This window comes from Pelecanus crispus, chromosome 10 (assembly GCF_030463565.1).
Source record: "Pelecanus crispus isolate bPelCri1 chromosome 10, bPelCri1.pri, whole genome shotgun sequence".
Lineage (NCBI taxonomy): Eukaryota > Metazoa > Chordata > Aves > Pelecaniformes > Pelecanidae > Pelecanus > Pelecanus crispus.
In genome coordinates, this window is record NC_134652.1 from 19,084,785 (window position 1) to 19,208,276 (window position 123,492).

General features: G+C 37.7%; 4 protein-coding genes across 5 annotated transcripts; 2 read left to right on the forward strand and 2 right to left on the reverse strand.

Annotated features, from left to right (window-relative positions):
* Window positions 1–3,750: 3,750 nt before the first annotated feature.
* On the reverse strand, window positions 3,751–74,454 carry MYOF (myoferlin). Of its 2 annotated transcripts, XM_075717698.1 has the most exons (54): window positions 74,367–74,454; window positions 68,306–68,361; window positions 67,324–67,415; window positions 57,005–57,113; window positions 55,571–55,655; window positions 53,283–53,443; window positions 52,612–52,740; window positions 51,487–51,549; window positions 51,324–51,374; window positions 49,689–49,719; window positions 49,099–49,214; window positions 47,750–47,876; window positions 46,383–46,486; window positions 45,396–45,464; window positions 45,232–45,275; window positions 44,707–44,789; window positions 42,847–42,885; window positions 40,185–40,309; window positions 39,584–39,700; window positions 39,041–39,218; window positions 38,068–38,192; window positions 37,459–37,565; window positions 34,979–35,171; window positions 33,915–34,070; window positions 32,751–32,882; window positions 31,203–31,366; window positions 29,287–29,401; window positions 29,064–29,169; window positions 26,939–27,081; window positions 26,468–26,641; window positions 25,233–25,344; window positions 23,730–23,807; window positions 21,169–21,350; window positions 20,917–21,075; window positions 20,660–20,758; window positions 20,211–20,372; window positions 19,515–19,680; window positions 18,818–18,894; window positions 15,373–15,384; window positions 13,964–14,062; window positions 13,190–13,315; window positions 12,255–12,410; window positions 12,050–12,141; window positions 10,511–10,681; window positions 9,830–9,978; window positions 9,470–9,609; window positions 8,394–8,482; window positions 8,213–8,308; window positions 7,451–7,592; window positions 7,039–7,138; window positions 5,937–6,130; window positions 4,798–4,907; window positions 4,305–4,452; window positions 3,751–3,831 (listed from the first exon to the last, which is right to left on the reverse strand). In XM_075717698.1, the coding sequence occupies exons 1-54, from the start codon at window positions 74,452–74,454 to the stop codon at window positions 3,796–3,798; spliced, it is 6,177 nt and encodes a 2,058-aa protein (XP_075573813.1). In that variant the 3' UTR covers window positions 3,751–3,795. The 2 variants fall into 2 exon arrangements, with proteins under 2 accessions (XP_075573813.1, XP_075573814.1); XM_075717699.1 differs by lacking the exon at window positions 42,847–42,885.
* A 2,229-nt stretch (window positions 74,455–76,683) lies between these two features.
* CEP55 (centrosomal protein 55) lies at window positions 76,684–90,426 on the forward strand. Its single transcript, XM_075717827.1, has 8 exons — window positions 76,684–76,869; window positions 78,575–78,844; window positions 82,452–82,517; window positions 83,301–83,442; window positions 85,610–85,926; window positions 87,651–87,722; window positions 88,574–88,699; window positions 90,220–90,426. The coding sequence occupies exons 1-8, from the start codon at window positions 76,684–76,686 to the stop codon at window positions 90,424–90,426; spliced, it is 1,386 nt and encodes a 461-aa protein (XP_075573942.1).
* Window positions 90,427–101,676: 11,250 nt separating this feature from the next.
* On the forward strand, window positions 101,677–107,518 carry FFAR4 (free fatty acid receptor 4). The gene is made up of 3 exons (XM_075717965.1): window positions 101,677–102,289; window positions 103,168–103,296; window positions 107,111–107,518. Exons 1-3 carry the CDS (start codon window positions 101,747–101,749, stop codon window positions 107,516–107,518), a joined length of 1,080 nt encoding a protein of 359 aa, XP_075574080.1. The 5' UTR covers window positions 101,677–101,746.
* A 1,236-nt stretch (window positions 107,519–108,754) lies between these two features.
* RBP4 (retinol binding protein 4) lies at window positions 108,755–116,442 on the reverse strand. Its single transcript, XM_075717824.1, has 6 exons — window positions 116,282–116,442; window positions 115,566–115,701; window positions 114,799–114,935; window positions 114,533–114,639; window positions 112,663–112,875; window positions 108,755–108,784 (listed from the first exon to the last, which is right to left on the reverse strand). The coding sequence occupies exons 1-6, from the start codon at window positions 116,440–116,442 to the stop codon at window positions 108,771–108,773; spliced, it is 768 nt and encodes a 255-aa protein (XP_075573939.1). The 3' UTR covers window positions 108,755–108,770.
* Between the last annotated feature and the right edge of the window lie 7,050 nt (window positions 116,443–123,492).

Consider the following 123,492-nt stretch of genomic DNA (forward strand, 5'->3'; position numbering starts at 1 on the left):
CTGCCATGCCCTGAATGCCCCAGTGCTTTTTGCTGCTAGTCCTGACATCTTGTGTGTCTGAGAAAGGAACAGAACTGCCCTGGAGTCTTTCATAAGCAATTATAATGCATTCAGAGATTTTTTGGTGGCTTCAGGGAAGTATGGGGTGTTTTTTCCCCCTACTGTGTTCCTCATCTTGCACTTGTCAATGGATTTAATCTCTTAGCCACAGCAAAGGTTACAAAGGAGATAAACATTTTTGAAGGGTAGCTTTGTGGTCAGAGTGTGGTTAGACTTGACAGACATACTGTGTATTCTGATTTCTTTTCTGCATGTGAATTTTTTTAAAAAACTTTCTCGTTTTCCTTTGTTAGCAAATTGTCTTTCTAATTCAGGTCCCTGTCTGCACATGTGACAGCCTGTCTGCATACATGGCACACACAACCGAGCAATGGAAAAAAGCTGAGTGCTGTTTACTAGCTGAGCTAGCACTGACATGAGACTCAGCACTGAATGCTGCCATCTCGCTCTTTGGTACTGCTTTTAAGTTGCTAAACAGATACTTCAGCATCTAGCGGCATGGAGTGGAAATCCTACTTACAACAGCATTGGAGTCAGTGGGGTCCACACATGGAGTCACTTTCTGTTTGTATATAATAGGCAGGTCCCAAAGGCGCTAACAGCTGTGCTTTCCAAATACTCTTAGAAGCAATGGACTTGGATGGGACTGCGTTTTTCCTTAAATTTCAGATCTATCTTGTTCATCTCCGTATGTGAGATGCATTTAGGATAGGAACAAAACAGAAGTACTGGAAGGCCTTTGTGAACACATGAGACTTGGGATGTCATCTTGTGGTTGTTCAAAGAAATGCAAGAACAGCGTGTAGGTGTTGGTGAGTTTACTGCCTCTTTATCTTACACTTTTTTTTTTTTCCACACTTTACACTGGTTTAGGTGCAAATTTTTCTTCTTGAGCTACATGATGATTCTTTCTTGTACAATCTCTCTACTTCTAAAGCACATGACAGTAGCTGTTAACCGCCCTACAGCCCATTCCAGTAGTCAGGGTTTGGGGTGACTAAAGCAAGCGAGCGCCAGGCAGTCACATGCTGCTTGGATACCTGAATGTGTCAGAGTGCAGCTGCTGTTGTTTGAACCTACATGACGTCAGCGACAGGAGGACTCTGACATACTGCTTTTATTTAGCCATTTTTTGTTAAAAGCACTTTCCGGTTAGCTTTAGCCTTTCGCTGGCTGTTTCAGCCAGCTAGCATCTTGTGTTTGAATGACGTGCATGTGCAGCGATCGTAAGGTCATCAAACATTTTCTTCTCCCAGAACAGAGAAGTCATTTTAGACTCAGATAATCTTTTCTGTGAAGCACAGAGTCTGTGTACTTGGGACTCAATGACAGGAGTGAGTGCAGCTGAACTGGCCCCATCAGCTCACAGGCCAAAATATTTGTCAGCTTATCAGTTTAGGCAAAGCAAATTCATGGGGTTAAGTAATTTCCTGTTATACGGAGGAGTGATATCAGACACATCTACATTCTCTCCTTTTTTTCTGTGGCCTCAGAGGTGTTTGCCTCAGTTTCTGGCAACTGGAGCAGTACAGAGCTGTCCTGGCCACAGTGATCATCCCAGCAGTCAGTGCAGAACAAGAGCAGCGTAAAGCTGTTCCCTGCACAAGGCTAAATCTTTGCTAACTGTTTGAACTAGGCAAAAAGCTATTGTACGTTGGAGTCACGCACAGCAGCTACACCAGGGAATTACAGCTTTGACTAGCACTGTATGTAAATATTAATGATCACGTTTTCTTTCTTGTGAACATGTGTTTTCTTTTGTTTGTTACTGGAGCAGCCTGGGAGATAGAATGGCTTCTCAGACTCTTCAGTTATGTTTTTAATGGCATTGCCTAACTGTAGTGACTATCAAGCCTATGCATGCTTGGACAAAAAGGCATCTGGAAGAGGGTGAACTCAACTCAGAAGGGCAGTACCTGCCACTCTTCAAATGCTAGGTGAACAGGCTTGCTCAGATCTCTGCTCCATTTCACAATTGTTTTCTGGGGAATGCTCTTTCAAGTTAAATGCTTTCTAATTACAATCCCTACAAGCAACGCACTTTCTTGTCCTACAATGAAAATAAGGCTGCTGTGATTTTTACTGTCTGTCAGATTTATGGCATTAATTGAGACAGATTTTAATAGTGGATAATCAAACATTAGCAAATTGCCAGTTATTTCTGGAGTGCTGTTTCATCATTAGTGAAGGGACAATCCATCTGGATGGTGATTAGTTCCAGCTCTGAGCTCTTGTTGATAGGTCAAGATGCTTGAGAGTTTCTTAACAACTAAAAAATAAAGGCGTTGTTATCTTTTTGACAGGATGACCCCTGCTTGCTCCACTCTAGCCAACAGGACTTCACATTCTGGAAATTATTTCATGTAATACCTTTACCCTAGCTTGTTCAACAGAATTAAGTCAGTATAATTTACTTATTTTGCCTGAGAAGTGCAAGCTTATTTTACAGTGCTGTGTTATAAGGAAGCATTAAGTGTGCCACTAAATACAAGGACAGAGATTTTTTCAAGACTGATTCATTCTTGCAGTTAATTTTGCCATCTTTTTAAAGACAGCTGAAGTCTTTATCCAGTCAAGAGTGTGACAATCATACAAAATGTCGATTTCAGGTTCTGCTGCATATTTCCTACATTTCAAGCACCAGAGAATGTTCAGAGAGATGCTTCTGCTTTGGCCCTCCATAAAAGTGAAGTGGAATCCCAGACTATAACCTGATTTTTAGTGCAGATTATATTTTACTGTGCCTAGGGAGAGGAGAATGAGGCTAAATAAAATACTTCCCCTGTGCCGATCATATTTCAAAAACAAGGGTTGAATCTGGGTTGTGTATCCTCTTATGTTTTGATTCAAGATCATCTCTAAATACAAGGAGTATAATGAAACTATTCAACAAATTTAATTTCTTTATTAATTTTCTAATTAATGAAGAAATTCATTAGAACTTTGCGCAGAACTATTTCCTTATTCTTCATTGTAAAGATAACAGTAAAATACCTTAACCTCCAGATTTGTGGCACTACATCCTCTGATAGACACTATACAATACCTAATGCATTGTAGTTTTGCAATAGATAAAGAAAACTGGAAACTTGCATTTTACTTGTGGATAGGTTTATTTAAACATTTGTAAATTATACTAAGTAAACTGTATATTATTTGTTTCTATGCGCATGCAGCTGTTGTCAAGACACATATATAGCGTTGTCAAGTCTACAGTGCAGTAATTAAAAATTTTAAGCAGCACGATGCTGAAAACTTTTCTAGAAACAATGTCTAACCCTTCTTTGATTGCACTGTGAGGTTTCTTTGGTATACATAAGTAGTGCTTGTTTTTCATTAAATTAAAATTCAAAGTTTCGAAGTGTGCCCAATAGAAAGGAATTCTCAGAAGGAAGTATCCATTAAAAAAAATGGAGATAGTGATAGCAGGTAGCCTCCTCAGTGGTTTTTATGAAAAATCTAGTTTAAAAGCAAGGAAGTCAGAACTTTACCATGTGTAGATACTACTGGAATAAAAAAAAAGTACATGGAACATGAGGGGGTTTATCTTTTGTTTTTTAAAAACACCTGTCATGACCCCTTGAACCTTGGCTAACCTTGGTTAAATTCTTACTTATCTATTTTACAGTTCCAAATACTAGCAGATAAAAAGGATGGAGAGCCTTGCTGAATTTGGTCCACAGCCTGAGGCGAAACCTCATTACTATGTAAAAAGACGAGGTAAAAAACTCTTCTTTAAATTGGTTTCACGATCTTCATTGACAAATAGTTCTGTTGGGGGAGGAGGGAAGAAACAACAGGTGTAAAAAGATGCACACAAAATACTTCAGTATCGTTTTGTAAAAGACATTTAAGATATTAAAATGGATCACAATGTATTCAGGGCATGGTAATTTCAGTTAAAATACAGTAAAAATTAGTAAGATATTTCAGATTAAAGTAGATGGAAAACCAGATTCTAGACCATCTATTAACTATTTTTAATTGTGTAGGTTATTAACACTTCTAAAGCACTCATTTGCTCCATCTTTAGTTAATAGGTAAGTTATAACATAAATCTTAATTGTTTCTCAACAAAAATCAGTTGAATTTTTTTATAGCTATAAGGATATAATCCCTATCTCCCTGCTAAAACTGAATTGACAGAACCTCTTGTCTGAGTAAGGACTGTATCCTGCTGATGACTCATATATAAGCTAGCTTCGTACCACAGCTGAAGAACAGCAACATTTAAAAATTCTTACCGGCAATGAGTAGAGGAGTACTGCAACAAACAAGAGTAAAATCAGCAAGATGACAAGGCCTATAAAGAGCCATTTAAACCTGCGCCACACAATAAATTTCATTGTCTTGCAGGGATTTGTAAACCAAAGGAAGGAAGTATCTGGTCGGCTGCATTTTGAAAGAAACAAATATTACTCATACTATAAAAACAGGGAATACTTAAGCATGAGAATATAACACATTAAAACACTGTGGTTTGGAGGCTGGGAAAACACAGATAGTTTTGTAATGTAAGATAGCAGTTTCAGTAAACGTGTGCCATTAATACTGAATACCACCTTGCATTTTACCCTAATGCTTGCAGAAGGAAACAAGACTGGCTTTTACAAATGAAGTTTTGCAAAGGGTAATTGGATGTCTAGTAGATCCTTTACTGCATGCAGATTTTGTCAAGAACATCATAGTAGCTAGATATTATATATTTCTCAAGCTAGCAAGGGAAAAAGATCTTACTTTGGTAGATCTAGTTTGGGGTTCATGTTGGGTTCATCTCTTCCTTTACCAGCTGGCCTTTCCTCAGCTTCTTTTTCATTGACAACTTCCAATGTCATTTCAACTTTACCCTTCAGAAAACATGTAGCATGAGACAAGCATCTTATTGAAACAGCACTAATAGTACTTGCTTGGTACTTATACAGCAGAGTTTGGGATCAGTATATTGTGTGCATCTGTGTGTTTCCCATTTCCTTCCCAAAATATAATTATTTCTGCACTATGACAGTGTCACATCACAGTATCAGAGAATGACAAATAGAAAATAAAAAAATCACAGTACATAAAATGGTTCTGCTAATTCATTTGTAGTTCTGTTTTAAGCTATACATTGTTTTTTTCCAATTTAGCAACACAAAACCAGTTCTTCTCTTCTTTCAAGAGCAAAACAAAAACCAATCCTTCTCTTCTTTCAAGAACAACCCAAGGACTGCATCTTTTCCAAATGACCAAGCATCTCATTTTTTATATTGCTATGGCTGATAGATGTTTCTGAATATTTTTCTTCATTTACTAAATTCCAGTAATAAAGTTTAAAGGCAAAAACATCAGAAGGAAGCAGCAGATATACTTGAAAGGCTTAATACTCTAGCAAGTGATAAATATGCATTTATATTCTTCATAGAACAGGTTAAAATGCTTTTGTCTTCTGATTGCCCTTCATAATCATGAAGCTAGTCTGGGTTCTCAGTATATAAATTATACTTGATGTGCACAAAAATGCTTTGGATTTTTAAACTATTTTCTTTAGTCTTTAATGCATTTAGGATGTCTTGTGTTTTTCCTAAGCAGTGATGTGATAAATTCATTCACCCAATAACTCTATTGGCTGCTTTGGCGAGATAACATGACTCAACCTGGTGCCAGAGTCCTTCAAGTTAAACAGAATAAACAAATTTACGTGTTAAACTCATACTTTGAAACAAAAAATTGTTGATGGAGCAAAATTCCTGAACTTGTGCGTGGAATGTTCTATTTACTCCTCCGTCTATCCACTGAAATCTAACAGCTAAGCAGGGGACTCTTTACAGTCTGTCTTTATAATTTGAAAAGCAAGGTGAGCATCTTTTAAGTACTTTTTAAAGGAGTAATAATCATACCGCTAAAATACGGGAGCCATCCTTTTCAACATAACATGGCCACCATCCTTTCATGGATTTCTGTTCAAAGAGAGAGGCGGTCCTGGGAGCCTTCTGAGAACCGTCTGCCTTGTATTCTGGAATCATGTCTATATTGCATTTCTCTGGAGCTTTTGCTGGAATGATTGTTTTGTGTAAATCAAGTTCCACAAAGCCTAGGAGATGGATAAAAAAACCCAAACACTGCATACACAACCAACCATAGAGCACAGTGGTTCAACATCAATGTTTCCTATCTCTAAACATGTTATACAGGAAAAACAATCAACCTACACATTACATTCTTGTTTGTCTAAGGATGTGGTGAGGCAGGGAAGTGGGACACATCAGCCTGTGTTTAAGCCCATCTTGCTGGTGTTGAAAGTGCTGGTGTTAAACTGGACTTAGCAAGCTCTCCTCCCCCTTTTTTTAATGCAAGATCACTTGATTTTTAATAGAGGGTGTTTTTCCCCACACCCCTAAGCAGAAGACAACCAAATACAGCAATGTAATACTAATGTAATTTCTGATAGTTAAATACATAATTTAGCTAACTTTAATGATGGTTATAAATCAATTATTTGTTTTCAGATTTTGAGGCCTCTATGGTTAGCTTGTAAGCTAAAGACTTTGGAGCTGTCTTAATACAGGGCAGAGAATCTTCTGCAGAGCAGTATCTCTACAAAAAGTAGGGATTAATAAAGGTCTGAGGTAGATTGCTTAAGCTAAATTACAGCCTTATGTCAGTACTCTTACTTAGATTGAAGTACTCTTGTTTTAAATAATTTTACTTAAAGAAAGAAGCAAAGTAAGTTTTCATGACCATTATCATTTCATGGACTTTGTGATTGGGCTTACCTGAATGAAAAGTATCTTGGTTTACCTGCAAGTAGGCCCTTACTGAGTGAATATTCACTCATTCATTCATGAAGACAAGTAACCCTGTACTGTGCAGGAAAGCAGGAGTGTATTTGCATGCTCAGTGGCTCACTTTGTAAACACAATCCTTATGCGATAATTTAAAATTGTTTGGTTTTAATCTCTTACTTTGAGACAAGAATAATTCTTTTCTTAGAAGTCTTACCCAGATAGTCATCCAAGGAGAACTTGTCATTATCCCATATTTGAATGATCAGTTTGGGTGGGATTCTGAATTCTGTCTGGTCAAGACTCCAAAAATGTTCCTAAAATTTTAAAAAACGAAACCCAAGCCCCTTTTTAAAATTACTTACGAAAATTCAAAGCTGCAGTCTGTTAGTACTTGTGAATTCTGTGGTTGGTGGAAGTATTAAGGATCTAATCTTGCCCTTGCTAAGAGGAGACTGCTGTTGTTGCCAGTGTGTTGTTCCTAGCTCAAAGGCAAAATTGAATCTGAATAGCAGTTTGAGAAAAGTATGCAGAACTGAGCCAAACTGTCTGTTTCAATATGTAGGTACAAAACTATCAGACTAATTACAATCTGTATTCTAAGTATTGATATCTTTAGAAATACTTACCTTTTTGGAAACTACACAGAGTTGCTCCGCTGGGAGATAGTCAAAAGGAAAAACAAATCTCCAGTTAAAGTTCCCTTCACCATCCAATGATCGGTAATGAACATCAGTTTTCTGCTTATTTTCTTCATTACCAGGCATCCATCTGAAAATACAGAGAGATGTGCCTGGTGTTTGCAGTGGGACTACACTGGTGCTTATTTGTACTGTAACCATGTCATTAAGTAGTTGCAAACAAGCTGTAAGAGTTGCTCATAGAAGGTTGGAGAGTCTTTCACACCCTTTCTCAGTTTGGTTCCAATTTGGCACTGTAAATAGAAACATCTGAACTGAATTTCTGATCTGCTAAGACCAGTACTGTACCAGTGGTGAGTTGTTGGTGGGGCTTTTTTACTTCTTTTTTAAGGATAAATTAGATCAATAGCCTAGTAGTATATTTCTCTGATATCTATTGAATTATTTACAGTAAGACTAGGAAACGTAAAAAGAAAGATTTCAGGTTATGCAGCACCAAAGCTAACTCACTATCTTTTCAGTTGCTTCCCATCTCAAGAGCTGAACTTCTGCGATCCTCCACTGCACATTAACTGGTCATATTTTATCTCATAGTATTTCTATACTTCTCTGAGGTTAGCAGTATTTCAGAGGCTGTAGTGCGCATTAACTTGGCTGAACCAAATAATCTTTGGAATCCACAGTGTAGGCATTCCCAGGACATTCTGAACATCATTCATTTGTAAGTGTTACATAACAGGGTGCTCCTACCCCTTCACGTAAATGTCACTCATTTCTTCCCCTGTGATGCTCTTTTCATCCAGAAGGACATCTTTGGTGTTCCAGACAATCACCCGCAAGATATACCTAAGAGAGAAGATGTTTGGGGAAAAAGAATTGAATTGCCTTTGTCAGGCCTGCCAGATGGTATGTAGTATATACAGATACTCACTTCTTGGCTTTTCGGGGAGTGATGTTGAAGGGAGGGCCTGGAGGTCCTAAGCTTTTGGGGAAAACATCAACCCACATCTGGAGCCTTCCCTGTAGCAGTGGAGAAGATGGATGAGGGATTGTTTGTTGCACACAGGCTTTGTCATGGTTAATTCCACGGAACTGCTTATTGACACGCTTAGTACTAATTTTAGCCACAGAGCAGAGCTCACTCATGTTACCAATGTCAGAACTTCTACAGACTTCAGATAGGAGCAAGCCCAATCCATCATGTTATATAAGGTTCTTCAAATGAACGATGCCAAGAATTTGGAAGACGGTAGGGACGTTAATTCCTAGCAAATTCAGTGCAAGTTAGGTGCCTAAACAGTTCTCATTCTGTAGGTCCAAGTTTCTGTTCTGTCAGAGGTGGTATTAAGTACAGTGTTAGACATGTGGCTGCTAGTTTGCAGCTGGTGACCTGCCCAGTGTAGATGATCAGCCCCCTTAACTGGACTCTGAAGTAAGGCAACCACTGCAGATTCTATACTCTATTTCAAATGCAAGCCGCTTTATTTTTGCAGGTAAGTTTTCTGGTTGCTGCAGAAACTTAAAAAAACAACCACTGGTGAGTTACTAAATGGTAGAAAACAAATGTTAGCCTTTGTTCCTCTCTAACAGAGAGGTCCAATATAAGAATTCATGTTTAAACTAGCACCTCTGGACCTTGTAGAGAAATGATAAGTTTGGTCTCACTTGTTGAACGTAGCTACGAATCTCTTGAGCCGGACTGTCTCCTTTATTGTTGGTGAGGTATTAAACACATATTCCAGTTTATTTCAGTAACAAAGTAATAAATAAATCTTTCCCAATTTCCACTCTGTCAGCATTTAAGGTGTCATTTGGGGGTCGTCATGGCAAAACATAACTGCATTTTGTTATGCTTCTAGACTAACCTGCTTTAGTTTCTCAGCCAAGTAATATTAATTCGTAGCCCTCTTCCCCCTGAGTGATACCACTCTATTGACAACATGATATAAATGCAGGAATGCTCCATTTCTGCATTCAAGAAACCAGAAGAAAACCGGTTCGTAGTACCTGGGAGATGTTGGGCTGGAAGGTGCTATATAAGGTCCTCGTCTCCACATGTTCGGGTACCAAACCCTGGGTTCTGAGGATATGAAGGGCTAGCCGCTCTTCAGCAGGACCAAGATGCTGGTGCAAAATTTTGTTAGCTTCTGAAATAAAAGAAATGGAAAAAGAACAGGGGCTCATGAACCAGAATTTACATTTGAAATTTTAAAAAATTTAAACCCAGCTATTTAAAATTGAGTAGAAAACTGTGCTCAGCATTAAAATTCAAAGATTTTTTCTAATTTTCCATAAATAACTGAAATTTTTTATATTTGTATCAATATGAATTTAAGACATAAATATAAAATAAGTGAACAAGCTCACCAGCTTCCTCCAAAGTATAGTCTCGTCCCCCGTAGTTAATCTTTCTACCGTTCTCAGAGAGGACAGGAGGAGCATAGCCTTTAAACCTGGCTACATTTTGCAATAACTGGGTTGGTTTTAGTTGATCACGCCAGGTATTCACACCTGAACTTTTAGGAAAGCAACAGAAACACATCCTAAAATTATTCATCATTCAGGGCATTTACACATCATGTAAAATGTATTAAACTAATTCAGAAAGGGCAGCACTGTAACTGCCTAGATTGAGGCCTCGAGTTTGATACAGTGACATAATTTTGTACCAGCTCAATTACCTTCAAGAGAGAGTGCTTTTTTCTTTACATATCAAAATAATTTACACTAATAGATGCTTTCACATTTATTTCCATGAGTAGGTCAGAAAATTCTGTTACGTGTGTGTTTTCTGGACAGAAATAACACACATTACCATATAAAGAGAATATTAAAATGTTTGACATCATGGTTTTCAGCCAAGGCTCTTCTGAAGACTTTGCAGCTTAACTTGGAATTCAGATGATAGAGTGAGCACAACAAACACCCATGAGAAGCCATAGCATTGTTTTTTAACCATATAATTAAGATGAAGGAAGCCCAGACTTTTTACAGAGACTGGGTAGTAGATCTAACAAATACAAATTTTCAATAGACAAAATTACTTACATGCAATACTGCTGTGGGATGCCGCAGTGAGATCCATAACGAGAAAGGAATCTGTTCTCAAGATCAATTATGGTTTCACCCACTTTTTCATCACGAGTCAATGTGTCATAGTCATAGACTGAAATTTTCAGATCCTTTTCTTGAGGCAAGAAGCAGCTGAGTTCATACATTCTAAACACAAAAATGTCCGGTTAACACTATTGCTCTTTGAGCAATACTTTTTATTTTTAAACTTAAAAAAAACCCCCACCCTTAAAAATCCACTTTTTAGTTTATTTTTGAGCAATAGCCTTTAAAGATATTAAAGGGATGCTTCCAATGCTGATAAATGTAGCAGTAGTTACCACTCATGCTCCTATTTCTATTTGCGCTTATTAATAATTCTGTTTGTACTCCTATGGATATTACATCCTTCCTTTCTGCACAATGTATTACTTAGATGTTTTCTCTGCAGCAGCTTGAATTGGGACCAAGAAAGAAACAGTGGTTCTGCCAGCCACTCTGTAAAATGGATAGTTGTTCAATCCATAGTTTCTGTATGATTAGAAATTTTAAATTTTTTTACCAGAATACACAGTTGGAACCTTAAAAAATATGGTCCAAATGTTTAGCTTCTATGACTAGAAGGGATTATTCTGTCATCTAGCCATCCTACACAAAACAAAATATAGAGTTTTCTCCAATTAATTCTCTGAATTTACTTTCAAGATGTGCAGCCTCATAGTTCCTACTGCTGCTGAATCCATTACCCTTGAGGTAAAGTATTCCATGGTTAATTATTCTCTGCATCTTTTGTTTGTTTGTTTATTTTATTTCTAGTCTAACTTTAAACTTTGACTTCCAGAATCATTCTGGAAAAACTTGGAATTTTGAAGGTACTTTGCACCTGTAATCAAGTCTCTTTGCTCTCTCTTTCTTTGCATAATCTGAACAACTGAAATCCTGTAGCATGTCATTGCAAAGTATGCTTTCCAAACTCTTTATGATCCTTCTAGTCCTCCTCTCCTAACTTTCTAATGTAAATCCTCTTCTAACTCCGGACACCGAATCAGACCCAGAATTCATTAGTAGTTATAAAGATGATGTAACCTCTCTGTTCCTAATTAGTATTTTTCTATTCATATATTTCAAAGATACCATTAGCCTTGGAAGGAAAGACCAGTGTACTGGGAATACATGTTAAGCTGATTACTCATTGTGACATCCAAGTAGTTTTCAGAGTTAAAACTTTTCCCATATTCTAGAAGCATATTTTGTTATTCTTGTATGCATAACACAGGGCGGTTTTAACATATACACATTGTTTGACTTTGTGCAATCTACCCATGTGATACAGAAAATCTATAGACTAGCCAAACACCTGTGTGGTCCAATGATTTCAAAGGGAAATGCCTTATGCAACTTTACTCACAATTAACCATCAGTATATAACTAGGAATAGAGCATTGGATATTTCAAATAATGGTTTATCTTAAAAAATAGGAAAACAAAAAAATACAATAAAATACAATACACTGAAAATGCAAAAAAGTTTGTTACCTGCCAAAAATCGGGTTGAGAGTATTAGGCACATAATTATCTCTGTCTTCAATTACTTTTTTACTTAGGGATATTTTTATATAAGGATCACACTATTTAAAATAAGAAAAAAATATTGTTAAGAAATAGTTATCAAGACTAACTTTTTAAAAAATATACTACAGCAGAGTTAGCTCACAGTCATTCTAAAAGCAAAAAGTCTCACCAGCCCATTATTATCCTGGGGTTGAAGCTGCAAAGCTCGAACAATATAAATTCGCACAATACACTCCTGAGGACCACTGTCTGGTAGCTCACGGAACTGGCGAGGAGGAGCTGGAATAGTGGGATCATCAGGTAATGCATAGATTTTAAAGGATCCCTAAAAAATAATAAAGACTCAGTCAGGATAAATGTAGAAAAGTCACTCTGCTAGGTTTGTTTTTTCTTATTTATCCTACACATACACACTCTGTTTTATATAGGAGTAGCAAAATTATAGCCTGATCCACAGTCACTTAGAAGTCTTTTGTTTTACTTTAGTGTGTTTTGGATAAGACTCACTACAAAGGCAAAGGTTATATCCTTAGCCGATTTAAATCAATACAGCTCTTTTGATTTCAATGCAATTACTCAGTTTGGTCCAGCTGAGAATACCTAACACATATGTCATATTTGTTTCCCTCTCCAAAAGCATCATTTAACTTTTGGGTTTTTTGTTTTTGTTTGTTTGTTTGGGTTTTTTTTACACATGTTAACATTATTTTAATCTTTAAAAGTCATAGGCAGAGTCACAGAAATAGTACAAAATACCGTTTCCAAATTAATTCTAAAAATGTACTTCACTCAGAACATCTGCAGGTGTTCTAGAGGTTATCTGGGAAGGTTCTGTTCCACAGGTACCAGGGAAGATCACATTAGCAGAAATGATATTTCTTTTAAATTAACATGTATCACATTTAGTGTGAGCAATGTGTAGCTGTGCTTTCCTTGAAAAAGAAGGGCCTGTACCTAAGTACTTACGAGCACCTGTTGCCCCTATTAATGCATGCATCCATACTTCAGCTGAAATGCTTGCATGTAGACTTCCTTAAGTGATAACCACTTACATACAAAAGACTGCATCTACCATTTGGTTGTTCCCCATTATTTGAAATTTACCTTGAATTCCCCAACCACTGACGGATCATCACTGTCCTCAGATTTGCCTCTGTATAGTTTAAATGTATCACAGAAGTCTGTTAAGCTATTAAATTCAGGTACTTTTTCCAATTCACAGTCATACACCTTAAAAAAAGAAAAGGAAAAGGAAGAAAAGTGCAGTTTAGAAATTACCATACATATCAGATCCACCCTTGTGGCATTGCAAACTGTATTGTATGTTTGATGGAATATCTTAAGGAACCAAAGCATTTGGATCTATTTTTACTTCTACATCAAAGTGGAAGCAAATGCAATGTTTGGAGAACATGCTACCAAACTTAATTCAGGCCTTGTTAAAACCAGAGTAAATAGCATTTCACAAGCTTATCTTTATTTTCTCTGTTAGGCGTATTAGATGGGAAATGAAAGGCGTCTGGCTTCAACTTTTAACCAACAAACAGTAAAAGTACTGATCTTCTGCGTTCATACTTTCTCAATGTGTACGTTTATTTAGGATCTGCTTGGCACCCAGAGAAGTCAAGAGTTAAAGTCCATTTGACTGAAGGTTAGATTAAACTCTTAATACAACTCTTAGTAAGTGTAGTTAAGCAGAAAAGAAGCAAAGATATCTTCTTAAAACCCTCATTTCATCACATGCATTAGTAATGGACCTTTACAGGAAATCATGTACAGTTAAATTTTGAAGATCATTTAAAAAACCAAAAGGCACAGCTCTGACCAGGTTTTAGGCCTATAAACATTGAGGTATGTTTATTTTATCCTGAGCAATACCTTTAAAGTGTCATATCCTTTTTTAATATACTGTCCACATTTTTCATGTTCTCCTACTGAAGCATAAAATTTGCTCCACCAATCAACAATTTCTTCCTCCTGAAAGAAAAGCAAACAAAAAAGTCTTTTATTGGGAGATAAAGCCTCTTTTATATCATGCTGTACAGCAGAAACAATGAACAATTAAGCACACTAAAAGAAGCTTACTCTAAAACTTATTATCAGTTAACTAATATTAAAGGTTCATCTGAAGGAGAATTAGAATGTAAACATTAAGGCTAAAAAGGTGGAATTTCTCTTACCCAAGTTTATGTATCTAGTCCAGCTGCGTTGATAGTCAACAGCCAGCCATCTCCAAGCAAACAATTAATTACTGGTACCTAGATATCTATCTCAAAGGACTGATTTCTGGAGCTGTGTATATTTCTCTCCTCCATCTTCTGGCAGTGCAGCACAGCCTAGCCACCTAAGTTCTAGATTACTGAACTCAGAGGAAGTGAATGCACACTGAGCTGGTGCAGTCATTGTTTCAACTGTTAAGGAAAAACACCATCATAGCTGGTATTCATTACAGGAATTGCGTGACTGTAAAAACTACAGTGAACATGTTTAAAACTTTTTCCTGAGGGATGCATGTGTTAGTTTGCTTTCAGCATTGCCATTTATTTCAGAACTGTTGCCATATAACAACACTGGGACAGACCTGTAACTGTTCTAACCATACCTCATTCCATTAAAACCAGTGCAGATTATCTGTATCATGACAGAATCTTGCAGCTGGACATCTATCTAATGTTAACCAAATGCAGCTGAAAAGAAGGAGCAGCGAGTCTTTCCCTCTTAAAAATAATACTTCAATGAGTTTCATGAAACCCTAGACGCTAGCAATCTATACATTCCACTAAGACAGTATTTCTGTGGGATTTTTTTATATTTTTATTTATTTAAGTCTGATAATCACTTTGTTCAACAGAGTGCTATTTTCTGTATTTATCCATAGGGACTGCATAATATCATTATTTGCACCTGAAAACATACTTCAAATAGTAATGAATAGTATTCATTCCCTGTGAATGAATAGAATGAATACTATTCATTCACTGTGCAAATTTGAAAAAATCTTAAGAGTGTTTGGATTTAAAGAGTCTTAAAGTGTTATACAGATCATTAAGTGTGAGGTGTTTTTTTTTAATATCTACGGGTTATTATTTCAGTCTTGCATATTTTTCCTAAATTTACCATTTTACAAGTTGATTGTAGGTTTTATGTCAAACATTTTCAGAGATCACTGTTCTCACCCACATGCTTAAAATTCTAATTTAGGAGGCAGTATTGATATATGGCTTTTCAATTGGAGATCTCATTTACAAGAAAGCAATGTGTAGATTTTTAAAAGTAGTATACATTACCTTTTCTGTAAGCTGACCATGAGGATCAATTCATAAAAAAAAGCAAAATAAAAACAATGGTAAGGATACGACTTGTAGAATTTTATACAGTTAAATAGGCTTTAAAAGTTTAGGGGTTTGTGTATTTTTATATATATAAAAAGTAAGTTACTAACATCAATATTTATAAATACTTTTGAAGAATATTCAGACACCATGTGTTTAGCTTTTTTTTTTTTTTTCTGCTGTCAGTATGTCCTAGATATTAAACTGGAGCATATATATAGAAATTTTAAAAAGCAAGTTTTCAGGACTCTAAGACATTATCACCTTGTGCTTTGTTCTTCACATAACAAAGCAAAACTGAGAGAAACTTGGTTTTTTTATTGTATGATTGCAGTGTTGCACTCTGGATTCTATTTATTGATGTCCACAATAGCATCATTCCCTGCTTTCATCTGTGGTTGCAGAGAGCACTGGATCTGATTTATTTCACATGAAAAATGTTTTTAAGAGCACTTACAAAACTGAATCTATTCCAGAGATTCTTTTCCAAAAAAACTTCACATACATAAAATTCAAGTGATTTTTTTTTTGCCCTTTTGGAATATTTACTTCTTTATAAAACAATTTGCTAATGCTCAACAGCCTATTCCCTTTTCGTTCTACTATCATTTTTTAATTTGTTTACAGGCTGTGGATTTTCAGGAGTCTGAAAAAAAAGGTGAAGAATTACAAAGTACAGTAACAACCAGTAGATGTGTCTATAGGTTCATCTGTATAAGTGTAATAACAATCTGCACAATCCAAAATGCTTCACCTGTTAAATCACAGATACCGTAATTATGACCCAATAGTCCATTAAGAGCAAGCATCATGCAGCCCACGTGGAAGCCATGATTAGCAAGTATGATTTGTGCTAGTGTTTATATATTATACCTTGTGTTTTAATTTAAAGTCATAATCCATAATTTTTTGTGCAAAGCAGAAGAAATATGCAAAACATTCTATGAATACAAGCCAAATGCGCCAATAGGTCAGGACATCACTCTGGTATATCATACTTATTTACATTTCTATTCTGTAAGTAATTATCCTGCTGGGATGTTAGGTCTACTGTATTTTAGAGTTTTTTTCTAACTTCAAATCAGAAATACAGCATAATTTTTTTCAGATTTGCATGGGACTGTCAGATTTTCTAAAGGCAATTGGAGTGATTTATTCTCAGAAACCATATAATTAATGATTTGCAAAACTAGCAGGAAGAATTCATGAGGTAATTTTGAATACTTTGGCATATTTAAATTTGACTTTGTTTAAACACTGTTTTGTAATGTTGACAACATGATGGGTAGCTTGCATAATTATGCAATAATAATTTAAATTCCCAATTTAAAGCCTTTTCACAAAATATATTGTGTAGAACTCTGAATCTTTCATCAAATAATAATGTTGGAAGAGTTTAAATCAGGGTTTGTGGGTTTGGGTTTTTTTTTTTTCCCCTTGATATACCATCAAATGTCTCTTCAAATAATGCACCTGGTAGCTTTGGGAAGAAGAGGTTAAGAAAAAAAAACAATCAAAAACCCTAAGACCTTCTTTAAAAATTCCCAAAGCAAATAATGAGTCTTCAATATTTAAATATTACTGTTACTAAAACTGGTAAGCAGGATGTGCTCACAGAATGCCAAAACACAGAATAAAATGCCATATGATAAATTTGAGATTTTGGAGTGAAATATTCACATAGTAAAGATCATGTAACGGTTACTGCCCTTTTTTTTTAATGTACCCAGTGACTTCACTGTAGATTGTTATATATGAAGTTTTCAAGTCACTAACAATAAACTATTAGCTTTTTGAACATCTAGAAATTATGGGAAAAAAAATTAGGAGATACAGTGCATCCCTAGAAAAGTTAGTTAGAATTTTATTTACTGTAGATTTATTTTAGTCTCCAAAGAGTAGACTTTTAAACAAAGTTTAAATATTCATAGTATGGTTAAATAATTCCTGTTGATTTTGGTGCTTTTAGTACACAGATTCCAAATAAGCTGACACACAGAAAAAGTTTTTAATAGTTCATACAAATCGTGCACACATAGTAAGACTTCCAGAAGAAGGATACCTTAATATTTGCAACTAATCATACTAGACTTATGAGCATTATCTCCTCCAAAATCTCTCTATGGAATAATTGCCAGGAGAAGTACAGCCTCATGACCACATCACATAAACATTCTTCCCGCATCCAACCCTGTTCTGGTCATCTCCATGCATTAGCTCTGTACATACATACATGCACTGTTGTTGGAGAAGCCATTTTGCTGAGTGCTGTTGACATACTGCTTAAACACTGGAAATTGGAATGTAATTGATGACATTTTGGCATTTTGTGTCCTCAGGGTGTTGTCTGCATATCACCTACACTTTCCACAGTTGTACTTATTTCAACTTGAATTGTTTCGAATATTCTTTCCTCTCTCATATGGATGCTATCACTGTATCTAGTGTTACAATATATTTGGCTCAGGTGATGTCAAACTCTAAAATAAATTGTTTTGTCTTATGTAGCATTTAAAATTTTCCCTCGTATAGTTGAAATCAACTACACGAATTCAATCAATTTTGCCAGTGAGTTCAAAGTGCTAAGTTTTCTTTATTTTTTTTAATCTCTTTTCTTAAAATTTTTAAAGGAAATAAAAATTCACTGTACCACCTACAAAGCATTTATATTAGAACAGAAGGCCTAATTCAGATAAAAGTTAGAGACTGTTCTAAATTAAATATTAAGGACAATTTACAGGTATGATAAAAGTAAATACAAGAACATGGCCTATGAGATACTTTAATTAGAGTCTGAATATCATGACATTAAGATACAGAAGAAGAAATTAAGGAAGAACAATCAGAGCAGTAGAGATCCACAAGGCACAACAGAAAAGGAAAAAAAAAAAGTGTTAGTGCAGAAAAAAATGTTTCAGTGGTACCAGTTTTGGACGACTTCATGGTAAGAGAGGCAAAACCACAACTGTGATAAAATGAATGGCTGAAGGTCTGTGTAACCATGGCTTTGATTCTGTACCCACCAAAGCATACACCTACTTCCAGCTCCTTTATTTAGAACTGTGCAGTCTGTGCAAGATTAGGCTGCTCTAACCATCACCTGTGGACAACTGGGTAATGTTCTATCATATGCTTTCAGTAGCTATTGAACAAGTGAATTCATTCTTAAGCTAGTGGGTGAACTTTACCATGCACAAAAAGCAATAGTTTGATGTTTACTATATGAAAACAGAGGTTAAAATGATTAACATATTTCCTTTGCTTTCCTGTCACAAAGTAGCTTTGTTCCATATGACTTTCCAGAAGGTTGCATATGTTTCTGACAATTTTGCTGTCTAGATAGTTTCTCAGAAATCACAGATCTGAAGAAGAAAGTCAAGCATCAAATTTCAAAGATTACCTGAGCTGCTAGCAGTGGCTGTGTGTCTTCCATTTCAATTACCGTATCCTGGCGAGGTGCAGCAGAGAGTAGACTAACTGTAAGCCAAAGATTTTATTAAGGCAATATGGTGTAGGAAAAATATCTTACTAAGCTTTTTCATCAGATTTGAAATCCAGACAGTTACAGAAGATGTAAAATAATTCATTGGCTGTATGGTTGATCTTCTAAAGAAAGCAATTAGTTGCCATTTTTTGCAAAAACACACAATATATTTTTGTGCAGGATATGCAAACATTTCTCAAATATGAGGAATTAAAAAAAGAGTGAAACTTGGAAAAAAATATAGAAGAAAATGTCAGCATTGTATTCAGAGCATTCTTGCTGGAATACTGGATCATTACTTTGGTACTTAGTGTAGGGGTGATCTGCAAGTAGTTAAATTCCAAGTTGATACTAAAGAGGAACTTCAGGGAACCAGTACACTAAGTCTGAGAGTGGACTTGCCTTTGCACTCTGTCCTCTTATGCTCCACAGAATATTGCACGAATTAATACTCCGAGTTAAGATTTTTTTTCTCTTTCAGATCACACTATCTCTAAATAAGTACACAACATGAGATGGCTATTCATTAGTACAGTATGCAGAGTAAACCCAGAAGATAGGTTATTCGAGCATTTCATAAGAAAGTAGAACTTTTCATTTTTCAGCTGTCTACCTTTCAGTTGTGGTGCAATGTCTTCTTTAGTAGTGTAGGGGTCACAGCGAAAGCTTTCCAGTAAATCAATAGTACACTGTCCCACGATGGGCTTCCGTCCAAATGGTCTGTGGTCTATTACTTTAATAACAAGAGATGGACTGTATAACTCCTCTTTTGGCAAAAGCTACAAATGAAAGGTTAGAGTTTGTTTATAATGCAAACAGAAGGAAAATGAAGAATAAAAGATTTCCCCCTTAATTAGAGCTGTTACTTCATTTACTTAATATTGAACTACTATGTTCTATGGCTGTATGGTGAATGAAAATTTCTAACCTTATATTATGATTCAATAAAAGTCAGTAAGAATAATTTTAATTGCCTGAAATCTTGAATTTTCTTGACTCTTGCACAGCTCCCATCCTAGGAGTAGTAAAGTAGCCACACATCTACAGGTAAATTGATGCCTTTTCAAACAAATATATATATACTGCACTGGATTGTGCATATAAAATTGTATAATTTATCAATGACTGTACAGATATGTTTACATGATATCTATTAGAATTTTCAGGCTCAGTAAATTCCTTATGTTAAGCCAAAAAAGGATTTGCAAATTTTTCTGTTCATTCTTGCATAACAAATCCTTGACCTTTAAAAGTGTGGGATAACTGATTTTGCTATAGATAGCTGGTATATAGTTTTTTTGCAACGTACAACTTTCATGAAGAGAACAGAAGATGGAAAATTTGGTGTCTTTTTGAGGTTTTTGATCACGACAGATTCCACCATTTCACCCCCACATTCCACAATGAGACTTGGAGACATAACAGGTGCCAGTTGGTAGTTTTTCATGTTCCGCAACCCCCAAGCCAGAATCTGCGAAGTAAAATCCAACATAAGGAAAAGTGGGAGAGATATCAATATGCTTAATACGATACTTAAAAAGTACAAAAGAAGAAATTAAGTCTTTTCAATAATAAAATGTGACTGGTAAAATACTTCAAGGTTGTTGTTCTAGGAAAGTTAATGGAAAAAAAGAAACTAAAAAACACTTTAAAAAATCCCCCATATTTCTTAATATATATTTTTTCTTGAAGCAAATACACAAACTAGAGGATGAAATGACTGTACTTGTATTCAGTTAGTTTAAGAATAAACCATACCTCAACAGCAGTGAGTTGAACTACTGGTCTGATTCCTTGAGGTACCATGTAAAGCTTTGGTGCTCTTTGTGATGGAAGAATTGGAAGGTTCGCACCACCCTATTAAGACACAAACGTGAGTGTTAGTTTCTCTCATCTTCCTTAAATTAAATGACTTGCAAGTATTAAGACAATTCTTCACATTATGACTTACTCTGAAAGGACATGTAGTATATCATATTATATTATATATGAACACACAAAAAATATATATATACCTTGTCCTTCAAAATAAGTTCTGCAGCAAAAAGAATGTCTCCACTAGCTTTGCCATTATTTGTTACAGGATACCACAGCAGTTTTGGTGTGATGTCCTCTTCTGGGATTAACTTGACCATGGGGGAACAAACACTTCTTCCAAGGAATTCGTCTTTACCCTGCAACCGAAAATAGCAATCATAGCCATTAATGTTATTCTGAATTAATATAAATAAATAAAAAAGCAATCAGGGTAAAAAGCCTTCACCTACCACTTGGTCACTGTCAAAAAGTTCAATAACAACATTAGGTGGGTTTTGGGCTACTGTCTGTGGGTCCCCATAGATCTCAATTTCATGAAATATGAGAGTTTGGTCCCATGTAGGATTTAGAGTAGAATGAATGATCTCAGTTGTTTTGCTTTGATGGAGGAAGGAAACATGAGCATACGGATCTGAAATATCATACAAAGATTAAAAGCATAGAGTTACAGACAAACAAAACCCCATCAAGCCACAAGGCACACAAGCACAATTTTTATCACATACAGTATGTTATTTTTCTTCTGTCATTACCAGTTCTGTAAGCCACTCTATATAAAACAAAAGCCCACACATAAACATAATTTACATTTAATAGAGCAAATTCCATTTGATTACTAAATAGCTTCTTTTATATAAGTGTTGATTAGCAAAGTAATAAATGAAAATGATAAAAATCTTGCAGATCAGAAAGAGAACCTGAAAACTAAAATGAAACACTGGCTATACTAATCTCCTCTTAAATATTGTCTGTAGAAGCTTTTTTTTGTTGTCTCCATTGATATACAACTGTACAGCCTCATAAATAATACAAAGAAATAATTCTAGTTCTGACTAGTTGCCAGACAACAAATTCTCCCAGGCAATATTGCTCAGATCAAGCGTTGGTTTCAAACATACTTATTTATAGCAACCTCTTGTGAAACAGCTGAATGATTAAAGTGGTCTAGACCCAGTGTTTGGCAGGTCTTTAAATCATCAAGAGCTCTGTAGAAGGTATCTGATGATGGTCATTAACATTTCCTGTACAAATTGCAATTACTAAGGACTAGAGGCTGTTTTAAAGGTTATCTTTAGGTCAGTTTCAACAGCTTCTGGTTGTTCAGAGTTTTATAAAACCTGATCAGAGTTTTACAAAATTTGGCTAACTCTTCAAACTAGTTTTAGAGGAAAATAAAATGTAGATGTGCTAGTTTATGTGTGACTGCATCCGAGGTACCTATCTTGAATTCTACATATGCAAATTAGAGGCATTTATTGTTTCTTTGTATTGCTTTTAAGTGCTGCATATTTAAGTAAGACCAGTAAGTACACAGAGGCAGCTGTACATTACAGAAAACAGCACTAAAATATCTATAGCTCTACATCTTCTGTAACAAATTAACAAATGCATTACACTTACTCAATTATTAATTAAAACAGGGAGAAAAAGAAAGACGCTGTCCTGGTTTCAGCTGGGATAGAGTTAATTTTCTTCCTAGTAGCAGGCATAGTGCTGTGTTTTGGATTTAGTAGGAGAAGAATGCTGATAACACACTGATGTTTTAGTTGTTGCTAAGTACTGCTTATGCTAGTCAAGGACTTTTCAGCTTCCCATGCTCTGCCAGGTGCACAAGAAACTGGGAGGGGGCACAGCCAGGAGCTGACCCAAACTGCCCAAAGGGCTATTCCATACCATATGACCTCATGCTCAGTATATAAACTGGGGGGGGTTGGCCGGGGAGCAGCAATCGCTGCTCGGGAACTGGCTGGGTATCGGTCGGCAGGTGGTGAGCAATTGCATTGTGCATCACTTGCTTTGTATATTATTATTATTATCATTATTATATTGTTATTATCATCATTACCATTTTACTTTATTTCAATTATTAAACTGTTCTTATCTCAACCCAGGAGTGTTTCTCACTCTTACTCCTCTGATTCTCTCCCCCATCCCATTGGGGTAGGGGGAGTGAGCAAGCGGCTGCGTGGTGCTTAGTTGCTGGCTGGGGCTAAACCATGACAGATGGAAATGGAGGTTGATGGGGAAAAAAAATTCTAAGCTGCCCATTTCATGTTTATCTTTGGCTGAACTTATTTAAAGGAAGTGTAAAATCATATTCTTACAGAATCTTATTTCAATTTGCTCTCTGACTTCCCAGTGGAATTTTAATTCTATTTAGCAAAAATGAAATACTTGATAACCTGAGTATTGAATTAGCCTGACTACAAAGATGCCAAATGGATACAACACTGTTGGAATACCTAAGAGCTGGAAATAAAAGGGCAACAGGTACACTTGTACAAACAAACAAAAGCCATGCTTATTAGTAATGCACAGTGTAGTTTTCTACAAGTTCATCTCACTAATGAATTTATATAAAATACTGAACACTGAGAGGCAGTTGGTACCATAAAGCCATCCAGCTTTCTTCATCGTTGCTTTTGTGCAAGCTTCCTGCATGACACCTTAGGAACTATATGTAGGCTTTGGTTAGACGGAGAAGCTAACGCATAGGGAAGAGATTGGTCATGGGAAATTCAGACCTTATTTGAATTCCCATTCCCTCACTGAGAATTTGTTAGTAGCAACAGGTGCTGCACATTCAGAGCACTTTTTATTGGCAGCTTCTGGGGCAGTACTAACCAAATCTGGATCACACGTAATGAAGCTGAGACTTCCTTTATGGCGTAGTTTCAGTAGCTGGGACCTATGCACAGACCTTAAGGATTTAAGATATTCTGCAGGTAAATCAAGTTACTAGTTCATTGCAGAATTGGTTTTCTGCACCATTAGCAGGACTTTTCCATACCTGAAAAACTGTCTTTGTCTAAAGCCATGAGATTTCTTGCCTGGTAGATGTAACAGCGAAGATGGTAAGTATATATTCCTGTATCAAATAAATAAAAAGAGTTCAGCTGCGTTATACAGGCTTCTTTTCTGTAACAAAGATATTCTGAGTTTATAAAAATGCCTTACACATTCTAACTCAAGCACAAGCACTGTAGTAACATTTCTGCTTTTCTTTGCTAGTGACAAGTGTACTAATACCAACAAGCTTGCACCTGAGAACATTTGTTCCAACACAACTTAAAGCAGAAATGAAAAGAAACTATTAATGCTATCTGGGCTTTTCTCACCGTATGATAATAAAAATTCCTGTTTGAAATGGTGTGATAATCTAGCTCCTCCCAAGAGAATCAAGAACTGGGCATTCCTGTGCTTAGTTTAAGTATTCACTGCAGCACTTGCAGGGACCTGCAAGTTTCATGTTTGTAGCTATTAGGTCTAGAAAATTATTCCAATTGCAACTCTGCCTCTTTGGCTAAAAGATTAAAAAAAAAAAAAAAAAAAATCACTGCAGGCAAGATGGAACAGCTTAAAAGGAAGATATGGGAGTGGCCCAAACCCAGGATAGCATGTGGCTATGTTACTACAGCTTCTTTTTAAAAGATGTCAGCTCTAACCCTTTCAGCCCTTGGAAAAATCTGAGCCACTTATAGCCTCAATGAACAGAAACCTCTGAAGTCTGGCATGAAAAGGTGCCATTTGCCTCCTATTCTGGTCATTAGTTAAAAGAAAATGCAATAACCTTCCTCAGCTTCTGAAAGAGAAGATTTAAGATTTAGGCACCCATTCCCAGCAGAGACATCAAGTTCTGTAGAGTCCAAATAAAGACAAGTGTTCCAGTCAGAGTTCCACAAAAAGGATTTTCAGTCTTGCGAGTGGATGGGATTGGCCTCTATTCCTATTAACTAACACTGGTGGCTCCCATCTCAGCATCTCTGCTTTTGTGAATCCCATTACAGTGATTCCACGGCATTTAAAGCCAATCCAGGTTGGCAAAGTTACAGTTTTGTTCACTTTGCCAACTCAACTCCATGGTCTTACTGCTTTCTCTGGGTCAGGTATTTGTCTGACCCTGCGCTGAGCTGGTTAAGTGAACTAAACCAGCAAAAAATTAACTGTACATACATCTTCTCTGCTGGCTTAGCTCCCTGCATTGCTATGGAGGGACCCTAACGATAAAAATGCATCATTTAAGACAGCCTAAAATCCAGGTGCTGCAATAATTAGCTTTAGAATTCCTCTGTCATACAGGTTTTAAAAATGTCTGTGTGACAGTGGGCTGAAACGTCAAAATGACTAACTAATTTTTCTTTTAGTAGCCTAAGTAGGGCCCAATCAAGGATCAGATAGTAATTATAACAGAACTTGCATAAACCTAGATGTAAAACACAAAGAATTACAATTCTGTTTAAGACCAGAGAGAAACAGACATGATTTATAAGAAAGGAACTTTTAAAGAACCTACTGTCAAAGTAGCAGGAAACAAGTGGTGTATTGGCACCAAACACCTTTGTAGCTGACTCCTTGGTTTTATCTGCACTCTTCCCTTCTCCGTCATCAACACTAGTGTCTGCTCCCTGAAGTTATATATAGAAAAAAAGTTACTGCGTATTTACAAACATAGAAGGAACCTGATAAAAGTGGACTGTGTGTGGGAATATACAGGTTTCAGTCTCTCCTCCAGGACAAGAAGGAATTTACTTTCCTGAGTAAATGTACTTTAAAAGATGTTTACTCATTTCCGAAGGTCATCTCTTGTTGCCATTGAAGCTGTGCAGAAATCAGATCCAGTCATTTCATCTTACTTTCCAGAATGTCTTATTTCTGGAGATACACTAGCTACCTGTCAGCTCTTACTGAAGGAGAGGTTGCAGGTCTTCTGCACTGTGCTATTGCAGAGAACTGCTCCAAGGCTTTATCCTAGCAATACCCCAGGAAGTATATAGTCAGAAGAGAAACTGACACAGGAATTTTTAAACTGTGGAACTAAATTAAGTGGAGAAAGAAAATGCTATCAATGAATCATGGGTCAACTTTTGGTGCAAAAAAGAAACAAAGCAAGAAAAAAGCGCGCTTTTGTTAATGCTATACAATCAGACTCAGAATCACTACTTTAGAAAAACAAAGCAGCCTTCTCACATTATTTGCTCCAATTTGTATTTTGTTAAATAGAGCTTATCTATGAAGCTGTGTTAACCTGAAAACTCGAGGAATAATTGCATTCTGATGATCTGTTTGTGATGTATGACATTCTGGCTTCTCCAACACTTTGCTATCCTTTCTCATGTTTGGTTGTTTATATATGCAAATATTAATCAGGGGCAACTATTTCAGTGCCTGTTGTTTCTTGTACTGATGTTAACACATCTAAATTATGCACATGAAAAGCTTGAGCTATCTTTTCACTTCACTTACACAAGGTTCATCTAGTAATTTGGCCTTTTGCTCTAAATCTCACATAATGTAATGATAAAAGTAATTTGAAAAAATAAAGTAATAAGCATGTTATGCAAGAGTCTCTACTGTGACTTTAATGGTCCCTTTCAGAATTTAAACAATTTAAACAATATAAACTGTATTAGTTCCTCAGTTATATATCAATCTAACAATTCAGGGACTAAAATAGCTGATATACTTGTTTGTTTACTGTAAATTAACAGATTGATATTTTAAAGACTGTTTTGGTACTCTGTCCCTTACCAAAGCACCTTCAAGTTTAAAGATAGCTGCTGCACCATGTGTCTCTGAGGGAGCCATTTTTCGTCTCCATCGTCTTCGACGGAAAGTGTCAGAACTGCGTTGTTTCCAGTGAAATTTCCAGCCAATCAAAGAAGCGTATTCCCATCCTTCTTGATCTTCATATGGTGACATTCCCTGGAAGACATAAATCCTTGTTATCCACAGTGTTGTATAAATGTAATGAAAAAACTCGGCACTTGCTCTGGCAGGCATAATAATCCCCTCATAAACCAAAGCTGGAAACATCAATTCACAAAAAGACCAAAAAAAAGGAATATAATGAAAACATACAAGGTTGTTCTAGATTTTTTTGTTTGGTATATATTTTTTCTTTATTCAGGAAATGAGTAATCTCACGCAGATTTTTTTTAAAAAAAGAAACTCAAACTGTTACAATGTGCAAGTCTCTGACTGCATTTCTCTTCTGCTTACCCTTCCTGCTGTTACTGCTTGAGCTGGATCCCTCTTACGTTTCCGCACCAGTCTTCGTCGTCGATGTATATGGTACATTTTCTCTGCAGCAACCCATGACTTTGGTTTAGTGTCTGGAGGAATAGTAATTCCATATTCCCATCCTAAAACAGATATTTCCAGAAACATAAGCAAGATACAAAGAAGAAAAGCATGGGAAGTAGAGTTATTGCACCTACAGAGGATGAAGCTTTAGTCACATAAGACTATTTGATATTGCAAACCCTAAATGCCCAATAGCTAGGGGTTAACTGATGACATTTTATGATGATGCTATGTTATAAGATATATGACAATAAAAATCTCAACATTAAAACATATACAATACATTTTAAGTTCTTTTCTTTGCATTCTTGTTTTTTCAAATGTTAGGTGTATTGATATCACATTTTCACACTTCCCCACTCTTTTAAGTAAGAGTGGAATGTCCTGTGTACTCTTGCAACTCCAGCAGCTTGGCTTTTAAAGGAACACCAACTATCTGAACTCTGATCATAAAACTTTAAGAATTGGTAAATCTGTTACTGTATTTTGGCTCTACATATTATAATTCAGTTGTCAGGTATCTAGGACACAGACTTTTATTTAGATTGATCTCTTATTAAAAAGTTACTGCAGACTCCTACCAGGTTCCAGTTAAGACAGATATCAGTACTCTTTAAGATAGATAAAATACTTTTTCTACTCAAATAACTATTTCACTTATATTTAAAAGCAATAACTATTTTGAGAGTTTTTAGCTGTTTTAGAACAAATTAACGTTCATGATAGTTTTGCAAAATTCTGGGCTTCCCAGAATCTTCTACAACTTTTCCTTTTGCTTTTATTGTTCATTTTGTTTTCGAACCATCAAATCAATGTCCTGAAAATACTTTGCTATGAGAGATCATCTGCTTTTTCCTGTTGCTGTAGAATCCAAATTATGGTCTTATGAAGTTGTTTATATCACAGCTTTCTAAGCTGGAACAGTTTTAATTTAGTATAAGTAACAAGCATAAAAAAATCAAAGCAACTCCAGGAAAAATGGTGGCTCTGTGCACGTAGGATTTTCTAACCTGATCAGGTTAGTAGTACATTGAATTTGAAAAACTCTGTCTAGCAGCATCAGATTCTTCACAGAAAGACTTTGAAGTCTTTTTCATTTCAGAATTGCCTAATAATCAGTTACATACTGTTAAGATTTCATCCTGATCAGTCTTGCACAGCTCCCTTCCCACACAAATTCAGTGCAGTTATTCTGCTCTCAACAATATAGGAATCCTTCACACCCTTGTGTGGCGTGTGACCAACACAAACAGGTTCCTGACCTCCTTTGGTCCCCAGACGTCCCGATTCACCTCTTAGCATCGCTTGGTGACTCATCCCCTGGCTGAAGGCTCCCAGTTAAATTACCAGATAGGTCCAAACCTGGCTTTGCCACATATTCTTGGTGCAATTACTGAGGCTTTATGTCTCAAGCTTCTGACTTCTCTGAAAATTACTGCTACTGATCTACGTCTTACAGGCCTGATCCTAACCACCGGACTGCATTAACACTGGACTTGGGAAAAATGTTTTGGAAACTTATTTCAAACAAGAATGGGTTATTTTTCCAAGCATACTGTTTATACACACAGTTTTCCCAACTGGAATCTCTCATGTTAGTAGATCGTTGTTTGCATTAGCCCTCTTTTTTTTTTAATTTGTCAAAGCTTTTGGCTCAAAATTGTCATCTGCTGCTGCAGTTAAGACCAATATACAGCTTCTTAGATTATGTGATTCTCTCTCCAGTAGGGACTTACAAATGCATTTATTACATCTACTGTTCGAAATACTGGTACCTTTTTGATCCAAGAAAGGCTCAATGAGAACAGGTAGTTTGATGGAACAGTGATTAAAATGGAAACAGAAACAGATGCAGACAGTGAACACTTTCTCAATGTCATTTTATCTGATTCCTTAAGCACCTGTTATCCAAATATTTCCTTGACATTTTTCCATAGGGCAACCACTATCATGCTCAGGCCATTGGTACAGTCTTGACATGCATCCTCCTTCAGTATAGACAGATTGTCCTAATAATCAGCAGATAAACAGTAAATCTTACCGTGCTCATCCACTGCCCGATTTAAATCAGATTTCCAAGCATCATCTTCCCACATCCATCCAGGAGGACACGTGAACTCACGTGGTGGTGGAGCTTTTTCTCCATTCTTTTATATAGGGAAAACAACAGTTCTGTGCATTAGTAGACAAAATATGCTGTGTAGCAAATCCTAGAACTCCTTCTCTTAAACCTTTACTTATCCAGTGAAAAATATAAGTCTCACCACATCTGTGTAACTCTCTTCAGATGCTTTCCATTCCCCTCCAGGATAGCGACTCTCATTTTCATATACTTCGTCAGTAAACTCAGTATGACCAGCATCAGCTTCAGTCAACAAACTGCAAGTCCAAAGCAAATATAATACTAAACCAAATGTATTTTAGTTAGCTACAGAGAATACATAGAAACAATGTACAAAATGTGCACACGTGCTGGAATTCTGGATTGTCCATCTCTGTGAAGTTTTATTTATTAATAGAGTACAGTGTAGCCCTCATCTGTATGAGGGCTACTTATTTCCTTAGAATGTCTTCCTAAAATTGAAGCAACTCCAGTAGTAGTAAGCAATAAGAGGAACATTACTCATGAGTGACTAGCGGGAGGGTTTTAACTGCTGTGTTATTCAGGATCCGCTTTCAACACTTCCTCTTGGAAAAAGAAAAAACATCATATATTTAAGCATAGGAAAACCCAGACTACACATGACAGTTATATGCACCTCTAATTTATATATATGTAACTATGCACTAAAATTTGGCAATGTACTTAATTTTGTTCCCCTTTATGCTGTTGACAAGGCAAGTAATCAATTGGCTAATATTTTTCTAACTTGCAAGTAAAAGAAATAAGAGAACATTAAATTAGACAAAATAGCCTTGATTTACAATTGTGATTAACCGTGATTGACAAAGCACTAAAGTATGTTCTAATATGCCATCTGCTGGTCAAATAAAGCCATGCAGATTATTTTCCAGTAAAAGCAGATGCAAGGCATAAACATGCTTATGCATTTTAACAGCAGGGTTTTTTTCCATTATCTGAGAAAATAGCTCCATGTCTGTTATTGCTTTTCTTCATGTCAGATTATTCATTGAAATAAAAGCTACTAATTGAATATGAAAATAAATCCATCCATTCATGCCTATAAACTGATATTTTAAAATGAATTAAATAATAGCACTTATTTTTCCTGCACAGTTCTTTTATAGCAACAGTCCAATATTTTTTTTACCATCAGAAGACAAGAATTTAAAATGGGCTGAACCTTTTCTTTTAAGAAAAAAGAAAATAATCTCTTTCTCATGCTGGCTTTTGTTTATGAAACAAATAATTTACCTAGTCTGGTTTAAAGTGTGGCAACACAAATAGCTGAACTGGCACAACTCAGGAGTTGCAAACCGCTGACAGAGCAAGACTGAACCAGATAGAGCTGGGGGAGGATTGACAGCTCATGAATTCGGTCCTCCAGGGGAGGAACTGTCATATGGCACCACAACCTTAGGCTCTGAAAACAACTCCTGCCTTGAGTCAGTTTGAGACATAACCTGTGACAGCTGTTTACAGAGGGCAATGGAACTTCTCAACATTTAGTGAAACAAAGACAAAAAACCGTCCACTGTATGTGAATGACTGTGCAAATGCTGTAATGGTGTTGATACAACATGAACTGCAGATTTATACTGGATGTCAGGGTTAAGTTTTTATCTATGGAAGATCTAGCTATCTAAGGGTCTTCTCTGAAACCATCACAGCATGATCTGAGAACCTCACATAGACACAAGTGATCCTCACAGTAGCTTTCTAGGAAAGGAAAGCTATTATTATCCATTTTTAAAAATGACGCAGTGAGACACAGAGAATATAAGCAATATGCTCATCACCACATGGGGACTTCTAAACTGTAAGGTGGTTCCTAGGAAATGGATGCATTCTTTCCGTTGTATGTTTTATTTTACTTTTTAAAAAAGGTAATGTTAATTTTAGTGTTATTAACTAACTTTGACTATTGGCTGGCTTTTGCTGTCCTAGAAAGTTCATCTTAAAATCTTTCCCAGCCAAGAAAACAGAGAGGAGCTTTTACTCCGTGGTCTGAGACTAAACTTCTTTATTTCTGCCTGCACAAAATTAAAAAAATCTGACCTTCTTTCAGGATCAACCATCCATTCTCCTTCCCACTCCCAGCCTTTTGGGGGTAGAAAGTACTCTCTTTTCAGTTTGATTTTTCCTGTGACGTCAGAAAACTTGTGCCGACCAACAAGTCCTGAAGTACCCCACTTTCCAAAAAGAAGAGCCTGATTTTCATACTGTTTGAGAAGAAAGAAAAGATCAGTACTTTAGGAATAATAAAAAGCTTTTAGGAGAAAAAAAAAAAAAAAAAAAAAAAAGATTTATGTAACTGTTACAACTGAAACATTCTACTATATGTTTCCTTTCTCTGAAATTAAGTACTCCCTTCTCAGATTACTCTGCAATGTCATGATTAACTTCTTTCTTTCATTTTCTTCTATGCTGCCTGGTAAACAATGATTCCACTGCTAAACTAAACTATCTTCTCAATTTAATGCCTCTCTGCAACTACAGTCAAACTTCCTCCAAATTAAAGCTTTGTTAAATAAAATTCCATTACATTATTCAAACAATTTTCTTCCATTCCCTAAACGTGTGATCCTCTCATTCTTTTCCATGTCAAATCTCCTCCTCTCTTCTTTCATAACATATAAAACTGAATTATAGTCTTATCATGGAAGCTACCAGGGGCATGATTCTGATGTCACCCCAGTTTATATAGTATATTTCCCTTTATGCTAATGGAATTATTTGTACTTTATGATGGCCTTGAGTTTTCGGCTCTTATTCCTGTAAAATTGTTGGATCGCTATAAGAAGAGCAAAAAATGAGATATTCAGTACTCTCTTAAACTTGATACTGAAATAATAGCTCTGAACATCCATTGATTATTTTAAGTGACTTAGTGCAGCACTACTAAATATTTAGGCATAGGCGTGATGGTGACACAAGCTTCTATAAAAATGTCTTGTTCATTAGCTATTATACTGATATTGGATTATATGCACCATTAGGTGATGCGGCATATAAAAGACACCTGCCACTTACCACTATCATTCAAAATCTCCTTTATATGCTGTGGGACTATTTCAAGCATTTTTCTTCCAAATTTGTTAACACTCAACATTGAAATGTTATCATACTATATCCTTTTGTCAGCAAAATCTACTGGTTTTGACCAGTTTTTCCTGTAACAGTAAATTTTCTACTGCTACAAAAGAACCGTTATTAAGCTAAACCACTTGTATCCAAGTATCATTTGTAGAAGTGAAGAAGCAATTAAAATAAAAAGGTTATTCACATGCCAAAACATAATGGTCTAGATCCCAATCTTAATTACACTGATAAAAATCTAAAATAAATGTCTTTGAAATCACTGGAGTTAACCAGATTTTCACCTGATTAACCAGTTCAGAATCTGGTCTGCTGAAGTTCATCTGGTAGGCACAATGGACTTGATCATTAACTGCCTTGAATGGGGTCTATTTGTTTCAGTATAATAAATACTCCTCTCCCTTTCTGCCTGGCATGCAAAAAAAAAAATTTCAACAGAGCTCCAATTTCATTGAATTCCTAACACTCATGCCCAAGTTTAAGGTAAGAAAGCAATGATGGACATACCATTTCTGCAAAAACACTGAACGTTCCCTCTGCAAAGCTATTAAACTTCTTTTCAACTGCACTGAGCCCAAGCCAAATGTTAACTCGCAACTCCACAGGCATTTTGACATCTTTCGTCTTGTCCTGTGGGTACTGGCACATGAACAAAAAAAGTTATTCTTCATTACGTTATGCAGGTGTTGTAGCTTTCACTAAAATATACACAATAACATAGAGATATGAGTAATAATACATGATTTATTTATCTCTTCCTGTACTGCATTTCCTCAAAAACCAGTAATAAATAGTTCAGGAAGGAAGCATTCTTTAAATGGTACCTGCCTAAGGCATGTAAAAAACAAACACAGTAACAGTAATATCATCTCTGTTCCTGTATACTCTCTCCCAAGTTTCATCCAGCAATGAGTTTTTAATTATGACAGTAACTTAAAACTTCGATATTGATGTTAGCATTTCTCGTCAGGAGACTCTGGAAATGCAGAGGTTAGTCAGAATGGTTCACTAAATGTAGAAGCAATGCATCATAACATGCGTGATAAGGGGGCTTGCATAAGAACATGAAGATATAGGCTTGTCTGCATTGAAGCATTAATCAATATAACTACTAGTACATGGACAAACTGTAAATGCTATTGTACAGTCAGATTGCCTTTTTCCTGGTTCAGTTTATTCCAATTAAAGATAGTATAAACTTAAATGGAGAAAGGCATTCCTATTCAAGAGTAAGACTAAACGAGGAGAGACATACTAGGGAACTTCTGGGTGTAGACGTGCTCTGTATTACTTGCAGAAAACCATCCAAAACTTTGAACAGGTTTTCTTTGTTCTCTGACTTACACGAATTATTCCCTCTGAAAGTCTCCATTAACATCCAACCCCAAAACACCAACCCCAGTAACACTTTAAAAGTCCTATCACAATTTTGAGCTCTTTCAGAAAAGCCTCTGAGTTAGGGGTTGATGCTGGTTCTAACTGGCTTATGATGACCTTTAGAATTTCTGTGATATTTTGAAGAAGCTATATGCAGTTGGCTTTTAATCCATCCTGAGTTTTGACACCTCATTGTTCATAGTTTGTTTGCACATTTCATGCTCATGTTAGGAGGCATCACAGTTTAGGGAGTTAGAGCTAATTATTTTTTAAGGGGGGAAAAAACAAAAGTACCTTTAGGAAGATTGTTTGGGTCTTTCCACAATATTTACCAGATGATTCAGGGCTCGTTGTGGAGTACAGCACTTGGTGTGCAGGAACACGAGCATAAGCCAGTCTTTTCTCCCCTCGGATCATCCATATGATTACATCAGGCATACTGTTTTGTGGCTGTGGATTATTTGTGGGGAAAAGAAAGTTAAGAATGGTAATTAATAGAATGTTAAACTAATCTAATGCTTAGACAACAGAAACATAAATTAGGATTTATGTCAAAGGATTTATCACTTAAAATCAATAATTAACATGAATTTATGATAAATAGAGGAAATTGTTTTACTTCGCAAGTAACGCAAGTAACGCAAAAGTTCTGAAACAATCATTAAAAATATCATTAAGATTGTTAGAAAGCAAGTAAGTTTTATTAAAAAAACCAGTTCCTATATCTTCTGCAAATTCTTCTAGAGACGTTTTGTATCTCAATTCCTTTATGGCAACTACAGTGACTGATCCCAAATGCTAATGCTTTGGATTGACCTGTTACATATTTAAGCGCTTGGGTAGATCATCATAAGACTTTTAGCAGAAGACAGAAACAGCCTACTATCTTTTTGCAGCTTTGTGCACACCTTTGTATGCTAGCTGCAAGTCTGCCAAATTAACTGCTTTTTTTTTTTTAATCAGTAACTTTTCAAAGCAGAAGTGACAAAGAAAAAATAAAAAATTTCTACAATGTTGTGAAAACCAATTATGAGATAACTGAGATGAAACCAGCAATGTGACCTGCAATTCTGGAAGAAAGGAAAGGACAAAATACTGTCCTTTTAAACAGAACAGAATCTATTCAAATCACGGAGTGATTATTTCCCAACACACATTCTCAGTGAAGACAGCTAACAAACTGGAACATTATATTTAAGTAAATCCTAGTTACAGAGGGGAACGTTTACTTTCTCAACAACTAAAATTACTATTCTAGGGAGAGTGGATATTGCTTGATCAGCAGTGAGCATTACACCAGTTTGTGTTAGACAGCTATTTCTAAACTAACTGAATCACTGGTATTGTGTAGTACTAACCTCTTCACTCAGTTGCAGTAATTTATCCAACCAATCCTCAATCTCTGTCAGAGTGGCTTCCACATCAGTAGCTTCATTTCTCATCCTTGCTGCTGCTTCTCCAATCTGTTTGAGAGACTTGAGGCGCAGTTTTTCTATCTGAGTGTCAAGGACTGTAATGTTAGATTTGCCTTCTATGAGGGGAAATGGTTTACTGAAAAGAGAATATTTATTATGGTTAATAATCTAAGTGGATTTTATTTAGCCACACACTAAATGTGGACATGTATACAGTGGCAACAGATTGAGTGTTATTTCCTATGCTTGAAAACCACCAGAATAGTGCTATAGCATCTATTTCTGCAGAGATTTCCACCGGACAAAGTATTTACAGTAAGCAAGGGAAATGCTGTGCTTACATAACAAGCACCAACATAGAATAGCTCGAGGTGTATGCTTTAATGTAATTGCTGCTAACTAAACCAAGCAAAATCCATTTCCCTATATGTTCAAATTAGAAAATTATTGTGTCGGAATGTACATCTCAAAGATGAAATCAGTGCCTTCAGACCAAGATTAGGTTCCTTTTCCTCCACCAGAAACTGTAAATTCTCAGAAACTCAATATACATATACAGCTTGTGTCTATGACTAGAGTTATCTAACCCTCTGGCATGAAAACATCAAACTCTGAAGGAAATCCATGACACACAACTTCTGAGTCACCAGAGGGCAGAGTAACTATTCAATGGAACAAAGAAGTCCTATAGCATCACAGCAGAGCCCAGGCAAAATGAGGGTTTTGGAGCTGTTGGAGGTTTGAGGAAAAGGCAGCTTTTCAAAGACCAGTGACTATATCCCTTTAACAGAGTTCATTAAGAGGTCTTTAATACGACACTTTAAAAAAAAAAATTCCAAAGATACTGCCAAGTTTGAAAAGACTGACTCTTCTCTGACCTATTTTTACTGACAAGCCCACACACTTCTAAAGGCTTTGATTCTGCAAAACCTTGATACTGACTACTGTGCCTTCCACATAGTTACAGTTAGTTCTACTAATCTGAATGCAAGTGCTGCCTGCCCTGGGTGCAAGTACTTACACATGAATCAAATGTACCAGATCAGAACTTCCAGAAAGTCACCTCATTTTAGGTTTAAATAGTGCACTGAAAACTCTCTCAAACACTTAACTCATTTAAACTTTAGCTTGGCAAGGAAAAATTGTTCTATGAATTCAGCACAAGGAATTATGTTTTGACACAGGTTTCATGAGTTTGCTGAAAAAAACATAAAGAGCATTGTATCCTATGAACAACAGGAAGCTCATTTGGTTGATATATCCAGGTGCTATTGCTCCATAATTGTTGAGTGATAAATTTATAAAATATAATTTTTTATTTTAAATATATGTATATATTAATTAGAAATATTTTATAAAACAATGGACTGAATTAATAACAGTGCAGATGTGTGTCAGGAGGATGGGTTGACATAACTGATATAAAACCTGGAGTTTCTACACTCACTAGATGGCTCCATGTGACAATAGTTTGCCTTTCACATTTTGCTTTCCTGAAGTCTGTCAGTTCTTTTTCTTCCAGATTATAGCAGGTATTCAATGAAGTCAATAGTTTATATTTTGACATAAGCTTTCTATCATATAATTCTTTGCTAGTATATACTGATCTCCACTGTTTGCTTTTTCTTCTGTTCACTTTTATATTGATTCTACAGCTTGATGAATTTGTTCTCTCATTTCACGTTCTCCGTTATTTCCTCTAATGGATGGTAAGTGTTCTCTCATTTTCCCTTTCCTTTTCCTGTGCTGTTTCATCTCCCACTTGTTTAATGTTTTCCAAGTGTCTCTCCCCACCCCAGTGTCTCCTTCTATTAATGTCTCTTTCTCATACAATTCCTTCCTCTCTATTTAGAATTTATTCTCTTTCAAAACCCTAAGTGCTGACTCCTATTGCCTTCCCTGAACACTCCCATACATGCAGACATGTTGACTAAAGGCTTATTCAAAAATATCATCTTTATGGCTCTTAAGCTCTAAATAGCTTTTAATTTTTTTATTCTGGGCTTACCAGTAAATCACAGAATTTTTTCCCTCTTCAGTGTCAGAAATAAGATTGAAACATGGCTAAACAAAAGGCACATGAGGAATTCTAAAGAAGGCAAGATGTTAGAAAAGCAGCAGAGATCCACAATTTCACATTTTCAGAATGGTCATGCCTTAGATTTTTTCAAGAGATGCTGTTTTATGACTGTCAGTGACTAAGATAAAGAAGAATTACAAAACTAGACAGATGACTCCATTGGCAATATCCATGCCATTTTACTACTTTCAGAGACTTTTGAAATTCCAGTTCTCAGGCCAGTTCATAGGGGTAATCAGTTTTATAGTCCTTTTGAATTTGTTTTCTGACTTAGTAAAGGCAACAGCAAAGATTCTGAGCAGGCCTAGAACGATAACGTAAGAGATAAAAAAGGTACTTTTACCTTATATCTTCTGTAAGATCATCAATCAGCTTCAACCACCTCTCGGCTAATCGGTTTTCAGAAATTTTAGCCTGCATTCCTGATTTTAAGGTGGCTAAGTTGGATTGCTGAGGAATTTAAAAAGAAAGGATTTTCATTTACAAACTTCTATTGTGGTTTATGGTCAATATGAGTTTCAAGACTTTAATCTTATTTATTTGTATGTATAAAGCCCAAATCAAAAAAGACTCAAATGTTCAAACTTGACTCATATTTAACACTATTCCTATGTTCTTTCTCACTGTATTTAACAATACATGATATCGCACCTAACTTCCAAAGCAAAAGCAGTTCTACAGCCCTAACATGCTCCTAACCAATGCTGAGGACTCTTCCTTCCTGTAGATTCAAGCAGGCGTGTGTTGGGCCTTGCCAGAATACAGACTGATGATTAGCGGTGCCATTTGTTACACTGAGCTACCTTTAATTTTGAATAGGAAAAAAGGGGGGAAAAGCATCAGGAAACTGTTCCATAATTTGCTCAAAATGTTATTTTTTGATTACACCTCTAAATGAAAAAAAGTAAAAATGAAAAGCATATCAGCAAGAGAAAGATCTATAGTGTCTTACCAGTCTTTCAGCCATGTTTAGGATTACATTCACAGGGTCTAATCTATGACTTATGTCCTCCCAAAAGGAAGTCAGCGTTACAACTGGCTTTGTGTTTGCCCATGGCAAGTAGTAATAATAATTACCTGGTGTGAAACATTTGTATGTTAGAGTTAGAATTCATGGCAGGAATACATACTGTACGCTGCACAAGTTGCTATATTTATTTCATTTATGTTCTACAATTCAAAAAGAACATACAAGCTAGTCCAAACTTAACAAAGGATTTGTATTTTTCAGCCACTGTAGCATCTGTTTGGTGGTAAACTTTTACTTCAAACTGTTCCAAAATCCAATGGATTTTTTTCAATAAATTAATTATCTGTTAACATGTTCATTATCCTTTCCCATAACTTACCAATGTAGATAGCACATTAATATAAGTGTATCCTGAAATAAAATATTTGAATAATTATTTTCCAGAGTAAACCTGATTACTTCATTTAATACACAGAAAAAAAGAACTCCTACTGTTTGCAGTTAATAAAAAAAGTTATAGCCAAAATATATTTTCCTGTGATCTAGCTAAGTTGATTTTTTCTAGGCTGCCAGACACCTGGTTTAAAAACAAGTTTTTATTTTATTCTAAATCGGAATGTTCAAAGGGTATTTTCCCTATTTAATTCCTAGTTTTTAGATACCTGTAAAATAATGTGATTTTTTTCTTGCCAATTTTCCTGTGCACATCTAGTACATGGTCAAAAGATTTCACTGAATTATGTGAAAATCTCTTTTATAACCTCAGTATAAACTTTGCAGCATGTATTCTGTAAATGTAATTTTATCTTAAAAGCTGTGAAGAGCCACACGTGCTTTTCTGTCATGTTTTCAATAAGTTTTTAGTGCAGTTAGGGCTGTTGTTCCAAAGCTATGAAATAGCACCTTGAAAAGAGAATTTTACATGATTTTATGCCCATACCAGCAGCATTCTTACCGTCAAAAACAGCACGACTGTACTGAGTTGTTGATGCCAAAGGTTTACAGGTAGTATCAAACTTGTTGCCGTAGTTACCAATGCTAACTTCAAACTGGATAGGCTCACCAGTGTCTTGCAGCATGGTAGCAGAATGAAACACAGCAGCCAAGCAGAACTTCCGTCTGCGCTGGTATTTCTACAAGAAGAAACTTTTTAGTTGTATTTCAATGTTTGTAAAACAGGATCCACAATTATAGAAAGGAATAGCAATTTTTTAATGGAAATAATAATTTTAATATTTTTACTAGTTTCAGAGAAGAAACCAAAAAGATACAATGTCTGTATAATAAATTACTGTATTTGAGATTATAAAAATGTTTCAAATTAACATTTCATGCTACCAGGGTATGACATTTTTGTAGCCACACCATCAATAACCACCTCTCTTAATTCTGAGATTCAACTCAGTTGTTTCAATTTTAGTAAGTTAGATCATTGTCCAAAAATAACCAGCTAAGGCACATCTCCATTACCAACACTGACAATAAAACAAGGATTTACCTCAACAACCAGTAAGTCATCATTAGGAATCATCTCTAACTTTTTATTAACAGGTTTGCTTTCGAGTACTGTAGATAGTTCAACCAGAATTCTCCCTCTATAAGCAACTCCTTCTCCCTGTAACATAATCACACATTGAATCCAATTTTATATGTTTCTCCTAAAGTAGCATACTCGTTCTTTAGCTGTATGTGATTCTGGCTTCACTGAAGTGTTCTCAAAACTTGTGCAAAGGCATGGATGTACATATTTGAACAAATGAACTAAAGTATTTGGCTTTAATTAATGCTAGAAGTGAAAAATAAATATTTACAAAACCAAGGAAATAAGAAATACAAATGCATGCAAAGATGCAGATAGTGAAAATCATCAAAACCCCTGCTGCTCCTTCAAAAACACCTTTAAAACGAAACCAGATAAGAATGGAAAATACTATCATACTTCCTTATTAATCATAAATATAAAAGATTATTAAAAAAAGAAACAACGAAGGGAGTGTATTGTGAAACAAAAAACCCAAACCATTAAAATTAATTCATTCATTGATTAAAAACAATTGGGGTTAATCCTTTTATTAGAAACAATGAATAAAGAAACTGACCTTTCCAAAGTTCAATTCATCATATGGGTCTGGGAATCCAGTGTATTCTCTTGGACTTCCATATAAGTTTAGGTAACAAGGCCCAAATGTTGGTAAAAAGCCAACTTCACTTTCTCCAGTGTTTGCTAACAGACAACATAACCATTATATCTTTGTTTATCATTCAGAGCCAGAAAAACAATTAACATTACTATCAAACCCAGCAGAACAAACGTTAGATATTAGTTAGGTATTAGTTATTAGTAAAGTAGGAACACTTTATTCTCTGGGTATACTATATGAATTTAAAGTAATTATACCAGTGACTGTACTTGTTCCTAACCTCCTTCATTGTACAATACTTACTAGATACTACTTCATGCAGTAAAAAAAACACAGAATAAACAGAACTTCTGCCCCACACCAAATATCAGGTTTTTGTTTATGTGAAAGAGTAATACACTCTTATGTTAACAGAAAACATATTTTCTAGAAATAAATTAAACTGAGTAAAACAATATTTGCAGTCATTTAAATGCATAGGCCATTGTTCCAGCTAAACAGCTACAAAAAAGATACACTCTGTAGCGAAAAAATCCCTACTGTTTAGCATAGTTAATCCTACTGTTCTAATTTTTAGTATCATTTTTCTGTTGTTACATTTCAGGGTAAAACAGAGACTACTGCAAGCTCTAATCAAAACCGCTACAATGCATTGTTTCTCACAAACTCCCTTTTCAGTAAGCTAAAATTCATACAAGATTCAAAGTCTGCAAATTCAGTTAATTCTCAGTTAATTCCAACAACAATAAACTCTAATTTGTATACGATTCTTATTCCATGACTAACAAATTAAGAATTTCCTAATGTCTTAATCTAGCTAAAAAAAAAAAATTAATAAAGATTTACATATTTTTGTCAGTTTTAATAGCTAAGCTAGGAAACTGCACACCAAAGCTATTGTTTATTTTCAGATATTTAAGATATCTAAGAATTTGAAAAGATATTTCCGTTGCTAACACTTACTGTCATAACTTTGTATTTTGACCAGTGTTCTGGTTTTTAGCAGAAAAATATATATAGGGAAGCCTTCATTGTATTACTACTGTTATCTTTTGGGTTTGCATTCATGCCTTGCAAATTTATTAGGTGAATGAGATTCTAAAAAGCTCTTTTTAGAGCCAATTAAAATCTATACTTAAGGGAGTTAATTGTTCTTTCAGTAACAATCAAACACATGCCAAGGTTATTGATTAATAAATTTGATGAGTAGTGCAAAGAGAAGTAGAGCAAGGTAAGCAACATGTGCAGAAAAACACTGCATAGTTTTGAGTGAACAGGAAATATTCTATATTCTTTTCCTTCTTGTATCCTAGCTTTTGTCTTTGAACAAATGATCCTGGTATAAAAAAAGATGAGAATTGGGTTCTAAACCTTGCAGCAGATATCACTCAGAGTGATCTGCAGCACAAAGAAGGATGCATTTATCACAGGAAAGGACGGCTGAGGTAAGAAAGTGAAAACAAAGGGTTACGCCTTGTATAACTTTGCCACTGTGACTACTGAGTGGCACAAATGGATAATAAAAATGAATGTGATGTCTTGATGTAATTTCCTGTCCACACAAAGTCACATAAAATCTGCAAAATATAAAAAAAAAAGATTTGCAGTTCTCTTTTTGCACTTGGATACTTTTATGTCCTTACATCTGAATCAGAAACAGATCAAAATTTGAATGAAAAAGAATTCAGACTCTTATTGGAATACTGTCCAATTTTTAAAAAATTCTAACACTGGACTGCCTATATCAGATCTCAATATGACTAGATTTAAGGTACAGATCTGTGTGGAACGAATATAATCACTACTTACTGATGCTAATAAGTTAAACAGAATATAAATTTAAAAACAAAACAAACACCCACCCCACCCCCCCAAACTACCTCCAAAACCTGGAATTAGAATAATATTTTTTGTATTTGTTTACATTTAAAACTCAATTGTTTACATTTAGAAGGCTGATGATCGTGTATTACTGAAAGCGATTCCGAAAAATTATTTCAGCCTTTAACTTAATATTACTTTATTAAGAAAGAAAGATAGTAAATGAAGCATTTGTGCAAATGAATGTTTGTTTCCTTTCAACTGCACTCCAATTGTATTTATTTCTCACTATATAACTGTTTATCACAAAGTCTTTCAAAACTGGATGTCAACCTAGACAGTTATGTAAAAAGCCATCTCTCCAGGTTTTAACAGAATCAGATTTCATTTTTCAGATTTTATTTTTACAGCTACCTAAGCATGCAAAACAGCCACTAATTATTTTAGGCAGTAATTTACTTCTGCAGGGCTCTGCAGCTGCATATATAGTTGTGATCTCATAGCTAAGTTAGAAATTGCAAGCCATTGTTAGACTAAGAACTTTATAATTGAAGCAACCTCATGCTGAAGTCTAAAATATAGCTTGAAGCACGAGCTGAACAGAAATATTTTCAAACCAGTTCCAGTGCCAAAACTGTTTTATACAGTTAGTTATGTTTGATATTCTTTAATCATAATGGTGAAGTCTTTTAGGCAAGTAATTATTAAAAAATATTTTTTAAGATGATGGGTTTTCTTAGGCAATACTTCTCAGTTTGGGCAATGGAAAGCAAAATCAGTAACAGACAAAGATATAAACCTTCATATGATGAAGCCCCTGTTCCCGAAGATGAAAATTCTATATTACGAAAAGAGAAGAAGTTACATGACAAGTGACAATAGCATTTTAAAAACAAATACATTACAAAGCAATCTGCTTTTAAAATAAAGCTGAAGGCCTGAGAAAAAATAAAGTTCATGTGGGCTAGAATTTTGCTTCCTGATTAAAATATTAAGGTATGACTCTTCCTGTACAAATTCCAAAGGAAAAAAAAAAAGCATGTAGCTGACAAAATATATTGTTTTGATGCTTCTGTTTCAGCTTTGTATAGTTCTCTGCCCCACAAAATAAAATTTTATTTTAAAAATTATTTAAAAATCTTAAGAACATTTAAGAAAACTCCTACATTTCAGGGCCCATTAGGATATCTTCATTTACTGAAGACCATAGACTAGTTCAGTTTCCCAATCCTTTAAAACCCAGAACAGGCTTCAGACATGGCATTGACCTCAAGGGAAGACAATGTGTGATTTTACATGGAAATGGCTATTCCAATGTCAGTACCTCAGTAGAGAGAGAATCCAGATAAGATTTTCTCAGTTACTAAGTGCCTGAGTTTGAAGTGTAAATGAGCTGTGACACGGCAGCAGTTCAAGTTACACACTTACGTGGGTGGTACAAGTGATCTCTCCAGAGCTGAATTTTCCCCAACAGCCCAAACCCTTCTGTCTTTGATTTCCCATTGCCTTTTTCTGTAACCCTTTCTTTTGCCTCTGGTTTTGTATAGGATATATGAAAAAAAGGTTTGCACAAAGTCTTACTTCAACAGCAGCACTTCTAAGAGGACTAGGTTATAAGCTTGAAGTTCTGTGACTGAAAATACAGTTCCATCCAATAAGATAAATATGGAACTGTTGGAATGGGTCCAGAGGAGGGCCCCAAAAATGATCTGAGGGCTGGAGCACCTCTCCTATGAGGCCAGGCTGAGAGAGTTGGGGTTGTTCAGCCTGGAGAAGAGGAGGCTGCGGGCAGACCCTATTGCGGCCTTTCAGTACTTAAAGGGGGCCTACAGGAAAGATGGGGACAATCTTTTTAGCAAGGCCTGTTGTGACAGGACAAGGAGTGATGGTTTTAAACTAAAGGAGGACAGGTTTAGACTGGATATAAGGAAGAAATTTTTTACAATGAGGGTGGTGAAGCACTGGAACAGGTTGCCCAGAGAGGCAGTGGAGGCCCCATCCCTAGAAACATTCAAGGTCAGGCTGGATGGGGCTCTGAGCAACCTGATCTGGTTAAAGCTGTCCCTGCTCACTGCAGGGGGGTTGGGCTAGATGATCTCTACAGGTCCCTTCCAACCCAAAGCATTCTATGATTCTATGAAATACTTGGCTCAAATCACTACAGGATTGCTGCCACTAATTTTGCTTTTAAACTACTGACATAGCTACCAACTTAAGGACAAACTGGTCTGTCTCAGACGAGTACATATTGTATAGATTTCACAAACACAACAGAAAAAATAGTAATTTAGATTCTTATTGTGACAATGGTGGAAATGATTTTCAGCCAGTGTCCTTCAACCTAGTGTAGATAGTCAGATAAATAAATGTTAAATTTAATTAATTAATTAACTATATATATATATAGCAGAACACTGAATTTTGAATTAGTTACTATTTCCATGATGATGTGGTTTAAACATCAAAATTTTAATACTTCAGTTTAAAAAGTCCCACAGTATGTTTTCTAGGTGCATTGTTTTGAAAACTCCATAAATAGATAATCTTGTTGCCACAGAATTGAGGAACTATAGGAAAATACACTTTCTTAGAGCACTGATATTTCCTATTCCTCTTAACACAAGAGAAGATAGTAAGTTACATACTGCTCAATCAATACCTTCAACTTCTCCTCCAGAAGAAGCAATTTTTGAGACACTTAAATATGTTGTTCCTACTACATCATTTTTTGTAAGACGATCCCTGCAAAAAGAAAAAAAGAAAGGTTTTATTTAAATATAATGCTGGTCATCCTACACAGAAGCAAGCTACCAGTGACTAAATGCACTCCAAGATGGTATACACACATTTTAGATCACCTGGAATATATATCACATTTTATATTACCTTACTAACACAGATGGTAATGGCTAGTTACAAAAGTGAGCTGTATCGTAAGAAGTGACCTGACTTTTACACTATCACCTAATTAGCGATAGTGCTCAGTGCTCACTGCACAAAATTAACAATATTCCCATGCTACACTAATCAGGTCTCTTGTAAAAAAAACATAAAGGAAGATACTTAAACACTTGCTTAAATACTCTCATAGACTGTAAAAATACCTGACATCTATAGAACCAGACTTTTGTTCACTTAATATAATTTCCCTTGTCTGGTACTTTGATTAAAAGTCATAACTCACCAGTCAACAACTGCAAGTTTTATTTTCTCACACATTGAGGGAAACTGAAAAAAAAAACCCAATTAAAATAAAATAACCCATTACTTATTTCACCTCTGTAATGTTAATGCCCCATGTTCCAAAAGGGTGGCTGTTTTCTACAGAAACAAGAAAAAAAACCTGACCTTGATTTGAAGAGAAATAATTTGATTCCACTCTGGATTAGCATTTTTCTCAATTATATTTGTGCAAACCTGCAAAAAAGGAAATCAACTATACAGCATATCAAATATAAAACAGACAAAAAGGCATATACTAGCTATGATTTAGGATAAATCATATTCTGTTTGGTAAGATGAAGGGTAGTAGTTAATGATGAATCCTGAGTGGTTTATGCTGCAATGAGCCATTAGTTTTCAACTGGTAAATACTGCTAAACTGATCTGCATATCCAACATTAATGACTACTGGAGGGAAAAGAAAATTTTGAAACAGTGTTTAAACCTGACACCAGAGTCACCCTACAGGAAAAAAGCTTGTTATTTCTACTAGCTACAATTTAATGTGCTTTCACACTAGTACTGATTTCTCACAGCACAGAAATGAGATGAAGGAATTACTTGTTTCCAGCTTGCTTTAAGCAGATTTTAGAGTAGATGAAGAATATATTCAATGGGAGAGCCTATATTATTTGCTAGTCATGTCTACTGAAGATCCTCTGCATTACTGGGCGTGGCAACCTATGTAACATAATAAAGGACTGATATTTTTCTTCTTAAACAGAAAGAAAAGAGATTGGCCAGCAATGAATATAGGTTGTGCAATTGTGCTTCAGCTCAAATTCGGTATTCTAAGGAAATGTACAAATGCTGTTAACCTGTGCAGAAAGATCTGTACCATCAGTTACAAAAAGCTATCAGGAACAATCTGTAGGCAAGCCATCTGGCACACATCAGTTCCTAGCATTTAGTCACACATTCCTTTTATTAGTCATCACCTTTACACCCATTCTACTGTACCTTGTAGTTTGTCCTCATTTTACAAAGTGAACTTTACGGCTAATGCTTTTTTATTTCCATACTTTCAGTGCACTTAAAAATTAATATTGGCATATGAAATCTGTTCTCAGGACTATGACTAGAATGCAAAGATTCAGATATTTACTAAATTACCTTTTTCCCCGCAAAAGAAACTTCTACAAATGGATCTACCAGGTTTTTCTTGTCTGCTTCTCCTCCAAGTATTTCCTTGACAGTCTGTGCAAAAGCATCATCCACTGAAGAGGTGTCAAAGAAATTAAGGTTTATGCTTTTTTATTATGATTTTATTTACTTATTCAGCCTAAATAATAAATTGCCCATAGCAATCCCACTGAAATCAACCAGCTTACAGATCTAGGTAGGGTAAAGTCTAATCTGATGAACAAAATTCTGAACAGTGTTGCTGGTAAAAATGGAGAATTTAGGCTTAGGAGCAATTTCAAGAATACAAATTTTTGAAACATCATAAGGAGTGCTGATGTGCTCCTGAATTTAGAGGCACAGTTGTATTTGAAAAACATTATGTGTGTACCTGTAGACATTGTCATTTGTTGTCACAGATATAGGTGAGAAATTATGCTAAGAAGGGATAAAAAGCCACCTATATTCTATCAGAAAACACATATGGCATATAATGACAGAAATAGCCTTTACCTCAGCAATATAGGGTTGACACAAGTAAAATCTCACTAAGCAAATTAAGGTCAAACTGCTTACAAGCTCCTGTGCATTCCAAGGCTTTTTATTTAAGCTTATGGTGCTCAACTTACAGCCCACAAACTGCATGCAGCTTTCTGTGATAACAGCCAGTTCCTAGTTGCTTATTTCCTGTGGCCACTCAGGAGGAGGTTGCTGGCAATACAGACTGCCTTGGCAGCAGCTGACTGATTTCAGCAATCCTGTGGCAAAATAGCTGCAGCTATGAGCACCTATGAAGAATGAATGGATTGCTGGGAAGAGGAAGGTGCAGGGGGCCATCAGCAGTACTACTTATCCACTAGGATCTAAATGGCCTTGGAAAAGAGGGCTACAGGGAAACAGCTGTCTGATAAACTCTCAAAAGTGGGCAGGGATTGGGATCCAGCAGGAAGCTGACACATGCACTGTATACTTGAGCTAGACAGGCACAGAACATCCAGCTTATCTGCAGATCAACTGGACTTGAATGTTACTTGCATGTAACTTCTGCAATTGGAGAAGGGCTAATAAAGACAACCCTTGCCCACTACCAGAAGCTGTGTGGCCCACTCAGCAACAGATGAACATTACTAATCTAATGGGTAACACATTAAATTATTCATTACAAGAATTAAGTAGACTCACTGAGCATTACCAAAGGACTTGAAATGGGCTACTTAAGCCATCACAGAATTATTGGCCCAAGTAACAATGTAAAACACTCAAGATGTTATGTTCAAGGAATGCTTCTGAACAGCTGACAGAAATATTTCTAATGGTAATCAAATACACTGACGGACAAGTAGTAAGAAGCTACATACTTTGCGGAATGTCCTCAGCTCTGTAGATTTTGAGAAGGAAAGTAACCCATCGAAGTGCAATTCCAGCAGGTAATAACAGATTGCTCTCCACATCGTCGCTTTCATTATCTCTTTCCCTTTTTTCAACCTGTTGGGAGATACAGTGGTACATAGTATCTGATACATAAGAAAGACAGAGTAACGTACAGAATTAAGGTGATTAGTTAAACTGGTGCCCACAATACTCTTCAGATAGAAGACTGTTGTCAGTTTCATTATAAAGAATGAGATTTTATCAAATTACCAAGCCACAAAAAAGAACTCTACCTAAACTATTTTACTTACATTTTTATCTCTAAAGTACTCAATTGCAGGGGCCCATTATAATCACACTTTTAAAATCATCAACATCAGATGATGATTTTGGTACTCATACAATGTCAACTTCATGCAATTTTCATACTCATCTCAAGATGAATATTGTGGTAAGGCATCTTACTGCAATTAGAAAATGCATACAACTCTGATATAATTTACCAGAACCTACTGCTTCCTCCTTTAAAAATAAACAGGAAATAAAAGATTTCACCACAAATAACTAGACATATCCTCATGGTTTCAAGAATCAAGAGGCTAGCAGAAAGAAAGAGTTAATATGGAACAAGATCTTCCATGGTTATGGGGACCATATTATATTTAACTAAGGAGTAGTAGTATGCAAAAATCTCAGGCAGGAAGAACAGCAGAACTTAAACTAGAGACAATGGTCAAGTAAGAAAAATGTCATACAGAAAAGGGGGCTTGTTTTTCCTTGACAGAACAGCAGACAGTTAAGAATTAGATTGTTAAAACTACCTACTGCTTTCATATGCGTCAAATTACTTGTGCCTAACTTGTAATTATTGATGGGTCTGATTTTCACCTGGCAAATATTTTGAGCTTTCTGGTACTCAGGTTTCTTTATGGGCTTGTCTACATTACGTAGTAGTGGAGACATTCCTGCCTTAGTCCTGGAACTGGTATCAATATGTTGCTCAGCCTGATTAGCTATGCTAAGGAGAATTACATATTAGCTTGCATGCAACACCAGGCTAACACATCTCTACTTCTTCCAGGATGTGAAGAAGTATCTACAAATGGTAGATCAACACACCCAGGGCTGGTCCAGAGGTTGCTTAACTGGACAGGATAACAAAATAAGCTTTGAGTTAGCCACTTAGTACTGGATGCCCTTAAAACAGCTTGTCAGTCATGTGTTACTTTTAAATACTGCTCAGAGTGAATTATGCAGTATTCAAAAAATGTCAGGGGGACATGAATAAATATCCATGGGGTGGAGAGGGGAAGAAGAACATTTAAATGACACTTACTGGTGGCTCATCTCCAGTTCCCAGAACAAACATGCTGACTTTCATATAGCCTTTAGCTCCTGAATTTGTATCTTCAGGATCACTCAGCAAAAGCCATTTTCTCATGACTGCATGGCCTAAAATAAAACAAACACCACCACCCACCCCCAGCAGTATCCATTACAAAATGGCAGAAATCATAAAATCAAAGTCAACTGTTCCAAAAGCATGCTTTATCCTAAAACTAATAATTTTAAAAATTTATTCTATCCTTGACAGGTCTCAATAGTGCCATTCAAAACAAGCAATCTAGTCGTGTTAAAATGTTGCGGCATACTAATTCAGGGACATAATTATCAAATGTTTTTGCATTATTTTTCACATTTTAGGTCTTTCATACCAAAACTAATATCCAAATTTTAGGTGCTTGTACTTCATCTTGAAACCACTGAAAGGAGTTACATATTGTTGGATTTTTTTATGTTAATACTTAAAGCAGCAATCTCAAATAACTTTCCATTAACTTTCTTCTTTTACTGTAGAAATTTAATTAAATGTTTCAACTTCAAGTTTCAAGCTAGAAAAGAAGCTCTGAAGTAACTGTTACTTACCAGGCTCATCATAAACATAGCCAATGTCAATCTGAAATAAAGATCAAAGGCATTACCTTTAAAGAAATACCAAACCAGAAAAATGTTAGGGCAACTCCCCTCAAGTTTTTCATGAGTACTACTACATTGTTCTCTTGTCACAAACAAAAGAAAGTTTACATAGCCTGTTCTTGAGAGGAGAAAGAGAAAATGCCTTACATTGAAAAACTAGGAATTTTGAATAGATACAGCAGCCAAGAAGAAAATGCAAGAAAAGATGTATTAGACCTAACAGCTGTAGTTACTCTTTTCTTTCCTCAGATCCCCAGCTTTTTCATTTATCAGAGACAGAAGATGGGGCTAGCTTACTGCTTCTTGAATTCCCTGTATTGCCCTATTATTTTATGTTCAGACAGGCTTTTCAGAACTCTTTTGTTTCTCTTTCCTGCTCAACATCTCATCCTTCTGTTCCAGAAATGAAGCTTGTTTTTTAATGAATAACTTCCTTTTTGTTTTATGAAGATGATGCGCAGTTTTTCCCCCCGCTGTGTCAAATCTGGACAAGATTGCACATATACGATGACTGTATTCAGTATTATCAGATTTCAAACATGTTCAGGAAGGTAAGTACGTTTGCTCATGGCAACTGGGGCTAGTATTCCTTGCAGGTAAAGTCTGAAAGGGTGATTTTCTAGAGAGAATTACCCTTGGGGTTTTCTCCTGGAATGTGTGCCTGCAGGAACAGAAAGTAGCTGAATGACATGCTGTCACCTGCTTAGTGAATGATCAATCCTCCACAGAGCAATATACCACTGTCTGAGTCACTAGAAATTAGATAGATAATAAGCAGTGAGAAGCAAAAGCAACTAGCTTTGTGGCAGGAACTGCTTCATTTAGAAAACAGCACTCTTCCACACTTGCATATTTTTGTGGAAAGCTGGTCTAGACACCTACTGAATTTATGCAGTACAAAATAAGCAAACAGAAATTACAGCTGACACTGGTATCAGAAATGTTATAATACAGGACCCCAGTAGCCATTATAATTTTCATGTGAATTCTTTGTCTGTACTGCTTTAGGAATACCTTCAACAGGTACATGTCTACCTCCCAGTATTGACCATAACAAATACAAATAAAGACAATCTCACTAATACCATCAGAACCACAGAAATTACTTTAACTAAGAGACTTTTCCACCATCTCTTTTACTTAACGAATTTCCGACCAAAGGAACACCCTTCCACATTGGTGGAGAATGTGTATCTTCATGCCACCATACATATCGCTATTCTGCCTATTAGCTACCTAATAAAATTATCTCTTCAAACCCTACCTCATACCAAATAATCACCCTGATAACTTTTGAGGAAAAAATTTACCTTTTGGTAAATACCTTTTTCTCTTGGATGCAAGTTAGAGAACTTGGTATATAAACCATACAATTTTCTTTAACAATAATCTTCTACTCAAATAAGAAAACTGTCTACTAGTGCTTTGAGAAAATGATCTGTAGCATGAGAAGCCAGACATCACCAGGTAATTCTTTGGCACCACACTAAAGTAGTATAAATTCAAACATTTAAAACAAGTACTTAAAAACTTTCTCTCATTTTATTTAATTTAGTCAAGATATGGAAGTTGTTTCATACCCACCTTAAATTCTCCCATTAGACAGTCTGCTCGTAGAGAATAAGAATCATACACCTAATAAGACAGACAAGCATGAAACAGGAATGTTACTAAACATCACAGTGAAATGGCCAGACAATGCTATATGCATCCAGCAGCCTTTAGAACATGCACCATTTTTTCTTACCCGAATGCTAACTGTTTCATCAAGCAACTCTAAAGGAGTCATGTGGACATTGTAGAAAAATATCTGTTAAGGTAAAAACAAACAAAAAAACTGTCTCAAAATGACAAACACATAATTCTTTGAACAGAAAATGCAAAAACATTATTTTAAGAGGCTTGTGAAGCATGCCTGCTACAGTACTTTTACCCTGCCTCCTTGCTGGACACATTATATGATAATTTAGCACAGAATAAAAAACTAAATTTAGTAAATAAACTTAGTACAAAACAGACAAAAGACAGCCACAACTTCCATTTGAATGAATGCAGTAGGCATAGCTGTGCTGCAAACTTTCAGCACTACCCTTTCTCCCTGCTCTGCACTTCACATTTTCCTCAGGGGAACAACTTCAGGAATTATAAAGGTTGTTCATTTTCCAGGACATTCAATCCTGGTCTAGCCATCTCTGTTGCAACCGTCAAAAAGGTCTTGTTTAGGGCTAGTGGTGATAGTGATTGTAATGATTTGTGTCTTTGAAATTCAAGGCCACAGGAATAAATCTGATCATTTGACAGTGTCCAGACATGGGATCATTCTTGTATCCCTTATACAGCTTTGAATTCTCTCCTGTATTTCAGTGTGTTTGATGTACAGATCCCTGTCTGGACAAAGAAATCTAGTTGTGCTTTTACACATCATAAGGAGCAAGGCAATGACATTTCCAGATTCTATGTAGCAGTCTTATTGACCCAAAGCATTGACTGAAAGCTTGTCTGCACACACCATAGAGGTCTACAGTGATTCCTAATTATTTTTGCTGTGATTTTATAACCTGCACACAACTATTCAAAGTAATTCTTATGTCACATGGCCAACTGTATCAAAAAACATGTTACATATGTCTCAGCTGAAGTTTGACTTCCTTCTAAATAGCTTTATCTGCTAAGACTACCAGCAATAGAGATGTGTTTAGTGAGTGAATACATAAAGAAAGGGAGTGGGAACTACAAAATGCATATTAGCCATAATTACCCTTAAATATTAGCAAATTCTTATTCATTGATCATAATGAAATGTAATGTAATGACTATTTTTCTACATCTGATAGCATCAACATTTTAGCTACAGTGCTCTTATGCCACTCACTTCATCAAAATATGGGTTGTTTCCTCTTTTGATTCTTGTTCGGTGTGTCTGACCACAAACATGAACTTTGACTACTGGTTTTATGTTATTTCCAGGCAACTGACGACCTTCAATGACTCTAACACGAATCTGGGGGGGAAAAAAAAAAAAAAAAAATCAAATATTTGTATTAATTCTTTTCCTATATTATCTCATCATCCTGGTGACAACAATTTCTTACTATACCACTAAAAAGTTAGCCAACTCCTGAAGTAGCTGGCAGATATGGACTGGACAGGCTCTTCAAACTTAATTATGATAGCAAGTATAATTTTACTTGAATTTTACAAGACAAGTTGTGGAAAATTATTTCAGTAAAATTTTTTTTACTTGCTTTTACTACTTACTTTTAAAGCTGCTATTGTAGTTTGAAATCTATACAACTATACAACAAATAAGGTCCATCCAGATTTCGGTCAGAACTGTACAAAATTGGACATCTCTGTAACAGGCAAATTTGAAGAATACTTTTCAAATACAGGCTTTTAAATGAAGAGGCTAATTGTCTCTACAGTGTATTAGATTTGCACGATCTGACATTAAACTGAGATTCACATGCTCAGGCTATGTGAAAGGAGCAATGTCATGCCAGGCAGAAAAAGGGAACATGCAACATTTAATAAATCTATTACCTGGAAATCTTGTGGTTTGTTAGAAAGGATTCTCCGTGTTTTCTTTCCTTTGGTGATGCGTTTAGCTAGCTGGGCTTCCTTCGTGCCACTTGGAACTGCTGGTGTGATACCACCAACTGGACTATCCAAGACATCCTCATAACCTCCATCAACTTCTCCATCTCATACAGTAAAAAAACAGTGCAATTAATAAACAAATAGTACAGCTTGATGTTAAAGTTACAGGAGTAAGAGTCTGATATTCAAGAGTTCCACTAAAACTGTACTATTATCTCATTTCAACAATTTTTTTTTTGTTAACCACATGCTTCCAACTCCTTTTGAAAGCTAGTCATTTTAGCCTGTTTAAGAACAAATTTGCATCTTAACCAAACTAACTGTGGATCTGTCCCTCTTCAGGATGCAGAGTATCTAACACAATTCCCATACACTTTCTTGAACCAACCGATTGAAGTTTTAGCAAAGTACAGTTCAGCTGTAATCGTCACCAGACTAGTTCACAATACACCAGAAGCGATTGATTTTATTCCAGTTGAAGCTGTTTCCCAGCAGCAAGACTAGGCTATAGCATAGCCTTGTTTTTTACTTCAGAATCTTGAAAACATGAAGACATTTTGGGTCTGCCATCCAAAATAAAACTCTGAATCCTCCTCCACATCATTTAACTGTGGAATAAGTTAAAGTTTCTTAGTAAGCCTCTTTGACAGTTCTGAAATCACAATACCTTTGTGGAAGACTGTTCTACAACCACATGACACTACAACACTGGATCATACAGCGAGATTCCAGTATTGCAAAACAGGATCCGTAAATATCTAGACCACAAAAGTGTGTCACTCCCTCATGTTTCCAGCTGCTTTTCTTAACTGAAGGACAGTGACTACAGTAAAATCTACAGGAAGAACAAGCTGTGTCTCTGACAGTTAGCACTAACAGAATGTTTATTAACTTTATTAGTTAGTTTGCCAGCACAGGGTGATGATCACTTTGCATAATGAAATCCTCAGTGATCCTTGTAAGAGACGTATAAAAACAAAGAGATTGACATACCATGTATTTTATAACCAGAAGACACCACCTCCCTAACATTTCTCAAAATCCATCTGCCTGGATGGATCCATGCAACTGACTGATTACACACCCTGACTTAGCACTTAATTTTTAATTTCTGAAACTGAGCTGTAGCAAACTCAGCTGGAGAGGTGATTTCATTTCATGGGAAATAGGTATTTACAATAATTAACTAAGGTGTGTTTGATAATTTGCGCTGAAATATTTTTCATGCAGTTGCTGGATACTAGCTAAAACCCTGCCATGTTTTATTTTACCTGTATTACCTTATAGCTCAAGTAAATTTTTAAAAAGCTATCAAAATAATCTCATATAAGTCAATTTGCATTTTTAGCCTTCAAGTCCACACTTCTGTAAAATTATTTTGCTTTTGTGTAAAATGCTTTTGTGCTTTTGTGTTTGCATTACCTATCATCCACTCCCCAAGAACACCTCTCAGTGAAGTCAGTGGAATTAAAATTTCCCCCCAGAAGACTCCTTATTTCTTTTTTTTTTTTCTTCTTATGTTATTATCTATCAGCAGACAATGGTCAAACTGATTTATTTCTTGTCAAATGTGTAACATTTATTACACTTACTTCTTTCTGCACAAACACAGCCTGGATATTAGGGTAATTATTTGCCTGTCAGCTGCAAAAACCTGTTGTTACTTCACAGTTCTTTTAAGTGTCTGGAAAACCAGAAGATCTCAAAAACACTCTCAGCAAAAGCCTGGTTAATATGATATATAGAGACCAAAGAATATTCCCTACTGATCACAATATTTCATAGGCTAATCAAATATCAAGCCTAATATAAGATACAACAGTGTCTTTCAAAACTTACTTATAAGAAAATCTTTTCACAAAGCTCCCTGACATTGAAAGCAACAGAATATATTTTTCCAAAAATGCTGTTTCTTTGAGCTTCAAAAACCTTTCTTTCCTAAACAAAAGCCATTTGGAAAAGCTTTTAAGCAACATCATTCTTTTGTAACCCGATTCCACTGGAGAAAATGATGTTAAAAACCATTTTATGTCAGGAAATGGCAATTTTCTCCCTAGCTGTAGTTCCAAATCATCCTTAATTTGTTTAAAATCACTATCTGGCAGCCTTGACACACTTGCTTCTGGTTCCATTTTTTTCTGATGAACAATGCTGTTGATTCACTTTCTTGCCTTATCTTAAATATCTCCATGATCTTTTAACAACAATGTTCTGAGAAAAGATTGAAATACCTTCTTGTGTATTGGTCCCTCCTGGATCATTTGGATTTGCAGGTCCAGCTGGTGGCTCATATCCTACTACCAAATCAATTGTTGCCTACAGAGAAATACACTTTTTCTTTATGTAGCACACAGTATTCACAATTGATTTAAAACAGTAAGTTGTTCTAACACTGTATACGAACCGTTAACTATTCATAGTCACAGCACAGTTTATAATAAAATTTCAGCTATTAATAAATTAATAAACTGTTATTAAGCTACATACACATACAAACAACAAAGGCTACACAATTTGCAGATAATGGAATAGGCTCTAAAATAATACCTAACAAACAGAATCACTGTGTATGTATTTAGAAAAATCTGTCACAGTACAAGTATATAAGATGATCTACAAATGTTAGTTTATTTAGTTCCACCACATTCATGGCAGACCAGGTGACATCCTAAATTTGCAGATGGAAAAACAAAGGCAGTGAGAAATAACACTATCTGATCAACAACATAACAAGTCTGAACCACACGTAAAATTTCCTATCTGGCTCTTCTAATTGCTTGTCCATACTTCCATCCTGAAGAAAAAACACTATGTCATTTTCCATTCTAATTATAGAATTGTCTTTTTTGTGCTTGACTGTGGTTTTGGATTATTGAACAAACCATTATTATTCCTAGTTGCCACAGTAACAGGAGGAGTCAGCAAAAAAAGCCCAGCCCTGTGACGAACTAACCATGATATTAAACTACAGCTGATGAGATACTGAAATTAACCTTAAAGCCTCTTATTATTAAGTGTACTAGAATGCGGTATGAAGTGCCTTTGTTAAGGCACTTAAGTGCCTTTGCTGTTGCTAGACTGCACAAACACAGTAAGGTCCCAGTTCTCGAAACTACTTAATTAATAACCAAGTTAATAACCAGTTAATAACTCTGTTAAATTTAAACACATGCTAAACAAAGTTAAGCGAGTTATTGTATAACTTTCTGAACCGAGCTGGCAGTGAACATGTACATGATTGTGTGCTTTCTTAAATCAGTGCTATGACACAGGTGGGTATTAGAACCAATACAGAAAAAATGTGTATATGGGAACTCCATCTGGTACTTAGGAAAATGCTCTTTTTCAACATCAGGCTGATTTCCATGCATACTCTGTAGCCCATAATATTTATAACACATATATACAGATACATAATACACACAGAGAAAACAATTTATCTAACTTAAAGGATATTAAACAAGCTCAGGTGGTATAGACATAATTACAAGGCACTATTAGATCTTGTTATAAATTTCCTCTGTCTGGAGCTTTTGCTACAAAATTCCAAGCATTTAATTCATAAAGTAAAAATAACTTGAAAATATTTTTGTTTAACTATTAGCCCTGTTGCTGGAGCATTTTGATCAAGCATACAGTAAAACAAGGAAATGTAAGCCACTCACTCCAGTTTCTTGTCCCCTTTCATTTAGCAGAGGTATGAGTTTGAAGGGAGAAGATCTGCTTTGGTTACCTACAAGATCCCTAAGTGCTATGGATGCACTTCCAATTAATCTGAAATGAAGTAAAAATTATTATTAGAATCCAAGTATACAGCAAACAGAAGTCCCCTTTTGTGTTTTGCTAGTGTCTGTCAGTTGACCAAATAACTCCAGCCATGACTTGAAAACCCAAGACAAAACAACAGATCATTGCAAATGTTATCTAATGATTGTGTACTGCTAATTTGTATTTTCTGTTTCACTGCACTGAAATGTGCTGGTGTTCTTTACAGAAGACACAGCTTTAACCTAAAAGAGGTTAAAACCCTAAATTTAAATAAATTTTATGTGTATTTTTGAAGATAATCTTACATATAACTTTCAGCCGCCATGTCACTTGTTTCAGCCACTGAATTCTCATTGGTAAACTAAAGGATGTAATACTTTCTTTCCCTATACAGCTTTGCAAACTCTCAGATGAGAAGTAATGTATAAAAGCTAGATACGACAGCTGTTGTACTACACAGAAAGAAACACAAAAAGGCATACACACATCTCTGTAATGAAAACAATGAAACAGAACAAATGCAATCAATGTGCTTACTAGAGGCTTCACAAAATTAATCTTCTTGCCCATACTCTATCTTCTGGAATAGGTTCATCTCCTTGCCTCTAAATTCTCACAATGTTTCGATATGGCTCTAGAGAGGCCTACCAAAGGAAGCTGCCCAGGAGATCTGACATTATGTGGTAGACTCTCCTGAGCTATGTCTGCCTACTTTGGGACTGCATCTGTCACCCCCATCCTCTTCGAAAAAGTGAAAACTGCATGCAGTTTTAACCTGAGAAACTTCCTTTAGGCAGAGTTTCTAACAGTGTGGCACTGGTCTCATGATATCTGGCATGTATTTCATTCCTATAGTATGCAGTAACAGTTTACTCCTATACTGAAGTGAATTGTTGGAATAACTGAGATTTTTGCCAATTAAAAAAAACCAAGATAATTTCACCCTGTAAATATTATAAAGAACATGTTTTACAAACAAAATACCAGCCTGCTGCCAAAGCAGAAAAAAGATCTGTACACGGAGAAATCAATTGAGGTCCCTTTGAATAGATTACACTGGCTTTTTCATGGAAAAGCTAAGGATGCCAGGGCATTTTTTGACACGGAGCAAGAGCATTATTATAGCTACTCTCAGGTGCTGTGTCATGAGAATGTAATTTACTTTTTGCAAACTACATTAGGATAGGTAAGTATAAAACATTAATTTCCTGCAAATATACATTCCAGGTATTACACATTACAACTTTTGTTCAGCTGTGCACAAAAGACAACTACACTTTCTGTTTGAATGACCTGTTGGAATTAATTGGTGCTGTCACCTCCTCAGTCAAATCTGCTTTCCCAGTTCATCTCACTCCTCCAATCGCAGTTATCTTTTCGATAGTTTTGACTCACTATTCAAACCTTTCACTTCTGCCCCCCAAGTGGCCAGAGCACAGTAATATTCCAGCTATGCCTCATGTATTTGCCACACACAGGGGATGGGCTAGATGTGAAAAGCAGTTTAAGAACAGGCCATGCTGCAGAGGCAATGCATGAAGCTGTTCTAACTTTTAAGATGACCATAACAAACTCTGATGCCATTTCTAACACCTGCATCTCCTCCCTCTACTGAACAGACCCCTGGATTCAGTATTGTAGTCTTGATGCAGTGTCCTTTAAAAAACTATGGAAATACACCTAGTTATTTCAGTGAGCATTAGATTAACCCTAGGTACATTTTCACTTTTTACAAATTGTTGCATAGAGATGGACGTTAGCTGAAACACTGACTCCATGCATTTCTCAACTTTAGGGAGCTTAAGAAGCAATTTCTCCTGTTACGCAACCAAAATTGCATTCAACCCACAAGACAAACCTAGATTTGGAACATCAGATATACATGCAGTGATCTTATTTATCCCTCCAACTGTAGTATTATTTGACCTTGCTTATGATTTGATGTGGCAAATCTTGACACTAAACAGTAATGTCTACCTAGATCAGGAAACAACAGCAGATGATCTCTCTCAAACAGAAAGAGGCTTTATTTTTTCCCCCTGTGGCTTCAACATTCCAGAAGTTGGCATTATATAGAAGTCAAGTTAGTCTGACATTACACGCCAAAGAGAACATCTCCCTCTATATTTGACCAAACTTTTCTATGTAAAGAGCAGGTGTCATGCAGACAGACACGGATTCTATTCAACAGTCCAAGAAAGGCAGAAAAGGTTCATTCCATAATGACTGCAAATCCCAAAGCAGTTCAGGGAGAAATATACTGGGTAGCTTAATGCATTTTTCTCTTTATGACATAGCCTTCTACTATGTTAACAGCTTTGAAAGCAAGTATAATATAAGCAAATGGGAAACTATTCCTACAGTTGGAAGGAACAAATGCTTGAATTTCATTTACGCAGCTGGATACTGAAAGAAACCAACTTTTCTTCACTCTTTTTCCTTCAATACTAAATTAATCAATAAAATCTTTCCATTCCAAATATTCTTATTTTCCCCAAAGCCTTCAACTGTGACTATGCCTTCCCATTTGAGAATAACAGAGAGAAACATACAAGACTACCCAAAACCAGCTAGGCCAAATCTGATTCTAGAGACAGGCAAAGAAAATCTTTTCCTACGTATATTTGTTGAAAAATTTTGTAGACTTGCTATTTTGATTTGACATGAACTGGAGTTACTTACACTAACCCCAAAAAGAACTTCAGTTCAGAAGTCACCCAGTCTCAAATAATTTCGATGACTGTTTCAGCAACCACACCCTCCTATCTGGTGATAATAACTCAAGAACAGCTGTTCAACAGCAGTGTTTTTGAAATTTTCCAGTGTAAATGTGCATTTCTACATCCTCATCTGTCCTGTGCAAATGATAACTGTGCACACATTTGAATACATAGTAATTACTTTTAAAATTCTGATCACCTTCGGAAGACTGATGTCAGTTACACAGACTACTTGCTTGCTACTAGTTGCCTCTGAAGTCCTTTGTTTCCCCCTCCTTTAACAGGTTGGGCAACAACACCCTCAGTCTTTTTCCACTCTAGCAAGAGTGAGAAATCTAATATTCAGCCTATACGCTATCTTAGCCCACTTCTAAGCTTTAGCCAAATTCTAAGCTTTAGGCAGTTAGTGTTTTGCCTTTCCTGAAGTGGTCCTGTTCACTGGATTCGGACTGTTTCACCCGTCTCTCAGCAGAACCACAAAACTGATGAGGTTGGAAGGGACCACTCAAGATCAACACCTCTGCTCACATAGAGTCAGCTAGAACAGGTTACCCAGGACCACGTCCAGTCTGGTTTTGATCATACAGCTGCTCAACGGCTGAAGCAGTATTTTAAAAAGCAACAAGGAATGCCTCAAGGTCATTGCTAGGTCTCATCTTTGTCACTTGTACAGGTCTTGGAGAAAGCCTTTTTCCCCGAGATGCTTCTCTCAGGTCTCTAATCTTAGGGCTAAGTCAGGTAAGACCAAGTCAGCTAAGTCAGACGGCAGCAGCTGTTGTGACACCACGCCCATTAACAGTTCATTGCTGTTTAATGCTTTGCTGTAAGGTCTGCTACTGTACTCGCTTCTGATATGTAACTAGACCCCCAGTTCTCTGCACGACTACTGTGAAGTTGCTGTGTTCCTCTGAACTCTGAAGACTTTTTACCTTCTGGCAGGATTGCATGCAATCTGTCTCTGAAGTCATGACTTTCAAGGTGACAAGGAGTCCTTTCCTTCCAGCACAGCTGAAAAGAGTTTCTGTCACCTATTCATCCTCAAAGGACACTGCTCTTTGCTGGAGCTATTTCAGCTTTCTTCCTCTTGCCTAGGCAGACAACATTTGCCTGTTTAATTCCAGATCACACTGGTCTCTTGACATCAAGTGGGATAGTTTCTGTTTTCAGAATAGCTCAATACACCCTCTGACCTTTTGTTCATCAGCTGTTTTGGCAGTTAGACAGCAAATGAGTATTGCTTCTTAACTCTGCTTAAGTACCTTTTGGCCATCCCTAAGACTTGTATATGTATAGTGCCCAGTCAGCCAGGTCTCTTAAACTTTTCCAGCTTTGCAGAAGTAAAGCAAAAAACCTGTCCTGCCACAAGCAGTTTAAACATTCTGGTCTACCACTGAATAAGACACCAAAGAGAAATGCAAAGTCCACATTTAGAAGCAGATTTTAAACCACTTCAAATATACCTTATCAGTACTAGGCCTATGATACTTTCCCCCCAGTAATCAAAGGGAAATACTCAGTTTATCAGCATGAAATCAATGAACTACTGATGACCAACTATTATACACGGTGTGGCATTTGTGCCAAAGCTAATTAATCCGTTAGAGCTGTGGTTAGCACTTCCTGTTAGCTGCCCAAATAACCAAGAGAAGTGAAACTTCACACCCATGCCTGGATCAGGAAATGCTAACTCACAGTACCAACCATTTTATTACTCCTCCTCTGTTTGAAGGTAGCAATTTACAGTAAACTCTTCAGCATATCACGTCCTCCAGCTGCTCACATGCTACTTCTACTGGAAGCCCCAGTGATTTTAATCCCCTGAGAGTCAAGCATTTAAATTCTTTTGACTTATTTTTAACGGTTTATTTTGGCAGAGGTTTATATTGATTATTCTCATCAGCAACTTGATCCCACACTGCAGTTATAATTGCTACACTCAACCTTTCTTTCTCAGTATGTTCCATTACAGATTCTATGCTATAAGACCCAACACCCACCTTCTATTATTCGTGCTGTGTTTTAAAATTTTTATTAAGAGCAAACCAACTATTTTATCTTCTTTAGTTATTTGATAATACTCTTTGCAAGGACAAACTTTAAAAAAGAAACAAAGCATGGATGCTATTTTGTACAAGGCAGAAAACCCCAAAACTGAATCTTAACCAGGCTGGATCTTGCATATAACGTGTGCAACAATGCACAGTTATGCTGATGTGGAAAAGAATCTGCACAAAAGGCTACAGCTGTAGGAGGATTCAAACAATCTAGAAATTATTTAACTATGGAAAATACTTAAACATGATTAAATAATTTGCTGAACTGTTCATTTGTAGCTGCATTTTTCTGCTTGAGAAAAGGGTGTGCCCAATCTGTTTTTCTTCTGTGTCGCTAGGCTACTAACTACGCAAAGAACATGGGGAAACACATAATCCCAACTCTCTTTCAAATAGAATGAAAATTACTTCACTAAGACACGACTGTAACTTCCTGTTAACATTTTTTTTCTTAACTTCACAGGGACAACTGAAGTTACTGGGGTTTTTTTGTTTGCTTTTTAACTGCATAAAGATTTGTGTTCTGAGAGTTTGAAATCTTTCTACTAACAGTATTAGACATAATAGAAAACAGATGTGTTCTCTTTTCAAACATCTTTATGCTGGAAAATCTAGCTAAGCATGGATCATATGAGCCCTGTCTCGTTTTTTCCTATGATGGACTGCCTGCACACATGTCAGTGTGGTTTGCTTTATTTATCTTTTCCAATGAGTGTGTCTTTTTACCATGAGCACTCATTCAATCTATCTGCAAAAGTTTAGCGATCCTGTAAATGAAGCAGTAAATTCTATCTTAAGGAAAAAAGAAACGGAAAAATATTCAAATGTTCTTTCAGGCTTGATTTACAGAAACATGCCAAAGCAATGAGGTAAGTGTTTTGGCACAGTGTAAAAACAGAGTAACATCCACTGTGCTCCTCCTTCTGCATCAGTGTAAGAATGGGCTGGATGAACAGCTATGTAAGTTTCTAGGAGCTGTAACAAATCCTGGGTTATATTGCAATCTTCTGCTGTGTTGTTCTCGAGGGAAGTATGGGTTCTGTAGTCACCTCTTAGGTGCAGCAATGGATCGGATGCCCATAACTAGTCAGGAATAACACTGCATGGAATAGCAGAGTGTGTATTGGCTAGGAGCTTTGTGAGCAAGCAGCCAGAGAGAGGGAGTTGGGTTGAGAAACACATTGTTCTGCTTTTAGCCTACATTGCAGCAAAGAACAGTGGCAGAACTGAGCAAAAGTTGTCCCTACCCTGAAAATAACAATAGCAATCCCCACTGCTTATTCCTCCAGAAGAGAGAAAATAAAGCCAAAGATGTGGTCTAGTTTCTTCTCAGTGCGCTTTCTCTGGCGACACAGTCCCCTAGATGTACCCTTTACACTCAAAAACCGAATCCCAATTCAATCTAGACTTTAAGTAAAATATATAAAACCATGAACCTCTGAAGGAAAGATTATTGATTTAGACTCAAATCCCACTTAGCTTAAACACCAGATACACCTCCCAAGTTAATGGGTCTACTTGTGAATAATGTCAAAAGCACGTGGCAAACACTGGGTTTCTGAAATAATGGGCCTTGACCTCTGAAAGACTTCAGTTCAGTTAACCACATCAAATTTACATGTAAACATTAATACAATATTGTCCAGCCTTCACTCCCCAACCCTACCCTTTTTTTAAACTGTCATTATAATAGCCCTCAGTAGTAAGGACCTTAGGTAGGCATCGGACTCCATCTTTCCAATCCTGAACTAGCATGCAGACAAAGCAAGGGAGTGTCATTTGCACACTCTTCCACTGAGCATCTTTTTGGAATGCTGCAGCACTGCAGGCATGTATCTAACTATAGACTTTTTCTGAAGTATTAAAAGAGGATACTGTGAAAGAATGGCAAAACTATTATATGGTAGTCCTAAATGTCTCTCAAACTCAGTAAATAGAATCAGTAACTCTACAGAACTACAGGTTATGGCTACATGCAAGTAATATGTGGGAAACTGATTCCACATTCCCTCCTTCATATGGTCCTTTGTCTAAATTTTAGTTCACTTATACAAAATCTCTTCTGCTGTTACAGTTCTTTGTGTCTTTAAAGGAAATCCAAGATGACATTTCTTATTATCTTGTTACAGTCAGGAAGCCGGCTCATGTGTTTCCCACTTCTCACCCCCTTACCCTGTTTCTCGGCCAACAGCCCTTCCAAACACATCACACACTGCAAATACATGGCAGTTATTGAGGTTTTGTTTTCAAAGAGCATTACTTTGAAGGTGTTGCTCTGTCTTTGGTATGAACTACATATATTTTTGCACAGCTCCATACAAGGAAGTCACTTTCCCAAAGAATTTTACTCATTTACTTTTTAAATTGTACACAGAATAAGTAAGCGGCGGACAACTTCCAGTGCATAAACCCAAGCAAAACAAACAGGCATTTGCACAAGCTGGGGGTTAAGTGGTACAAATATGAGTCCGGATGATATTTACAAATATGATTTGGAAAAAAACACCCACATGCCTGCCTAACTTTGAACCCATGTACAGAGTGAAACATTTTAGGGGCTTCAGAAAAGCACCTTCCTTTATTTTCCAATACGTTATAAAATCCATTACAAAATTCTGATTACTGGCAAGCTTTCCTATATCAAGTTCAGTGATTTCTGGGATTTCCCTGAAGTCAGAGGCATGCAATATATTCCTGCTTTACTGACCTACAAGAATCTCAAGAATGAGAGATCTGAGGCTATTGCCTTGACTCACAGTGATTTTACGACAGAGCTGTTAGAGTATTGTAAAAACCTGAATTCACATATAGGGAGGAGGCAGAAAGGAGTAAAGAAAAGGTAACAATCGAAGTGGACTACTATCAATAAACATGAATGTATGCCTAGGTCAGTGTCATAAAATATCCAAATTTGCCACAAAAAAAAAAAAAAAAAAGAGGTAGGAAGGTGACGTGATATCATACTCCATTTCAAAACAGCAACAGCCAACACTACTTGGCATTGGCAGAAAAGAGAGAGTGCAAGAGCACAACAAATGAAGAAATAGATCCTTGTTTGAAATCCAGGACTTTATACAAAGAAGTAGGGAACTGACATCTCATTTTTGATAAGCTGTTCTTTTTTTCCGCACAGATTTTAAAAAAAAAAATCTGAGTGATGCTTGTCCAACTGTATGTATTTACCGTTTTAGATAAAAATCCTATGATTTAAGCAGAGATAGGTAGAAGATCTTAACCACTATGGGATAGCTAAAGATTAAACACATTGACGAAGCTTTATCTTGTTACACGTGTTAAGAACGAACTCCTAGACTCTGCCACAGCTTTGACTACAAGCATGTTTCAACACAAAATAATACACTCTATCCCTGCTGTAGATTATCTAAAAGAAAAGCTTTCTGATTAGCTTGCTGCCACCCAAGACCATACCCTTTTCCTGCAATTGATTTTAAGGACCAGGTTTATTTCTGTGTGACAAGTCATAAAACAAATGGCATGCAGAACACAAGAGGTTGCTAACAATTTCAACTGATAATTTATGTCTTCTTCATTGAAATGATCTGCATGCATTGCTTTAAGGTATCCTGTACACCTCCAATTCTGATATTAAATTAAAGCTTAAATCCTACAAAACTCCAGATACTCTTTTTTTTTTTAAATCTCTATCATCTTATGTTCAGAACCACATACAACTTGTTAGAGTCTGCGTTATGTATTTGTTTCATCACAAATACAGCAAGAACATCAAAGTCCAGGTCAAAATGACAAAAAGTATCCTCCAGCTTTACTAAAGTTTACATATTATGCTTTTTAATAGAATGTGAATTAACTGAATTCTAGTGTTCCCATAAATGCCATTTTAATTTTTCACGGCAACAATTTTTTTCAATGGCCACAGTCAAAAGGTCCTCAATTCACAGGAACATATCTATTCTTACTGGGAAAAAAAAAGTTTGAAAAATATGAAGATTACTCTTAAAAGTTAGTCAAACAAGACACCTTAATTACTTATATGTTTATTTATTACATGCTCCTATTCTGTAAGAGTATAAACCTACAAAAAATTTTTAAATGCCAACACGGACACCTGACAGCATTTCAGTACTCTAAAATTTTTATAATGTTGTCTCCTTTCATATAAAGATAGAAGCCTCAGTTCAAGGTGGCTCCTTTCTCAGTGTCTCCAACAGCAAGATCAAAAAAAAAAAAAAAAAATCATTTCCAGAAAATAATACACTTTGTGCATCTTTTCTGCTGTAATTACTTCATGTGTAGAAAAACTAGATATATTTTTCATTTTTTGGTTGAAGGAAATCTGTTTGTGTTTTGTGTGATATCCTTCCAGGCACATGTAGCTATAGCTACTGTTTATCTTCAGTTCTCTAAAATTAATAATAAAACCTGATTTTGTCAAAACTAAAACTAAGCATCTTACTACTATATGAAGAAGTTTTTGCCTGAGCACCAAGGAGTCAACAAACAACTGCACGAATGAAAGTTTCCTTTCATGTCTCACAAATGAAACAAAAGGACTGCACACAAAAAGATCTGCAGCCTTAGATCCCACAATATTTGATTTTTAGATGTCTGAAAAATGTAGAACCCAATTTTTGGTATTGGGCCAGGAAGAGTACAGTAGGAACATGACATTTTATAGATCCCACTAGCTAGGACACTCAAAAAACCAGAAACCCGGATTTCATTCCCAAGATGGTTTTTGTATTTTATCCAATGTATTCATCCTGATGACTAAGTCAGTCTCCCAGGAAATAAGTCTAGGACTTCAGTCCCTCCAGGCAAGATAGGAAATTGAACTTAGGCTTCCCCTCTTCCTAGGCAAGACTTAAGTGATGTAAATATAGCCTCTCAAGGAGATTTTTAAAGATGGTTAAGAGCCTTAACTACATTTTATAATTTTTGGTGGTTTGTGTTAGCTGTGCTCTGAGAATGCCAATTAAGAGTTCTTCAGAACTACCTTCTGGGCACTTGCTATGTATAGTAGTCTCGGGTACTGCCCTGCACCATTCTGCAAGATGACAACCTGCACCAGGTATCTGTACTGGCATAAAACTAGTTACACAAGGACTTTTATTACAAGTAAGCACCAACTGAAATGTGGCAGCTGTTGTTTTCAAATGACAGTAATAGGTGAAGATACCTAAATTTTACCCAAATTCTGCCTTAAATGCCTAAAATGTTACTTGAATTTAACCTCAGCATGTCTAAAATTAAGTATAAAAAGAAAGCTGACACTTTGCTTCAGAGGAACAATCCAACTGGTAAGGGATGGAAAGCCCACTGACTTATAGGCTAACTAGGTATTACATCAAAAACCATCGAACTGCATCCATCATTTCTCTCCAGCAACTATCAGTTCCATTTTTTCCCTGAACTTTTGCATTGAAAGTTGTGTTTAATACTGGAAAAAAACAAAGAACATACTTGTTTTGTCCAACTGTTTCAAAATCCTTCACAATAATTGTCAGGGAAGATGAATTATCCAGAGCAATTCCTTTCAAGTCAAATTCAAGAATCTGAACAAAAAAATGGAGCAAACCCAAATAATAATTACAAGTTATGTGTAAATTAATTAACAGCAGAGTAGCATATACAACAAAATTATTCAGAAATAAATTTTGCATTTAGTGAGAGACAGACCAGACCAGCTTACATTTGCAAAAGTAAAGTTAAAAATCTGGCAACATGCTCATAGTACATTCTTCAGTTGCTAGTTACTAGTAACAATAACAGAAAAAGAACTAAATTGTTCAATACTGAGCCATAACCTCTTTTGCAGTTCTACTTCCTTAAACTAACATAAGTATTTTCTTATCATTCATAAGATCTAATAATGTTCCCCTGCAACACTGATTGAAGTCAGTTGCTGTTTAATTTAGACAAATATTTGTAGGTTCCCTTTCTTTGTATTCCTATGTAAGAATGATCTTTAAAAAATGTAAGAATAATCTTTAACTTTAATGTCTGGTTGTGAAAAAACACTACTAAGAAACCATTTTCCCCAAGAAAAACATTATTGAAGATGCAAAATAGGACCAGTCTTACAAATAAACTATGAGGAACTTCAAGACATGATTCCTTCTAATTCTGTTGGGTTTTTTCCTAGTATATAATAAAGGATCCAATTATGTTGCCATGTATGCAGCTAAGCAACAGCTGAATATCATTTGGTCCAAAGTAAGAGGGAACAAAACCAGGCCACAAACTCAGCAGATATCTACCTACTTTTATATAAAAACATTACTTAATTGTAATGCATGGCACAAGACTAATCCATTCACCTGCATTTAATAACACCTTGAAACAACACACTAGTTCCTGTTTCTAAACGATATTCACAACTGTAGAAATTGACTTACCAATTTCACAAGCATTTTGTCTTAAAAAAGGATTAAAAAAAAATTACCTCATTCCAAACAGGATTAAGTTCATTGTCAATTTTCTTTGTTTTCTTTTTTTCATCTGCAAATACAAACAAAGGGTGGTGATCTGTTTTTGCTAAAGCACTACACAAATACCAACATTTTTCCTTTCATTTTTCAAAAGAAAGTTTGAGCTTTAGACCAAATGTTCCAACTGTTCTTGCCTCTTCCAGTAGCTGCACATTTTACAATCAAAAAGTCCCCTGGGCAAATTTAGTAGTTGAGGCTTTTTGTTCTGTTTTGTTTAAGCATAGCTAGATGTATTCCCAAAAAGCAAAAATAATATTTAGGTTTCTCAACCTTTTCTGACCCTTGACTGTAACTTCAGTAATGATGAAAGAAGACAGACTAAAAGACTTGGAGACATCAAGCTAAAGAGTAACCTCAAAGTGATGAACTTCAATAGTAAAGAAAATGCATTACACATTTACCATATCCGAGTTACAAAATACCTCTAAGTGTTAAGCTCTGAAAAAACACACTTGGAAAAAAAATCTTAAGAAGATATGCTTACAGTGTCAGCACTTTCTGATTTAAATGAACAAATATTAGCAGAAACACACATGCATATAAAAGGAAATGCAGTTCTTCCTGAAAAAATGGTTTCCAGAGGTCATGCAGATCATTTCACTGACATTTACTGTAGCCTAAACACTACAAATTTTCCATACTTCATGGTAAAATTTGCATTTGGTCAACTACAAATCATGGGAATGTGGGGTGTGGTGTAAATTATATATAGTGTGGCATTTCAATTCAAATTCCTTCTCCTGAGATGACTAATACAACTGAAGTGTTGCAGAGGCCCTTTCCAGGCCCCCCTAGCCTATTAAAAAGAGAAACAAAATTCTATTCTTACAACAGGTTCAAAGCAACTAACATGCCACAGCTTTATTTTTACTTTTTAGTTGCACTATACGTATACAGATCCGATGAAGAACAAGTCTTGACACGACACTCAGAAGCACAAAAGTACACTGGCAAACACACAGCTCTCTAAACAGAAATTGCATATATTAGTAATAACAAATGAGTATATTTAAGTACAGTCAGCAAACTAATTGCTGATCTATAAAATGCTCAGCCACCACAAGAAGGCTAAGTTCCAGACACGCTCCTTGTATTTAAGGACTACAGTAAAGGTAATAGCATTTTTATTGTTTGCAAGTTATGGCTATACTTTGCCAGGAAAATGTTGCAAAGGCCTGGGAAGCAAGAGTAAAGATATGCCACATGGGCAAGTTCATATACCCACTATTCAAGCAGTAGACTGTGGTGGCTCCTTTTATTGGATGAGTGGGACGTGCTGAAAGAAAAAAGGTCAGTCCATTCTGCACATTGCGAGAACTGACTCACATTTATGTAACAGGAATTGTCTACAATTTATACAGGATATTGACTCACATCATACCGCAAAGGAAAGAGCATTAATAACATACCATGCTGTGGACTCGCATTTTGCGGAACAAAGAACTAATTAACACGCTAGTAAGAGAAATTCAGCTTCATGTTTAGTAGGAGACAAAGCATTTTCAGAACTGAATATCCCAGAATATCTGGGGTTTGGCACTGGTACTCCAAGTCCCCCTACAAGTAGGAGCTGGGAGTCAGGGAAAAGATATTCTCAGTGCTGGTGGAAAAAAAGGAATAGTTGCAGCTGTTTGTGAAGGAGATAGTGAATCACAGACCTGATCCTGACGAACTAATGGATAAAAGTCCTATGATCCCTGCCTAAGCTCAAATGTAACTCTGTAAGGTAAGGAAAGCCCTGGCTTGAACAACAGTCAAACAATTCTTGACAAGGAGTAAAATTTTCCACTCTGGACTACCCATTTTCCTAAAAACAAGAGTAAGATTTATGATTCCACTAACAATATGCATAGTCTAGATTATACTAAGAGAAAAACTTTTTGTGTTACGCATTCATGTGGAAGTTGGATGAAAACTACTGGGAAACACCGCTTACGTTGGGTTTCAGTTGTAATTTTAGTCAGTCTGAGTGTAGCATTCACATTCCCTGAGCATGTATTTTGCATATATTTTCTTCACGTTACTGACTCTTTTTATGACACTTTTTATCATTCATTTAATGCACTGGGATTTTTTGGTTTGTTTTTTAAACTGTTGGCAAAGAGCTTTTCTTCTTCCCACCAAAAAGAATCTTTACCAAGCAGGGTAAGATGGACTGTCCAGTTATTCCAGGAGCTCCCGTAAGATTCAGGTGCTCAGGCTGCCTCCTCTACTGGTAATGAATCCAGCTACAGTAGCCAAGATTGTAAACCACATCAGAGTAAACCGTAAGATAGCGCCAGTCATCATTTTTAGTTTGGCTTTACCAAGAAATAAGACTAAGACATGGTAATGGATACAGGTAGGACACTCTATAAACTTGTTTCTTTAAAAATTAACTACAATAACCTTGGTACTGCAGAAGAAATCATTATTTGCTTTATCTTGATAAAGGCATTATACTATCATGTTGTTTCTCAATTGGAAATGAGTGTAATAAGAACTTAGTGATAGTCAATGAGATGACACAGTATTCAAAAAAATTCATTCAAGATGAGCTGTTTAAATAACTGTTCCATCATTAGAAAGGTAATTACAGTACTGCAAAACAACCAATGCTTACATCTTAAATTTTTTCTTATAACTAGCATTTTTACCAATTTCAGCAGGTGGGAATAGCAGAAGCAAACATTATCTTTTAGAACAGTCTTAAGTCTAAGATTCAAGAGAGAATCACATTTCAGTTCACTACGTTTTCCATAAAACTTTTGTGACCAAAGAACTAAGACTGCACAGTGGCAGCAACTGCAGGATCAGACGGGCAGACCTCCAAAAACCAGGAAATTAAAGTTAGGGTAATTTAATTCTCTGCAAAACAGAAAATAAAAATTTAGTGAATAATTACACGCTAATACTCTCTTCTTTCACACACTGAAATATAAACTAACATAGCTATGAACTACTGCAGGCCTGCTGGAAAGCTCTTAGATTAAGCACAAATGAAAAAAGAAATGTTATTCAAGTTGGCCCAATCAAACTGAATGCCATTTCACATCAGTTTTTAATGCATAAAGCTGAATGAGGCAGTCAAAATGAATGATCAAAGCACTAAATGTCCTAGTATTGACTGCACATATAAGCAATTGTGCCAATTTTTACACACAAAGACAAGAATCTGACACATTTTTCTCCAGTTCGGTATATCTGACAAATCAAAAGAATTGTACTGATTTAATCATTACCACTTAAGGCCACTTCAGCAAATGGCAACAGTTTTTCATATTAATTTGATGAATTCTGCAGTAACAGCACCCAATTCCAGACAGCAACACTCGTTTACTTTCAGGGTGCAGCTCTCTTTGAACAGGGAGTTGTTCTTAAAGTAAATACAAGAAAAATTCCATCCCACTTGACTCAACATAAACGTGTAAAGAAAAGTCAAATGCTTGCACAAAACCCCTCTATTGTATCACAACAGAAAGAGCTGCCTATTTCTTCTTAATATGTACCTAATATACATCACTGTATTAATTGTACCGACTGTAGTCTATAAATAGCTTAATTATACAAATTTGGTGAAGTCTATTCTATACGCAGATGAAACTATACTAACATACGTGTGTTAACATACAAAGCGTTTGCAGAGTCGCTTACATACTAACAGTTGTAGGACCATGGCCTTTTTCTTCACAGCATAGCCATAACAGTCTAATCCTGAGAGATACCGTGTGTTTTCACTGAAGTCTTAAAATTACTGAACCTGACATCAGCAAAGGCTATATAAGTTAAAGTTTGAAAAAGCTAACGAACAGAACGCTGTTTAATGAAATGTCAACTTCCACAGCGATTTTCTGTCAAATGTGTGCTGTTCTCTAAGGCTTCTCCAAGAATACTTGAGAGTCAAACAAGAACATGAAAATATACTGTGGGGCTCTGGCCAAAGGCCTGCAAATGCCTGAGTTTTTCCCAGCCTGGAAAATAAATTCCCCACTGTGTTTTTTACATCCCCCAGGAGCTACAGTGGGTATGGACTACTGTTAAAGACTGCTGCCCTTTGACATACGCCTTCCCAAAAATACAACTGGTTTCCCATCTCTACACACTAACAGGGTGAGGGGGAACAGGCTGTATATAAAAAACATCTATAAACATGAACAGCCAGAAGTTCAGCATATTTCAGATACGACCCCTATGCCCTTGCACCTGGCAACCAGGTACTCCACTTACAAATTAAATCAGAGCTGCTCAATAGCTGGCAAAAGCCTGATGTTTTCTGGCCCCCTTGAATCACTCTGGATGTAAAACAAGAAATCAGACTGCTTGTGTGTAGTAAAACCACATGAAAAGAAGTGGCAGGTATAATGAGAAATTAAACATCCTACTAAAAAACTGTCACAATTATAGACTTGTATTTAAGACAATGGCTAAGTATGTTTGTGAACATCGAAAATCCCAGTTATAGCACATAAAGGATAAATATAAACTCATTCCTTTAATGTCTGTTGTCCAGTTCCTGTGTTTGGATAACTGAAGGACTGAGAAACAAATCCAGCAATGCAGAAACAAAAAATAAATCTGTAACTTATATTTACTGGGTAAAACTGAATTGCATTAGAGCATGCAGTAGGAACAAAAGATTACAAGGAGGAATTAAACAGACACTTAAGGCATAAAGAAGCGAAGGCATAAACCAACTCTGGAATATGAAACTGCAGGAACAGAGGTAACACAGAAAGGCAAAACTGTGACAGGAAAGCAAAGAGAGACAAGGAACTGAAAAGAGAATATGAATCCTTAAGAAGCAGCAGAAACAAATGGAACAAACTGGAGAAATTACAGTACACCAGTAACAGCACTTTTTACAGGGCAAATAAAATCATATTTTAAGAATTAGGACGTTCCAAAAGCTACTGACAGGCTCAGCCACTTGCCCTAACACACAGGGGGGTAAAAAACCCAAACTTGAAAAAGAGGAGGGAAAGAAAGGAAATGGAATAGTATCACATCTTTCTGATGCTGAAATAAAGTATCCAAAAACTTTTAATTTTGGAAGTTAAGATACTGGACGTGTACTGTCTTGTCCTTTTCCGGCCTTCAGCAAAATGTCGTGATTTCCGATTTGGTTTCTAAAAGTGACAAACCCCTGCAATGATTTTTCATACTTTAGGAAATACCATTTCCATTTCAGTGCACAGTTAGGAAACCAGGTCACAGGAATTAAGATGACCGTTTGTCACAGTTTGGTTTAACGTATTGCATGATCCAAAATTGCTTGGAGCTTTCTGCACCTTAAAGATAAACCAATACTTGAAATCAAATTCCTTTAGTCTAGCCAAGTGAGGAAATGATGGCAACAGGTAAAATATACTGTAAAATATAATTAGTTTTACATATAAATGCTAATTGTATCACACTGTTTTCTCCTTCTCCCATATGCATCTGACGAGCAATAAAAGTGTAAAATGTGGTTTCGTTCCTAAATCTTTATTTTAAATTAAATAATCTCAACAGGCAAAATTTTAAAGTGCAATGCAGTTTGTAAAAACCAAACCAAACCCAACCCAACCCCTTCAGTAATGGTACTACTGTTTTTCAACATGCTGGTAATAACAACAATAAACCAGTCACAATAAAAATCGGTGTAACAGTGAGCAGTGGCTGTGCAAAATAAGTAAGATAGAGGAATGATTTTTTCAGACAGAAAACAACAAGGTAATCTTCATTTCCAGAATTAAAAGTGGATTTATCTATGCAGTTAGATGTGGGTTTTAAAAGCAAATAGCTAAGCCTTTGCAAAAGCTTGTAAAACATGGATCCTGAAACAGAAGCACTGCTGGCCAGAAAAGACCAATGCCCTCCACCCAGTTCAAACTTCATTCAGGTAACTCTTGTCTCTCTAAATTAAAAAATCTTCCCTAAAGTTACATCAGATGTAACTTCAGGGAAACATGTTTTCACAGATTGTCAAATACTTACATAGGGCACTATCCTTCAGAAAACCTCCTCCACGAGTACATTTATGACAGTTTTCCTTACCTTTAAAAATAACAGAAACAATAGGATCTGGTTTCCCAAACTTGGTTTTAGGGATATTGCTAGCAGATTCCACAATCACCCGAAGCATTGTTTCCAATCTTGACTAAATGTCGATTGTTACCAACAAAATTCAAGGAAGTCTTAAGTTACAGACTCCTTAACTTCTGGACTGAAATGCTAGCAGGAAGAGGAGGCAGGGAATAGCTGCTTTATAGTAAAGAAGGTCTATGGGTGGATCTGTGACGGACTAGCTGCTGAAGGCTACGAAAAAAAAAAAAAGTACCTGTAAATTGACCCCAAGTTCTGTGTTGCTGCACAAAGAGCTCTCGCTAGTGAAATCCAGTAACAGAAAGGGCACAGTGTAAAAACGAGTGCAGATATTTTTTGTTGGTTTTGTTCTTAAGCTGCGTGATAAGTCTCCCGTAAGTAACCAAGGCAAGAATAAGCATAAGCAACATGAACATTAAGCACAACTCCAGTACTCAAGATACGTTACATCTGCCTCTTGGTATACCAAGGTATTAAATTTCACGATAGCTTATATTTTTTTCCTCTTAATTTTTAGAACTTCATTGTTTGTAAATGTTTTTAGCACGCCTCCGTGTCAGTGTATAATCCCAAAAATACCTACGGTCTTCAAAAATAGTTTAAGTACTCCCCCTTCAGTTGTGCTCTGGAACAGCTACGTTTTACACAGAAGAAATACTGCAGGCTCCGCATTTAACATGCTGAATTTAGTAGATCTCTTGAGAAACGCTGAAAATACATATGCATAAATAAAAATAAAGAAGAATTAAGGAAATACGTGCAAAAAATGTGAGAAGACCCTCTGTATTGTTTGGAGGCCTATAAATATTTTGTCTTAACATAAACACATGCAGTAGACTCCACTAAAAATGAAATGGATGAAACTTAGGTAAGTAAAAGGAACTCTTTGCTCTAAGCTACCCCGCATTCAGCTTTACAGCAGTTTTTCTCAGCTGCGGATCATATGTAAAAAAGCGAGTGGTGAACAGTAGCACTGCAAAACATGTTCTCAAGTAGAGATGAGAGGGGAAGCCAGCAAGATGAAGCAAAATGAGGCCTATGTGGACAAAGCTCAGCCTAGTTTTCATATGGTCACATGAGAACTATCCTAGCTTATTACTTCTGAAGCCAAGGTGGACCTTGCTTCCTTTCTAAAATAATTAGATTTTGGGTAGCTGAGGAAGATGATTTCTGGGGAAGAAAAGGTAATCTAAGCCCCAACACATTCAGGAAGGAACGAGGATAAGGACTTGTAAGACGCAGCACCGGGAGGACCCAGAAGACTTGGCTGAAGCATCATGGCAGGTTGTTCCGCCCTCGCCCGTCCCGGTCCCGGACAAGTCCCCGAGCGGGTGCGTGGCCAGAGCCACAGGCCAGACTTGCTGCCACAGGGAGCTGGCGGCCACTGCCCTTCCTGCCTCAACAGCGAGTGACCTGAAGCCTCCTGCAGGGCGGGGAGAGCCACCCGCCGGGAAGCGACACGAGGGGACGCTCACCTGCCACCGCCCCTCCTTCTACAACCGCGCTTTAACAACGAAACGGAAATCCCCCCGAAGGGAAAATTAGGGATAGCCTCGCAAAGGGGAGACCCGCACTGCCCCACCCCGCTCAGGAGGGCCCGGCCGCCCTGGGCCGGGACCAGGGAGCCCCCCCTCGCCCTCACGGCGTCCGGTCGCGAGCACGTGCGCTGGGGCAGGAAAACGAGGTGGGGCGAAGAAAGGCCCCATGGCATTGGCCAGAGGTCACGCGGTCGCCCACGCCAGCCAATGAGGAGCCTCCTCTCAGGCATTCCGCGGAGAACTCGGCACCTCCCCGCCGGCTGTTCACGGCCTCCCAACGCCGGGCAGCTCGTGCCCCTCCGGCCCCGCCCACTCCGGCTCGCCCAGCCCCTTCTGGCCGGCGTCTTCGCGGAAGCGTTCATTAACTCCTTCCCCGCCTTTTGGACCCATCGGAGACGCCGTAGCTCTCGCTTCGACTGTGAGGCGGCCGGGGCGGAAGTGACGATGCCGGAGCCGCGGGATTCAAAATCCCGGAAGCGGGGCTGGGCCGGGGCCGGCGGGAGCCGCTGCAGGGTAGGGTCTCCCCTTCCCCCGCCGTAACCTGGGGTGCTCGCAGGCCCGTTGGCTCCCCGCGGCCCGGTCCGAGAGCCGTCAGCAGGAGCCGGGAAGCCCTGCGCTGCCCGTGCTTGACTAAAACTCTGACCGAAGTACAGCCCTGCCTAGTGGAAGGGATTGCTATTCCGTAACGCTGCGTCTGGTTTTTTTTTTTTTTTTTCTATAGGCGCTTAAAGATGAATTCCAAGACCGCCAAAGATATTGGCATTATTGGCAAGTGGGGCTTCAAGTCGGGTAGCTCCAGGCCTGAGAATGATCTCGAGAAGTATAAGCAGGAGAACGCGGCCCTGAGAAAATCAATGGAGGAAGTCTTGAAAGGGAAAAGCAAAATGACCGATGCGGAAAGGAACGGGCTTCTGGAGGTGAGGTGCACACTTGTACTCGAGCTAAAGTCTGTGATGTCCCAATTGTGCACGGTTAATGTGAGTCTGAGTGTGTCCAACTTCGTAAGCAAGATACCAATCTTTCATCTTAAAACTTAGTTTACTTTGATGTTACTGCTGTTTTAGTTTGACATTTTTGTTCTCAAATTTTTTTCAACAATGACTGAGCTAATCAAATTAGAGACATCTGACAAGGCTGTTAAATACAAAGACTTGAAGGCCAGAGGTGCTAATTAGTCCATTAAGACCTGTTCTCATGTGTCCAACTGTTTGGAACAGTTGGTCCCAGAGAATTATTTTGAGCATTTCCTGGAAAGAACATTGTGTTTGCAAACAGTTGCCTAAGAACATGTAAAAAAAAGTCCTGCGTACCTGCTTGAACTGTGTTCTCGAGCTCCCACTCGGCTATAGGCAAATAAAACTGTAATCAGTTCACTACATTATTCTTCCATTACAACCAAAGAGCAGAAATGAAGACACTACAACTTCCATGCCTTGTAGTCCATCCAAGGTAAACCTGTGGCTGCAGAGAAAGTTGTTCAAGATTTGTTTGTTAGGCTTCCCAGAAGGACTGGGGAACTTTAAATGGACTCTTTCAAAGGACACTGCTAATGGAGACTAGGCACACTAATCTCTCTAGGCTGCTACTTTTGACAATAAGGCTTTGTCTGTGTCTGTGCCACATCATCAGTTGAGAAGTGCTAACCCAAGTATCAGCTGTGGCTAGACAGCTCATGTACTGTTGTTGCTAAATTCCTTAGCATATTTGCCATGTCTGGTGGAGTTTGCTGCTTGCTCAGTGTTGATTACTTAATATTGGGTTCCTAGTTTACAGGTGGAAAATCACAGGCATGTTTAGATATACGAGGTGCTATTTGGTGTCAATATTTTAATTCTGGTGACTACTGTGTGGTCTTCATCCACTCCCTAAATGAGGCTCTCTAAAACTCAATTTCTTTCAGTTTCTGTCATCTTCTGATGACTTGATATCAACCTGTAGGATTTCAACATCAGCCTCTCTCATGGCAAATGAAACGCTATTGTAACAGAAGTTTATGTAGAGTCCCAAGGCATCTCAAATGCAGTACTAATGCTATGTAATAATTACCTGTGCTGGAGGCCTACTGAAAAAGAGAGTGCCTGTTGAAAATATCTACTAAAGCACGTTTTGAAACTAAAAGGCCAGATGATTTGGAAAACAGGATCCTTCTCCTGAATGCTTGATTATAACTCTTGTAACTTCACTTATTGTCATTTAGTTTGCAAGAAGGCTCTGCTGCTTCTCAAAAGCTACTAAATATGCTAATCAACACTAAGAAATGTATCACCAACCTCTTCACTGGAAGTGTTCAAGAGTTCTTGTACTGCTTGTGTTTTAAGGTTCATCTATTGTAGTGATCTGTATTCATATACAAGAGTACCTACCAAGTCTGTGAAATTTGGTTCTTTGCATTCTTTCCTTGTTTCATCTACTTCAGGCTGTTGTTACTATCACTTTAAATATTTCAGATGATCACTGTAGTATTGTCTGTTTTGAGTAAAAAGTAATATTCTCAGCTAATTAAAGGCTGAGAGACCCTTTCAAAGTGAGTATCTTCTCAAACTGTTGTAAACTTGCTAATGCATTTGTTGCATAGGCTGACACTTATTCATTTGTGTCACTTTTTTATTCTGTTTCATTTAGAAAATACTTTCCCTTGAAAAAGAAAAACACAACCATCTTCTTGGAGAGAAGGACAAAGAAATCCAAAACCTGAAGGACAAGCTTAGATCCAAAAATAAGAATAGTGAAGTCTCCTCACTACAAAGTCAACTAGAGGAAAAAACAAAGGAAGCAGAAAGGAGAGAACAGTTACTTCGTTCTCTATCAGAAGAAATGGACCGGTTAAAATGTAATTTATCTGCTGTTACTGCAAAATGTTTCGAGCTTGAAAACAGAGCCAGTACTTCCCAGGTAAGCACTGGAGAAACATTGTAATTGCAAATTCCAAGTCTAACCTGTTTACAGACTTGCCCACTAAGCACTGATATCTGTTATAAAATTAGGAGAATTTTTTTAATCTTCTAACAAGTTGCATTGTGTGCTGAAATATTCTTGTATGAAGAGAGATGGTATCCAGATTGAATGCTAAATGAAGAACAGCTAGGAAGCACAACTTCAGGCAATGCAGCTGGGGGGAGAATTCTCTAATGCTGTACTGCAAGGTACCTTTTTCAAGCTCACATGCAGGTGGTATGACTAGTGGTACTACATGTAATGATTCACTGCTGCTTAAGCAGACATTATGCCCTTCTTGGGTTTGTATGCTCGGTCATTAAACAGACTGAAAAGGCAGCAGTAAGATACACAGGGCATTAATAAAGACAAACTAAGTTCCTCACCTAATTCAGCTTCACTCATGAGTTCATTGGCGATGTCAAGATTGGTGGCAGCCTGGGCTGCAGTGATCATGCACTGGGTGGAGTTCACAGTCCTGAGGTGTATGGGTCAGGTGAAGAGTAAAGTCAGGATGCTGAATTTTAGGAAAGCAAGCTTCTAGCTGTTCAATGAGTTAGTCAATAGGTTCTCCTGGGAAACTGCCCTCAGGGACAAGGGAGCAGAACAGAGCTGGCAGATCTTTAAGGACACATTCCATAAAGCACAACAGCTCTCAATCCCAAGGTGTAAGAAATCAGAAAAGGAAGGCAAGAGACCAGCATGGCTGAGTCAAGACCTGCTGGTCAAACTAAAGGGCAAGAAGGAAATGCACAGGCACTGGAAGCAGGGACAGGTATCCTGGGAAGAGTATAGGGACATTGCCCAGTTGTGTAGGGATGGAGTCAGGAAGGCCAAGGTATGGCTGGAGCTGAACATGGCAAGGGATGCAAAGAATAAGAAGGGCTGCTACAAGTATGTCAGCCAGAAAAGAAAGGTCAAAGAAAGCATTAAGTGCACCCTTAGCAAGTTTGCAGATGACACCAAGCTGAGTGGTGTGGTTGACATGCCTGAGGGGTGGGATGCCATCCAGAGAGACCTGGACAAGCTTTATAAGTGTTGAACCTCATGAGGTTCAACAAGGCCAAGCGCAAGGTCCTGCACCTGGGATGGGGCAACCCCTGATATCAGTACAGGCTGGGGCATGAAGGGATTGAGAGCAGCCCGGCAGAGAAGGACTCAGGGGTACTGGTGGATGAAAAGCTGGACATGAGCCAGCAATGGGCACTCGCAGCCCAGAAAGGCAACCGTATCCTGGGCCACATCAAAAGGAAGCATGGCCAGCAGGTCGAGGGAGGTGATTCTGCCCCTCTGCTCTGGTGAGACCTCACCTGGAGTGCTGCATCCAGCTCTGGAGTCCTCAGCACAGGAAAGACAAGGACCTGTTGGAACAGGTCCAGAGGAGGTCCACAAAAATGGTCACAGGGATGGAACACCTCTCCTATGAGGAAAGGCTGAGAGAGTTGGGATCATTCAGTGTGAAGAGAAGGCCCCGGAGAAACCTTACTGCAGCCTTTCAGTACTTAAAGGGTCTTATTAGAAAGATGTGGACGAACTTTTTAGCACAACCTGTTGTGACAGGACAAGGGGTAATGGCTTTAAACTAAAAGGGTAGATTCAGACTAGATATAAGGAAGAAATTTTTTATGATGAAGGTGGTGAAACACTGGAACAGGCCGCCCAGAGAGGTGGTAGGTGCCCCATCCCTGGAAACATTCAAGGTCAGGTTGGATGGGGCGCTGAGCAACCTGATCTAGTTAAAGGTGTCCCTGCTCATTGCAGGGGGGTTGGACTGGATGACCTTTACAGGTCCCTTCCAACCCAGACTATTCTATGAGAGTAGCTTTCTCCTCCTCCTCCTCAGCTGTTAAAACTAGCTGCCTGTACTTCACCATGTGTGATGCCATGTAAATACTTCAATGTGACAGAAGATAGGACAGGAATAATGAGTTGCTTCTCATTTAAAATGGTTAACAGCTACGGTGCTAGTTACTTGGCAATGTTTACAAGTGCATTTAGTTTTCTACAGTGTTTTTCCACCCTTGCCTGTTCTAATGTTCCATGGAAAATGCAGTAGTAAGGGGGACAGGGAAGTTGGTGCCTGTAAGTCTTTTCCAGCTTTTGACCTGCAGATGGTGCTGGTTCCCCACGTGCTACAGGGAAGTTGAATAATTCTAGAAATCCAGCTTTAGCCACATATCTACTAACTTTCAATGATAACACATATATGTATCACTTCTAATAATGCAGTATCTTGGGAAATACGACTTTAACTGCAATGTGTTTGTTTGCATTTTCAAGAGACTTTGAACTTTGTTAGAGAACTTAAAATGTATGTTATTTCAACAGATTTCCATGATATTTTTGTCAATGAACTACCAAAATAGCTTTCAGTTTAAAATCAGAATTTTCTTTTAAATTTTTTACTGATTTATCAACAGAGGACAACAAAATTTGACTGATGTTTTGACTGGATGTCTTGGAAAACTTGAGAACAAGTCTAGCAATGCTGCTTGAAACTGCTAGGTGGCATACGAGCAGCAGGTATACTCTGAAATGGATGCAACAGTTGTATTGCACAATTTTGAAGAAGTTTTCATTGAGATAGAGTTCTAATGTTTATAGAAATAGGAATTGGAGCAATTATAGTGTCTCAATCCCATTTTTATTAGGAAGTGCTAAAGTTTAATAATTGCATTCAAAGATCTCCTGTATTTTTTCAGCTATACAGCTTGTTCCAAATCACATTCCAAAGAACACAGGAAAACTTTGGAAAAATGTAGCTTGGATTTGGCCAGTAATCTACATTTTTATTTCCTTAAAGTTCCCTCTGACTTGTATCTACACAATTTCAAAAAGCTTTCTATCATGCAGTGAATAAACATGTCAGATTATAAAAGTACAACTGTTTAATAGCTGTTTAGTTTTAGATGGGTGTAAAGAACTCTCCAACTCATGCTTTAAGCATTCTACTGTGGATCAGGTCTCAGAAAACCAGTCAGTATGTCCTTATGGTTCCAGACAGGCTTGTATGGTTTCACAGATGTTTATAAACCTCCTGTTATTCCGATTAAGTTGTCAAGGTCTCTAGCTTTCCCCAACAACTCCTTACAGGTCTAGCTTATTGTCAAATGTAGGAGGATATGAAAATAGAGCACACACCTTCCTTGTGTATTTAAATAATACCCTAAGTATCTTAATTTTTTCAGAAGCTTTCCTGTACCCTTCAGGTCTTCCAAGATAGCAGTTTAGCAGAAGACATATGATATTCTTCTTAAGAAATGTTTTAATGTAACTATGAGTTGCAGAGTTATAGAGTAAATTAAATGTAAATCTTTGTCCTGTATCTTCCAGGAGATTTTATTTTAAATTGATGAAATGGTTTTCTATCTAACTTTGATCCTTTTCTAAAAAAGAAGAAAGACTATGAAGATCCTTAAACACAAAAGGCGCATGTATGCATCTGTTCTCCATTTTTAAAATAATTCTTATGCTATTTATGTGAGATTAATACTTATACAGGACCAGCTTTACTGTTTCAGCCATCTATTTTAAAGAACACTAAGAGATTGTTCTTTGTCTGCAGGAAGCTGTAACAAACAGCACTGGATCACCAACTGATCTTTATGAAGTTGAAAAACAACTGAAAGATGTAAGTTTCATGTACAACACTGCAAGTATCAAGATGCATAAGAATGTAAATTATCACCATCTGTGTTTCTGGGTAGTATGGGACCTCAGAGGGTATGTTTTCCTCTAAAATGTAATATCTAAGATTATATTGTGACAACACAATTTAAACAAAATAAAGAAAAAGACTTGCAAAAAAAGAAAAAAGGCAGTTTCCATCATCTTTGAAAAACCTTGCTTGATATATCAGAACAAAGTGGTTGCTGACAAAACAGGGTAATCTGGTCTGACCTCAGAGCTGACACTGCCTGGGATAGCATGAGGTTGGATTAGAAACCTCCTGAGGTCCCTTCCAGCCTGAATAATTCTATGATCCAATCAGATATAAAATCAATGTCCTTGTTCTTACAAACTTTAAGTTGCAATGGTATGGTTTTAGTTTATTCCATTTTCAAGATCTGTTGTTCTATGTTGTATCTTATATTTGAGACTGAAAGGTTAATTCTTCATAATCTGGGCATGACTCAGGAAAGTCTTTGTTTTTAAGTCATTTTCCTATTCCAAGAAATAAGCCAATCAGTGTTTAATATTGCTGCAATTTTAACTTATGCTCAACAGCCTGACTTATCTTTCCAAATGAAGATGGGTTTTATTTCTTGTACAGAGAAGATTACTACAATTTGCAGCAGAATTAACTAGCTTATCTTTAAACTGTATAATACCTAACTTTTACCATTTTTAAGACTACTTCTAAAATCTGATTACCAGAGGCTTTTTTGTTGTTCTTATGTTCCTTTTCATGAAGGCTCTTGAGAAAAACCAACAGTGGCTACTGTATGATCAGCAACGTGAAGTGTATGTCAGGGGACTGCTTGGAAGGATCTTTGAACTTGAACAGAAGTCAGAAATAGTTAACCAACAAGAATCTAAAGAAATGAGTTCAGAAGGTATTGACTTCATTTTTTTCCCCACAAATGACCCACACAATAACTATTTATAGAATAAGTTTTCTGAAAACAAATTAGAGCATAATGAAACAAAATCAAACCTTTTCTTCTCAACATTTTGGTTTCTTAATGGTAAAACTTGGTTAAGTTAATTTTTGTTTCCTGTTATCTAGCTACATTACTTGATCAACAGTATTTCTAGTTAGTTTCTAGATAGTTCTTATCTACCTCAAAGATGGTTTTTAACAGCCTTGACACTCTATTAGCAACCTCTCTGTTTGCAGAAAGTGTTGAGGCAAATATATGTATGTCTCCCATCCTTCAAAGTACACTTTCAACCTACATAATAGAAGCATTAAGGATTTATTAGCTAGGTGTGGATTAGGGTTTTTAAATTTGTTTTTCAAAATAAATATTATAAAAATGACTCAAGACTGCAATGTTCTTTACTCACCTGAACAGTTCTTTGCAGGGCATGAAAACCTGTGGTAGGTTTTGGCATCTGTCCAAAACGGTGTTTCGCAATATGGATCTGGCCACCTTTAGCTCACTTCTGCGCTACGTAGTTCCTCAATAGTGAGCACCCCCTCAGTACCATGTATTCAGATTGACTTGAGTTGTGCTTGACTGCCATGTGGAATAAAATTAAAATCATCTTGAACAGAAGAACCAGAAGGAGTTGGCTTGCTTTTCTTATTATCAAATTATTAATTTCATATATGCTGCAACTGACCTGCAAGGTAAATTCACTGACTAGATCTAGCATCATCTGGAGTAAGAGTATGCCCACAGATACTTACCACTTAGTAAGTCACGTCTAGTGGCTTGGTTTCTGTGTTACTGCTTGAATCTTTATGGAAAACAGTAAAATATGATAATCTTGTTTTGGTGCTGTTCAGAAATCTATGAAAAGTATTTTAAAGGGAGGCAGACTGAAGTAGCTCACCAGGAAATGTGACTCAGTTACTGTAATCAAAGCTTTGTCATCAGAGCAGCCAGGAGACTAGGAGTAAGGGTATAAGAAATTTTCCCTCTTCAAGCAGCTAGACAGTAGCAGAGATCCAAGTTTCTAAAAACCTAGCTATACAAGTTTAAAGTAGATATGACCACTTTTTCCAAGGAAAAACTTGGTATCTCTCGGAAGATCTCACCACCCTAAAAGGAATATTGCTAATGAGGAGGTAAGGCTTAGCTCATAGTTGAGGGGAGGGAGAACAGTCAAGCAAGAAAGTTTCCCTGGTAACTTTCCCTAGTAATTACACTTTGAAGAATGATGAGAAGCCTTCAATGGGGAAAACTATCAAAGTCAAGAAACTTACAGTGCCAAAAATCAGTAAAGCCTGTGAAATTCTGCATTCCTCATTCTGCTTTTAGGTATATTTTGTATTACTACTGAATTTCTATAGACTGTCGTCTTTTTTTTTTTTTTTCCCCCCCTACTTACTAAACTTTTCTTGGGTCAACAAGCAGAAGTTTTTCAAACTGGTTTAAGTAACAGTCACTAGCCAAGAAGCAGGCATTTTTTTATCAAAAAAACCTATCCTAATCACTTTTATTTGCATTTTAGAAGTAAATGATGGCATACAATTTGAAGCAGATAGTCTGGCTTTGGTCACCAATGGTGAAGTACAGCCCATCAGATCCCCAGGGTATCTCTGGGGAGGGAGTAATGCCAGAACCTTGGCTAAGGAGCCTAAATCTGGTGATGAGAATCTAGTGTCTTTGGGCCTTGATTCCCATGTGTCAGTATAAAGTATGAGGCCATGTAAGAACTTATGTGTGGGTCATGGAGCTTGTGTAGTCAGGGCTAAGGATATAATATTGCTATAAGGGTTAGTGAAGGAAGTGGCTGTAGCACAGAATACTACATGCAAGCCAAGCTGCAGTTTTCCAGTAACTATATTGGGAAGGAGACTTTACTGCATTAAAAGTATTGAAAGCTGTTTAAGTTTGGTGCCAGTCTGAGCTGTGTAATAGCCTAGAGTGTCAATTTCTATCAGTATGCTTTAAAATGCTGTCAAGGATTTGGTGTTCTGATTTTTAAGTGATTCCCCTCTTCCCTTCACATTACTACTTTAAAATGCTGTCAAGGATTTGGTGTTCTGATTTTTAAGTGATTCCCGTCTTCCCTTCACATTACTATCTCAATTATTTCTGACTCATTAAGGTCATCTGCAAGAGGAAAAGCAAAAATATTATGACCAGCTGTTACTAACTGCCAAGAGTGATCTTGAGACTGAAAGACGCACTATAACCCAGTTGAGATCTGAACTCAACGAATTCAAAAAGAAGTATGAAGAAACACAACAAGAAATAATGAGTTTAAATGCCTTACTGCAGTCGCAACAGGTTGCTGAAATGAAGACTCTAGAAAATGAAAATAAAGTGAAAGGAGAGAAAGTGCAGAGATTAAAACAAGAAAATGAAACTATTAAAGGACAGCTCAGAGAAGAAAAGAAAAGGTCTGAAGATCTTTTATGTCAGGTAAGTGGATGCATTTGGACGGTTAAGATCATTAGCAAATAATCAACAGAGCTGAGAAGCCATACTTAATCAGAATGGACCATCACTCACTTGCTCCGGTAACTTGTTCTTTATGTATATCTCCTTGTGGTTAAAACTGAATTCTTTAATATATTGGTTTGAATCAAAGTCCAAACTTTTGTGAAATTTCCTTGTTTAAATAAGGAACTTATTTGTTCACTTATTTCCCTGGTCTTGTGGGACACCAGAGGGAGAAGTGAGAGAATACTTAATTGATTTTAACCCAGTTCATTCTCAAGGTTGATAGTAAATGAGAAAAGGAAAGGTAAAAATTCAAGTCCATACAGGCTATTTGCATCATGCAGTCCTAACTATGGAATATCATTATTTGCTGTCACCTGGCTGCTACAAATATGCACGTGGGCTTGTAGTTTCATACTTACTGGATAAGCAGCTGTGTCTCTGGATAGTGCCCCCAGCCAACCATTGTGGCCATGGAGCTGGGTTTTTGTTTGTTTGTCCATTCAGATGAGTTCCTGCATTTAGCTCTCTATATGATGCCATGGATAAGAACTATGCAGACACACCTGAGTACTAAAAGCAATGGCCAGATAAGCAAGGGGAGGGATGGACCTTAAGCTGTCACTGTCTTGAAGACTGCTATGGTAGAAACCCCTGAGCAGAGTTCTGTAATTCCCTATAAAGCCTACAAGTGCCTGTCAGGCAGGCTGTTCAGTATGTGTGGCTTATGCTGTTGCCAGATCTGTTCTGTTGCTTTTGCGTCAGATTCTAACTGTTTGCACGGCTTGCCCATCTCCCAAAGAGTACTGTGATGACTTCAGTGAAATAATTCTGTTCATGTGAAGTTCTTAATTCTTTCTTCCGTCTTCTTTTGAGCCCAATGACTTCAACCACTCTGGCTGATCAGAGGTGGGGGAAGACATGTATGTGCTATATGTTTGTATTTAAAAATATTCAGTGCTTACCTCCTCGTTTGGAATACTCAAGAGGACTTTGCCTTGAAGGACTGTCCTCAGGGCATCCAAATAAGATAGACTTGCTACTTAGAGAAGTTTGTGGTCAGTAACAAAGTAATGTAGAACTGAAATTTGAAATATGAGAATAAAATTTACTGGGGACCAAAGTAGGCTAAAACCAGAACAACAGGTTAGCTCTCTAAACACTGGTTAATAATGATTAAAAGGTGTTGATTTTTTTTTTGCAGCTGAACAACAGCATTCACTATAAAAGTTGATATATGCTGATAACTGAGGATATTTTTACTTTCTTTACATTTACTTAACCCATTATAATATAGTACTTTCTGAGTCTTAAACTTGTTCTCTTCTACTTAAAAAAAGGTTGCATTGCTTGGTTTTTTTTTTAACATCATGGCATGTTAGTGCAAACATAGGTTTTGTGTGTGTGTTTTTGTCTGCATCCTAGCAATCAGCTAGGAAAGTTCAGTTTGATTTTTTTTTTAAACTATAACATCCTCCTGAATTCCCCCTGCTCAATGCAATGATAATGTTTCCCTGGGGTTTTCCCCAGAGAAGTAGAGATCTTTGAACTGGGTTTGGCTATTGCATAACAGGCATACATTTTTCCGTTGGCATTGGAATATAAAAGTTTACTTCCATCCCTTTTTAGATTCATTATTTGTTAAGCTTATTAACTGTTGTGTATGGAAGTTCTTTATTACAAATGTTTTTCTGCCTTGTTAGGTGCAACTTCTTCGTAAATCATTGCTGAAACAGCAGGAAGAACACACTAGGATAGCTTTGTTGGAACAACAGGTACCGAATTGTATGCTGAGATGTTGGTAGTTAATCTGTGTTATGCACAAAGGCTTTCCAGACTAACTTTTCAAATTTAAGAATGAGTAGTATATTAAATAAAGTAATATTAGATGTGAATATCCAACTGTGAATAGTACCTTAATGCTTCTAAAAATTTTAATGCATCTGTCGAGGAAAATCTGTAACCTTTTACAGATAAGAGGGTGTGATCAAACCTGATGCTTTTTTCTCCACAATCACTTGTTCAACTGTACAGCCTCAGATTAGGTATGGGAAACATGCTGAAACCAATCAGCTCACTGAAGTTTTGTAATATACTCTTGATAAAGTTATACAAATAATTGCATAGCCATCCTTTCTGTCTTCTTTAGTTTTTCCAAGTACACTCTTACAGATCTAATTGACGCTATTAGGAAAAAAGAAGTTATTTATTTGCTAAGCTTAGGTGTACAGTGTTACCCATTGTTTCTGTCCCAAATGTCTTGCTACAAGAAAGACCTGGAGTAGGAACTAGCATTTTTAATGAGAATTTGCACTATATGCTTTTCTAGGAAGTGTTCAGTTTAAGACCACAAGACAGCTTGAAATACCCTCCAACCAAAATAACTTAAAACTCTACTTCTACTAAGGGAGAAGATTTTCATAATTGGGCATGTATGAATTTCACTGTAGTGAAAGCAACAAGTGTTTTGTTTTGGTTTTTTTTTTAAATCCCATTTTAGGATATGATAGAGTAAAACTTACTTTAAATACATAAAGGAGAAACATTCCTTTTTCTCTCCCCCCCCCTCAATTCTTAATAATTCTGACTTTAATTCTTTAATTTTCACTTTGGGGGGGGTTGCCAGATCCAGATATGCACCACAGACTTTGAGAATGAAAAGCTCGATCGCCAGAACTTGCAGCATCAGTTAAACAAAGTACTCAAGGAACTGCGCAAGGCCAGGGAGCAAATAACCCGTCTGGAACCTCTGGTATGTACCGAGTAACTTGCAGGTTAATTTAGTCAGGGATTTTGCATAGATTTACATCTTTTCACTTTGGGATCTTATTTCAAGCATAGTGAGTCTTCTGTTAATGTCATCAGATATTCACTGTAGGTCCTTACATCCTTTAGGTATGTGGCCGCAAGGTGCAGAACCCTACATCAACTAGCTAGGCATCATTTTTCTCTACAGCATGCACAGAGAACTAGGATTGCAGAAGGAGATCCAGAACAGTCAGGTTCCTGAGCAGGGAACATAACTGTATTTTGTATCACAATGTGTATCTAGTTTTGTCTCTTGCACAATGACAAAGCTGCAGTATATTTCTAGTTGGACTTGCTGCTAGTGAACAGGGCACAATCCTTAATACAGAAGTTGAATTCCTCCCTCACCTACACCTGATACAGGATGGGTGAGTCATTAAAACCTGGGTTGTTCATTTCCAAAAAGACAAGCTCCCTATGACAATGAAAAAAGGTATTTGTTGTCTTGAGGGCCATGGTCTGTTTGCTGCTTATTATATAAACCCAAAGAAAGCCACTTAGATTTGAGCCTTAGACTTAATGGAGAAATTTGTAGGGAAGGATTCAGTATTAAGCAAGCCACTGATCTGTTTTGCTTTGTATCCAGGATTGCCCTGGTCTTGAGCAGAAATGCGTTTTAAGTGTTGGTGCTTCTGGAACTCTACAATAAGGTATCTTGTAAGATTAGGTGATAGCTGAAGAGGATTGTCAAAACTGCATTTCTGGGCTTACTTAAATAAGGTTCAAAATGGAAATTGGATACCCGTGTCCTTCATTAGATCAGGTCTGGGGCCATTGTGAGGAAGGGAATGGAATGGATTCCGAGATACTGATGTTCTTTATTCATGTGTTGCCCCTGGGAGAGCCTTGCTTGCTAGGACTACAGTTGCTGCTGCTGCTAGGGGAGGCCACTGGAAAACCTTCTGTCTGGTGGGAGTAGAGCAGAAGTTTGGGCAGAGCAGGGAAGCTACAGCTTTGAGTTTCTCTGCTGAGAGGCTGGAGGAGTAGTTTTCAAACTGACAACTGGGTGCCTTTTACAGTTAGGGACAGCCTTCATGCACTGAAACTTCACGCATAGGAACAGGAGGAGAAGAAAAAATTATGGCAGAGTTTTTGGTAAGGTAACTAGGCAGAATCCTACGTAGAGGGGACTGAGGCATCATTTTATTAAGGAAAGATAGTGTGTGAGTGGCTAGGAGGATGGCTGGGGAAGGATTCTCAGTCAGACATTGCACAAAACCTGTCTTAAATATTCTGCAGAAAAGCTACCTGCAATCTAATGTAAATGTGGTGTTAGCATTGCACAACTGTCCCTCTGTTATTAACATGAGTAGCACAGCTGCATTTAGCCATCTTTAAAATTCTACCATTAGTGCTGTAATACACACAAGGCTTGTGTGCCATCAGTCCTTAATATTTTTTTCATAGAGTATTTGATCAGTGCATGCATGCCCCAATCTTACACCAAAGCTTCTCCTTTTCCAGAAACTCCAAGAATCTGGACATATGGAACCACAAGAAGATTTGCAAGCTGTGTTTGAAGAGAAGCTGACCACATACAACAGAAGTCCTTCCCTGAAACATTCAAGCATTCTTGATGAAAGCTTTCTCGAGTGTCCCAGATGTAAACTACAGTATCCAACAAGCCAGCACAGAGAATTACTAGCACATATTGACTTTTGTACAGCTTGAGCTCCAAATGGTCTTACTATATTTGCTTTATATACACTGCCAATATGCTCTTCTACAAAGGCAAAAGATCTTTTTTTAAAGCTTTTTTTCTTAAGGTTGTATGAAGGACTACTAGTTTTATAATTCAGTTCCACAAAAACATTATAGTAATTTATTTGGCCTCAAATATTTTACTTGACATTTTTGCAAAAAACAGCTACTGCATTTTTTGGTTGCAAATGGAAGTATTTTTAGAATTAGGAATATCTTAAAATAGTAAACTACTGACTTTTTTTTTTGCACTGTTAAAATGAGAACAGTAAAAGCATACCTATTGTCAGACTTTATTTTAATGTTTGGCAAATATAGTTCTTGATGAATTCTGATGATTGTGCTTGTACCTTAACTGACAGTAACAGTTGCAAAAGATTTTTGGCCCTAGTAGGCGCACTATATATATATGTATACATGGCACGTGTGTATATGTATAGTGTGTACATATACATGTATTTTATATATATCTCATACATGTGTAATGTATTGCCATCTTGGTACATTAAAACTCAGGGGGGTGATGTTAAGATGTCTTTGCTGCTTAAGATTTGTGTTGAAAACATCAATCATAAGTGGCTTGTTTTCCTGAACCACAGTCAGGGTGACTTAGAGCTCATATAAAAATGCTGACCAAGGTTTAAGCTCTTCTCAAAGAAAGTGCCATTGGGAAAACAAACTTCCTAGCAAATACAAACTTCCTTGGTACTGAAAAAAGTTTACATTTCAGACAATGTCAGAGACCATTTTTGAAGTCTGGATATAGAATTATGCTGAAGTAAACTTGTTTGCACTTATGTATTTTAGAGGTTAAAGTTGGGAAATGTCAGTTATTCAATCTGTTACATTTGACAAATGTCCCAGTTTAAAAATGCAATTTTTAATAAATTGCTCTAGTGGATTTGAAGTGTCACTGTGTTCTGGTTTTAATACAGAAAACAAGTTAGCAATAAATTATTGCAACAAATTATAAACTGGCAAAAAAATTCCCTTGTGCATTTGCAATCGCAGCGTTATTTTCTTCTAGCACTTACTGTAAACCTGGATCTGTTGCTAGCATTTTGCTCCTTGCACCTGTAGTTAAGTCCAACAAGCAGTTCCTTCCACAAAAATTATTAAATTGAGGAAATTTTGCAAAGATATACTAGTTAAGATAAATTTGCTTCTTTTACAAGTTATCATTTGAGGACAGTGAAATACCCGAGGCCTATCTTTCTCTGGTATACTGATTCTGATTGCTAGCTAGTATCAGCTTTTTCCATCACACTTTGCTGCAAAGTTGCATGCATTTACCCCATAATGTTCACCCTAATCTCTGATGGTTAAACATTATTCTTAAGTATGAGGGTGTTTTTCCAGGTTGTTTTCAATAACTATTATAATATCAAGTGATGTTGTTATTGATTAAATCCAGTGTTTGAGAGACAAAAAGAACATGTTAAAAGCTATTATCTATATATCTGAAATATCTTTGCCAAATCTATTGTATTAGCCACTATCTATCCACTTTTCAATTTCACTGACCCTGTCTCAGGCTAATCTTTGTGTTTGACATTTTGCTCAATTATACCAACAGGCTTTCTGACCAAAGATACGATGAACTAACAAGTAAAACAGAAATTATGCTTCAGAATCTCACAGTTTTGCTATGAGGGAAATTGTCTTAATTTCATGTCTGTCTTTCTAAACATCTTTTAAATTCAGGATAGTAACTGTGCTTTTCATTCCAACCTAATAATTTTAATCTAATTAAACTACTTTTGGAAGTTTGTTAGCTGTCTTTTAACAACACATTAATCAGCTAGTATTCAACTCCCAGTTGCATACTTGGCATAGTTTCTGCAAAAGGAAATTCTGATCTTTTATGTATTATAGATGAAATAAGTTTGCCTGCTACAGGTCAGCAGTATTCTCTTCAGTAGTTCTGAGGCTTTCTTAAATTAGCATAAAACACTTTCTCATCAGAAGCTGGTACTGTGGAGGGAGACTCATAAAGTTGATAATGTTCATTCCAGCACCTCTTCTGAACTTTAACAGTGTGTTTAGTCCTGCTTGCTAAATATTAGACCTAAGCACAAAAAAAACCTTACTGATAAATTTATACATGACATCAGTGTGTTATATGTTGAAAAATATCAAAATGTCATTCTAGTATATCAAAAGACCTATTTTGAAGGCAGAACCACAAATACTATTGTCATCACTTACATATGACTAAAACCAACTATAAAACTCCAACTCCATAAAGCATGCAGATCATATCACTGCTTTTTTTTCCCCCCACTCTTCAGAAGCTAAGGAGGAGTCTAAGACTAAAAATTATTTTTATCCTAAAAGTAAATGAACAAGAAAAAGATCTGCTGCTCCTCTCTCTAGTTATATGTAGGAAAGAAAGGTTTGTGCCTAATGAATGCATCTTAATGCTAAGATTTAGCTGTAAGTTTAGTTCTTTGTAAGGCAGGATGTAAAAAAAAAAAAAGCTGTTATTTCAAGCACTTTGTATTTACAATTTCAGTAGTCTTTTTCTGAGTTATGTCCATTTCAAGTAATTGAATTTCAACCCAGCAGAAAGTCTGTGAAGTCTGCATCATTTGAAGACGTTGGTCTAGGGAAGCTTCTGGATTAATACAAGGGTTCACCAATACCAGCATATTTATAAATCCTGGCTTTCACACACATTCTTCTTTGTAAAGAGCAAGTGAATTAAGTGGCTTTGATGCAATGTGGTTGGAAAGACAGCTACAGTGTGCATAACAACTGCCTTTTTTTACACAAGGAGAGCTTCTTGTGAAATAATAACAATTGAAAGATGGCTCTGTTATTTTTCTTGTATCAAATGGATCAACTTCTAATCATTTACTTGCTTGTGCAGCTTTCTATTACTCCTGGTTTTGATAACTTTCATACAGTTATTTGCCATGTGCCAATAACTACTACAGATGCTTAGGCAAACTATACAATAAACCACTTATGTTTAACTATGCAGATAAGAAGTGGCAGGGAGGCTGCTGTGAAAGAATCATACTGAACAGCACAAATATTTAGAGACAACAGGATGTCACTGTTCACCTGGCAAAGAACACTAACGTAAATTGTGCAGTGTCTTCAAGAAAACTAGGGGGAATATTGCTCTGCAGAGACAGGTGGGAGTTTACAAGCGATGAAAATGTAGCAGTAGAGGAGCTCTAGGCACTTCCATTTTAATCTGGCAATGAACCTGTCTATTAGTTTCCATATCTTGTAATCTGATTGAACTCCTAAGATTACAGTAACAGTTGTGGCTATGGTTTTACCTTAAAAATGATAAAGCAGTTATCTCTATCATAGAAGAAAGTTACAGTATATATAGTAATACAAGCTACATTACATACAGTGGGACCATGCAACTCGGAATTCTACTTGCAGCATTTCTAAACTTCTTCCTTCCTCTAACTTGGAAAACGTGACAGAATTAGGTAGCCAAGTGTAAGTAAGGGATGGTGCTGCTGAAAGTTTCCTGCTGTTAAAAATAGGGCCATATCACCAGTATGGGGGTCTGTTTGAGTTATTTTCAAGGCAGCCATCCAGAGCACGGCAGTTGCCTATCTCCCAGGGAAGGGCAGTGCAGGATGTCTCTGAAGTCATCTGCACAGCAAGCAACTATGCTGGAGGATTCTGCAGTGTAGGTGGGATTCTAAAAGGTGAGGAAGGAAATCAAAGTGTGGTGCCTAACAAGGAAGAAGAGAAGCTAAAGAATTTTAGACCAGATCAACCTAAGTTCAATTCCTGGAAAAAACGCACTGGCATAGAACCAGCAGTGGGAATCATGTCACATGTCCCTAGTTTTCTTAACTGAGCAAGCACTGTGGATGGGGAAAAAGCAAAAGATGTGCTAATGTGGACCTTTTGTTTCAAATGCCAGTTTCAAAACAATGCAGGGAAATACAGTTATTTCCTCTAGTCTATACAACGGGTGGCACAACTGGCTGAAAAGCTGCAGTACATAATTCAGTATCAATAATATATAGCCCTAAGAACATAAGTGCAGTGAAAAATGGATCTTTGTTCTGACCCACATGGCCAGAACATAGAGTGGCTCTGACAAGTAGCCTTAAGTGGGTGCCTAGGGTATAGCCTAAGGACAGGGGATGCATATGTGGGACCTTCTAATAATCTCAAGCTTTAAGAGCCAGCTGTGGTTCCCATGTGTTAGTACCTCTCAGTGGATTTCTCTTCCATCCTCCCCTTAAGCCCATTTTAGAACATAAAATTATTAACTAAGAATAATGTATTAGACAATTCCATGGTAGTCTATCTGATTCCAAAACTATTTATATTTTCATAGGTCATGGAAATGCTACTACAGTACACATAAAATCTGAGACACTCCAAGGTAGGCAGTGAGAGCTCTTTGGAGGAGAGCAGGAATTTTCAATTTATCAACACCAATGATCTGAAATAAACAGGATGAAGTATTACATGCAGGAATAATCAACTACCAAACCCCAAAATAAATAGTATGACAGTGTATCAGCTCCTCCATAAAGTTTCTTGGGATTACCGTAGACAGAAACTTGAACAGGACTCAGTATCCCACCTGTATGATTTTGCAAGTTTTACAACATGACTGGTAAACAGACTCTTACAAGTTTTACACGTAAGCTTTCATTTCTAGTCTATACAGATGAGACTTTTCACCGGAAAAATGTATTCAATTTTGAGTATTGTACTTCAAGAACAATTTCAAGTAATGTGAATGTAGTAGAAGTATTTCAGATTTCTCATCAAATTCGTGAAAGAATCAGGGTTACGCAGTCTAGAAAAGACCATGAAGAAAAATGACAAAAATTTCACACAGAGGAAAGAAATAAAGTCTTCCTCTGCTCAGTGAGAAGACTAACAAGCTCAAAGTTGCAACAGGAAAAATTTTGACATAAGGAAAGTCTTTCTTGTGGTTGGAATAGATGAGCAGTGAAACACACCGCTTACAGAGGCTGCAAAATCTCCACCATTGGAGATTTACAGGGACACTTCTATAACTATCTAAACCATTTCTGACAGGTGAGTCTACCTTGAGTCAGGGACATCAGCCAGATAATTTCTCACAGTCCCCTGAAGCCCTGTTTTTAATGACATGTATAGACCTGCAAACAACACACCGTAAGAGTTAAATAAAAAAAAAAGCAGGTAACACCATGGTTGTTCTGCACTGACTCTTCATGTTATTTCACTCCATGCAAAATTCGTAGCTACCACACCAGAAGTCAATATAAGAGTTTAACTTCACCTTGTTTCTCAACTGGAAAATTATTGGCATTCCTATGTCTGTATAAACTTGTAGTCTGAGCAGACAAAGTAATTTAGAATCAATATTTGCACTCATGCTTCTCAACCTCGCTGGAAAACAAGATAAACAACACAAGTGCAACTTGATGTCACTTAAATCCCCAGTGTTGGGAAGTGTCTCATCCCACATTGTTTTAACAAACAGCACCGTGGTGTCTGGTTCTTTGGCATTTGGGGAGTTTGGGCTCCCCTCCATAACGTGTCCTGAAACAGGATTCAGGAAGCCAGCATATTGAGTGGGAGCTACCCAAGCCAGGCAGTGAGAAACATGACTCCTCAAGAAAGGCTAGGTGCGCAGAAAAGAGGGGCTGTTGAGGATTCACAGATGTAAATTGTCTCCTAGCATTGGCTGCCTGTGACAAATGAGTCTCTTGCAAAAAAAGCTGACTTCAAACAGGATACATACCCATGAAGTGAGACCTCCCTTACACCCAGTCCCCCTTCAGACCTGGAACAGAGCTCTCCACCAGTATCCAGGGTCATACACTCATTTTGCTGTCTCTCTGACCAACCAAAAGTTTAAGTATTTCATACTGAATTTTTCAGTTTCAAAAAGAGAGAGCAAGATAAGGTACCCCAGTATATCCTGCAGGAAACAAGCCTGTGACCTCATCATAGTGATATCCAGCTGGATTCTTGACAGAAGTGCAACCAGGTTTAATTTCCCTGATCAACTCAAAACAGGTGAATGAGCACACTGCATCAGCAAAAGAGCAAGTTTTATCAATGTGATTTGGTCAGTATTATCTCTTTCAAGTAGACAAAAAACTATACAGCCTAATTCAGACATCCACGCTTTCTGGACACCATTTATGAGAAACTCTAAGTCACATCTCTTTAATCATCTCATATTAAATTATAATGCAACCAGACCCCAAACAGCTACTGGTAATGAAAAACATGAACAGTGCAGGAAATAACATGATTTAGCATTACACTTGGGCAGTCAGAAGGGTTTACAGCAGAATTGAAAGCGCTATCTGTACTTCCTCTCATTGGTGTTGCAAGAATGATTTTTCTGTTCCTCCAGCCCTAGGTTAACGCTAGCCAAGCACAAGCCTTGCCTTCCAATACAGACACATTTTCTTTGCAGCAGACAGGCCCTCTGTAAACCTCATTTCAGAAATACCTGACTTTTAAAAGTAAAGCTTTTATCCTGATTCTGACCTGAAGAACCCCTGTTGCTCCCAACAAGTTACTCTTCTAAGATGAGACATAAGGGAAAGAAAGCAAGCAGATTCTCTTTAAACCCCATTAATAAGAGCATTCTCTAATCACTGGGTTCTTGAATATGAGGGAGAACGATGACATGTGATCTCTGTACTGCATGCAACCCAACAGACCAATGTGTTCAGGGAATGTCTGAGTACGTTTCACGAGCAAGAGAGGTGGGTGACAAGTTTTGCTTGTAAATCCTTCAGAGGCACACCATAGTATTTGCTTTGATGGCTCTGCATCAAAGCTCATCAGCAGGCAGGTAAGTAACTTTATGCACACCTGAAAGTTAGCAAAGGTCCACTGGCACTTAAATATCAGACTATAATTCTCCATGTAAATCTCACTCAGGGTCTCAGTTCCTTGGTGAGAGTGTTCTACCAGATCCTGCAATGTCCAAATGAACCATTCTGATAGCCTATATTCACTGACAAACTCCCTAAATCCATGGGCTAGATGTGTAAGTGTAATACAATATCTAAAACTGTTAAGAAACAATCTCATTTAGTTAGAATAGTCTAGCTGGAGCTGAGTCACCCTGGTGAAGCTTGGTTAGTGTGCAGCATAACAAAGATCATGACCTTCCAGAGGAATTCTCTGTTACATGGATTATGTACTTAATTTGCACTTGGTTCAGAGAGAAAACCCTCTCTTACCGCAAGTCATGAGGAAATTGTTCAACACTGCTCTTGGCAAAACTGCTGGTGGTCTTGACGACAAAAAACTGATCCAGCTCTTATTAGAAAGCACATCTACTGAGAGCATTATCAGCAGCTCCACTTTTGACCAAGGCATTGGTCAGTAATGCTGCTGCTACAGCTTGAAACTGCAGCACCACTGGCACATATCCCAGGAAGCATGTGGCTTCTGATGGATACTGACCACAGGAAAATGAGACTCCCCAGAAAAAACAGGGACTAGTTCTTGACACGCTCACACAGATCCACAGAAGAATCCGGTATTTTCAGTGGACACTGGAGTGGGTGAGCTTGCTACTATATGAAGACAATACTATATTGCTACTGTATTTACATTTGCACTACAAGTTTAAAATTGTCCCTTGGACATTGGTGTAAATGCTTCAGCTCACTGATATGAAAGTATACAATGGGTGAGCAGTTAGAGAACTTCCTAAAAAGCAAAATAAATCAAACCAGATTTGTATTTGAAACAGACCTTACAATGGTATAACTTCTTCTAAGCACAGAATTAATAGTGTCTAGAAGCAGAACAGCTGCAGTATGGTATCTAAAAGCAAAAATGAAAATAGAAAGCTAACCTTGGTTGCAACTTATGCTAAAACCTTTATTATATAGACACAGCTTGAGTCACCTACAAGCTTGGAACCTCTTTTGTGAAGACAGAGTCAACATTTCTAACGCAATGAATTTAAATCACCTAGCAAACATTAAATACGCAATACATCTGTTACAGAAGTCAGTGCTATTTACTCATTGTGATACAGATGCACAGAAATAGACCCAAAGACTTAAACACCAATCTACATGCAAGAGGATGCATAAATAAGGCAAAAACCTTTGCTACATCATGCCCAAATGGAACAAGAATCCCCATCTCCCAGAATCACCTAGCCCAAGAGGTCATTCTCTCCAGGATTTTTTTACGCCCAAGAAACAAATAAGCTGAACTATCCCCATCTGTCGTGACAGTTCATGGTTGTCAGGGGAACAATCTGAAAAACAGACCTTGACTTACGGTATCAGGTAACACGGCCCGTATCTGCCATAGAGAAGGCAAAACCTCAGGCTTTCATTCAGGACAAAAAAAAAAACCCACAGAAAAAGAAACAAGATTTTTCCCCGCTAGGCTAGCTAACCAGTTCCACAGAGGTCCCCGCAACTTTCATTTAACCTAGAACAACCAAATCTGAGTTGACTCCACGTTTCACCACTTCTGAGCATAAAAGAGCACATAGGTTGAAGAAATGATACAGATTAAGCAATCGTAACAGGTTTCCAAGCATTCTGTTAATCACTTCCTTGTCATAAGCACATGTAGAGCATACCGCACACAGCATCCACCTATTACAGTAATGCCAGAGTAGCTCTATCAAGGTTATGATTCCTCCCTTCCTCAGATTTCACGTTGTGATGGTTGCTATGATTGTAGCTACCCAACAGCAAATACAGCTTTTATACTTCATGGGAGGGAAAAGAAAACTGTTTTTTTAGATAATGGATCCATTAGACCCACGAGTAATCAGAGTGGCTTTGCTCCTGCAAGGAGCTCCCATTCATTTGATTAAACCCCATGGAAACGTGCATTTCTCTTCACATATCTGCTGTCCCCAGGCACAGGATTTTGTACACAGGTCAGCGTGAAGCTCACTCACCAATAACATACCAAAAGCAGCATTTTGCTTTGGTTCTCCTGAGCAACCAACAGGCTTGTGCCACGTAAGTAAGGTTCTCATTCACACCTAAGGACCAAAGCTAAGGGTGATCCTTTCTAAAGAAGACCAAGGGTCTATCCAGATACTTCCACACATCATCTCATTTGCAAACCTTCTGCTCCTCTATGGCATTCCTTTCCTCCCTGACTGAAAATATCTTCATTTCTTCAATAATACCGCTTTGGATGTTTCTCTCCCTATTTTCCTTCCCCCATTCTGTTTCAAATGTGTTTACTTTACCCCTAATTGATAAGACCAGTTTCTGATTTCATTTTCCACTAATGCCAAAGGGGCTAAAGATTTTGTTCATAACACAATTTGCACTTATCTGTGCTACCATTTCCAGCTGCCAACCACTCGTCCTGTTAAAGCCTTCCAAGTTTTCACACAGGTACAACCAGACTTCTAATGATGGCTCTTTTCCAAATCCTAGCCTCTACTCAGAGCTGACCATGTCACTGCTACTGCCAGCTGCCCAGAACTTCAGGGCTAGTTTGTCAGCTTGTATAAAGTCCCAGATTTGTGAGGTTGTGGCAACTGGAGGATTATTTGCTGTATTTCAAGATTCACTAAGGATTTTACAGAATCGGTCTATAGCAAAGCCAACATAACTGTGGCTAGACATGTCAAGCTTTGATCATAAATATGAATAATCATCCTCCGTAGTTCTATTAAATTTGCTGAAACTTTTGCAATATGGGCACAGAGTTTTTTCTCCCAGCAAATGATGTAGAATAAAATACGTGTCTTGAGACACTTGCCAGTCACTTGTGTTGCTGGCTGCCAAAAAAATAATATTTGCAAGTTTTCTTATTGTCTTCGAGTTCATAGTTCATAGCAGTCACCCACTTAACAGCAAATCTGCCCACATTTCATACAGTCAATGAAATCAGCAGGAATTAGTAGGAGCATCTCATCCACCTGTTTAAGCTGCTGTGCAAACTCCCTGTTTGATGAGACAGCATAGATAGTTAGAACGAATTATAGCTCAAGAGAAAACATGCTAATTAAAACCAATGTAAATTCTGCACTGGCAAAGATGTGGGAAGCGGTCCAGGAAAGATCTCACTCTTGTCATTCCTCATTAGGAGATCGTCCCTTAGAAGGACCGAGTTTCTGGAATCCCCACTAATCTGGAATCCCCACTAATGCCATTGCGTAAGCAGTTGATGGCAGGGTCACACCCAAGGTACCACGGAAGTATCACCCGGTCACCTGGTCCCATTGGCACACCGGTTTGGAATGACTCTCACCTAATCAAAAGGTGTAGCTCCATACGGCCAAGCCTGTAAACTGCACCCTTAAGCACCTACGCTGCCACTGAGTCGAACAAATTCATCCAGAGCCATCTAAAGTGATACAAATGTTTACATACTTTACGAAAACATTTTATCTTCTTTATGAGACATCATCTGCTCGTTCGTGACGATTTATGCGCTTCACTCCCAGTCCATTTCTAAATCATCTGGAATGAAAAGTGTAAGCGGAAAGGCCTACTTTCATTTACAATTTGAGCAGCTGCTTTCAGGAATTGAAGTCCAGAGAAAAGACGGTATTTTCTAGCTATGTCTTAATTTACCAGGCTTCTTCAGGAAGAACTCATAACACAGGCGGGTAAGACTCTGGATCCTAGTAAACGGATCCCAAAAATCAAGACAGGGACACTCCCCTCCACACCGCACCATGGTTAGCATAAGCAAGGCACAGGACTGCCGCTTCCAAACGCCACTGTCAAGACACGAGGTGATGGGTCAACTCCCCTTTTTTTAACCCTAGAGCAGCGCTGGTTATCTTGGGCTCCTGAGAAGAGCTCTCGGAGCAGTCTGACGGCCATCGCTCTGTTTGAAGCCACGCACACATCCCCAGCCGAGGGGAGCGGCCCGGGCGGCCTCCCCGGGTCACGGCGCCCCGGTGGCCTGCCTGTAGAGCAGGGCAGGCCGGGGCCGGCCCTGGCGGAGGTGGCCAGGCCTGGGACCCCCAGCACGGAGGTGGCAGCGCGCTGACCCACGCCCTTGCCGGGGAGGCGTCAGCCGGCCCCGCTCGTCCCCGGCCCCTCGCTGCCTCCTCACGCATGGCGGCCTCACCTTTGTGTGAGCTGCACCGTGTTTACCCTCCCACTTCCTTGTTCCACTCCGCCGGAGGGCCATAAACCGCCCGCCTGGCACGGCCGAGCCCTCGGCGGCACGGGCAGGAGAAAGAGGAGGGAAGGGGATGGCAGCCAGCCCCCCGCTCCGTGCCGGGAGGGCAGCCCGGGTGCCGCCGTGGTGGATGGGAGTGCAGCCCTTCCCCTAGGGCTGCCGTCGCCCGCGGTGCGTCTCATGCCCAGCGGCCACCCTCATGCCGGGGTCTGGGGCCGTGCCAGAGGGGAACCGGACCTACTTCCCCTTCTTCTCCGACTTCAGGGGCCGCAACGCGACGGCCCTGCGCATCGGTGAGTCCTCTGCCCTGGCCTCCATCTTCCTGCTGGCCTTGGCGGGAAACATCTGGGGCATCTGCCTGCTGGTGCGGCGGCGGCGGCGCCGGCTGTGCGCCGCCAACTGCCTCGTCCTCAACCTCTTCTGCGCCGACCTGCTCTTCATCACCGCCATCCCCTTCATCGCCGTCGTGCGCTGGACCGAGTCCTGGGTGCTGGGCGACGTCGTCTGCCACATGCTCTTCTACGTGGTGAGCCTCAGCGGCACCGTCGTCATCCTCTCCCTCTCGGCCGTCAGCCTGGAGCGCTTCGTCAGCATCGCCCGGCTGCGCCACGCCGCCTTCCGCCGCCGCAAGGCGCTGGCCGCCGCCCTCCTCCTCATCTGGGGCTTCGCCGCCCTCGCCACCCTCCCGCTCTGCTGCTTCTTCACCGTGGTGCGGCTGCCCGCCGCCGCCGCCGCCGGCGAGGTGAGGGCGAGCGCCGCCGGGCAGGGCCCGCCGGGCTGCCGCCGCCGCAGGAGCCGGGCGCTGGGCGGCCGGGGCCGGGGCGGGGCGGTGGGCGCCGGGCGCCGGGGCAGGGCGGGCGTCCGGAGTCAGGTGGGGCCGGGGGCGCGGCGCCGGACGGCGAGGGGGGCTCGTCCGCCGCCGCCACCGAGCGGAGACGCCTTCTGGGGAGCGGGCAGCGCTCCGCGTCCCGGGCAGGCGCCGGGGTTGTGCCCGGAGGCGCGGCCGGGGCTCCCCCCGGCAGGGCAGCCCGGAGGCGCTCCCCCCGGCAGGGCAGCCCGCAGACCCGCGCCCGCCGCCGCCCCCCTCCCGTCGCGCTGCGCTGCCCGCGGCCCGGCCGGCAGGTGGGCGATGCCCTCGGCGGGAATTCTTTCGCGTTGCCCAGTGCGGGCGGGAAATCCCCTTTTCCGCGCACTTGCCCCTTAGCGAGGGATCAGCGGCCTGGGAGGGCTGCCCGGCGCACGCGGCAGGCTCTGTACGAAATGGCCGTGCGCAGATTTTCTTCTGCCTAGTGTTTTGAAATGCGTACAAAAGTACAGCCAACATGACGCTCAAAGACATGATTAAGTGTGCAGGTGTCAATTTGAAAGTTGCCATTAGCATTTGAGCCGAAATTTATAGCAATATTTAGGTTGTGGACAACACACCTATTTATAAGTGTATGGGCTTTTAAAACCATGAAGTAATACATTAATTGACTGCTCTGTTTGAACAAAGTTTTCACAGGCTCAGTTTAGTCTGCAGCCATTTTCTCCGTAGGCATAGAGGTCCAGAGATAAGGACAACAGGGTAGTAAAAATAACTGCACAATGTTAATTTTCTTCTTTATTCTTTGTAAACAGGAGATTCAGATTTGCACCTTGGTTTGGCCCAGCATTGCAGGAGAAATAGTTTGGGATGTGACCTTTGCCATTGTTTTCTTTCTAATACCAGGTTTAGTCATTGTCATCAGTTATTCCAAAATCTTACAGGTATGTTTTTCCTTTAAATTTTGTTGTAGAACAAAGGGATGTAAACAGTAACTCACTAGGCATCAATATGTTGTCACTGAATACAAATACACCTAAAGGGGGTAGACATAATTTACTCAGTAAATGGTAAGTATGTGATATAAAATGAGGCTCTTCAACCTGTACATAACAGCCTATACATTTCAACAAAGAACATGCTCGAACAGCACATTACCAGAAGCCCAACGCAAACTTTGCCTTCATTTATATATAGTATCTAATACACTCCCCTGTTTATGTGCTGTTCATATTTAAAAGACTGTCAATCTCCTAAATGCTAAAAGAGTCGAGCATTTGAAATAACTAAAAACTGTATTTTGCTTTCCTTGAGCCTAAACTCCAGAGTCACAAGGGATTTGTAAGAAAGCAAAGAGAGGCAGGACTAGAAAAAATCCATCCCCTTTTAGATCTACTGATTTTCTGCATGTATTTTTAGTATACAGATCTCGTTAGATTACACTTATTCCTCCACAATCTCAAACTTTGCAAACAAAAACTGTAAATTAAACACTCTGCTTCCATTTTCTTTCTGAGTGGATGTTGTTTAACTGCTGAAATATAGGCCAAGGCACCAGGCACCACAGAGTTTTAATCTACATTCTAGCAAGCATATTAGCTACCTAAATTCCTTTTAAAACATCTGATTCCATACCCCTTCCTCTTCCAAAAACAGAGTGAGAAAGAGCTAGAAATCTTCAAACGAGGCACTGCGATGCCTAGTTTTTTAGCAACTGCCCCCAAAAGATTCTTGATTCCTGTATTAGGTAATTAAACTTCTCATATTATATGTAAGGAAAATTAGAGGTTTTGGAAAGGAACTTCAGAATACACAGACTATTGAGCAGGGAATTAACTGATGAAATGCTGAGCACCAAGGGGCTGTGGGTACATGCACCAGAGCTGCACGTAGATGTTTCCATGAACCTCGGACCTAGAATCTGGGCTCTGCATGTACTTGCCTATTGATCAGGCTTAAACTTGCAGTGCAAATCGTCAGCTTAGTTTCTGTACACTCTATAAGCTCATTACAACCTTGAGGTAAATGCAGTAGGTAAACCTCTTCTAGTGAAGTAAAGCACTTGCCTTTTGCAACCTCGTATTTGCTGTAGGCAAAGAACATACAGTAACTGAGTGGGGAGTCTGAGCCCTTTGAAAGAGGTGCAAAAAACTGCAGGCCAAGGAACGCCACAGTCCTTGGTCAGAGACCAGGACAGGAATGGTGTTCCTCTTGTCCTTGCAGACTCCAGCTTCCAACAGGTAAATTTAGAAAACACAATGGCACGTAGGGAACTAGAAGCCCCAAAAAGTGTTTGGAATACTGGATTACAACACAGCCCCATGCTGCCATGCTCACGTTTCTTTTCCAGCTTGGTAACACGGATGCAAAGCTGCGTTACCATTTCTCCTGAACTGGAAGAGGAACGAGGCCCATAGCAGGATCCCGTCTGTTGTAATTGAATCTTCTCTCTCACACAGCTCTCCAGGAAGCAACCAGAACTCAGCTGCAGAATGTCTTAATCCCTGAGTCATTCCCAAGAGCAGATTCACTCTCACTTCCCGAGAACGCTCCACGATGCCAGTGCACACAGAGTACAATGCTCAGTGTTACTGGAAGCAGTTCAAAGCATAGATGCATTCAAATAACACAGCATCTATGGTGATGATGATGATTCACTACAGATGTAAGACCTCAAATTTGTTAACAAATACACTCTACAAATGTGTACTTTACAGTTTCATCTGAAACTGAGTATTATTTTTACGTAGCACTTCCCAGAACCCTGGCAAAAATGACAGATTAGAAGCCATGATTTATAATTAAGTTACTTGGTTTTGCATTGTTCCCTCTCCCAGGCAAGACTTAAATAAGAGGCTAGAACTAGTAAAGACATTCCTGGTCTGGAAGTTACATACTTGTATATACATGACTTGGAAGTTCTTGGTTCTCAGACCGTGGTCCAGATGCCCCCTATAGGTATCTAGATTCCTTATACTAGGCAGACCAAAAAGGGATCCAAAACATATCACTGCCACCCCATTTCGGTTGAGCACTTCCTTAAGAGGCAGTTGTGTCTTATTTACTGCAGTCCTGATGATTCTTGCATTCTTAGTTCTAGGCTGTGCCGCTCCAGCAGGAAAGATGGAGGGTACTTACATGGGGCAGGTACAAAGGTATCTGATGAGGACGTTCTGTAGCCATTTTGAACAGTGGAGGCTGAGGAGGGTACAGAACTTGGTTTTCCCACTTTTATATTAGAAGTCGATATTAGTCCTTTGTATTTTATGAAACCTTCCTTCTTCCTAAGACAGGTTAGGTGCTCTCTGAGAACAACCCTTGGATCGGATTGTTTAGAGGAATTAACCTAGTTTTAGGATTCCATATGGGTACAGCAGAAGCTCATGAGGCTGGAATAGTTCTATATGTTCAAAACATCAGAATTCTCTGCCCCTTTTAAATCAGGGAAGCAGCTAGTGGAGACTGTCCGCTTCTCAAGCTCAGCAGCTGCTGAGAAGCCCATTTTTGGATCACGGGTTTTGATTTATACACCTACATTCTGTTGAAATCTTTGGTAGATGTCTAGGTTCTTAATGAATATTTATCCTAGGCCATCTATCTCTGTGACAAATTCAGAAAAATGCAGAAAGAATGACAAATTACTCTCTCTCTCTCTATATATAACCATTCTCATCCCTATCTGAACCAGGAAGCTATTACGTATTACTAGTATTAGCATTATCCTCCTTTAGTTGTTGCTAAAGGGAAACATCACACATAAAAGTGGCAGGAAAAGTCTTATGCCTTTTGACTTTTCTACTTAGACAGCAAATTGATCCAGGCTTTTGAAAATACCCCTTCTTTACCCATGCAGGGGGCAAAGTTATTTAGCTTAAATGTTTGTTTGCTAAATACTGCAATTTTATTTTATTTGCATCAGATACGTGACTGTAACAGACTTACTATGCTATGACAGGGATGTAGAGCATGAGATACTGAGTTTTCTGCAAGCCATTGGGATTCAGTATTAATGATAATTAATCATAATTAATGATAGGTGATTCACACCCATGAATACTAGACTCCCAAACTACCCATAGTCCTGTTTATTACACCAGGCAGTACTTTGACAAGACACAGATTTTCATAGTGACAAAAGGATCCGTAAGATTTCAGGTTAGTTCATAGAAAGCAATTCTGATTACTGACCAAAAAACTAGATGTTTACACAAAACAACGTAAAATCCCATTCAAACTTAAAACTTATCATGATTTAGTTACAGTAATAAATTCATGCTCCTTCTAATACCTACCTTCTAATATCAGCCTGTCCGTAAGAGAATTGGATTGCGTTCCTTCTTGCACATCAGCAGGATTGTTGACTATGCTCCAGTTTGCATTTGTGGAAAAAATCAATGGGTTTATTTAAATAGAACAAATGAGGTCATAATTTGAAGTTAAGGGGATTTCATGAGTAATTAAGGCTCTGTTTTATGCTGAGAAGTATTTATGGCTGGTAGAGAGCCATGAGGACAACAAACCAGCTTGGCTAATATTGTGGTGGGTTCACAGCTGAGAGGAAAAAACATGCTAGTAAAGTGAGAATGTTTGAAATGGAACCATTGACAAAAAGTAAAAATGGAATTCTGCAACACCTTTTTTGTAGTCACTTTTCAAAACAGAAGCATCATGTGCCGAGATTTACTTTTGCATTTGTAAAAATGTGTTAATAATTCTTCTAGGTTTCAATGAAAGTTACTTTCTTCTCTTTTACTGCAGATTACAAAAGCATCAAGAAGGAGTTTAAATGCTGGTTTAGCCTACTCAGAAAATCATCAGATTCGTGTTTCCCAGCAAGACTACAAACTATTCCGAGCCCTCTTTGTGTTGATGATCTCTTTCTTCATCATGTGGAGCCCAATTACAATAATTATTCTTTTAATTTTAGTCCAGAACTACAAACAAGATTTAAATATTTTGCCATCAGTTTTCTTCTGGATAGCGTTATTCACTTTTGCCAACTCTGCTGTCAATCCAATTTTGTATAATGTTACCCATTTCAGACGTAAATGTCAGGAAATTCTTCTCTGTTGTACAGGGAACCCTGTAAGGCATGGGGCTGGTACAGAAACCACTGCAAGAAGAAGTAACCATGAACAACCAAATTTGTCTTTCATTACCAGATAATTATTTGACGTCTGAGCTGTGCCACACTTTGGATGTTAATGTCTACACTATCCCAGGTTGAATAGGTCACTATGTTATAGTATTATATGCCAGAGAAGGGGAAAAAAAAGCGCTAAATCTGTGTTTTTAATTCCTGCAGGTAAAATGCTCTTGACTTCACTGCTTTGCCTCAATGAGATTTGGACAATTTAATCCAATGGATTGAATTCTCCACTTACACTGAAATAAACAGGAACATGGCAGTGAACTTGGTGAAGGTAAAATAGTTGGTATAAGTACTTACCAGTGCTTACTACACAAATTAATTTCTATGAGGGCACATTTCCAGTTGGCCTAAATGCCATCAAGTTCAATAAAGTTATAGTGAATCTGTATCAAGAGGGCACCTGATGCATTTTTACTCTATTTTCCACTGAGTAAGAGAGAGCAACTTTCTAGTGAAAATGTACATCCTCAGAAAGCATCTGCTCTTTTTTTTTCTATCCCATTTAAAAAGGCACTTGATTACACACTTAGGTAACTGACTGCCTGAACATAGGTTTGGGCAGACTAACCACTTGTAGGAAACAAGATGATAAACATGTATTATCACCAAGTGAATGACCAATTTGGTTCCATCTCAAATTAAAAATATGGACATAATGCCTGTTAATTTTTAAGTAAAGAATAAATAAATGAATGTTTACTACTTGTCATGTGTAAAATAGTTCTTTAAAAAAAGATGCAGATTTTTTGTGTCTTCAGTACTCGTATAATAATCAGTGATATATAGCATTACTGAAATGCCTTCCTCCTTTCTAAAATGCTATTGCGAACGATTTCCAGTATTTACTAGAAACAAGATGACATTGTATTTGAAAAGAAATTTAAAGTTTTAGAAAGGAAATACATATATTTGGGGGTTTTAAAAACTCTTCTAGTCAGAAATTGAAAGCACTAAAAAGAGAAAGGTTAAATTCTTAATTATTGCCATCTGTCACCAATTCAAAATAGTGCATTAAGATAACAGTTTACTAATAAAACCAATGTCTACATATGTACAGATGTGCATACAAACAATTTGCATCCCCTGTAATCCAAGTTTATTAAAATTTCATTGGTTTATTAACAAGGTGAGCTACACAGCTCAGATAAATATACTCAAAATCTAAATGAAGCCATTTAAAAGGTTTTCAAGAGAACACCCAATCAATGTGTTAACTTTACATCCATGGTGCTGTTACATGGTTTCTTTCCATGGTTTTGGATCTCCTTAAGAGCAAAATCCTGAAACACACAAAAACCAAAATTTCATTTTTCAACCACACTAGACAAAATACACAAACTTTCACCAAATTTAAAATGCGTACATATCTAATTTCTTTAAAATGCTCTTGAGTCCAGCAGTCTGTTACTTGTAATGATAATGCCAGTACCTTGCTCTGCAGTTTGTAGTTCCAAAGAATTTTCAACTCAGAACAAAACAGGAATTCATCCAATCTGGTACATTTTTCCTGAGCATTTTAATGCTTTGGCAAACAAGGTACTGGACAGACCAGTGATAAAAGGGTTATTTATTTACTTTAACAATCTTCAAATTATTTGCCTTTTAACTTTATTAATTTAAGAATGTCTTTCAATAAAATAAGAATCTCCTGACCTCCAAAACTTCTAATGGCAATAGTAAATTAGCTGAAGGAATATCACACTCTTAATTCACAATTTTTGCTTCTAGTAAATGCTAACAGCAGATTCAGCTTTCAGTTCTACTAACATGATGTCATATTGTGTCTACAAGTAGTCCCGCTGTGATATCCACACGCACATTGCATAACTCAAAGCAACTTGAGCTATTACTCTGAAGACTAAGTGTATCACAGCACGATCCATATTTGGAAAGGAGCTACCATCAGAAATGCAATGTAAGTTACAACCAAAAAAATCATAATTTCCTAGGCTTCTCATTTGCCTTAAAGAGCTAGTATAAAAAGAAGAGATATTTTAGATTATTTTTTCCATCAAGGTAAGTTTTGTACTATTAGGTTTTTTTGGGGGAACATAATTTGGGTACAGTATTAATTTGAAAAGCTAACGAAAAGTATTTGGGAAAAAAAATTAGCTTCAAGACACAGGCAGAGTAGCACAATTGGAGCCTATTCTTGCAGCATCTATTAACATCAGTCAGAATTTTAGCACAGTAACTGAATGCAGGTCAGTACAGACAATTGAAGTTGGCTTTTTTTTTGCTACTAATTCTGTAGCTCTTATTAGCAGAGTTAAAACTAAAGTAGCAAGGCTTCCAATCCCACACATAAGGAATTAAGTGAATTTTGTAAGCGTTTCTGATATAAAGCTTTCAATAAATGTTTTTTTCAGTTTAGCTCACAATCATTCTCTCATTCCCAAATGTACTTGCTTTGCAGCAACTTTGGCTTAATGATACTGGAGAATTCAGAATCAACTAGCACTATGGTAATTACAGGTCCTGATCACAGTAAGGAGTGAATGGAAATTGCTGGCTTTAAGTTTCATTTATACTTTGGTGCTGGGCTCATAAAGATAAACTCTGGCATAATCCTCAATGAAAAGCAGACAGCATTAAGGACCCAGGCTACTATTTTTCATTTACACACAGTATGGAACTCACATAGTCTCATCAGACACTGCACTCAACACCTAACATCTGAATATAAATTAGGATAGCAAAGAATACAGCACTCGGTGCAACTTGGTAGATTTGATATTTCTATAACAAACCAGAGGCAGCATGATCAACTTTTAAATTAAGGTTGAGAAGTCAAAGAATATTTAAGGCTGAACTTTCAAAAGACATTCTGAGCATTTATTTTTAAATTACACTATTGGCTCTATATTCTGTGAAAAAATACAAGCATTCTATTATATAGAAGTTCTGAGATATTTGAAAAAGTTCTATCACAAATGATGAATAAATGAATATATTCAATTTTTCTTTTTGGTTTATACTTTCTTGCAAAGATTGACAATACATTTATCACCTTGCAAGCCTCATGTAGTGTACAAATAATAGAAACACAGATTCTACCATGCTGAATCAGACCAGTACTTGGACTAGCCCAATATCCTGATTTTACAGTGGGATAATACTTTCTCTGGGTTTGACAGAAATGCAAGGAACCACCATAACACACACCTCTCAAAGTCACGGCACAACAGCTGTATATCTACACTTTACCTTAGATTTAATAGAAAACCATCCCTAATCATCTCATTATTTTGTTTTCTCATCTTTTTTTTTAAAAAAAACAAATTTTTATTCTTGCTGTAGTTCATTTGAAGAGCAGTGAATGCAGCATTCAAAACAAGAAACTATCATCAATTTATATAATGACCTTGTTTCTTTTCTATTCTACCCTTTATGCAATCATACACATCATTCACAAAAGCCAATTTCATTTGCATTTATGCTCTCAGTCTTGACTGCCTTAAATCTCAACTGTCTCTTATGTTGTCTCCAAATTCTCATTCAAGACAAAAATTTTTATTTTCATTGTTGTCAGGCACTTTTTCCAAGTCACTAATCAGTATTCTAAATGCCACCCACCTTAGCAGATCTTTTGGGCACCCCATTATCAGCATACCTACTTTACAACATGGCAATATATTACTCGGTGTTTATAGGTCAGATAAGCAGGTAATAGAGCCACAAGAGCTGACTGTGCTCATCTGTTCTGACTTTCTTTTAATACACAAAAGTTCCTTTGGTCAATCCCAGTTTATTCTAACATCATTTAGAAAAGCCTTTAATCTTGATTTACAGATTTCAGTGATGAAGAACATACAACAGCTCTTGGTAAACTGTTCCGAAGGTTAATGACCTTTGGAGTTAAACAAATGGCTATTTATTTCTGCTCTGAATGTGTCCAGTTTAAAGTTCCATCCATTTTAATTTATTATTCCTATGTTTGCAAGTCCTTTATTATCCAATTCCCATTGCTTGTGTGGGCAAGCACAGACTTTGCTCAGGTCAGCCTTTAACCTCTTTCTGATGAGAAAAGATCAAGGCCTCTGAAGCACTCACTAGAGGACACATTTTACAAACTTTCCATCATTTTCTCTGCTCTTCTTTGAAACCTCTAATTCATCCTTGCTACCCTTTCCAGTTATGATTATCATCAAATGTGACATAGCAAGCAGGCCTACACCAAGCACAACAGTCTCATACGAGTCTATAAATTAATCTTTTGCATCCTTGGTTTATGCATCCAAGAATGCATCCAAGAATGACATTAACTCTTTTGGCCACAGCATTACATTGGAAGTTCACCTTCAGCTGATTCACCAGTCAAGCCTTCTGTAGATATCATGTCTTCCAGAATGCAAAGCAGGGTAGGGACAAGTACGCTACTATTTTATTCATTCTAAGTATTCTGATCTGTCTTCTTCATTCTTTAGTATTCCCACTCTGGGTGTAATCTTTACCAGTAAGTATATTATGTTTTCAGCAGATCATTGATTAAAGTAGCATAAATTACAATTTGGCCTTTTCTAATATAACTGACCGCAAGTGAGCTAATCTGTACCCTTCCCTGTGTTGCAAGCTCAGCCTGACTATATGACTCAAGATAGGGCCATACTTCCAGTATGAGGGATATGTCCCTCTTCCACAACCCTTTGTGAAATGGTTGGCATGAGGACCTGTGAGAAAGGGTCTGCTGTAAGGCATCCTCTCCAAGACTTCTGATTTTTCTTAAAAGCCTTTTGTGAAGAATTTTTCAAAGAAGTTTTTGAAAATATGTTCTATTCCCTTCAACAACTATTTTGTTGAGAAAGCCAAAGAGTTCTGATTAAAGAGGCAATATTTTACTTCACAGGCAACTTCACAGCAACTGTGAAGTTTATCCTAAGTTTACTCATACTACATTGATTTAATTGTTTTACAGCTTCCTCTAATTATTGTTTCAGCTGATGTGATATGCCGCATAAAAAGCTATACACCTTAGCTCTCCTTCAGATAAAGGAAGTAAAAGTTGGAAATAACTTACTAAAAGCTGCAGTTTTCAAAAGACAGTATTACAGCCACTAAGTAAAAGACTTCATGCATTTGCTGTTTAATGAGCAAGAGACTCCCAGTGCTTTAGTCATTAAACCCTGAAATAAAATTCTTCAGAAAAAAATGTTCTTACCACTATGAACGATAACTCTGTATTTTCTGTCCAAGCAAAGGTCTATCTGCCTTTGTCTGACAATTTTCTGTGCCTCTGGAGGCAATCCCTTGGGGTCCCGGGAGAACACAAAGGAATAGCTATCAGCACAGGTGCCATCTTCATTTAATAGGCGGCAGGAGTAATGAAGAGCATACGTGTCATAATCTGTGTCCACTACCCAGTGATCATCATCTGGAAGAAACCATAGCAAAGAAGCAAACGTGTTAGAGACACAAGTAAAATCTAGTAAATCTAACGAGATTGCTGCCATAACTCTGTAAAGAAAATAATACGGTGAAGGCTGGTATAAATTATAATAGATTAGCTCTTAGTTTATTCCTGTGTCCAGTACTTAATTCCATGTTTGGGGGGGAGGTTTTTTTTAAAAAAAAGAAAGTAACCATATTTATCAGGAACAGTGACAGAGAGAAGAAATGGTTAGCACCACTGCTTCATCTCTAACATTGGCACAGAACAAGAGCAGCATGAAGAAGTGCTAAAAAACGCCTTGTAAATCTGTGCCTGAATATCATTATAAAAGTAGCAACAAACACAAAGAAGAACAGTGTGTTACAGTAGTAACCATGAAGTACAAAGAAAATTTTCTTCTTTTAACCAAAAAAAGGGAACAGTGAGACAGAAAATAGCTTAAAAAATAAATAGAGAAGCTAAATGTGCTCTTGGTGATGCTAGTCATGCTCCAGATTACTCAAAACCATAACTGTTTTCGTACCAGGGATCTTACTTACATTGTATTTTTAAGGAAAAAAGATTATCATGCAGTTGTCAATGTGCATTAGAAGTGTATTTGCTACAAGCTCTATCACAAACTCTCTTCTCAAAACACAGTTAAAATTTCAGAGAATTCTTAACTATTTAGCTAGGTAATCTGATAAATACCTGGTCACGCAGACACCCTGTGCTAACAGAATTGAACCTAGGTGTTTGCAGTAAAAATTGTCATCTCTGCACCTTCCTCTCCTGGAGCAAATATCCTCCCTTGCACTATGTCTGTCCTGGTGAAGGCAACTGTATGTTCTCTTCCCCCTCTCTCCTGTGGGTGGGGACCACAGTTTTTAGAAAGGTAGAGTCTGGGGTCAGCCAGCAATCTGAAGTATCCATGAAAACATGATTCAGCAGCATGCTGTGAGGAAATTTCGGCAACAATTCAAGAGCAATTGGCATCCAAAGCATTCTTTGTAGCTGTATTTTTGGAGAGAATGGAGCTCCAATCACTTCCAAATTCCACTTGCTTCTCTTGGAAACAATCCATGGAAATGTCGTGAGCTACAAGTGTCTGAATCTCTATTTGGCTCCAATAAACTAATTTTGCATAGGGTGTGACAGATGACAGGAAAATATGAATATATATATACTGGATCATATTTGTTTCTTAAAACAGATAAATATCTACATTTGCAGACACAAGACCAAGTAAAACAACAATTGCAAAATCCTCTTCCCTGCTTGACCAAGTCTGACATTAGGCTTTTTGGAGAGAACAGAAGCATCCAGTAACTGAGTTCTGAGCTAAAACAAGACTTAAAATACTCATCTGCCTTTCACTTCTTTCCAAACAGTGACCTTCAATTATATTGCTGGGTAACAAATAAAAGACATACAAAGGTATACAAAGGCCTGGTCTTCACTTGTTTAAAGAAAGCCAGCCAGCTGTTCCATATAAAAAATAGTGATTACCTTGTTCACATTAAGGCTTTCCTATATGATAGTTATTATGTGTTTTAAGTGTGTTTAAGAAATCCAACACTACTTTTTCCTTCCCCAGCATCAACATACAACATAACTAAGCTCCCAAGTAGTTCTGCATCTTCTATGGCTAAGTACTCACTCCCTTTCTGCAGAAAAGAGGCAACACCCCAGTACTTCATCTTGAACTTGGCAGGATCCTCTGTTTCAGTGAAAGAGCCAATCATGTCAGCACAGACATCCCAGTTCCTGTAGCCAGAGAGAAAGGAAACATCATATTCAAACCTAACAGCACAGATTCAGTGTGACCGCGTGACTAGCAAAGGGATAGCAGGTAGGATTAGAGCACCAGTAAGCAAAGCAGAAGCTTAGTGAAATGGAACAAGAGGAAGACTGCAAACAGCTTACTTGAAGAGTCTGACTCGGCCCTTTGCGGTGGCACTCATTTGTCCATTCTCATCTACAGTGAACTGGGCTACCACATTGTCCTGCAGAAACAGCCCCTCAGGATCTTTTTTTGCCATGGCATACCAGGTGCCACTGTACTGCAAAGAATAAGAAAGGCTGCAGTTAGACCTAGAAGTATGGAAAACATTACAGACATTACAAACTAGGGGAGGTGACAGAGGGGAGGACATGCAGATCTTTGACACCATGCCTCAAAGTTGTACGTAAGAAACAAATCTAGCTGTTCCAACAGTATAAACCCACCAATATGTCCTAGTGCAGCCAAGGTTTGTGAAAGAATTGACATTTTTTGCTATCTTATTTGTATCTGCAGTTCTCTAGTATTTAGAAAACAAGATTTGGTGCAGAGAGACTAACAACTGGCAGATCTATGTATAAATGTTTTTTTGCTTGCAATGATGTCTGAAAACACCAGAGTATTAATTTTTCATAGAAACAATCAAGTCACTACACTTTTGTTTAGACCACACAGTTTGAGACCAGTCTGCTAAACCTTAGTTTCTGCAGTATTCCTTTTTCAGATGCATCAGGATCCAGCATCTGTGGAGGTGTGGGCAACATCACACACTTCTGCTGTTTCTCAGTATTGCAGTCTGTGACTTTGAGTGAAAATGTGAACACACTCGTGCTACTGAATGACAGATTTTGTAGCCTGGGAAGAGGAGCTAGGCAAGATATCACAGATCCAGGAGAGAAAGAAGATTTACCCTGGTCTTATTGAAGTTCTCCTTGACTTTGAAGCTGGTTACTTGGCAGTCCCGCTCCGCCATGCTGCTCCCCAGCAAGGCCAGTGCCAGCAGCAGCAGCCAGGGCAGAGCTCTCTCCATGTGGGCCATCCCGTCCCTGCAGCAACAGCAAACAGACAGAGAATAGCATCAGAAACAGGCCCTCTCACACAAGCAGGGAAGGGAGGAAGACTGCCCTGACAGGTCCCCAGGGCATCATGCAGCTTTCCCTGATGTGTGCACAGGCAAGGCACCCAGTTATCCCCAGCCCACCACAGCAGGGTCCCTTACAGACAGTGCTGGTCCCTGTAGCCTCTTGAGAGTCCAGGTGTTGATGGCAGTGGCTGGGCACCCAGAGAGGGAACGGTTTATGTAGTCCTGGGGCTTTCGCAACCGCCCGAGCTACAAAGGCAGCGTTGGAGGGGGAGCAGGGAGGCGGGCTGATGTGTGCTGCAGGCTGGGGCCCCTTCACAACAGCCTCTTGCGTAACACCCATGGGCTCAGGTGGTCTTTCACCCTAACCTGCAGCCAAGCAGGGACTAGGAGCAAATGCCTCTCTGGTTTTCCTAACCCAAAGGCAGAGCTCACACCTGGGGGAAGGGGTGTGTACATATGTGGTGAGAACAAAGGAAAAGAGGCACCCCATTTTTGCAGGGGGCAGAGTGAGCTGCCTCCACCTCCTCTGTGATTTTACACACTGCAGTCCAAAGTCCTTCTTACCCAATGGCTCAACCCAGTTACAAGGTGCAGACTTGTTTCCTTCACCTCCTCCACAAATTCCTTTCATCTCTTCTCCTGATAAACAGTGGCAAACATCATGCTTGCAAGTTTCTGCTAATGTTTCTGGAAGCCTGGTCATCCCAGAACCTCTTCAGGTCCTTCTGACTGGTTCCCTCTTGCTTCCCAAAGGCTGGCTCAGCTGCTAAACCATCTCCTGATCAGCTCCCAGGGACAAGGAACTGGGGCCCTGCAAATCTTCAGGAAGGCAAAAGAGCACTTTTGTGTGGTACTGCAAAGGTGGCAGGACATATGTGTGGCCTGCAAATACCTGAGTGCATGTATGCACCACATCTGGCCCTTCTGATGTCCATTTTAAATCAGAGCTTCCAGAATTTCTACTCAGGTTTTGGCAAACTGTTTTCAGTTATATAAACCACTATTGTTTCTCCCATCCAGACAAGTTTTGCTGCCTCTGAGTCAATATTTGTTCTATAGTTTCAACATCTTTAGGAAGCATTAGAGAAAACCTGTTAATTATTTTCTAGACATGTAACCAGAGCAGGATAGGAATGATTGTTACCAAGAGAACTAATAAACTTTTTTTACCTCCCAGTTTTGAACGAATAAAGGCAGAAGCCTGTTAGTTGAAAGGCCTGTGTTCATTACTTTAAGAATTAAGCAAAAATATAATTTAAATATGGAGATACTGATGTAGTATAAAAAATACTTCAGTAGTAGCTGATGTACAGAATTAAAACAATTTATTCAGCATGGCCTTTCCCAGAAATCTACTTCAGCCTTCTATTCCTTTCATATATTCATAAAAATATTAAACTTCTTGCTGCTGCTGCCCTTTACAATCTTTTTCATATGTAATACAAACAGTGGTACAGTCTGTTTGATTTAACTGTTATTCTTTCTTTTCTGCTTTGTGTTGGAGCCTTTTTGCATAGAGAGTATATTTTTGTTCACTTTGGCAAACATCAGATGCTCAGGGCTGTTCCAAGTCTGCTCTGAAGCCTTTGATTCCCTGGATAACATCAGACACTAAAAATTCCATTATGTTTAATATTAAGCCTCTACTTGGAGTAAAGAACATATTTAACACAGGTAACCAGAAAGGCTGATGCATATTAATTGTCCTGAAACTTTCAAGAGTAGCCTTTCAATAAGCCAGCATTTCCATTTTTAAATTGGGATTTTCAAGTTTGCTAATTCCCACAGAGACTGAAAAGAAACAGCAATCTATATCCCTCTGGTGGCTTTTAGAACCTTGCTCCAGCCCCTGGCAGTGGTCACGCCAGTTATATATATGCATTTTTACAAAACTTTTACAAAACACTCACTAGTCCTTAATATATGAATTCATCATACATACAAGATCAAAATCAACATGGATTTTCTTTGTTCAGTGTCTCACATGACTGATAGTAAGAAGAGGAATTAGAGCTTGATTTATAACCTTTAAATCTATAATCTTTAATACCAAAGAAAACAATTATTTCTTTATTCTCTGCTAATTTGTGAAACATTATTATTTATCTTAAGTTTGTCCTCTTCAAAAATCTGTATACTGCTTTATATTCCCAGAGAGCTTCTTTCAGGATCAAGTCTATTCCTATAAAATTTTTTCAATAACATAATTATCCATGAAAATTCTATGGCAGAGGTTTTCAAAGGAGTCTACAGTCACTCATTCAAATGAATCAAAACCTGATGAGATTTGACCACCTCTGAAAATCTGGGTCAGTAGTCTTGTTATACTTACTGCATGTTGTCCTCAGCAGTTTTACAGATGGAGACCAATCCAGGTTTCACTGAAAAAAAAATTTAATTATGTTAATAATTTTTAATAAGATCAGTTCTAAATAGCTGCAAGAGCCATTACAGTCTCTTAAATTAATCCGAGGTCATCAACAAAAATAAATCAGAACGTGTAATTTTGTATTAGCCATGGCACAGCATTTCTTTAATTGTGTGCCTCCGCTGACCTCTGCAATGTTTGGCAACTCGTATCTGGTGGAGGTGCCTGGCAGAGACTCAGTAATTATAACTTTTAATTCATTCAGCTTCTCAAGGCTGGGATCTCTACAAACTCTAGGCAATGCCTGAGAAAACTCTTCTTTTGAACTGTTATCACTGTGGGTTTCATAGAATCACAGAATTGTTTAGGTTGGAAAAGACCTTTATGATCATCCAGTCCAACCATTAACCTAACACTACCAAGTCCACCACTAAACCAATTAAGGGTAGAGTAGTAATTTCATGTTTCCTGGCTTGGTGGCTGGATTATTTTTGATGAAAGTAAAAACTAGGAATCATTAAGGTTGGAAAGGTTCTCTAAGATCATTAGTCCAACCATCAACCCAACACCACCATGCCCACTAAACCATGTCCCAAAGTGCCATGTCTATATTTGTGGGAGCGCAAGTACAAAGGAGTCACACCAGTATTTCCCAGTCAGATTTCAACAACTGCAGAAGAGGACCTGGTCAAGTCAGTATGATTTGAAGGCTACATAGCAAAAGTTTGGCTCTGTGCCTCTTCTGGTGTAGCTATACTTCCAACTCTGCCTACCTGAGACACAGTTTACATTAACGAAGCCCTTACACAGATACAGCTAAAGCACTTTGGTTCAATGAGACAAGCTTTTTAGGCAAAAAGGCTCCTCTGTTACATCAGTTAGGTCTAGATCGGGAGTGTATTAGAAGAGGGATGGAAGGTTGCTGGCAGACTAGCATCATTATGGCAATTCAAGGGTGAATTTTTTCTCAGTCCTAACAGATGTAGCTATGCCAGCACAACTATGTAAACTCATAAACAGTGTAAACTTTGCCTCAGTTAATCATCATTTGGATTGACTTGAGCTATGGGTTTGGTTGAGAAATGATGCCAGCAAGTGATCCTCATCCAGATCTTTGGAACCTGGATATACTCCTTGCAGGTTTGTACTTCTCATGCAAACAGAAAGGAACAGAATTTGGGCCAGGATTTCAGTTAATTCTTAGAGCAATGTGCATAGATCAAGTCAATGGCATCAAATGATTGCTGGGTTCTGGGAAAGTTCAGACACTTAAAAGAATTATTAAAATATTGATAACACATAAACATGCAAATAACCTCTAATGTAAAGCATACATTTACAAAACTTGTACTAGGTTCAACACCAAGCCTGATAAATTTTATATATAACTTCCTATTCTGATGTTTGAAGCTGGCAGTGTATTTTGAGTATTATAGAAAGTTTTTTTAAAGTCAGCATGTATTTCTTGGAACCATATTTAATTGAAGGGGAAAAAAGTCTTCTACTTTTGAATTTTGCCAAGAGGTCATAAAAAAGGGGCTGATTTCTGGCAGTGATTCTGTGATTGACATTTTTTTTACATTAATAGCCCGTAAAAATCTGCAATATTTTCCATTAGGAATAGCAACAGGAAATACACAGAAAAGGTCAGATTTTCAAAGGAAATGGCAGAAAAAAGCTTTCATTGTAGGAGTTATTTTAGTTTCATTTATGACTTTTTAATAAAAAGGAAGAAACAAGAGTCACATTACTATTTAAAACATTTTTAACACTGCAACACTGAAGCTTTAAATATTAAAAGAACTAGAATTTTGTTTGTGGTCACAAGAATAAGTCTAGCTCTTAGGAGAAAGCTGGCTGACAGAACTAGAAATAAGAAATGGAGCATCCGTTTCCCGCCAGACTGCATATAGATTGAAAGCCTTTTTGCTGTCTTATGGTTATTTATTTATAGAGTCCATTCACAAACGCAGGTATCCATTAAACTCTTAGAGGCAGATTTTGCAGGGGAATGAATGACTGCTGTGTACAGAGCAGTGGATCCAAGTGTAGCCACTGCCCTGTGGAACCAGACTCACATTCACGAGTGACAACAAATGGCACGAGCTGAGCCAAGGAGCTCTGTGTACTTTGTAAGGGACAACTACGTACTCTGTCACTATCACAGCTGTTCCCCTCAGTGGCACCCTGAGTACAGAGGTCAAGGACAGAATGGAATTGAAAAGATCGGCCTTTGCACCATGCCAGCCTGTGTGCTACCTGTTTTTGTAATCTAATGACATGACATTCTGCTTAAGGAGTAAATTTGCATTGAACTCTCTATAAACAGCATTTAAACAAACCTAGTTTAAAATGGTACCTTTATTCTCTTTACCAAACCTTTGTGAGGATTGTGATTCTGAATGGAAATGTTTTTCTAGATGTATGGAAACAACTTGAAACAAATATGTAACGTTTGCCAACATGCTGGCCAGCTTGGTGAGGAGAGCTTTAAGCTATGAATGATGAAAGACATAGACATACTGGAGTGAGTCCAGCAAAGAGCCATGAAGATCACTGAGCAATAAGAGAATCGGACAAAAGGAGAGGCTGAAAGAAGTGGGACTGTTCAGCCTGGAAAGAGGGCTTGGGGGGATCTTATCAAGTGTATAAATATCTGGCAGGAGGGTATGAAGAAGACAGAGTCAGATCCTTCTCAGCAGTGCTGAGTAGTATTTTCAGTAATAAAAGATGGTCAGGTAACCTAAGATCACAGGGGGGTAAATGTGAGAGTGAATGAGATTAAAAGGCTGCCGTCCTTTGCTCAGTCTGTATACTAAAATTCATGCCAATCTACCAAGAAACCCCTGCTCACGGTCAAAGCTACAGTGCATCTGGCAACCCAGGTTAACCCCTTCATGCTAGATGGGCCATTTACTTCAGGAACTCTCCCCTAGAAGCTAAAATCTCTGTTGACTACTTATTTCATGAACCCCCAGAGCTAATCATTGGTAGTTTTAAGGGACTGTGAAAATTTGCAGCTGTATGGAAAAAACAGCTAACTTACTATCTTTAGTTTTTGCATTTTTAAGATTACTTTTGTAAGAAAAGGGACAGAAAATTATTTTAAAAGAGACATAAAAGTTGAGGTTGTTTACAAAGGTCCCCGCAAAATACCAGATCACACCAAAACAGATACACACCAAAATATTTCAGTGCCAAAAACTGGCTGGTTTAGGGGCACACAGTACCTGTTGTAAATACCTACAGAATCCATTCTCACAATCTAATCATTTAGAGAAAAATCAGTAATATTTCTGAATATTAATTTCTTGGATTATACATATGAATCTCCGATGTCCGGACAGTGGCCACAAAATTATCCACATCAAAAGACATGCAATTGAAATAAACACATTTGATCTGTGTTTCTTCAGAAAATCTTCACTGAATGAACTACATTAACTGCTATCAAGATGGACAGAGACGCTCATATACAAACACTGAGCTGAACTGGGAAACCTTATAAATACCTTTGACATTTACGTGCTACTTGAATCTATTTAAATAACCACGTCTGTCAGTTATCCTTCTTAGGAGTTTCCATGTATCACAAAGGCTCAGGAATGGTCTACTACTAAGAACTACTCCATAAATAGTTTGATTTCTGTAGTAACTATGAACGTCAAAGGCAAATGATATCATATGCATTAAAATGATAAAGCACACATATTTCTGATATTCTCTGAAATTAAAACAATTTGAAAAATATAGCGCCCAGCTCATCATGTTAAATCAAACCACCTCAGCATGGAAAAGAATCAAAGCCAAATGCATATTATTTTTGCCTTTAAAAATGCAGTGAAAATGACTGTGCGAGGTTAGTTTCCAATGTTAAACTTCCATGCATTACCCTACATATCCTACATCCTACATTAAAATGTATTTTCTAATAGTAGCTACAAATTAGGAAGATGACAGATGAGGAGAAATAATTTAACTGTGTGTGTAAATACATATAAAATTATTTTCACGTCTCTATTGCTTTTATACATATTGATGAAATTATGAAAAAAACTATTCAAAGACTTAAGATATATGTGCATTTCTTCTGACGTTTTCTTGTGAACCATACATGCATACAATGGTGAGAACATCTTGCTGTGCTGGAGTTGTAGAGTCCTGCCACGAAGTTAGTATCACCAGTTCACACCTGTAAAGAAGATGCTGCAACCTCATCCACCCACCAGTGAGGGTCCTATGCTGCCCCCAGGCTGCTAGGGGTAAGTAACCCAGCCAGAGAAAAGGAACCACAGAATGTGTCCATACTGTGCTGATTTTCATAGGCATTTTTAAATCTTTATGGCAACTGCAGTCTGGGAAAAATTAGTGTCTTATGCAGCATTTCATATCACAGTTAGAGGGAAAACTAATTTACTGAGTTAGCTGCCATTACAGACCAATCACCGACCTGTTCTTTGTGCACAAGAGGATCAGTGTCAGTTTCCCATGTTGATTCTTTTAGATCTGTTGATAAAAATGGATGTTGACACACTGTGGCCTCTGGCAGACAGATAAAGTTGTACTTTGACAATTACTCTTTTCAAATTAAGAATTGCCAAAGGGTATATGGTCTATTTTCCTTATATCAAGAATCTCTTTCTGCTCTCTGATCAGTGTGGATGCCACAAATAGAAATTAAGTTGAATTGTATTGCAGCCCTCTACGGTGCTGAAATTCCAATCTGTTTCAATGAACACAGATCATTTGCTGTCGTAGCTGGCACTCAACTTAAAGACAGACTTCTCACTCACATAGCCCTGGGGTGTTTGCTCCTAAAATTCAACACAGTTTTCATCATTCCTTTTCCATTCATGTGAGTAATGCTGAACTTCCAATGGTAGGAAACTTCAAACATGTTATAAAGCTACAACCAGATTCAAGATTCCCTTTTTGCCCACTATCTGTCAGTTATTACCCTTTTCCTGCTATTTAAGAGAGCAGAGATCTCCCACTTTTTCTGAAGAAGGCATAGAAGAAACTACATTACTTGCAGGACCCTGTAGGGTTATTTATGCTTATAGAGTAAAAATTTTACTGTCTCCTGAACTCAATTTGAATTCAAGCCATTTTCTGATTTTACTCATTCCTTTAGACTATCTATTTTTGAAAAAAAAGTTATATGTAAGTCATATCTGGCTGTGCTGAATCAAATTCTAATTTTTCACTCCATCTTCACCTAGGTAAATCACTTGAGCAAGCTCAGACTTTTGTAAGGTCTTTAGGATTTCACCTATTTTATGCATGTATAGCTTCATAATTATTTAGTTTTAGTAATCCAATTTCAATCATCTCCTGAGTATTTCAAGGAAAACTAAATTTCACTATTTTAATTTTTTCTCTGTA

Excerpts from the sequence above, each read along its gene's own strand:
- FFAR4 (XM_075717965.1), top strand. The coding sequence starts at position 101,747 with ATGCCGGGGTCTGGGGCCGTGCCAGAGGGGAACCGGACCTACTTCCCC. Across the intron at positions 102,290-103,167 it reads CCGCCGCCGCCGCCGGCGAG|GAGATTCAGATTTGCACCTT; the intron begins GTGAGGGCGAGC and ends CTTTGTAAACAG. Across the intron at positions 103,297-107,110 it reads GTTATTCCAAAATCTTACAG|ATTACAAAAGCATCAAGAAG; the intron begins GTATGTTTTTCC and ends CTTTTACTGCAG.
- RBP4 (XM_075717824.1), bottom strand. The coding sequence starts at position 116,442 with ATGACCAGGCTTCCAGAAACATTAGCAGAAACTTGCAAGCATGATGTT. Across the intron at positions 114,640-114,798 it reads GGCCGAGTCAGACTCTTCAA|GAACTGGGATGTCTGTGCTG; the intron begins GTAAGCTGTTTG and ends CTCTGGCTACAG. Across the intron at positions 112,876-114,532 it reads CTCTTTTCTGCAGAAAGGGA|ATGATGATCACTGGGTAGTG; the intron begins GTGAGTACTTAG and ends GGTTTCTTCCAG.
- MYOF (XM_075717698.1), bottom strand. The coding sequence starts at position 74,454 with ATGCTTCGGGTGATTGTGGAATCTGCTAGCAATATCCCTAAAACCAAG. Across the intron at positions 45,465-46,382 it reads TTTCTTTTGCGGGGAAAAAG|GTTTGCACAAATATAATTGA; the intron begins GTAATTTAGTAA and ends CCTTTTTTGCAG. Across the intron at positions 4,453-4,797 it reads CCCAAACTAGATCTACCAAA|CCGACCAGATACTTCCTTCC; the intron begins GTAAGATCTTTT and ends TTCAAAATGCAG.
- CEP55 (XM_075717827.1), top strand. The coding sequence starts at position 76,684 with ATGAATTCCAAGACCGCCAAAGATATTGGCATTATTGGCAAGTGGGGC. Across the intron at positions 76,870-78,574 it reads AAAGGAACGGGCTTCTGGAG|AAAATACTTTCCCTTGAAAA; the intron begins GTGAGGTGCACA and ends TGTTTCATTTAG. Across the intron at positions 78,845-82,451 it reads ACAGAGCCAGTACTTCCCAG|GAAGCTGTAACAAACAGCAC; the intron begins GTAAGCACTGGA and ends CTTTGTCTGCAG.